At 45.6% G+C, this 119324-nt stretch overlaps 2 protein-coding genes and 2 pseudogenes across 14 annotated transcripts; 1 reads left to right on the top strand and 3 right to left on the bottom strand.

Annotated features, from left to right (window-relative positions):
• The first annotated feature begins 3060 nt into the window (after positions 1-3060).
• On the top strand, positions 3061-35861 carry CLK3 (CDC like kinase 3). Of its 9 annotated transcripts, none has more exons than XM_086363799.1 (13): positions 3061-3274; positions 25618-25769; positions 26426-26642; positions 28479-28575; positions 28852-28918; positions 31197-31313; positions 31927-32093; positions 33316-33410; positions 33507-33636; positions 33858-33940; positions 34465-34544; positions 34715-34805; positions 35450-35861. In XM_086363799.1, exons 2-13 carry the CDS (start codon positions 25618-25620, stop codon positions 35624-35626), a joined length of 1473 nt encoding a protein of 490 aa, XP_086219925.1. In that variant the 5' UTR covers positions 3061-3274; the 3' UTR covers positions 35627-35861. The 9 variants fall into 9 exon arrangements, 7 of the variants coding, with proteins under 7 accessions (XP_086219925.1, XP_086219928.1, XP_086219924.1 ...); XR_015149798.1 differs by lacking the exon at positions 3061-3274 and adding an exon at positions 21944-22034 and having other exon boundaries at positions 34404-34544; XR_015149799.1 differs by lacking the exon at positions 3061-3274 and adding an exon at positions 21944-21991 and having other exon boundaries at positions 34404-34544.
• Positions 35862-36308: 447 nt separating this feature from the next.
• EDC3 (enhancer of mRNA decapping 3) lies at positions 36309-93123 on the bottom strand. 5 transcript variants are annotated; one of them, XM_086363792.1, is made up of 8 exons: positions 92806-92945; positions 86847-86947; positions 71516-71726; positions 68625-68944; positions 58222-58557; positions 46783-46936; positions 41282-41499; positions 36309-38713 (listed from the first exon to the last, which is right to left on the bottom strand). In XM_086363792.1, exons 3-8 carry the CDS (start codon positions 71677-71679, stop codon positions 38379-38381), a joined length of 1527 nt encoding a protein of 508 aa, XP_086219918.1. In that variant the 5' UTR covers positions 71680-71726; positions 86847-86947; positions 92806-92945; the 3' UTR covers positions 36309-38378. The 5 variants fall into 5 exon arrangements, with proteins under 5 accessions (XP_086219918.1, XP_086219921.1, XP_086219920.1 ...); XM_086363795.1 differs by lacking the exons at positions 86847-86947; positions 92806-92945 and adding an exon at positions 93101-93123; XM_086363794.1 differs by lacking the exon at positions 86847-86947 and having other exon boundaries at positions 92903-92945.
• LOC147349388 (large ribosomal subunit protein uL16-like) lies at positions 53643-56614 on the bottom strand (annotated as a pseudogene).
• LOC147349389 (small nucleolar RNA SNORA70) lies at positions 54199-54340 on the bottom strand (annotated as a pseudogene).
• Positions 93124-119324: the final 26201 nt, after the last annotated feature.

Consider the following 119324-nt stretch of genomic DNA (forward strand, 5'->3'; position numbering starts at 1 on the left):
GAATTGCAACACCACAGGACATTTCATCAGGAAGAATGAAGTTGCAAACAAGACATGAGGAAAAGTGGACGAACTGATACATGTGGTATCAGGATCTGGCATTGGGGAACTGGATAGTACTGGTAGACAAAAGTGTGGCTGGGGCCAGGATGGAGCCCAGGCTGAGGGATTTGGGCCTATCCTCAGCATCAGGATACTACTGCTGTGTTTTGAGGAGGGCATAGGCTTAGAGGCTTTTCTATAAGGGTGACTTGGAACTGGGAGACATTCTAGATGTGGACACCCTGGGACACTGCCACTGAAACTTAGGCCTAGGCCCAGGCTGCTCAGCATTTTTCTCTACCGCAGTGCACATCCTATGGGCACAACCTGGGACTGACAACACTAAGAGAAATGGGCAGAGAACTAAAGCACTGGGCAGGTTTGTGATTGTCGTCCTCCATCCATGACAGACACCTCGCCTGTCAGACCTTTCTCTGCCATTTTGAAGTGCTGGAAAGTGAGAGTGACATTGGGACAGTCTTGAACCTCTCACTGATATTTTAAAAAATTTTTTGAAAGAAATAACCAACCCTTTAGTACTTATTTACCCATAATTGGGATAACACGTCACAACTTCCAGAGACACATCACAGGGCTGCCACGTGGAGATTCAGCGGGCCTGTTATAGGAGGAGGCCGCCAGATGAGAAGAAGCATGGTCCAAAGACATATTAACAGCATGGAGTGAATGTGAGGTGACACTGAGGGATAAGTGGCAGCTGAATAAGGGTCCAGTGAGAAATGGAGAATCTGGGAAGAACAAGGCACCAGGCCTGCAGTTCCATTCCACTCTCAATTAACAGGGAAAAAAAAAAAAAAAAAATATATATATATATATAGAGAGAGAGAGAGAGAATATCTAAGACCTTGAGAAAAGAAGAGTTCTTCAAACTAGACCCTCCAAAAAAAAAAAGTTCATCAAAAGATACCAAAAAATAAAAAACTGGCAGGAGATACTTGCAATACAGAACTGACAAAGGAGTAGTGGTCAGAATTTTTTACAAATGTTTAAGACAAAAGCAGTCTTAAGATCAAACCAGTCAATCCTAAAGGAAATCAGGCCCTTATTATACAGAGCAAAGTAAGTCAGAAAGAAAAACACTAATACAGTATGTTAATGCATATATGTGGAATTTACAAAGATGGGAATGATGACCCTATATGCGAGACAGCAAAAGAGACACAGATGTAAAGAACAGACTTTTGGACTCTGTGGGAGAAGGTGAGGGTGGGATGATTTGAGAGAATAGCATTGAAACATGTATATTATATGTGAAATAGATCGCCACTTCGGGTTCAATGCATCAAACAGGGTGCTCAGGGCGGGTGTACTGGGATGACCCTGAGGGTTGGGATGGGGAGGGAGGGTCAAGATGGGGAACACATGTACATCCATGGCTGATTCATGTGAATGTATGGCAAAAACCACCACAACATTGTAAAGTAATTAGCCTCCAATTAAAAAAAGAAATCAGGCCTGAATATTCATTGGAAGGACTGATGCTGAAGCTGAAACTCCCAATACTTTGGCCACCTGATGTGAAAAACTGACTCATTGGAAAAGACCCTGATGCTGGGAAAGATTGAAGGCAGGAGGAGAAGGGGATGACAGAGGATGATGTGGTTGGATGGCATCACCGACTTGATGGAGATGAGTTTGAGCAAGCTTTGGGTGTTGGTGATAGACAGTGAAGCCTGGTGTGCTGCAGTTCATGGGGTTGCAAAGAGTCAGATACGACTGAGCCACTGAACTGAACTAAAGACAAAAGCGAAAAAGAAAAATTGAGCAGATGGGGCAAAGTCATAAACAGATGTTCTGCAGAAGGGGAAATAAAATGACTGGACATCAGTGATCAGAGAAACATACAGAAAAAACATTCGCTGTCATCAGATTGTCACAAGCTGTAGTCTTAAAATACCAGGCCTTGGATTCCCTGATGGTCCAGTGGTCCAAAAGAAGGGACATTTGATCCCTGGTCTAGGAAGAGTACACACACTAAGGGACAATTAGACCTTTGCACCACAACTATGGAGCCCTTACGCTATAGAGTGTGAGCACTGCAACAAGAAAAGTCACCACAAGACTAGCCTCTGATCGCTGCAACTAGACAAAGCCCAGCAGCAATGAAGACCTAGTATGGCCAAAAAAAAAAAAAAAAAAAAATACACCAGGCCAAGATGGAAAGCTATGGGAGCTCTCAGACTGCTGGGGGGAGTGTAAATCAGCCTAACTCTGAAAGACACTTTGGCTTTTCCTAGCAAAATGGAACATGAACATGACGTGGGGCCCAGCAATTCTGCTACCAGATTTGTACCCCAGAGGAAATCTGCACGTGTGCCCCAGAACGTGGGATGTGTATAGCTGGCAGTGATAAGGAGGCTGTAAAAGTCCCAATTACTGAACATTGGTGTGGGCCAGGTGTGCTTTTAAGTTCTTTGCAAGAATTAACTCGTTTGCTCCTCTACACGTATATGACACGGGAGGTACGGAGAGGCTGAGTAGCAATGCGGTCCCAGAGTGGAGAGAGGAGCAGTCAGTGGTAACGGAACCCAGGGTCTGTGCCCTAACCACGAGCAAGGCAAAGCACTCTGTACTCAAGTGTCTCATGTAACACTAAACCCACAGACGTGTGAGGCAGTGACTTTGTTCATTCTGCGGATGAAGAAACTAAAGGGCAGAAATGTGCACGAGGTCACATGTAGTGAACGGCAGGCTGGGAACAGACTCTTAACGCAGTTGTCCCACCTCTCCCTCATGTGCATTTTTCACTTAGGGCCGGGGTAACCCAGCGCGGTGATGAGAAGGAAGCAGACCGTAGAGAGTGGGTGTGATTATCACTCTAGCCCAATCGTCCCCACGCCGCGCACAGCAGGGAATCACCTGAGGGACTCCAGCATCCCGGGGACCAGCCTTTCCGGCCACTAGCCGCAGCCTCTCTCACCTCATTGGCCAGGGCTGGGTATGTGCCTTCCGCGCAGCCAATGGGGCGAGGGGGCGGGGCGACTGGGAAAGACGCTCGGCGAGTGGAGGGAAGTCCCCCAGCGCAGACCGCGTCTCCGCCCGCGTCCCTGAGAAATGGAGTGCAAGTTACTGCCCGCAGAGAAGGAGGAGTTGGTGGCCTGGGGCTTCTGGAAGAGAAGGTTTGTAACCACCGCCGGAAGGAAGGGGAGAAGGAACCAACCAGACCAGCAGGACTGGGAAGCGTGGGGCCACCCGTCTGCGCTTGGAGACGGTGAGTACAAAGCCCCGCAGCAGCCGGGACACAGGGACACACAAGAAGGCCAAGGATGGTGAGGTGGTCTGTGCCGAGGGAACAAGCCGGAGCCGGGTCTAAGATAAGCCAGTGGAGGGCAATGCTCGGCCTCCAGGGAGGACCTTTGGGACAGGGGGCAGTCCTCTGGTTTGGAGGCATTGACGGTGTTTTCCCTGGTTAAGGGATCCAAAAAGGTCCATGTGAGCAGAAAGGATGGGTATTTACTGTCCGACTCCAGAATGTGTGGAGGAGCCCTAGGGCAGTGGGACCTCAGGCTGGCCCCAGGAAGGGTCTGGAACCCAGAAGCACTGCCCATGGAAGGTACTTTTGCCCTCCCAAAGACCAGCCCAACCTGCTGCCTGAGCTACAGAACAAAACAAGAGGACCAAACCAAAGGTCAAGTTTATGTCTTCTGCATGCATGAGACCCCCTGGTGTGTGTGTTTAGTCGCTAAGTCTGTCAACTCTGCGACCCCATGGACTGTAGCCCACCAGGCTCCTCTGTTCATGGGGATTCTCCAGGCAAGAATACTGGAGTGGGTTGCCATGCCGTCCTGCAGGGGATCTTCCCAACCCAGGGATGGAACCCAGATCTCCCACAATGCAGGCGGATTCCTTACCATCTGAACCACTAAGGAAGCCCGAGACCCCTTGGGCTGAAGCAAAATCTCTCTGTCCCAGTTTAACTTTCTGGGACTTGTCAGCTCCATCTGCTCTTACTGAAATCCAGCTTTTTCCACAGAGAAAAACAGGGTCCCCAGTTTAGTTTTATGTGTCCAGTCTTCAGCCTTGGATGGATTACTCTTTTGTCCCAAGTCAAGTGGCCCTAGGAAGGAGATCGTTGATTCAGTTGGGTTCGGTACCCAGTGCTGGATCTCTCAATGGAGAATTTGGCAGCCCCCACAGTGGCCTGTTTATGTCAGGGACTGCAGAGAACATTTTGCAGAGGACAATGCTGGGGAAACAATCCCAGAGATGTTCTGTCCTGTCACCCTGCCAGAGTCCCCCTCGGCAAAACCCTGCTTCACTTAAGGCAGTTGATGGGGGGAGTGTTCAGTGACAGCATTGAGGAAGATTCTGGGGGCATGTGGCCCAGCTGACAGAGCTCTTTGAGAGAAGGAAGCATATAAGAAGGTAGGGAGGGAAGTTCAGAAAAAGAAAAAACAGCCAGATGACCTCAAGGGGGATGTAACCCTGAGCGGTCTGGCCCGTGGGCATTGAAGGTGGCCCTGCTCTCAAGCTCAGAATAGACAGTGTGAAATAAGAAACCACCCTTCTGGGACAGGTTAGGGAACCAGGGGCTGACCTGCTGTTTTGCTGTGTGACCTCAGGCAAGTTACTGCCCTTCTCTGGGCAGTTTCTTGTCTGTGAAATAGACACTGTAGAGCACAAGTAAATGAAAACTCACTGTGAAAAGTCAAAAGCCCAGTGCCAAGGCAGTGAGTTACAGGGTCCTAGCTGGCCCAGGGGCAATCAGTGAGCCACCAAAGCCCCACAAGGATCCCAGCATCCCCACTGGCCACTCCCTGCCCAGCTCTACTCTGAGCCACAGGGTCCCTTTGGGAAAGGGCCAGGCAGTCCCACCCACGAAGAGTTAGGAACCTTATGCCACATGAGCACTGCAGGCCCCATGGCAGGTAGGGGACAAAGACAGCCTCTGACTGTAGCTACCTACAATAGACTGACAGAGAGCTTGTCCTTGGGAGCTAAAGGCATAGCCACAGGGTCCTCCCCTCTCCCCAAGAGTCCTTGTCCCCGCTCCTTGGTTTCCTGAGGCCTGTCAGTCCAGATCCTCTGTGCTAGGACTGCTCGGCTTACTGGGGCTGGGCGGGGGGCTGACCTCAATCGTGTGCTGTAGGGCGAGGCTGTGAACCTGTTCCCTGGTGGCTCTGGGCCTCAGTCTCCGCACCACTTTTCTTCCCCAGCCTGGGCACGGGCACTGGCCCTGGCCACCAGCTTTTCTGAGATACTCCTCTCCTCTGTGGTTCCAGGGCTGTGGCTGAGGTCTGGGAGTGGATAAGGCAGAGGCTTCTCCCGACAGAGGGCACAGGGGCAGGGCAGGTACCAGGTATGAAGGCCAGGCAGCTGAGGAAGCCAGGTGAACTAGCCAAGGCCCACACTGGAAGGACCCTTCAGGCCCCTGATTCTCCCTCCAGTTTGCAGATGGAGAGACAAGGGCAGAGAGAGAAACTAGGCCTGGATCGCACAGAGAGGTAGGGAGTGCCCCTCTGGAGAATCCCCAAATGATGCCTTCAGCTGAGAGCTGGCTGGAGGTGCCTGTCCTCCCAGCACTGGAGCCCTTGATGCTCGGAGCTGCACCAGCTCCTGTTTCCTGAGGACACAGTTCCCAGCCTGAGGGTCCACTGATGGACCTGCCCTGCTTTGCTCAGGATCCCCAGAGAGCAGCTGAGGCAAGGCACGGGAGCCCCCACCCAGCTCCTCCACGCAGAGTCATAAGGGTGAGGCCCGATCACTGTTAGTGCGGTGCGGAAGCTCCAGGCCGTGAACGCGCTACATTGTCTGTCATTGGTGGCCGCTCATTATATCCGATTGTTTCCTGAACTTAATAAGAAGTGGGAACAATGCCTTGTTGGTGGAACAATGGATAGATTATGTGGCTAAAGCCCCCCTACACGGTTGATCTTGGGTCTGTCTCTGGTTTTATGACCTTAATACTGATACCCAAACTGGACCCCAGGTATAAAGAAGCTCAGGGGCACCAGAAATAGGCACGGTGCCCCACGTCTTGTGTGATCCTCACATCTTCCTTTGAAGTAGGTACTATCAGTATCCCCATTTTGCAGATGAAGAAACAGAGGTTTAGAGAAGGCAGACTTGTTCATGCTAACCTAGTCAGTTGGTGGTGGTCAGTTTTCTTCCCCTCCAAATTTTTCAGTGACTAAAAATTTCCCTGAATCCAAAAATATTGATGGGTGATACTCCCTCAGTGCTTCCTGTATGACTGATTCCACCCCACCAGAGAGCTGCCTGAGGGCAAGCCTAAGTCCCTAATCCCCTTCAGTCTCCATATCCTTCCCCGTCTCCCCGCATGCAGTCCCTATGCACCAGGTCGGGCCCACAGAGCCTTGACCCTGAGGCATTTGCTTTGTGCCAGTGAGGACTGAGTGCCTGGTCCCCACCCAGGGCCACCCCAAGACAGAGCAAGGGCCCCAAGGCTCAGATCTTGGCCCTCAGTAGAGACATCCTGATTTTGATTCACAAGCCTTCTTCTCGCCACCTCCAGAGATCACCCTACCGTCACCTCCCAGGTGGCCTCGGCCTCTTTCCCAGACCCTCTGTTTCCTGGGCACAAGGACCCAGGGTTGTCTTAGAGGGCCTGGCCCACACCATTGCATCCTCTGTCTGGGAGGCCCTACTTCCAGCCCCATCCCCAGCCCTGAGGGAGGGCAGCCAGGACCAGCCAGGCCAGCTATCACCTTCTGTGAGGGTGGGCGGGGGCCTGCTCCCAAGCTCTCCTCTCTGTCTCTGGGGGGGCCCACCCTGGACACTCCTTGGGTTCCATTGTGGGCCTCGGCTCTGGCAGCACCTGGGGCCTGTTAGGGACGGCAGGACCCTGGCCCCTTGCCCTCATCCCATTCTGAACCTCATTAACCCAACCAAGGCCAGTGGGCCACTCCACTGGGAAGCAGGCCATAAAGAGTTGGAGAGAGCATGACCAAGGGACAGCAACCCAATAGTAAACCACATAGGGTCACGGTATCACCAAAGGCCAGAACCCCTGAGTCCCGCCAGCCCACTCCCAGTGCACAGATGGGGACCTGAGCCCAGAGTCAGCAGAGGGTTTGTCCAAGGCCAGCAGGCCACAACCCATCTCTGTGTTCTTGAAAGCCTGCTGCCAAGAGACCCAGGGAGGATTCCACAATGGCCTGCCCCGCAGACAGTGGACTGGAGGCTGAGGGGAGTGGGCTTGGCTGGTGCCCACTCAGTAAATGCCAGTCTGGTCCCCAAAGAGAAGCCAAGCTAGGCCCAGACCTCCAACAGGCCTGGAGCCCACCTTGCCTGCACAGACTCCGGGAGGTTGCCTGGGTTCTCTGCTGGGTGGGGCCTGCGCCTGTGGGAAGGGGGCGGGTGCAGAAGACTCTGGAACACCTGGCTCCTGGCCTCCCTTCTTGGACGACCACACTGTCCCGGTTCTCATTCCTGTCCTCAGGTGTGGGCAGACCTAGGTCATGCTCACCTGAGGGCACGGACCCTTGCCCCTAGTAGCTCTCGTTGCAGCTTCCAGGGCCAGCTGGACCCAGAGTCCCGCTCCTGCCCCTAGTCATCCCGTTCAGCCTGGAGCAGAAGGGCTGCCTCAGCCCAGGAGGCTCCACACCCTGGACCTGAGCCCTCAGCTCTGCAGAGGCCCGGACAGGGAGTTTGGGACGTATTCTACAGACAGAAAATCTGAGGCCCCGTGAGGGGAAGGGGCTAGTCCCTGTGACAAACTGGGGCTGCCTGCTTTTGTGCACCAGCCCCTGGTTTCTGGCTTGGGGAAGACTCTAGGGTCTTTAGGAAGGGCTTCTTGGGGGTCCTGACTCCAGATGGGCCCCTCTTCCCCTGACCGCAGACAGCTCCCAGTTCCTTCCATTTTCCACCTGGATCCTGGCAGCCCTCTGGTTGTTTTTCTTCTCCAAAGCCTGCATCTTGCTCCTGTCACTAGCCAGGGCCAGGCAAGGAAGGACAGATTGCAGCCCCGTCTGAGGGGAACCTCACCCCCATCTTCTAATGCCAACAAACACCCCCACACAGGCTCCTCCATCTGGGCAGGGCCTGGCATGCAGAGAGAAGCCCAATTTCCAACCTGGACCCCAATCTGCCTCCCCCACCCCTATGTGGATGAGGTGTCTGGGGGCTCACTAAGTGGCCCTTCCTGTGGACATGCCAGCCTCTGCAGCTGTGTCAGGGTCCTGGAATTAAAGGAGGGGAAAAACAAGACGAACAGCTGGGTCCCTAAGATCCCAAGTCACATCCAACCCGTCCAACAAGAAGGCAGCGGGGGACTTCCCTGGTGGTCCAGGGCGAAGGCTCAGGACTCCCATGCACGGGGCCCAGGTTCCGTCCCTGGTCAGGGAGCTGGATCTCACATGCTGCAACTAAGACCCAGCACAGCCAAATAAGCAATTTTTTTTTTTTAATAAAAGGAAGAAGAAGAATGAAAAAGATTTTAAAAAGAAGGCAGCAGGAAGCACATTAGAAGCTGTCATGGGTTAAACTGTGCCCCCTGAAAGAAAAATGTGTTTGCACTTTAACTCCCATTGCCCCAGAGTGGGACTTCAGTTGGAGTTGGGGTCTGTACGGAAGTAAATTAAAAATGAGCTCATTAGAGTGGGCCCTGTGCTGTGCTCAGATACTCAGTCGTGTCTGACTCTTTGCAACTCCATGGACTGTAAGCCAAAGAGGCTCCTCTGTCTATGGGATTTCCAGGCAAGAATGCTGGAGTGGGTTGCCATTTCCTCTCCAGGGGATCTTCCTGACCTAGGGATCCAACCCTATAAATAGGGGAAATCTGAAAACACGGATGCAGAGAGAGTGCCTCCTTCACATGAAGGCAGAGGCTGGGGTGATGCCCCAGTGTCAAAGACTGTCAGCATCCGCCAGGAGCTGGGGGCGAAGTGGGAAGGAACCAACCCTGCCGACACCTTGATCTCAGACTCCAGCCTCCAGCTAAGACAGCAAGTTTCTGTAGGTTAAGTCCCACCTTGTACTGGGTTATGGCAGCTCTTGGGGCTTCCCCCGTGGTTCAGCAGTAAAGAATTCGCCTGCCATGCAGTAACCACAGGAGGTGCTGGTTTGATCCCTGGATCTGGAAGATCCCCTGGAGGAGGACATGGCAACCCACTCCAGTATTCTTGCCTGGAGAAGCCCATGGACAGAGGAGCCTGGCGGGCTATAGTTCATAGGGTCACAAAGAGTCCGGCATAACTGAAGCAACTTAGGAGGGAGGGTGGCAGCCCTAACAGGCTAACCCAGAGGGTACGTAAGATCAAAGCCCCATGGCAGCTCTTTGGCCCTAAAGGGACCCTGATTCAGAAGGCGGACTTCTGTCTCAAAGTGGCCAGGCCTGCAGTAGCGTGAAGTAACGCTAGTAGTAGTAAAGTGTAACAATAGCAGCTAACATTTTAGGACTACGTGCCAAGTGTCCAGCACAGCACCGAGCCTTTTACAGGCTTGTCCAGTTTAACCCTCACAGCCAGCTGCTGAGGGAAGGAAACTGTTATTCTTCTTGATTTTTACAGATGAGGCCCAAAGAGGCTTCCCTGGTGGCTCAGCTGGTAAAGAATCCACCTGCAATGCGGGAGACCTGGCTTCGATCCCTGGGTTGGGAAGATCCCCTGGAGAAGGGAAAGGCTACCCACTCCAGTATTCTGAACTGGAGAATTCCATGGACTCTATAGTCCATGGGGTCATAAAGACTCGGACACAACTGAGCGACTTTCACTTCACTTCACTTCCCAGAGAGGTGGCGTACACAATGTGGGCACACAATAGTGTAATGTGGGGTCAGGATTTAATGAGCTAGTGGTCAGGTTCCATAGCCCACAGTCTTTTTTTTTTTTTTTGCCTACTTGGGCTTTTATTGTTGTGGTGCACGGATTTAGTTGCCCTGTGGCATGTGGCATCATAGTTACCTGACCAGGGATCGAATCCGTGTCCCCTGCATTGGAAGGTGGATTCTTAAGCTCTATTTGGGGAATGGTGAAGCCCACAGAATCCTGGAATTGAAAAGGAAGACAGAATGAGGTAGAGACTCTGGGAAGAGGAGGGTGGAAGGAGCCTGAGGTGGGGGGTGGGACTAGAGGTGGAGAGTGCTGGAGGCCCCAGGCGCCCCTCGCACCCCCTGCAGCCAGCCGCTGGAGCAGCGTCAGCCCCTGTCCAGCTGCTGCCCCTCTCCCTGCTGTGCTTGGCCCATTGGCTGCTCCACACAGGACCCCATGATGCAGGACCAACTTCTAAGTCACCCCCTCTGCACAAGCACAGGGCCTGGGGCTCACATTCACTCACAGGTGAGTCATTGGAGGGGCTCCCAGGGACTGGAGAGAGGGGGATATCACAGGACACAGGCACGAGGCTGGGAGACCCTCGCGCTGGGGCCCACATCTACACTGGTTACAGGCCATCTGCATAGTGTTTGCACGTGGCTCCTCAGGGTCCGTCTCCTTCCTTCCCAGAGCCTGAATCTGCCCACAGGGCCCAGCCCTCGGTCACTGTGTTCTCTTGGACATGGGCCACCACACACCCCATAAAGAGGAGAGTCCCTCCAGGCCCCCACGGAGACCTCTCTGGCCTTCAGTAGTCTGGGCTGAGAAACAGACAAAAGCAGAGATTTTTTTTTTGTACACACGTGCGGAGGCAGAACTGGTACTGCAAATTTCCTTCCTTTAGCCCTTCCAGAGCCCAGCACTGGACCCCAGTTTGAGATCCACTGATTTAGACCAACTCCACCTTCTCTGGGGCTTCCCTGGTGGCTCAGACGGTAAAGAATCTGCCTGCAGTGCGGGATACCTGGGTTCGATCCCTGAGTTGGGAAGATCCCCTGGAAGAGGGCATGGCAACCCACTCCAGTATTCTTTTCTGGAGAATCTCCATGGACAGAGGAGCCTGGCGGGCTACAGTCCACAGGGTTGCAAAGAGTCAGACATGACTGAACGACTAAGCACAGCACACAGCGCAGCCACCTTCTCTGGGGCCTGAGGCCAGCTCAGCGCTGCAGCTGAGACCCCCTGTCCCTCTGCTTCAGTCACAGCAGTCGAGCGACTCTGGTCAGGGTCCTGTTGCACAGCACACATCCCATCCGGGTCCTTACAGTGCTCCACCCCGTGGCTCTCAGCCGTCTCCTCAACGTCTGTATCTATTGCCCTGTGTCTGTGTGTGCGCACATCTGGGACGATGTGCATGTGTCTCTGGGTGAGTGTCTGAGGTGTATCTTGGTATGTGCGCGTGTCCCACTGTCTGTCCGCCTGTGCACGTGTGCATTTGGCCAGGAGACTAAGGGAGGATGCTGGTCAGGAAGAGGCCCCCTCCAGGAGGAGCTGGAGTGGAAGTCAGGTCGACAGAGCCTGGGATCCCCAGGAGGAGCTGGAGTTGAAGTCAGGTGGACAGGGCCTGGGACCCCCAAGCCCATGCTCTGGCCCCGTCCCACCTTCACAGCAACTCCTCACTCCACTTTTCATCTGGATCAGGAACTATTCACAACACGCCCAGCTCCATGTCTCTCCTCTCTGGGCCTTTTCAATAGCTCTTCCTTCTTGTTGAAATGCTCTTAAAAAGAAAAAAAGGTTTCTGGCCATGCTTCATAGCATGTGGGCTCTTAGTTCCCCAACCAAGGGTCAAACCCACGCCCCCTGGACTGCACTCAGAGTCTTAACCTCTGGACTACCCTTTGAAGTCCTGAAATGCCCTTTTTTCTTTTGCTCCTTGAAGATGCCTAGTCATCCCTCAGTGAAGATTTTGAAGCCCAGAAGCCCCCTCTCTGGGGAAGACTTTGCTGTCTGCCGCCCCACCCGCAGCTCTGAGTGCCTCTCCCCTCATCAGGCACGTTAAATTCTAACTGCCTGCCTGATGTGTGCCCCCTCCCATACCAGAAGCTGTGGAGGGCAGGGAGTGGTCTGCTCTGACTTCGATTCTTCTGTATATGAGAGAGGGCATGTATGTAGTGGATGGTTAGTGCATGCACGCTGCATGAGAGAGCAGAGAATGGCAGAGTGCGAGCGTGATGAGGAAGAGACAGAGGGAAAGAAGTGGAGGACAAAGCCAGGGGCATCCTGAGAAGGGAGAAGAGATTCGTCATGCCAGGGGAGAGACAGGACGGTGGAGATGAGAATGGAGAGGGAGAGGAAAGGGGTGGACAGATTGCATGGACCCGGGGAGGCCAGACCTTATTCTGCCTCTGAAGCCTCTCGGTTCTTCCTCTGTAAATTTCAGGGCCACTGCTCCCTGCTGTCAGCATGCCCTCCAGTACTCAGCCACCTTCTCGTGAAGCCTGGGATGTGATTCTTCCTCCTGCAACTCTTTCCTGAGGGCACAGGTACCTGTTAGACCTGGAGTGTGCTGGTAGTAGGGATGGGGCGGTCTGGGCGCTGCATGGACCTCAGATCACCTCGTTTTCACCCATGTTCAGTGATTGCTGTCCCAGTTGCATAGATGTTCTCACTATGTTCTGATGGCGGGGATGGGGAGTGGGGCAGACAGCTCCATGACGCCTCCCCGCACACATGAAGCCCTCTGTCCTGAGCACTTCCACTCCCAAGCATCCTGACTTGAGCTCAGCAGCTAAGGTTACCTCACCTCCCTCCAGCCTAGCCCTAGGCTGGCAAGTGGGGCTCAGCCATGAGGAGGGGATCCAGGACTTGTTGGCACTGACAGGTTTCCCACATGCTCCCAAGAATGATCCAGAATGTGGTATCCAGGAGTATTAATACCTGGGAAAGGGCATCTGGCCTTGGCCACATGATTTGGGGTTTGGGACTCTAGTCTCCTCTCCTTTACCCATGGTGACAGAGGCTGGCCCACCTCCTGCCCACAGGCCATCCCACCAGTGTGAGAACAGCACCCCCTACCCCAGCCCAGCTTGGACACTGAGGGGTGGACCAGCCTCCTGGCCCAGGGCTGCCCCTGGCGCTGCTAGCAGCAGCAACTTCTCCCCAAGCAGCCACACACGCTCTGCTTCCAGGGCCACACGAGGCTGTCTTTTCACCTCGCAGCTGCTCTAAGCAGGCTCCTAGATGTTGGTGGCCCTGGCCCAGTTCCTCTGAGAATCTCTTGTTCACCTGTGTAGACCCCCACTCTGCCCCGAGTCATGATTCAGCCTCAGGACCGGTGAGGGGCTCCCCTGCCTGAGATCTGTCTGCTCAGGCTAGCCCTTGGGCCTTTACCCCTTCAGCTCCCTCCTCCTGGGTTCCTGACCTCCACATCCTCTGAGATTCAACTCTTCCAGGGCCCTCCTCTGACCATCACAGCCCACAGAGGCTTCTCAGAACTCCAGGCTTCAACTCTGGACCAAATGATTTAAGGCTGGACAGTTCCTCGATGCCCACCAGCAGAGGGTGCTGTTTCAGTGGACCTACAAGGTGAACAAGGCCAGGAGCTGACTGTGGCTCAGACCATGAACTCCTTGTTACCAAATTCAGACTTAAATTGAAGAAAGTAGGGAAAACCACTAGACCATTCAGGTATGACCTAAATCAAATCCCTTATGATTATACAGTGGAAGTGAGAAATAGATTTAAGGGCCTAGATCTGATAGATAGAGTGCCTGATGAACTATGGACTGAGGTTTGTGACATTGTACAGGAGACAGGGATCAAGACCATCCCCATGGAAAAGAAATGAAAAAAAAGCAAAATGGCTGTCTGAGGAGGCCTTACAAATAGCTGTGAAAAGAAGAGAAGCAAAAAGCAAAGGAAAAAAGGAAAGATATAAGCATCTGAATGCAGAGTTCCAAAGAATAGCAAGAAGAGATAAGAAAGCCTTCCTCAGCGATCAATGCAAAGAAATAGAGGAAAACAACAGAATTGGAAAGACTAGAGATCTCTTCAAGAAAATTAGAGATACCAAGGGAACATTTCATGCAAAGATGGGTTCGATAAAGGACAGAAATGGTATGGACCTAACAGAAGTAGAAGATATTAAGAAGAGGTGGAAAGAATACACAGAAGAACTGTACAAAAAAGATCTTCACAACCCAGATAATCACGATGGTGTGATCACTGACCTAGAGCCAGACATCCTGGAATGTGAAGTCAAGTGAGCCTTAGAAAGCATCACTACGAACAAAGCTAGTGGAGGTGATGGAATTCCAGTTGAGCTATTTCAAATCTGGAAAGATGATGCTGTGAAAGTGCTGCACTCAATATGCCAGCAAATTTGGAAAACTCAGCAGTGGCCACAGGACTGGAAAAGGTCAGTTTTCATTCCAAGCCCAAAGAAAGGCAATGCCAAAGAATGCTCAAACTACTGCACAATTGCACTCATCTCACACGCTAGTAAAGTAATGCTCAAAATTCTCCAAGCCAGGCTTCAGCAATATGTGAACCGTGAACTTCCTGATGTTCAAGCTGGTTTTAGAAAAGGCAGAGGAACCAGAGATCAAATTGCCAACATCCACTGGATCATCGAAAAAGCAAGAGAGTTCCAGAAAACCATCTATTTCTGCTTTATTGACTATGCCAAAGCCTTTGACTGTGTGGATCACCATGAACTGTGGAAAATTCTGAAAGAGATGGGAATACCAGACCACCTGATCTGCCTCTTGAGAAATCTGTATGCAGGTCAGGAATCAACAGTTAGAACTAGACATGGAACAACAGACTGGTTCCAAATAGGAAAAGGAGTACATCAAAGCTGTATATTGTCACCCTGCTTAATTAACTTCTGTGCAGAGTACATCATGAGAAACACTGGACTGGAAGAAACAGAAGCTGGAATCAAGATTGCCGGGAGAAATATCAATAAGCTCAGATATGCAGATGACACCACCCTTATGGCAGAAAGTGAAGAGGAACTCAAAAGTCTCTTGATGAAAGTGAAAGTGGAGAATGAAAAAGTTGGCTTAAAGCTCAACATTCAGAAAATGAAGATCATGGCATCTGGTCCCATCACTTCATGGGAAATAGATGGGGAAACAGTGGAAACAGTGTCAGACTTTATTTTTTGGGGCTCCTAAATCACTGCAGATGGTGACTGCAGCCATGAAATTAAAAGACGCTTACTTCTTGGAAGGAAAATTATGACCAACCTAGATAGCATATTCAAAAGCAGAGACATTACTTTGCCAACAAAGGTCCGTCTAGTCAAGGCTATGGTTTTTCCTATGGTCATGTATGGATGTGAGAGTTGGACCGTGAAGAAGGCTGAGCGCCGAAGAATTGATGCTTTTGAACTGTGGTGTTGGAGAAGACTCTTGAGAGTCCCTTGGACTGCAAGGAGATCCAACCAGTCCATTCTGAAGGAGATCAGCCCTGGGATTTCTTTGGAAGGAATGATGCTAAAGCTGAAACTCCAGTACTTTGGCCACCTCATGCGAAGAGTTGACTCATTGGAAAAGACTCTGATGCTGGGAGGGATTGGGGGCAGGAGGAGAAGGGGACGACAGAGGATGAGATGGCTGGATGGCATCACCGACTCGATGGAAGTGAGTCTGAGTGAATTCCAGGAGTTGGTGATAGACAGGGAGGCCTGGCGTGCTGCGATTCATGGGGTTGCAAAGAGTCGGACACGACTGAGCGACTGAATTGAACTGAACTGAAAATGTGAATGGTGCTCACCAGAGTAGAGCTGTGTGGGGACCCTGCTCCAAGCTGTCCCTCCTGATCATTCTTTTCCATGGTGTCCTTAGGGCCCCTCAACCTCAGGATCCCCAAGGACAGCGCCCAGGCCCCCCTGCTTCTCTGCCCCAGCACAGGTGGGCACAGCCTGGCTGAGTTAGTACCTGGATTCCCTGCAGGGCTGACAAGTTCCCTGTTGTGGCCCCCCAGGGTGAGCATCAACAGCAGCTTCTGCAGGAAAGTTGAGCCCGTGCAGGCATCTCAGCTGCCCCCATCAAGACTCCGTCTGGGCCCTGAGGCCATCCCACCATGGCTCCTGGCCTAGTACCAGCATCTCCTGCAGGTACACCCAGTCTAGGGGCCCCTCCCAGTCTTCAGACCCACTGTTAGGACCCTGAACAAGCTCTTCCCTGCCCTCTCGACTGTTTTCCCATCTGAACCTCGAGAGGAGTCAGGTCTTCCTAAATGTAGGGAGAGGGTGTCCAGCGTCTCCTGTACCACCCTCCTTCCCTAGCTACTGCTCCAAGAATGAAGACCTGGGAATGAAGTAGAGGGAGGGCTGAAGGTGTAGGAGGGCTAGTGTTCAGGGCCATACCAGCCTCCCACTTGAAGGGGGCCTCTGGTCATCCCTACCTCAGGGGCCCCCAGGGCCAGGGGATTGTCGGCTCATCCGACAGTCTGGCTCATCCGGTCCAGACACAGCTGGGCCTTTTCCACTTCTGTCTGCAGTAGCAGGAAAGTGGGAACAGAAGGGACTCTGCCCATCCTCTGCCACTCCACCCTCTGCCATCTTCTGGCACCATCACTTGTCTTCTGTGTCCTTGTCTGGCCTCCTCCACTCCTCTGTCCCTGTGATTCCTACAGCTGGTGCCTCTCCTGCTGCAGGCCACAGAGCATTCCACCTGCTGGGTTGGTGGGAGACAGAGGGGAAGGGCTGAAGGCAGCACCAACCCCTGGAGAGGGTGGGTCCAGCCTCACCACACACATCCCCCACCCCCAGCAGGGCAGTGTCTGTAGCCCCTGATAAAGCAGGCCCTGCTTACCCCACCAGCTGCGATAAGCCTAGCTGAGTGCCCAGTAGGGACCTGTGCCCTGAGGCTCTGAGGAGCTGCCCAGCCGTTGTCACTGCCAGCTCCAGATGTGAAACCCTCCACCTCCATTTGGACTCAAGACACATCCCCTTCTCTACCCAGCTCCTCATGGTTCTGGAGCTCCAGCAAAAGTACAGGGGATGCTGTTGTGGGATGCTGGAGAGTTGACAGGCAGGTCAACTGGGTCCCCAGGGTCCCTCCTGGTCTGGTAGGGAGCCACGGCTCTAGAAGGGTCAGTTGTGGGCTGAGACCCCCAGGCCACTAAAGGCTCAGGTACCTAGGCCATTGTAGGCGGCTCCCATGGGGCGGGGGTGCTGGGTATCTCCCCTAGAAGCCTCAGTTTGCATAACCTTCTCTCCCTCCCTGGGGATTGAAGCTTCACCAGGGGTGCCTGGGCTTCTGGGGAAACTCTCCTGTCCACTGAGCTAAAACCAACTACCTCCCTCCCTCTTACTCTCCTCGGGAGGGGAGGGGCAGAGGTTCCCCAGTCCATCCTTTGCATCTGTCTGCTGCTCCCAGCCTCAGCAGGCAATGCACCAGACACCTCCGAGGGGTCTGTTCACATTCAACATGGTAGCCCTGCTGAGGACTCCATTTTCCTCTGTCTCCTTTGGACACCCTAGACCCTGACAAGATTTCTTCCTGAGAATATGACATCAGACGTGGGCCCCAGCCCTGAGTATTCTGGGGTTTTCAGTCTAGTAAGGGGAGTTTGTTTGCTCAGGCGAGCCTGGGGCTCTGGACCAGCAAGGAGGATCAAGGGGAGAGGACCAGAGTTTTACTTTCTCTTCAGAGCCAGCAGCTCACTGGCCCTGATGAGTCCCAGCTCGCATTCCCAGCTCTGCAGCACCTGTGCTTGCTCAGACGGGCCTCCAGTGCTGCCCGCGGGCAGCCAGCTAGCTTGGCCCACTGCCACCTGCTCTCTGCCAACCACACCCTTCTCTGCCTCCAGGCTTGCTCAGGGGCCCTGTCTGAGCACCTGCCAGGAAAAGAGCAGCCAGGCTTCGGCAGGGGTGCCAGAGACTGCCGAGCCCGCCTCCCATACATTCACTTGCATCCTTCAGTGGGGCTCAGTGGCAAGCGCACTCCAGTGGCCAGGGGTGATGGGTGTGATGGGGACAGCAGGCAAGGCCAGGCATCAGTTCATGGGGTTCTGCTTCCGTGGGTCCTAACAGCAGGACAGAGGGGAGGCCCTTCCTCAGATGCGGAAACTGAGGCCCTGAGGCTGAGCAGGCACTTAAACCCTTCAACCCCAACCTTTCGCCCAGTATGCTCCCTGGTGATTCAGATTTCAAATAAACACCAGCCTCAACCTCCTGAACAGTTTCTCAGTTCCAACAGATTCCATGATCTGTGAGTGCTGACTATGGCCTGGCCAATGCTGAACAACTGCGGGTTCATTTGATCCTCCCGGGTTTGGGGTAGGGGGGGTGGAAGTTCAGAGTTCGGGATTCATTTGCCCCAGGGCACACAGATAGTCAGTCAGTCCACTGCGACCTGGGCTCACGTTCCCCCACTCTCCTGCTCTCCTTCCTAGTGTGGGAGTATAGCAGTGGCAGGGGGCAAGGGAACATTTGGGGAGATGCTATATTTTAGCTCTGATACAGGGGGTCAGAAGCCCTCCGTTCAAGTCCCTGCTTCAGCACCTCTCTGGCTTTCATGGCTTCAACTGTAAGATGGGGGCCTTACCCACAACTGACCTGCCTACTCCTCCCGTACATTCCCAACCTGCCCTCGCTCTGGATGTACCTCCACCCACCAGGCCCTCTCCCTTCTAGACTCCTTGACTCTCCTCTCCCAACTCCAGGCTTAGGTTCCTATAGCTCCCTCCTCAGCTGTCCCCCTCAGGTTCACCATCACACAAATCATGTTCAAAATGGACCATGAGGACCAGCTCCTGCCCCCACCTCCCCCTGGCACAGCACCCATAACTCCACCCTGGCTGGGTGCTCTGTCTTTCCCACTTAGAGGCAGGGACTCTCTATGGGCAGCCCCCAGCCCTTACTGAGACCTTGAGCTTGCCTGGCTTGGTTTGAGGGTGAGGACTGAGGATTTATCACAGTGGGGAGTGGCACGGGCCAGGCTGTTGAGCTTGTGTGGCCAGCGCAGAGAAAGCACGGCCACCAACGGCTGTGGGAGCAGACAGAAGGGCGCTTGACCCTCCCTGGAAACTCCCAGGAAGGCTTTCCCGAGGTGACCCTTAGGCTAAGGCCTGAAGGTGAATTAACTGTCCTGGAAAGGGCAAAGATGGATGTGGCAGACAGAGCAAGAACAGCAGGACAAGGAGGGGATCAGAAAAGCTGGGGTCTGGAGAGAGAGGTAAGCTGAGCCAAGAGCCCAGAGGGGCACAAGGGAGATGAGAGGGGCTGGAGTTGCTGTGGGGCTCAGGTGGCTAGTGGCAGAGTGCGGGGCAGAGGCATGTCCTTGGTGTGGCACAGAAAAGACTTGGCCGGGCACATGGGCTGAGGCTCTGAGAAAGAGCTTGGACGTAAGGTGTGGAGGATGTGGAGTGAATCGTCTCTGCAGGTGGCCCAGGCCCTGAGCTTCTCAGCCATCCATTGCCAAGGTCTCAGCCATCCAGCACTGGAGGAATAAGGGGTGTGGGTGGGTGAACCAGGGGTGAAGGAGTTGCCCATACTTTACTTTTTCCAAGTGCCTGATACTCTGCCTCTCTTTCCTCTAGGTGCGAGTTCTTTTAGGAACAAAGAAACAAAAGAATGAGGCTCTAAGGTAGAATTTCAGGCAGGACAGCTGCTGGACTTAAGATTTTAGAGAGGGAGTGACCCCATGGACTAGCCCACCAGGCTCCTCTGTCCATGGGATTTTTCAGGCAAGAATACTGGAGTCAGTTGCCATTTCCTTCTCCAGGGGATCTTCCCGACCCAGGGATTGAACCCATTTCCTGCGTCTCCTGCGTTGGCAGGCAGATTCCTTACCACTGAGTCACCTGGGAAGCTCTCCTTTAAGTTCATTGCCTTCAATACTGCTACCAGAAAGCCACATTCTCTTTGGCTGGGGGAGAATGGATACATGTATATATGGCTGAATCCCTTGTTGTTCACCTGAAAGTGTCCCAGCACTGTTCATTGGCTATACCCCAATACAAAATAAAAAGTTAAAAAATAAATTATAATGCCAACCCTCTCCAAAAGTATAACCAGAAATTGAAAAGAGAAAAGAATTTTCTTATTTTTTAATTCTTTGGTTGCGCTGGGGTCTTCGTTGCTGCATTCGGGCTTTCTCTAGTTGTGGTGAGTGGGGGCTGCTCTTCCTTGGGGTGCACGGTCTTCTCAGTGCTTGGCTTCTCTTGCAGAGCAAAGGCTCTAGGTGCCCAGGTTTCCGTAGTTGCAGTTCTGGGGTTCTAGAGATCTGGCTCTAGCTCCAAGACATGTGGAATCTTCCTGGACCAGGGATTGAACCTATGTCCCCTGCATTGGCAGACAGATTCTTATCCACTGTGCCACCAGGAAAGTCCTCTATTTTACTTTTGAAAAAGAAAGCTCTGCTTTTTTCCTGGGTTCTCCATGGTAGGAGGGCTAGTGGGAAGACGGCCCGATTTACCCCCTCAGAGCCTGGGCTAGGGACAGGAACCTCTCTGAGCTGCTCCTCCCTCAGTTGCCAATGTGATCCCGGCTTCCAGGAACCACAGGATCTGCGGGCAACACGAAGAGGTGGGAGGAGATACCAGAGTCCTCCCACCGCGACTGAGTGGATGAAACCCTTAGATGAAACCTGGCTGTTGTGGCCACAGGCCATGGGCCAAGCTTCGAGGCCCAGGCAAGAATGGCAATTCGTACTCCTAAAAGAGCAGGATCTAGGGGCGCAGGCTTCCGGACTCTCGGGCACCAACTGCACACTAGAAGCGGTTCCTGAATTTCTATACTGGGGAGTTGGGTGCATTTGGTTGGAGGGGGACCGGGAGCCGGTTTCAGGCTGCAGTAGTGTAGCAAGCACCCCGTTTTTACTTAACTTCGGTTGTTTACTTCCAGTAGGGATGGTGGAACTAGTGGAGAATTTGGGGGTACTAAGCACTCGCTCAAGCCACGCCGTCAGACGCCAGTTTAAAGAAGAGCCAGAGGTTAGCCACTGGAGAGCTCCTTACTCCGAGGGGGCGGTTCCGCTCCTACCGAGCTTGGTTGGCGGGGAGGCTAAGCCTCGCGTCAGGGGCGTGCCCAGCTCTCACTGGGGCAGGACCGGGACTGGGCCAGGGAAAGGGCTGGCAGGTACCCGGCTTCCACGGTGTGGTCTGCCGGGGAGGGGCGGGGTCTGCAGGGATGCTGTGTCCCTGGCGTGGCGCGGGGACAATTAGAGGCCGCTTCGCTTAGCGACGCCAGCGAGAGCCCGGGGGCGGGGAGTGCACGCTTGCAAACCCAAAGACCCTACCTCACTTTTGTCTTCTGGAAAAACAGGGCCTCGTTAACCCGCCCTGGCCGAGAGCGGAACTGTAGGTGGTCGGGGCTTTGGTGAGCCGCGGTAGAGAGGTTCACCGAGACTCTCCGGGCGAAATTGCAGCCCAGTCTGGCCGCGGCGGGGCGCAGGGCTTTTCTTTGGGGCGGGGGGGAGGGTTGCTTATGAACTGAGAAACAATGCTGGTCCACTTACTGCCATCCTCCAAGGATGCTCTAGGAAAAGGACACACACACCACCTCCCCCCCTTTCTTCCAGACCCCGTCCTATCAGAGACCCCGCGTACAAGACAGTCCGGTATCAGCTCAAACTGCTGTGCACCTACACTGGGGCTTGGGTGTGCCGCCATGGCTTAAAAAAAATAAAAAACCTGCACAAAGAATAAGGTTTCATTTGCTTCTTCCACATAACCGGTAGTTGGGACCGTCTGCTTGAGTCTCCGTGATCTTTAGCGCCCTCCTGGGCCCCGGAGCCAGGCGTTGCGCTCAAGCCCCGCCTGGTTTTCACAGAGGCGACAGCGAAACAATGCCCTCCTCCCGGCGCGCAGGAAGGGACAGACGGGCACGGGCGGGGTTGGGGCTCCACCTTTGGGCTCTCGGCGCCGTCCGCCGCCGGCCGGGTCCCCGTCGCGTCTTTAGGGACTACGTGCGACGCGACACGGTGGGAGGGCGGACCGCGGTCAAGGACTTCCCCACGACCCTACAGGAACCAGGTTCTGCTGCTGCCCCACGGAGCCGTACAGAGAAGACAGGTCCTCCAGAGCCTTCGAGTCGGGGGTTAGAGCGACCTGGGGGCTGAGCCAGGTCTACCCGGGCTGAGGACGGCTGCGTCACGCGAGGGGCGGGGCTGCCACGGGCGGAGGCCGGAGCCGGAAGCGGAAGAGGCGCTCGGAGCGGGGAGTGGGGCCTAGCAGCAGCCTGAGCCTGGGAGACCGTGAGTGTGGGGCCCGGGCCCGCGACGGGAGCAGTGGCGGGCGGTGAGTTGGCGGGGAGGGCGCGCTATGTGTGGGTCCCGGGGCTCTTTGTTCGGTCTCGGGCTACCCCCTTTCGTTTTCTTCTCGGCCTACCTCAGGCCGCGGCCCCGACCTCTCACCCCTGACCCGCCGCTTCTTCCCCAGAGGGCGATTACCACAGACCCCGACCGCTCGCTCCCGCGTGTCGGCGTCAGAGTATGAGAGGCCTCTGAGGCCCCTGCAGAGATCCATCCAGTTTTGGCCCTGTAGCCTGCCCGCGGAATGGGGTCGGGGCCCTACCTGGGATACCCTGGAGGGGCTTTCAGACCCTCCCCTCCCCCTGGCTCGAGGCTTAGTTCTCAGACACCTTCCCCGCGCGGCTTGGAGTTTGATTCCGGCCCAAGCTGGCCTGCCTCCCCCGCCCCCCCCACCCGCCCACCCCAGGTCTCCCCTCGCCTCCACTGGCGGCGGTTACGGGGGACGGGGCTCTGAGATCTCTGGGACCCGAGCGACAGGAAGGGACGCGAGCGAGGGCCGCAGGCCCCCTGCTTGTTTTGTTGTGATGGATCCGCTCCAGCCCTGAGGAGGGGCCAGGCCAAGCTGACAGTACAAATGCCCGGGCTGTTCCTCGCTCCGGGAGTCTCTGTGCTTTAGTTCCGGGTGCGGGTGTCCTGGCGTGGGGGCTGGGGTGGGAATCGCCTGAGCCAGGGCTCCGTCGAAGCGGAGTTGGCAGCCTTCCAGCTTCCCTCCTCCATGCCCTTGAAAAGGAGGAGCGTTTCACCCGGTGGTGGCGGCTTGCAAGGTGGCAGGTTTGAGGTTGCAGTGGTGGGGCAGCGTCAGCCAAAAATAACCGTGGGGCGTTGGGGTGGCAGGGATCCGGGAGGGCAGCCGCTGACCTGGCTGGCTGCTCTTCTTGTCAGCCCAGTTCTCTGGCCAGGAGCAGCAAATGAGATGTAAGCCTGTGCTCAGAAAAAAGCTGGCATCCTCTGCCTGGTTTTCTTCGCGTTACCTTTTTCTTCATTGTGCAGAGCAGAGCCTTCCAGAGCGTAATTGTGGCCCTTACCTTTTAACAACCTGTTTGCAGAGGTCTAAGAATTAGAGATAATTGATGAGAAATGGGCCCTAGAGCCCTAGCTGGAAATAATGAGCATCTGGTATTTCCGATATTTCAGCTGCCTAGAATGTGTTAAAGGGAGTTATATTCTCTATGATTGCCTTGTGTGTGGTGTTTTATATAGCTCTTATACTTGTCCTCTCCTTTGCCAAGTTGGCCGGGAGGTCGTGTTATCTCCATTTTCCAGATACGGTAACCAAGGCCCAGAGTGACTTGTAAAAGGTTAGGAGACCAGTAAGCACCAGCACTGGGATTTTGTTCAGGGTTTTCTACCCAGAGCTCTCTCCCCCCTGGTTCCTTGGAAGGGACTTTTAAAATGTCCTTAGGTGGCGCTAATGGTAAAGAACCTGCCTGCCAATGCAGGAGATGTAAGAGATGCAGGTTCCATCCCTGGGTCGAGAAGATCCTCTGGAGGAGGGTATGGCAACCACTCCAGTATTCTTGCCTGGAGAATCCCATGGGCAGAGCAGCCTGGCAAGCTACAGCCCATAGGGTCACAGAGTCAGACATGACTGAATTGACTTAGCATGCACACATGCAATGCTCTTAAGGCATTTAACACAGACCCAGAGGTGTTACCTGGGACCTTTTTAACGTTGTTAGTGAAAAGCTGCCTTCAGTACATCTTGTGAACCCAGACCTGTGCTAGGCATTTGACCTTAAGGCATGTACTAGGCATGTTACTTACAAGATGGCATAATTTAATCCTCACAGAGCTATCCCCATGTTGCAAGAGGAAGCTGAAGGTTGGAGTTGTTTAATAACTTGCCTAAAGGCACAAGCTGGAAATGGCAGTGCCAGGATCCAGATTGACTTCTCTCTGACTTTGAAGCTGTGCTGTTTCCATTAACAGGACCATGTCTGTACATGAATCTTGTAGGTCCCAGGAGGGAGTCTTTGGCCTGTTGTGAGCTAGACCAAGTCTTCCAGGTCTGATGCTTTGCCCAGTGCGGATGGGCAGTGCCTTTGTTCTGGTCACTGGAGCATCTTCCGTGTCACTTAGTGAGATGTGAGATACTGCCTTCATTCCATTACTTGGGGACCTGACCCAGCCATAATGGCAGGGAAACAGTGAAACATTAATCTGCTCATCACCAAAACAGAACTGCAGTCTGAGCTCTTGAGCTGTTGCAAAATATTTATCCCCAAGGGTTGCTGGGGCCTAGACTTTCAGGTAGAGGGTAGAAGACAGCCGCTAGCCAGGAGACTGAGGGCAGTGACTTTCTTGGGGTCCCAGGAAAGCTCCCAGGTGTTTTGTCAGATATGCTTTGGTGACCTGCTCATTCAAGGAGAGCTGTTTCATCCTTTTCTTCTCCAGAGATGGGGCAGCCTCAATGGATTTGTCAAAAATGTGCTTCATCAGGCAAGCCCAAGACTGACCACCATTGGTTGGCTATGGCCAAGTGAAGGATTGGGAGGGAGGCTGGCTATAGTCTCTGACCGAGCCCTCCCAAGGAGGCAGTGTCAGGTTTTGGGTGGAACAGGGAGCTGGCCTCACATAGCACATGGCTGAACCAACCTGGCAATTTCCCGTGGTGAACGTAAATTCCCACTGAACTAGGAATAGTGAGGTGGGGCCCTTTTGGCCTGCCTCTGTGAACACAGAGCCTGCCAGACAGACAGCCTTCTGGCTCCTTCTGAGATGGGCACAGAAGAGGGTACTGGAGCAGGGGATTTAGAAGAGGGAACAATAATGGTCCTGTTGCGGGTGAGGCACTGCCTGGGCATGGCACCAGTGGCAGGTGGTCTAAGGGTGCGAAATAGGCCTCAGGCAACTAACTTGGTTGCTCTGAAGATGCCTGGCATCTTTACTGATTCTGAGACTGAATTTAGACCAACAAGGGCTGGATAGACCCCCATGTCTGCTTGGACCCTCAAGTGTGCTCGGGAATGTTTTGGGGCCCCTCTTTGTCCGAGGGCTAGTCTGCTCATTTCTGCCTGTGGTTCCTCACACTGATTTGTGGTCCTTACTCCGTTGAGTGGGGTACAATTCAGGGCCTCAACCAGGCAACTTGGCTTCTCAAACTCGAGGTCTTTCTCCCCTTGTTCCTGCGTGTTGGCTCCCTGCCAGCAGCCTTTTGACTCTGACCTCTGGCTCAACAGAACAGGCCCTTCCTAGGACCCTACAGACGAGCAGGAGGGAGCTGAGCACAAGAGGCTCCCTTTCTTCCTGGGGGTCTTCCGTGGTGGTGCTCACCAGCCCCTTCCTGCATTCGGCCTCAACACCGGTCCTGGCTCACCTGGTTCCCTGAGTGCTCAGGCCACCAGGCCAAAGCTGTGCTGGGGAGGCAGCTGTTTGTTTGTTCACCAGCAGAGAAGGGTGTTACCCATTGTCTGCTGTTTGACCAGTGTGACCTCAGAGTTCTTCATCACTTCATAAACCCCTGGGAGGGGCTGCCCCCAAACAGAACAATGGGCCTCTTCTTCAGGAGCACCGAGGCAGCCCAGTGGCTGGCTGCATGTTCAGCAGGGCTTTCTGTTTCTGCGGCCTAGATGCATCACTGTAAGCGATACCGCTCCCCTGAGCCAGACCCGTACCTGAGCTACCGATGGAAGAGGAGGAGGTCTTACAGTCGGGAGCACGAAGGGAGATTGCGATACCCGTCTCGAAGGGAGCCGCCGCCACGGAGATCTCGGTCTAGAAGGTGAGAGGGAGTTAGGTGGGAAGGGAGGACCCCTTCCGCCTTGGGCTGGGGAGATGGTCTGGAGGCTTGTGGCGCCTGGGCCTCTTCAGGCAGCTGCGCCTCTGCCTGGCTGCGCTTGGGTCACCACCCTGTCCTCTCCTGCCTCCTCCTCTGATCTCAGCTGCATCCCCTGGCCTCTGTTCACCGCCTCCTGCCCCTTCTTTCTCTGTCCTTGAGTCTTCCTTCTCCTAACATGCTCCCCCGCTTTGTAGGCCAGCATCTCCCCTGCTAACCTCAGCCTTCCTCAGTGTGGGTTAGGAACATAATCTCAGCCCTTTCCAGAGGTTGGTCTCTGGTCTTATCTCAGCCCCTAGGCCTAACTTACAGCCTTAGCAAGCCACCGAGAGCTCTGTGATAGGGGAGCGCTCAGAGGCCCTCTGCCATGCCCACCTCCCGTGCTCTGCCTCCTGCGGCCCCGGAAGGATGCCGTCAGGACCCCTGGTCTGGAGACTGGGGTTCACATACCGGTGCTCCCCTCCCCACCTCCCGTAGTCCGGATGCCTCTGCTCCAACAGACGACCCTTGTGAGCCCTTGGCAAGGACCCCACCACACAAGTCTTGCCTGGCAGCAGGAGCCTGCTTGGGGGGAGGAAATTCTGACCAGTGACTCTTGGCAGCCATGACCGCTTGCCCTACCAGAGGAGATACCGGGAGCACCGTGACAGCGACACATACCGGTGTGAAGACCGGAGCCCATCCTTTGGGGAGGACTACTACGGATCTTCACGTTGCCATCATCGTCGGCGATCACGGGAGAGGGAGCCATACCGGACCCGCAAGCACGCCCACCACTGCCACAAACGCCGCACCAGGTCTTGTAGCAGCGCCTCCTCGGTGAGTGGTGGCCGAGTGTGCTGGCTGGGGCTTGAGGGCCTCGTCTCTTTCTAGCCTTCTCTCAGGTGGCTGGTCTGGGTGAGTACTGCCAGCCATATGCACGCGCATTTGGTGTGTGTGTGTGTGTGTGTGTGTGTATGTGTTGTCTGGTCCAGTTGCAGGGCTGAGCAGGGGCCCAGCTCCTCTGTCTTCTGGCCCACTGGCAATGGAAACTTAGGGGTTCTGGTTCCGGCGCTGGCTGGCCTCTGGCCTCCCTGTCTCCACACTGCTCCAGGCACAGGCCATGTGTGTGAGTGGCCAGGGACACTTCTTCAGAATCCTTAATAGGGTTGCTGGTATGTGGTCTAGAGCTGTTTGACCTGGTCCTTCCCACCCAGAGATTGCCCCACCACACAGCTGAGTGGTCTGACTGGTGTGGACTGTATCCACCTCTGCAGTCTTCTCTCTACACCCCTCACCAGAAGGCCTGGAGGCTGGAGCGCCCATGGGTGGGGGGCGGGGTCCGTCCGTCAATGAACTTGGACTGGGACCTGCCCTCTGACCTTCAGGCACGCCCTCTTCAGTCTAGCCTCTTCATGTGAGGGGCAGTCAAGGCGAGGGGGATGAGCTGCCTGTGGGGTGGGGCATGCGAAGAAATGGCAGAAAGGCCCCCAGCTCCAGGCCGTGTCCAGTTGAAGGTCACATGGCCAGAGCAGGGCCTGGAAGCATTCTTCTTGCGGAGTGTTGTACAGATCTCTGCTGAGACCAGGAACCTGCTCTGCGCTCAGCTCTCTGGGAAGGAAGGCCAGTTGTGTGTCTCGGAGGGTACATGCTGTCTTGTCTTCCCTTCCCAGCCCTCTGCCCTCCCTCCATGGCTCCGGGCCGCAAGGCCCCAGGGAGCAGTGGTGCTGCAGTGGAGGGGCCAGGTGTCTTTCTGCCGAGCTTTCCCGTGACTTCTCTGAGTGGCCGTGGGTTGAGGGTTGACCGGGCACACGGCATGGCCTGGTGCCCTCTCTGCACACTGCCACAGGCGTGTGGCTCTGCTTCTTCTCTTTTTGGTGCCCTTTGTTGTCATGAGGCTCAGGTTGGGTCTGGCCTGTGAATCGCCTCAGTGCCAAGGCCAGGGCAGGAGCTGGCTTGGGGCCTGTGTGGGCCGTTGTGGTGGTAGGCCTTGGAGAGTTGACCGGCCCAGAGGATCCAGCGCTCCTTCTCTGCTCGAGGCTGGTGGTGCAAGGGCTGCCGATGGAAGGCTGGTTCTGCTGGTGATGCTGAGTCTGGCCACAGATGCCGTCTAGGGGCAGGTGGCAGCTGTCGGGCATGTGCAGGACCGCGTGGGCAGACAGACTGGGCATTCTGCAGCTGAACCAGAGTGGCCTCTGACCATTCTGGATGATCTGACTGAGGCTCGGCCCGCCGTCTTCTTGTACCGTTCTCACTGCGTCTTCACCCTGGCTGAAGCCGACACGGGAGGGCCGGGAGGGGGAGACTCAGTGGAGGAGGGAGTCAGGCCTGCGACTCTCCACGTGGCCCAGCCCCTTAGCTGCAGAGGCTGGGCATCTTTCTGAGCATTTGCGGCGCCTTTCTTTTAGATAATGTCCGAGTTTTCTTTACATACCTGTAGCTGTTTTTACTTTTCTGTTTTGAAGTCAGTTTGTGTCTTGACGTGTCCCTTGCAATATCCCTATCGTTATATATGCTGTGTGCCTTATGAAATGCTGGGATCTGGAAAATCCAATCAACCAACCCACCGGCTCCTCACCGTCTCCACCTCTGCCTTTGACTGACACCTCAATCTGTCAATCGGAACCGCCTACCATGCGATTGGTCGGATGGCGTTTCGGGGGGCGGTGCATGCAGAGAAGCCAACAGAGCAGTAAGCGCAGCAGCCGGAGTGTGGAAGATGACAAGGAGGGCCACCTGGTGTGCCGGATCGGCGATTGGCTCCAAGAGCGATGTACAGCCACCTTTCGTAAAACTTTACCTCTCTACTTTCTATCCCCCTTGTTAGACGAGACCTCTCCTGCCCGAGGGGCCTCTATTGCGCGTGGTGCCTTAGAGGGGCCACCAGTAATTGCCTGAATGACACAGACTCTAGCAACTTCTGTTTTTAAGAGTGTAGCAGTGAGAAAGAAACCTTTTATGTTTTTGAGAATTTGAATGCTGTGAACTTGCAGGAGCTGCCAGCCCTCTGTCCTCCAGGCTCTCATGCCCTGTTTCTTTTCTCTCCTAGATGAGATCGTGGGGAACCTGGGTGAAGGCACCTTTGGCAAGGTGGTGGAGTGCTTGGACCATGCCAGGTGAGCTCTCTTCCTGGGAAGAGCTGGCCTGAGGTTCTTGAAGGTGGTGGCAGAGCTTAACCTTTTTCTCTTCTAAGAGTAGCACCAAACTCCAGTGCATGTTGGGTTTTTGCTGATCCCCTAAAATAGGGATAAATTCCTGGGATCCATGGGCATGTGGCATCTCTGCCTAAGAACTGGTGGTCACTGAATGGTGCTATTCCAGTTTCCCCACTTCCTCAGGACTGTGGTGGAGATTAGAACAGGGCAAAATCCTGGCCCCTCCGTGGTCTGGATCTGCTTCCTGTGAGCTCTTTTTAGGGGCCTGGCAGGGGTTTGAGCGTACTGCTGAGCCCAACTCAAGCATGAGCCTCCACCCTCTGGAGGTCTGCCTGAGAGGCCATGCAGGCCCCCATTGAGAGGAGCAAGATCCTGGGCTTTCTTACCAAGTGGGCTGCTGCCATCTGCAGCGTGGCTAGGGGTTGGGCCCCTTCGAATGTGCTCAGGTAGAGCAGGGGTACACCTGTGTGTGTTGGGATCCTGCTGGGGGTTCCTTGCTCCTTTATAGGCTGAACAGTGAAAAACTTTTTTGTCCCTTGCCATTCCTTGAGACCAGAACCCTTGCCTCCTCTCCCTTAGGCTGGGAGGCTGCTGCCTGTGAACCCACTGCCTTCGAGCCTTAAATGGCCCCTCTTTGGTGTGGCACTTGGGCCAGAAAGTGCTTGTGTCCTTGCTGTCTCATTTGAGCCACGTGTTGCCTGTACGTGACTCTTGTGTGATTTTAGGGATGAAGAAATATGCTCAGGGTCTGTCTGTACCCCCAGCTCTCGAATGGAGGAGCTGGGTACTGCTCTACTTGGCGCTCCCATGTTGAGGGGTGCCTGGAAAGGATAGTTAAACCTAGCAATTCAGCCCACCATGTGACCCCAATTTAAGGTAGTGATTATTTCCAACGAAGCCTCCCTGGGCACCCAGTTCGCTTTTAAACACCCTTCAGACCCCTTGTGGCCCAAGAAGTTAGGGCTGGGACCAGTGGGCATAGGGACATGTGGACTGTACAGTGGTGAGAGGTGGCAGATCTGAGAGCTATCCCACCTGGGGCTCTCTGGGCTGTCACTCTGAGCAGCTAGATGGGAAGCGAGCCTTTGAAGTCACTAAAGGGCAGGCCCAGGGTTCAGGGAACCTTTAGGGAGTCCAGAGGGAGTTGGCCAATGGGCTTATTGTGAGAAGGCGGAATTCAGTTCCACAAAAGGAAGGGCCGCCCAGCTCTGGCAGTAGCTGTGTGGATGTGATGAGCTCATCTCAAGGGTCGGAATGCTATTGAGGGATGCTGTTCCAGGAGTCTGGAGTTATGTCTTTTCCTCTGAGGTCCTTTCCTACCCTGAAAATCTGGAAAAATAGGATGAGAAAAATGCACCGTGTTCTAGAAGATGCCTCTGCCCTTCAGCCTGTGAACCTTTCTGGCACCAAGGCCAGCTTCCCAGAGGCCTTAGGCCACACCCTTGTGGGCCAGGGCTTATCACTGTAGTTTCCCACTGGGCATCTGAGCACTGGCTCTCCCTTCCTGAGAGTGTTGTGCCTGGCAGCCTAACTTCCCCAGTTATTCTTTGCTGGGCACCTGCTCGTGGCATACAGGGGTGGTGCTGGGGGTAAGGTGGGAGGTGTGGAGCAGGAATTATTAAAATCCTCATTGGACGCTGAATAAGGGTTCCTGGCACTCGGGGATCTCTGACAAATGCCATGGCTGGTACTGAGGCAGGTGGGGCCAAGAGGTGCGCTGAGGGATCGGTCCTGGGGTTCAGTGAGGGGAAGAACCTCTGCTGGCACCTTTGCCTCCTGCCAGGCTCTCACTCCCTCCTGGAAGCCCAAGAGGAACAGTTTGTGTAGAGTAGGTGATGTGCTCAGGACAGTCAGCAGGTACTGCAGAGGGTTCTGAGTGGGATGGCCTGGCCAGGGTCAGGACTGACGGGCCTCCAGGTCAGGTAACTGAGCAAGCTCTAGGGCTGGTGCTGGTCAGCAGAATGGGGCTCTGCTCCTCTGCCCACTCCCCCCAGGAGCTGGCAGCAGCTGAGATCATAAAAACCTAAGACTGGCACAGTTGTCAACAGCAGCTCCGTACTGCACAGTAGAGGCCTGGGGTTGTGTGGGGCAGGCTGGGCGTCAGGAATCTGCTGTCTTCAGGGCAGCCCTGTTCCTGGAGTCCTACGTAGCATTTGCCAGGAGCTGCTGGGTTGGGGTGGAGGGTGGGGGAAGGGCTGCATAGCTTTTCATGAGGACTGCTGCTTCTGTCCCGGTCCAGAGGGAAGTCTCAGGTTGCCCTGAAGATCATCCGCAATGTAGGCAAGTACCGGGAGGCCGCCCGGCTAGAAATCAACGTTCTCAAGAAGATCAAGGAGAAGGACAAAGAGAACAAGTTGTGAGTGTTGGCAGGGAATGGGCGGGAAGCTTCCTAGGGGTCAGTGTCTGTCCAGTCCAGTGGCCCAGACCCACTGGGACTGAGCAGTGCCCTTTTGCCAGGTTGGCACCATGCCTTCTCCTGGCAGCCAGAGCCGGGGGAGTCCGGCGAGTGAGTCTTGCTGGAAGGAACATCTAGGTTTCAGTCTAGGCTCCGCTGCAACCAGCTCTGTGTTCTGAGGTGGCCTCCTCGCCCTGCATTTGTAAATTTAGAGGCTTCGCTGGGTTGTGGTGGGCATTAGACAAGATATAAACCCAAAACTGTTTAGGTGCTCACGTAGTCAGCCATATCCAAAGGAGCACACAGACATGGAGCATTCCTCTCCGCCAAGCACTGTGCTGAGCCCTGCAGGCTCAGGAAGCTCGGCAGAGGGTGCTTGTCCTGTGGAGTGGCCTGCTTGCGCCACCTTTCTCTGAGAGCAGGGACTGTGCCCATAGTTTTCTTTCTCTTTGTAAATCTGCATCCTGTGTGTGACCCAGCAGCCTGGGAGGGAGTGGGGACGGTCTTCACCTCAGGGAGCCGGTGGGCAGCCAGCCCCCAGCACAGGCCCTGAGCCCCATCCGTCCTTCTCCAGCCTGTGCGTCTTGATGTCTGACTGGTTCAACTTCCACGGTCACATGTGCATCGCCTTTGAGCTCCTGGGCAAGAACACCTTTGAGTTCCTAAAGGAGAATAACTTCCAGCCTTACCCTCTACCACATGTCCGGCACATGGCCTACCAGCTCTGCCACGCCCTTAGATGTAAGTTCCCACCCTCAAGAGGAGCAGGGGGAGCCTCCAGTCTGCAGCAAAGGCACCTGGCAGCCCTGCCCTCCCATGAGGTGCTCCAGCACATTGCTGACTGTTCTGCTGGGCCCAAGACACTAGGGCCCCTTTGGCTGAAAGGCCTTCAAGTAGGAACCTGTGACGACGGAGAGGCTGCAGTCCTCTCCAGGGGCCTGTGGAGCTGGCCTCTGACCCCAGGCTCTCCGAAAGAGAAGGGAGAGAGCTGCTCTAGTATTAGCCCCCTACCATCCCCATGCCTACCTTCCTGGATAGGGTGAAGAGGTCGCAGACTGACCTGGTAGATCCCACCCACAGATCCTGTTAGCACAGACACCATGTCTTACCATCATTTCCCATCTGTCTGCCAGTCTCTAAAGTAGTGCCTGTGCTCAGTGCTGCAGGATTTGTAGTGGTTGAAACAGGTTGGAAAGGCTCAGTGCAGAGGTGGCTAGAGCTAGACTGGCAGGGTCTGCATAGATGACGGGACTGGGGAGAGCGTTCCAAGCCAGGTGAGCCACCCAGCGCTGGCCCAGAGCCTGGCATGTGCAGCAGCTCACTGTGGTGAAGAGAGGGCCCATGTCAAGAGAGATGGGCTACACTGTTGGGAGGTCTTGAGTGCCAGATGGGAGAAGTGATGAGTGGCAGGGTACAACCATCGGTGGGACAGGGTTGGAGGGAAAAGGCAGACGTCCCCCTGCTCAGGGATGGGGGTGAGGGGAGAAAGGCAGCACTGGCCTCATTGTTTCATAGGGAGCCCTGTGCTTGGTTTAATGCTCTCCTACTACTATCTTTAGATTTTAAGTAACTTTTGAATAAGGACACCTATATTTTCATTTTGCCTTGGGCCTTGCAAATTATGTAGCAGGTGCTTGGGAGAGGGAACCATTCCAAGACTGATACTGCAGCTTTGGTGAGAGACCTGGTCCCCTGTAGATAGGTGGAAAGTTTTCTAAATGGAAGGCATCTCTACTGCCCCCTCAAGAATTAGAACCCTCTGAGTTCATAAATACAGAGAACTCTTGAGAGGGAAGCCATAGCAGAGGCAGTGTGGTCTTCTCCCTGTGCCACTGCTGAGCTTAGGGGCTGAGGGTTCTAGCAGGCTGGCTCTGGAGGACGGAGCTGGCCTAGCGCTGGCAGGCGGGCCAGAGAGGAAGCCCAGGTTTTCAGTGTCTGCTTCCCTCCTCTCCTGCTCCCCCAGTTCTACATGAGAACCAACTGACCCACACAGACTTGAAGCCAGAGAACATCCTGTTTGTGAATTCTGAGTTTGAAACCCTCTACAATGAGCACAAGGTATTTATTGGTGGGGTAAAGATCGAGGCCCTGTTCCAGGAGTTGGTTACCCACCAGTACAGACTTCTGACCTGGCTCCCCTTCCCTGCCCTTCAGAGCTGTGAGGAGAAGTCAGTGAAGAACACCAGCATCCGAGTGGCTGACTTTGGCAGTGCTACCTTTGACCATGAGCATCACACGACCATCGTGGCCACCCGTCACTATCGTCCACCTGAGGTGATCCTTGGTGAGTGACTGCAGCTCTGAGCCCGATAAAGCAGGCAGTTGTTGGCAGTAATGAAAACAGGGAGTGTGGTGCCTGTCCACACCTGGAGCCAGTGTCTTGAGTCTCTGTGGTTGTTGACTTGGTCTTAAGAAAGGGACTTCTACAGCGTGGTAGCTGCCCTGTGAGCTCTAGGCTGGGAGCACAGAGACGAGTCTCATAGCCCACCCCATTTTGGCTTTCAGAGCTGGGCTGGGCACAGCCGTGCGATGTCTGGAGCATCGGCTGCATTCTCTTTGAGTACTACCGGGGCTTCACACTCTTCCAGGTAAGGCCTCTCCCTCCTCACCCCCCTACCCTAAGCTGCAGAGGCCTAGTGTGGGAAGGACCCCCACCCACCCATCAGCATGTTGTGAGATTAGACTCCTGAGGGTTGTAGGTGCTTGGGAAGGAAGAGGTCAGTCAGGGTAGCTGGAACACTCAGGGACTCTTGCTGTCAGTCATCAGGGATGGAGGATTGGGGTGGGAGGAGTGTTCCAGGCAAGGGGCACAGCGTGAGTGAGGGCACAGATGGGCCAGGGCAGGGCACTTTCTGGGGGGAGAGAGGAACTAGCCAGAACGAGGTGTCGTCATGCAGTACACTTGAAGGGTCGGGAAGTCACCGAGGGAACAGGCTGGCTTCCTCCCTGGTCCCACATCACAAAGGCTGGGGCTGCTATCCCATTGCTGGGTTTGCATCTCCTGGGGCAGGGAGAGACCTTGACCATCCTTCTTATCCCTTATTCTCCGAGGGACCTTAAGGGGCGGAGGCTGTCATGATTCCCACTTGCTGTGTCCCTCACCCTTCCACAGACCCACGAGAACCGAGAGCATTTGGTGATGATGGAGAAGATCCTAGGGCCCATCCCATCACACATGATCCACCGCACAAGGTAAGGATTGCTCCCTCAGGGCTTTCCTGTCTCGAAGGGACCTGGTAGAGCTGTTGCCCAGACCTCCCTGCTGGGTCAGGCCGGGGTCCCCTGCCTTGCTTCGCTGCTCTTCTCCGCGCTGCTGCTGTCTTTCCCATTTTGACTCCACCATTCCTGTCTTTTGTTTTCAGGAAGCAGAAATATTTCTACAAAGGGGGCCTGGTTTGGGATGAGAACAGTTCTGACGGCCGGTATGTGAAGGAGAACTGCAAACCTCTGAAGGTCAGTTTCTGGCTTCCCCCAGCTCAACTCATGCCAAGGAGACCCCAGGCCTTGGGCAAATACACAGCAGAGGCCAGGCAGCTAACAGTGGCCTCCTCGCCCCAGCTCTTTGGGAGCCTGTGCCCAAGGCTGCCGGGTGCTGGCAGTGAGGCTTCTTGCAAACTGCCCTAGAGGGGCCCTTAGCTCTTCCCCTTCCCCACAGGGTGGCTCTGATGTACTCAGGGGGCATCCGAAGAGCCAGATATCTGAGACCCTGCTACTTCCCGCTCCCTCTTTTCTCACTAGGCAGGACTGAGGGGAGGGTGGGGGAAGACCTAGACATGGCCAGGAAGCCTCTGTCAACTGCATTTGGTGCTTGGACAAGTGAATTTCACAGAGGTGCTGTGTACCCACCTGTCAGAAGTTTGCACATGGGGGCAGAGGCATCAAGCCAGCAAGCCACCTGGTAGCCTGACAAAGTTCAGAGCAGACATGATTACAGGCACGAAAAGCAGACCTGTTCCTTGTCCAGGAGGGCAGAAGTAGTCCTCCAGGGGGGCATCCTGCCTCCTCAGCCATGCAGCAAGGCTTCCCAGAGGCAAGGGGACCGGCTGTGGCTTCCCATGGCCCGCCATCACACTGAGGCACTTTGTGTCCCTGAGCAGAGTTATATGCTCCAAGACACTCTGGAGCACGTGCAGCTGTTTGACCTGATGAGGAGGATGTTAGAGTTTGACCCTGCCCAGCGCATCACACTGGCGGAGGCCCTGCTGCACCCCTTCTTTGCTGGTCTGACCCCTGAGGAGCGGTCCTTCCACACCAGCCGCAACCCAAGCAGATGACAGGCGTGCGGCCACTGCACCGGAGATGGAGAGCGGGACTGGGCTGCCTGGCCCCTTTCCTCCAACCTCTACCACCGGCCCCAGGGCCAGAGCCACGCAGTGAACAGTGCAATGTGAAGGAAGGCAGGAGCCTGCAGGGGAGGAGACCTGATGCCCAGCTGCCAGAAAGCACAGATTTGACCCAAGCTATTTATATGTTGTAAAGTTATAATAAAGTGTTTCTTACTGTTTGTAACCCCTGGTACCAGTGTGTCCATCTCCAGGCTCCTTGCCTTCTCCCCTCCCTACTTTATTAATAAAGTCTTTCTTAGCGGTGCCGCTTGTGGAGAGCTACGTGTGAACTGGGCCAGGCCCGGAAAGGCTAGCCAGAAGCTCGGGTGTCCCCCTGAGCCCAGAAGAGCAGCGGTAGGTCTGCTCAACAGTCCGGAAAGGCACCTGGGCCTGTCCTGCGCCCACTTCCCTGCTGGCCCCTGTGCCTCTCAGCCCCAGAGAACGTGCCAGGACTGGCCCACCGGGTTTACCTTTCCTTCCAGCCCTGTCTCTGGCCGAGACATCAGGCTGTGTATGCCCAGTAACTGGCTTGTTGAGATCAAGTGTGAGGATCAAGGCAGGTTCCCAAGGCTGGGGATGCAGTGCCTCAGCGCACTGCAGCCCACAGAGCAATGTACCACAGGACACAGGATTCCTGTCGTCAGCTTTATTTTAGTGCTGGTTTTTGGTTCCCCAAGAGCTGCATGAATGAGTTTTGGCCACCTGACTGGGGCCCCGTGGGAACTGGGCACTGTGGGTAGGATGCCTCTGAAAAGAGGTGAAGATGGAGGAATCATGCTATCTTTACCACCTGGGAAGGCCCAGGCTGAGGGCAGGAAGAGGCTCCAGTGCCGCCTGGGGAGAAAATAGAGGCTTGGGCACCAACTCCCATTAGCCCCTCAACACAAGGCCATCACCCACAGGGTCACCGTGACTTAATGGAGCAAGTAGAGTCTTCTGGGCCAGGGTTCTAGCTTGTTTTTCACTGGACCCAATGAAGAGACCTCACCGCATTAACAGGCAGCCAGAGCCTGTTGAGTGGTTGCTTACTAAAATGCCTGTAACCCAGCATTGCTCCTCAAACTACAGCCCCACCTTTAGAGAGAGGGCCTCATTCAGGAGCTTCTCGGCCCTGAGAGTGAGCAGAGGTTCAGGAAGGATACACAGCACAGGATTCACAGTCGCTGGGTGCCCTCCACTGCTGGAGACAATTTAACATCTGAGGGAGGCTGGGAGGACAGGAGGGACCAGCCCTCTCTGCCCTGCCTAATCTGCCCCAGCTATGCTCCTATAAGGAAAGTGATAAGTATCCTGAAACCCAGGGTACCAGGGCCTACCCTGCATCCATCAAGCCCCTCCACTCACCCCCTTAACCATACTGGGTGGGCACAGAGCAGAAGGAAGCCTGAAGCCCTAAAAAAGGCTTTAAAGCACAAGCCTCTGCAAGGGCCCCTCTCGGGAACTTCCAGAGCCTGTGAACATCTGGGGGCTCAGTGCCTTAGGATCTGAGCAGCACTGTGTTCCTAAGGCTGAGGCCTACCAGCTAGCTCATCCAGAACTAGCCTCATTTTGGCATCTTTGAGACAGGGTGCTGGCCCTGAGCCTACACATCTAGAGAGGACCATCAAAGGGTTCAAGGCCCAGACACTGTAAAAGCTGGGGGGTGGGAGGGACATGCGCCTACAGCTGCAAGGGACCATTTCAGGGGAAGGGCAGAGGGGGCAGGAGAGCAGGGGTGTGTGTGCAGGCAAAGAGGAGGCGGGAATGGTGGCTTAGGACAGAAGCACCAGGGAGCCTCTTCTGGTTCAGCACCAGGCTCCCCCAGGGGCCTCCCCAATACTGAACATTAAAGCTGCACCCTGAGGGGTCTGGCCCCAGACTAGGCAAAGGCTCAGTCCCCAGCTAGAGAGTATGGGATTCGGGGGCACTGCTGGCAAGATGGGCACTGTGGTTCTATAGTAACATAAGCTTATACTACCTGTGCTGAAGACAACAGAAAAACAGTTAAAAAAAAAAAATCCCAATACAGTAACACCATTCAGATGCCACCCTGCCCCCCTTCCCTGCCTCTCAGAGTGATGGAGTGGAAACGAGGAAGGACCCTCGGGGAAAAAAAAAACCTAGCATAAAACTTGATCAGCTCAGGAGAAAGGGTCAAAGCCCCCATCATCTTGCGATGGGGCTCAGGGAAGGCCTCAAAGCCCTCAAACTGAACCGAGAATGCAAGTCTGCCCTCTAGCAGACAGCGGCAGTGCAGCCAGTTCTACATGATCAGAGGAAGGGCTGCTTGGCTGGAGGAAGCGGGGAGACAAAGCCACAAGCTCTGGACCAGAGCCAGCACAGACCCCCAAACAGGGCTGACCCACCCCGTGAGGCGTCGGCCCAGGCCCAGTGGCTATAACCTGACATACGGTCTGTGAGCTGCCTATGTCTGTAAACAAAGCCGCACCTGACCATGCAGGGGGCCGAGTGTAGAGATGCCTGGAGCCACTGTGCACTTAAGCCTGCCACTCGCCCCGTGCCCCCAAGGGGAAAGCCTTCCCTGGCTCAGGGCACGTGACAGGTCAGTTTTAAATATGATCTGTTCTTTCAAAGAAACAAAATGAAAAGAGAAGAAATTTAACAACAGGTCCATGAAGCTTCACATCCTTAAGGCGTTCGCTGTCAAGTTCAGTGTCAGGAGCAGCAGGGGACTACGAGGTCCAGCCCACCCAGAGCCCTTCTAGGCAGAGTGCAGTGGGATGACAAACTTGCAGCCGAAGGGCGAGTGGTAGTTGATGCCCACCTCCTGGAAGACCTGCTGGGGAATGCCGATGTCGCACAAATAGACACGGCCCGCATGCTCCCCCAGAGGCAGAGGCAGGCCCAGAGCCAGTGACCACTTGGCATCGATGCCCTGTTCACCTTCATGCACAGGCGGGTCTATGCTGAGTACTGGTGCCCGGTTCTGGTTGGCCCAGGCCACAGCTGCCTTGTACCAGGGCTGATCCCGCAGGAAGGCATTCTCGGGGCAATCCAGACAGTTGATCACCAGGTCCACCGGGCTAGTGGGCAGATCTGCAGGTGGAAAGAGTGCCATCTGTAACCCCTATAAAGTAGAGAGCAGTCCAGGCTGGGACAAGAACCTCGGTGACCCCAACCAAGAGTGTCTTATTCAGACACCACTCCAATGCCTCTGCAGAGGCCAGGCTTTTCAGGGTTGGGCCGGGACTCAGGCTCTGGGAGTTCCAAGACCTGGTTGGGCTAGGTGCTGGAGACCAAGGGTATGTCAACCCGATGGACCACTGTCCTCGTGGAGCTCCCAGGCTGAAGCACTGTCGTGCTGCTGGGTGAGCAGAGCTTCTCAGGACATGATGCCCCTGCCTCCTCTGCACATCTAACTTCCTGGTAAATTATAAGCTCTGGGAAGGTGGGCTCTATTACCAAGTCAGCCTTGAGGGGGAGGATGTGACCAGGGCTCATGAGAATTGGGCTGACTGCCATTTGCTGTCTGGCCCAAGAAGTGTGAATAGGCAAGAGCGTGCCCACTCTACACCAGGCTGGCCTGCTCCCACAGCCTGGCCTTGCTGGTACCCTATTATAGAAATGAGTCCTTCTTGCAGCCCAAACTTAAGAATGGGGAAGGAATCTCTCACTTCTCCCAGGTGTGTAAAAAGGCTTCTCTGCTCTCACCAAGCCTCTGGCACAGTGTAAGAACAGATGGCTCAATAAGCACGTAAGTCCTGACCAGCCTAAGAGGTTAAACTGAGACTAGCGGAAATCAGACCAAACTCAAGGGTAAACATCCTGGAGCAACTGGAATAGGAAGCCTTGTGGGCAGCTGAGGAAGAATAACTGCCTGGAAAAGGACATCATATTACAGATCTTAAGAGGGGGAACCCACATATGAGAATCCCTCCCCAGGTCTCAGCCTTAAGTACTGACATACCTCAATTAGAGTCTCAGAACAGGCCACCACAGGTGAGGATGGGGGTGTCCCTGTGAGCCCTGAGGCTTTTGAGAGTGGGAATAGCATATTCCCTTCGAGTTAAGACTGAGGTTCTGGCCCCATCTTGCCATCTGATCCCTGGAAAGGCCCTTTCTCTGCGCCGCATTTGCTTGCTCCACTTCTCCCCTGTTCTCACTTCAACCCACTCCAATCAGACCATGTTTCACCATACCACTTGAAACTGCTCCTGTCAAGATCACTAGGGGCTTCCACACTGCTGGATCCAGCAGTCAAGTCTTTGAGTCTGAGTGAGATGGAGAGTCTTTAGGAATAAGTAGCAGAAAGATATAATGCAGCTCGGGTTCCAGGTGATCATTATGTCTATTGTTTGAGTGCAGACTGCAGACGTACACAGAATTATTAAGGCTGTGGTAATCATTGGAACGAGAAGTGATGGTGGCTGAAGACTTCAGATGAAGTCTCAATCTTCATCTGAACTCAACCTAGAAAGGCTTGCTGACACAGCTGCTCACACCCTCTTTTCTTTACTTGTCTTTCAGGTACCAGACTCTCCAGGCTTTCCTTCTCCTTCAGTGACCACTCTTTCCCTGTCTCTTAGCTGGTCCCTTAAACTTCTATCCAAAGAACTCACTCTAACAACCTATCTATTCTCTTTTCCTAAAAGATACCTTATCCAGGCTCATTACGGCTTTAAATACCACCTCCCCACACTTGTAACTCCAGACTGGATCCCTTCACTTAACTCCAGACTCATCTCCATCAATCAACATTTCCACCTGCCTATCCAATGGGCTTCTGCTCTTCTTCCCCAAACCTCCCCCAGCTCTTCCCATCTCTGTGATGGCACCTCCATCCTTCCAGTTACTCAGGTCAAGAACCTTGGAGTCATTCCTTACCCTTCTCTTTCTCTTATCCTTTACATCCAATCTATAAACTCTTATCTTCAATACTGCTTCAGAAACTAACCACCTTTCATCACTTTCATGCTGTCTGAGCCACCATCACTTCTCGTTCCAATTATTACAACAGCCTTAATAATTCTGTGTACGTCTACAGTCTGCGCTCAAACAATAGACGTAATGATCGTCTGGAACCCGAGCTGGATTATATCTTTCTGCTACTTATTCCTAAAGTGACTCTCCATCTCAAAGTTCAAACCTTACATAAAGACCCACAGGCCCTGTATGACAGACCCTGAAATGTCTAAGTCTACTGCTTCCCTCCACCCAACCCTCCAACATTCTCGAGTTCCCTTCCCTGTTTTATTTGTCTCCATAACACTTACTACCATCTGACCTGAGAGAAATGTCACTTGTCATCTGTCCTAACCAGAATGTAAGCTCCACAAAAGCATGGATTAAGAAAAAATAAAAATCTATCGCCATATCCCCAGTGTCAGCAACAGCACCCATTCTGTACTTATCTGTGAAACGAATAAATGGATACCCACCTCTCCATCTGAGTGGTGGGAGGAGGAAGAAGGTGAAGGGATGGGAAGTAGGCAAGTCGACACCAAAGGTATTTATTTCCTTAAGACTCTAATACTCAGATCAGATCAGACTCTACTACTACTCATGAGCAAAGCGCTCTTTACTCTTTTTCCGCCTGTCGCCACTGGGCGGCGCCACCAGACCAAGAAAGCACTGAGGGCTCCCCAACCCTGTGCGAGGGCTCACCTTTAAGGCTAGACACTTGTTGGCCCTGGGTCTTGCTGAAGAGAGACAGCTCATTGGTAATGGATTCCAGCATCTTCACGAAGTTGGGCAGAAAGAGGATGACCTGGACATCGTGGTTGGCTAGGTGCCTTCCACAACTGATGCCCTGAGCCCCCTTCACGTGAGGCCCACACAGCAGGGCCACTGCAGGCCTCTGGTGAACATTCTTGGGATTCAGCCTGGAACAGAAGGTAAAGAACATCACCAGCCGAGACTTGCCAAACCTTTGCCCCCTATACCGGACACCCCCTGGCACCTGCTGCTCTCAGGGCCAAGGTTCTAGAGGGGATGGACAAAATCCACTACAGGCCAAGCTCACAGGGTGGCCTTCCCACTGGCCCACACTTCATCTTTGTGTCCTCTTAGGTGGCGCTAGTGGTAAAGAACCCACCTGCCAATTCAGGAGACATGAGACCTGGGTTCGATCCCCGGGTCGGGAAGATCCCCTGGAGGAGGGCATGGCAACCCACTCCAGTAGTCTTGCCTGGAGAATCCCGTGGACAGAAGAGCCTGGCAGGCTACAGTCCACAGAGTCGCAAAGAGTCAGACTCGACTGAGGTGGCTTAGCATACACTAGGCAGTTCACTTGACCTTGTTCCGTAAACCAGCAGTGCCAGAACACTGCTTTCCAACCAAGAACACTTTGTTCTCACTGTAGGACCTATTACATCAAACACTTCTCGGCAAAGAGGTTTTCCACCTCTGCAGCCTTCTTGACTCTTCTTCCCCAATGTGCCTGCTCTGCTGCAGCAAGACTGGTCTCATCACTCTCTCTTGCACCTGAAGGTTCTTTCTTGGTTCTGCTCAAACTACTTCACCTGCCCAGAGAGCCCTTCACTTACGAATCTCTGACCCACTCCTTCTAGGATTACTCTGGCTCAACTCCTAAGAGACTCACAGCAAGTACCAAAGAGGGTAGTTGTAAATCATACTCAATTAGTTGCCAGTCCAAGTTCTCGTCTCTGAGCTGCCAGTAAGCTAATAAGGGCAACGCTGGAGCTACTTTATTTCATAGACTGCTGGGTAGATGAATGGATGTAAAGCACTCTGAACAGGAACCGACACAGAAAGGGCTCAACTGATGCTGGTATCATAGTTCCGGTCACAGAGAAGGCAGACGGCTAAGGGCTTCCCGGCTGGGAGCTGCCTTGGACACTCACTTCTGATGAAGTCACTTTCAGCTTTACGCCATTCAAAGTGGAGACACCCCCCCCAACCCAAAAGAAAGGCTGAGACCCCTCTGGTCTCAGAGAAGCCGTAAATAAGGGGGTTAAAATTAGCCCTAGAGCTATGCCCAACTCCCAGACAGTGTTGTCTGCCTCCAGGCAGGAAGGCAGGGGAGATGAACAGCCAGAAAGAGGCTTAGGTCCCTGCTTGGGGTGGAGCAGGGACAGTCACTTATGGGTTTTCCCCAAAGAGAGGAAGACAGATGTTGTCAAGCCAAAGAGGAAACCCTCACTCTCCAAATAAATTCAGGGGAATTTGGTGGTGTACTTTCATATACACCAAGTCATTCATTTCTCCCCACCATGTTTGCATCGTAAGGCAATATGGTGAGTACTTCTCCCTGCTCACAGATAACTGCAGAGTTCATCTGACTCCCCCGGGTTTATTCCCTAAATGAACGCTTCCTCTCACAGAGGCATGCCCCATCCGAGAACTCAAGACAGACCACAACACCCACAGACCCAACAGCAGGGGTCAGAGTCCAGGCACTGGAGACCGAGCTTCACCGTGAACCACCAGTGTCACGTGGGCCAAGTCTTTCTGCTCTCTTGAGCCCTAGCTTGCTCATTTTAAAACCCAGTCTACTATTTACCTTCAAGGTGAAGCAACGAGGAGCAAATTAAATGCTATTGTGAAGGCACAGTGAAAAAATGCATGATACTTAACATACCATGGTACTTCACATCACTCTGCAGATGATGCTGTTAAAGTGTTGCGCTCAATATGCCAGCAAATTTGGAAAACTCAGCAGTGGCCACAGGACTGGAAAAGGTCAGTTTTCATTCCAATCCCAAAGAAAGGCAGTGCCAAAGAATGCTCAAACTACCGCACAATTGCACTCATCTCACAGGCTAGCAAAGTAATGCTCAAAATTCTCCAAGCAAGGCTTCAACAGTATGTGAACTGAGAACTTCCAGATGTTCAAGCTGGATTTAGAAAAGGCAGAGGAACCAGAGATCAAATCACCAACATCCACTGGATCATAGAAAAAGCAAGAGAGTTCCAGAAAAACATCTACTTCTGCTTCACTGACTACACCAAAGCTACACTTCATTGACTACACTGTGTGGATTACAACAAACTGTGGAAAATTCTTAAAGAGATGGCTATACCAGACCACCTTACCTGACTCCTGAGAAATCTGTATGCAGGTCAGGAAGCAACAGTTAGAACTGGACATGGAACAACGGACTGCTTCCAAATTAGGAAAGGAGTACGTCAAGACTGTATACTGTCACCCTGCTTATTTAACTTATATGCAGGGTACATCATGCGAAATGCTGGGTTGGTGAGTACAAGCTGGAATCAAGACTGCTGGGAGAAATATCAATAACCTCAGATATGCAGATGATACCACCCTTATGGCAAAGAAAGCAAAGAGGAACTAAAGAGCCTCTTGATGAACGTGGAAGAGGAGAGTGAAAAAGCTGACTTAAAACTCAACATTCAAAAAACTAAGATCATGGCATCCAGTCCCATCACTTCATGGCAAATAGATGGGGAAATAATGGAAACAGTGAGACTTTATTCTCTTGGGCTCCAAAATCACTGCAGATAGTGACTGCAGCCATGAAACTAAAAGACGCTTGCTCCTTGGAACAAAAGCTATGACAAACCTAGACAGTGTACTAAAAAGCAGACATTACTTTGCCAACAAAGGTCTGTCTAGTCAGCTATGGTTTTTCCAGTAGTCATGTATGGATGTGAGCGCTGGACCATAAAGAAGGTGCAAAGAACTCATGTTTTTGAACTGTGGTATTGGAGAAGACTTTTGAGAGTCCCTTGGACTGCAAGGAGATCAAACCAGTCAATCCTAAAGGACATCAACCCTGAATATTCATTGGAAGGACTGATGCTGAAGCTGAAGTTCCAATATTTTGGCCACCTGATGCGAAGAGCCAACTCATTAGAAAAGACAGATGCTGGGAAAGATTGAAGGCAGGAGGAGAAGGGGACAACAGAGGACAAGATGGTTGGATGGCACCACCAACTCAATGAACATGAATTTGAGCAAGCTCCAGGAGTCGGTGAAGGACAGGGAAGCCTGGTGTGCTGCAGTCCATGGGTCTCAAAGAGACGGACATGACTGAACAATTAACATACGTGAAAGTGATTACGGAGGTATCTTCCTCAAAGGAAAGCCAGCAACTGTTGCAAAGAACAGTACTGTTGGCCCTTCTGAGAGCTCAGACACTGAAAGAACAGACAGGCACAAGGATAGTCAACCACAAGAAGTCCATTCCACAAAGAGGAATGGACTTAAGAAGGACATTCAGGTCCTGCCCCCAAACTGCTATTTCTGGGAAGCCACTTAATGGCCTCAAATACTTCCAGGAAGAGCTTATTCCAAGGGTTGCCCCAGTGGCTGCTCTGGGAGGAGGTTCAACGGTCAGCAGACCCAAGAGCATGATATACTGCAGAGGGCAACTTGCACTATTTCCTCCTTTGCGGTCTCCATTGGCTCTTCCCCAGGCCAGGCCAGAGATCCGGGTAGGAAAGCAGGCCTAAGTCAAGGGGCAAGGTGGATGAACACAACTCTACAGGGAGAGGGGTGGAGAAGCAAGGAGGGGAACCTCACTGTCAGTGTGGATCACCTTAGCCACAACTCTCCCACAAGACTAGCAATGTCCTCCTCTTCGCTGACAAATCCAGCAGACACCTTCAACCTTAAATGTGCTTGCTCGCTCAGCATCACCACTGCTAACCATTCCTTTATTCCTTAAACACTATTTCTTTGGTTCTTAAGCCTTGCCCTCTTGGTTCTCTTACCTCTCTGGCTTTAAACTTTCTTAGCTATTCTGGAAGGCTCATCTCTTAACTAGGCTTTAATGCTGATGTTTCCCAGAATTCCACCCCAGGCCCTTTCCACTCTTCACACCTTCTCCTTAACGGAGCCTGCCTATTCTTATACCACATACCAGCTGATGACTTCCGATCTCTATCTTCTGCTCAGACCTTTTTCTAAACTTCAGATCCAGATTGCTAGTAGTCCATCTGCATGTCTCACAGTCCTAAACTCAACATATCCAAAACAAAACCTACCACCTCCTCCATGCCTGCTCCTCTTCCCACATTCCTTATCATAGTGACTGCTGTCACTGTCTAGCCCAGCGTTCAGGCTAGGACGCTTTAAGCTCAGTGATCACTGACACTTTATTTTCAATCACCTTTCATATCCACTCAATACCCTGCCTCTTGATTTTACCTTAAAAAGCTCCCTCATCTATCTACTCCTCTGATCCCCTCTTCCCTACTTGGGACTATCATCACCTGGCCCCTGGCTCAGTTTTCTGTTACAATTTTCTAACTGGTCTCATGGCCTCCAATCTTGTCTCTGCTAATCTACTCAGCCAAAGTTTTTAAACACAAAACTAATCATGTTATAGCAATGGCAACCCACTCAGGTACTCTTGCCTGGAAAACCCCATGGACGGAGGGGCCTGGTGGGCAGCAGTCCATGGGGTCGCTAGGAGTCGGACACAACTGAGCGACTTCACTTTCACTTTTCACTTTCATGCACTGGAGAAGGAAATGGCAACCCACTCCAGTGTTCTTGCCTGGAGAATCCCAGAGACGGGGGAGCCTGGTGGGCTGCCATCTATGGGGTCACACAGAGTCGGACACGACTGAAGTGACTTAGCAGTAGCAGCAACAGCATTACTGAAGTACCCTCAGCAGTTCCCTATCACTCAGCTGTACCAAAACTGGGTCTCTAGAGGTTAGAAGGCAAGCCTCTGCTAGTTGGCAGGAGTCTTAGAGTCAACTGCTTCCAGGAAGGAAGAATCAAAGAGTGGTTTGTTGGAGAAGAGGCTTCCCAGGTGGTGCTAGTGGTAAAAAAAAATCCACCTGCCAACAATGCAGGAGACATTAAGAGACACGGGTTCAATCCCTGAGTCGGGAAGATCCCCTGGAGGAGGGCATGGCAACCCACTCCCGTATTTTTGCCTGGAGAATCCTCATGGAGAGAGGAGCTGGAGGGAGGGCTATAGTCCGTGGGGTCACAAAGAGTCAGACACGACTGAGCATGCGTAAGCACTGGAAGAATAACAAGGACTCCCAGGACAGGGTGAGAGTGGCAAACAAACGCTGTGTGGCGTCCCGGCAAGTGACTTTACAGAGACTCGCGTTAGAGGAGCAGCAGCAGAACCCCTGCGTGTGTGAGGCACCATGGGGGCGCCGAGGCAGAGCAGCATCATCCCACACTCACCCCCACCCCCCCTCCTTCGGGCATTTACCTGTTGGGTCCTCCGAGCAGGGTCAATGCCATCTGACTGGCACACACGCCTGTCATCTCCAGTCTCCGCTCCAGAGTCAAGCCATGCTTCTCAGCCACAGCCAACAGCTTTTTATGCAGCTCGTAGGAAATACTTGGGACAACCAGGCCAGAGTCTGCAGTTTGAAAGGAGGTGAGGAAAAAGGCAAAGTGATTACAGGAAACCAGTTCTTCAAATAGTGAAGTTGATCCGCGAAAGCCAAGACTTTAAGACTGACCCTCTTCAGCCCATTTGCATAGTCCAAGACAAAGGCATGCTATGCAGCTCTCCAGAGCTCAAGCAGTCGATGTGGAACTACGTAACAACCTGTTCAGGCTACCACAGAGCCGGGGTGAACTTAACCTCTCTTAGAAGTTTACCTTTAGACCATGAAGAGGCCAAATCCACCAACATGTACCTGGTACTATCAAGAAAAGGCTGCCAACCACATTACAACATGCTTTTCTCAAAGTAGGGGAAATGCCCCTCCTGGCTGTGAGGTTTTTCCTCATAAGCAGACCCCTTATTCTTGCCTAGAGTGGAAAAGACACTCGCTAACCCTCCTGACCCTCTGGTCCGCGCTATTCAATTTTCAGGCAGGATGACCTGTTCACCCCATCTGCTCCCCACATCCTCTTCCTCCTACTCTCCTCTACTTAGCCCTTCTGTTTGGCCAAAGAAATTCAACTAGAAACTTGCTTTCTCGAATAATTTGTTGTTTTCTCCCCCTTTGGGTGACTGTAATCTAAAACTCTTACCAAAGAGAAAGAGTACATGGAAAGTAACCTATGGTTTGCTTTAAGCTACTGAGAAGAAATCTTTTACTCACTATAAACGAATTGCAACTAATAAAGGTTAGGGAAAACCACAGTCACTGAAAGTACACCATCAAAAACACTTGGTTTTACGAGGTCAAAGTCTTCAGCAGCTCGGTACACTTGAAGAAGTCTATAGCATTACATGTCCAGGAGCAAGGTGCTGTTTCAGAGCCCAGAAAACCAGGATAGGAAAGAAACAGCAAAGTCAAAAACTGTGATCTTTTGCCTTGATCTCCAATGCCACCTTACAAAGGTTAAAGATACTGGACTGCCAAGGGAGCAAACTCTCTGCCAGTGAGCCCTGGGCTCAGAGACAGAAACACAGGTTCCAATCAGCAAGTTATCAAGGGATTTTGCATGTATCTAGTTTTGTCTGGATGGATCACATGCCCCCCACACCACTTTAAAAATGTATTTGGCTGCTGGCATGTGGGATCTAGTTCCTTGACCAGGGATGTACTCTGGGGCCCCTGGATTGGATGCGTGGAGTCTTAACCACTGGACTCTCATGGAAGTCCCTCAGGTGCCTTTTTAGATCCTGTGTCCTCATCTGTACTGGAATGTAAACCCCTCAAAGTAGGGATATAAGCCTCTTCCTTCCTCGACCCCCACCTCAGTTCTGTCATCTCAGCTGTATTTATTTACCAATAGAGGCAAGATCTCATCAGGTACTCAAACGTATAAATGATGCCAATCTACCGTTTCTTGTGTGACTGAACTCTAAGGCAGAAGTTTTCATCAGAAAGTTCATCGCCATCCTGTTGGTTCCAGAGCCCTCTACAGAAAAATTTCTCTTCCTCACTGATGATTTCAGGAGAAATTTCCTGAGGTTCTATCCATTATCCAGTCCTGCCTACATAGATCCCTAAAACCACAGAGAATCAGGCTGTGGCTATACATTTTAACAACAGAAACCCAAGCATAAAGACTGAACTTACAGTACCCATGTCTGTATTCTCTCAAGGAAAGGCAAAATAATAATGTAATAATAAAAACCATCTCCATGTCAAAACGAACACTGTCCTGTTGGTTAACTGAGCTCCTCCACCTGTCTGAGTCCTAATCCTGCTGGGAGCAGACATGACAGGCAGTGAGCCTCGCCTCGCCCCTTGCCCCTTCTGAAAAGTGAGCCATTGACACCCCAGATGCTGATGCTGGGGGCTGTAGCCTGATTGCATGTCAACAGCCGATTAAACAGCCATTTATTATGGTCGGTTTCAGACATGCACATATTATCAGAACTAATTGGGAACCACTGATAGCAGTGTGGAAAAGGGTGAATGAATTCTCAGGAATCCTAAGACACTAACAACCCTAAACCTGTCAGACAAGTCACGCACCTGCCTACTTCAAACACCCTCTTCACCTGCAGAGTCACGCAAGGCGAGCTTTCCCTCCAGTCCGTGCAGCTCTTTGCCTACTTATTCCCTTTCTGGCGAATCTGAAACAGGCCAGGGCAGTGCATCCTGTGCCTGCCCCTCCACTAATTGAACTTTCTTTCTGGAACTAGGTCTTGTGCTACACGTGCAGGTGCCTCGTCTCCAGTTCTGAGGGCTCTCCGAGGGCAGACTGAGCATTTTCTGCTTTCTCCTCACAGTTCCTAGAGGTACAAGGCTGATGGCACAGCGGGAGGAGAGCTTACCCTACTCTAGACGGCTGGCTACTGCAGCCGGAAACCGTGTCTATTACATCTCACTGATGTGTGCCAAGGGGAAGGGGCCCTGATGAACTGGCACATTTTGTAGCCCAGGGAAAGATCTGGCCAGGAATCCTTTCTGTTCAGTCTACCAGTCACAGCGTCCAGGACTTCACTGTACCCTACTCTGTTTCTCTAAAAGGAACATGCCAGCACCACAAAATGTTCCTTTTCAACATTTACGCACAAAGTCCAACAGGCAGACTGGCTTATCAGAAACAAGCAGAGGGAATAAAATAAACTCCGAAGGAAGGACACCAAGAACCTAGCGTGTGAAGTGCGAACAATAACACTGCAGAAGCCTGAACACGGGCCAAGCCCAATTATGTTTGGGTTGGAAGGTGGATGTTAATTGTTTGGGAACCAAGGCAATAACAGTAGTGGGTAGGGCTTCTCTTAATATTAATATGTTCTTTACAGCTGTCGGTGAAATAAGAGAGAGATAATTATAGCCAGTTCGTGACAAGCAGAGCCCTTCTTAGGATCTGATTAACCTTAGGGTATCAAGGAAAACGGCTTAAGCACACCCAGTACAGGCCAGGAGAGAAGACACTTCCTCCCCGCACAGCTCGCCCCACAGACGGGGAGGCAGGGCCGTGAAGCCCCGAGGCCCAGCGTCATGTACGCTGCCCCTTCTTCATGTCTCTGTCTCTTTCACACTGCTCCTTTCAGCACACACCATCTGGGGCCTTTCCCTCCCTTAAGGACACGCGGACATGCCCTCACACCCTCCATGTACTTCCCCACCCTCAGAAGCCTTCCAGTGCCGTGTCAGGTCTTCCTCCACAGCCTCTGCACGTACATCCCTCCCACTCCTTCAAACCTCCCAGCCTTTCTGTTGCGTAACAGAAAAGTGTTACCCACGGCAAAGTGTCCTCTCCAATCCAAACTCAATCCTCACACTGGCAGGGCCTCATACTTGGAAAGGCTGTGTGTATCCCATGTCTTATCAATGAGGAGCAGAGCTCAGTTACGGGCACAGGGATTTCTCTAGGAGTATGAATTCTTATTCCACCCTGTGGTGGTCACATAACTGGGTGGCGATATCATGAGCTCTTTTTTGGAGTATAAAACCACTGGTAAATTCACACCTTCAGACCCACAATGTACAGACAGCCCCTGAAGACGTATATTAAGGCTGCCATAAAACGCAATTTGGTGTCAGGTGTATCTTTGAAAGAAGAATTTGTTACAAGAAAGCTAAGTACTCCTAATATTCTTTATAAGAGTCCACAAGGCCTCCCATGATCTGGCCCCGCATACTACAGCTCCTTTACCTTGGAACTCAACCCCAGAGGCTCCAGGCATCTGGCTGCCTCTGGGTCCTGAGTATTCCAGGTTCCTTGTGGGCCTAGGAAGCTCGTTCCCTCACATGCTTTCCCTCTTCTGGCATTCTCCTCTCTCTTTCAATGCTCCTCCACACCACACATGGCTGATTCTTCCTTCTTCAGGTCTCAGTTTAAATATCCCCCAGTCTCAGCATGTTGCTTACTTCCTTCATTGTGCTTAATACAATTTGTAAGTAACTTTTGCCTTCCTTTTGGACTATCTACTCTGCTAGACTGTAAGCTCCATGAGGGCAGTGACTCTGCCTTGTTCACTGCCATATCCCCTTTCCCACTGTGCCTTCAGTGCTAGCACAGTGCCTAGTGGAGGGGCTACAGAAGTGTGTGTTGAATTCACGAATGAATGGGAAGGAAACCTGTGCAACAGCCTCGGGGCATTCCATTCTGCAGCTGGATAAGAGTCCAGCTGTAACCAAAGGCAAGTGTGGGTAAGATGTTTCTGACTCCCCACTTGTTCCTTCCCCCATTAACAACAAGACCAACCTCCTAGCCTCACTGGACCTCATTCCTTCAGGTTAAAGCTCTAGTGGAACAAGCTTTGGACTCAAGAGGTAAAGGACTTCCTAACAAAGATGACTCACTGATTACAAAGGGGAAAGTATCTTTACAAAGAAGAAATCTGTTGGACAACACCTTACCAAGAGATCAAACTTGCCTCAGGGAAGGACAAACTGATGCTGTGTCCTCTTATGATGTGACACCCCACAAGAGACAGAGCGCCACCAAACTCCTGGAAAAATGTTTAACACGAAACACATCAGAATGAAACAATATATCCAAACTAAGGGGTATTCTACAAATCAACTGGTCTAGACTCTTCACAAACGTCAGTATCACAAAAGACAACAAAAGTTGTGGGAACTATCCTGATTAAAGGACACGAAAGAGATCTGACAAATAAATGTAACACACAACGGTTGATTAAAAATACAACTATAAAGGACATAATTGGGACAACAGCAAAGCTTTGCATACTAGATAATACGTCTGTATTAATTTTAAATTTTCTGAGAGCAAACTTGTAGTGTGACTGGAGAGAGCAACATCCTGTTGAATACATACGTAAGTAGGGGTGAAATGTAAAAAAACAAAATATAATGAACTAAATCTCAAGTTGTTCAGGGGTGTGTGTTTATGTATTTCTATAAAGTAAATGTAGCAAAATGTTAACTGGTGCATCTAAATGAAGGACACACATTTGTTCATTCTATTATTCTAGTAACTGCTCTGAAATTCTGATTTTTTTCAATATAAAAAGTTGGGGAGGGACTTCCCTAGTGGTCCAGTGTGGCTGGGACTCCACGCTCCACGCTCCCAATGAAGAGCATGATCAGGGAACTAGATCCCACATGGCCACAACCAAGATCCAGCACAACCACAAATAGATAAAATTTTTTTTTAAGTCGGGGAGAAAAAAGAAAGATCCAAACATGATCAACAAATGTTTACAAATGTAGTAATACATCAAGCCAGTGGTAGGGTGGGGAACGGCAGGAAACAGAATAAATAAAAAGAATATGAGAACAAACCACATTCTTAGTCTTACAATCTAGCTGGAAGAAAAAAAATATATGTACAAATATCAGAGAACACAATCCTGACCACAAGTGTAAAATGTGGATTTCAAGCCAGGAGTTGCAGGAAGTGTCAAATCCTCAATCTGAACCACACTTGAAAGACAGGCAGAATCCTAGTCACAAAGATAAAAGAGAGAGCACACCCAGGGTGGGGGAGGGGCTACGAACAAAGTTCCAGGGGCTGGAATGGGTGTGGCAGGAGCCCAAGGCCTACCGCAGGACTCGCTTAGAACGGTGGGCGGGCCAGATGTCAGGTTGTTTCATACAGGATGACATTATGCAGAACTGATTTCAAGAGACAAAGGGAGCCTGCAGAGTAGCACCATAAACTAGAAGATCATGACAATTTCAAGGGCCACACATGAAGAAGAGAATCTGGAGTCAATGAATACTGAGGATAGAGGTAAACTCCTTGTCAAAACTGCTGCAGAAGGAATCAGTGTGCTATTAAATTAGAAAAAAATGGCCTCCAGGGTTCTTTCTAGTCATGAATTTTTATGAGAAGGAAGAGGGAAAGATGGCCACAAAGTTTCACGCTGGACACTTAAAAGAATAGTGATTCCACTGAAAGAAATGGGAAACTAAGGAGTAAAAGATATGGGTGACAGTGAATAACTAACTTAGCTTTGATACACTGAATTCAAGCAGGATGGTGGATACACTGAAATCCAACTCGTTCCTTGCCTGGCTAGACACTTGTGGCTATGAAATGGCAAAGAGCATATAATAGCAAAAAAGTCACATTTGCAGAGACCAATTCAGTTTTTAAAATGACAAACTGGTACCTTGATCAAAACTCAGGTGTCAGACCGTAATGTGATGGCTCCAGACTCCCTAGCCCTTAGTTTGAACTTAAACTCTTAAAACTCTGGGACTTCCCTGGCGGCACAGGGGATAGGAATCTGCCTGCCAGTGTTGGGGACACGCGTTTGATCCCTGGCCTGGGAAGATCCCACATGCGACAGGGCAACTAAGCCCACAACTATTGACATCTGCATGCCTAGACCCCATGCTCCACGAGAAACCACCCAACGAGAAGCTTGCACACCGCAAGAGTAGCCCCTACTTGCCACGGCTACAGAAGGCCTGCACACAGCAATGAAGACCCAGCGCAGCCAAAAACAAATAAACTTTAAAATATATACATAAAAAGGGTATAACAGTGTAACCCCAGAGATGCTACGAAAACTGTGATAAGCATATGAAGAGCTTAGAATGGTGCCCAGGATAGTTGATACCCCTGAACACCCAATACTATGACATCGATCATAATGTTTCTCCTTCCCCTCCCCTTTCTGCCATCTCTAAATCTTGCATACACCTCCATAATTTACTTGTTTACACATCTGGTTACCCTATATCCTAAGGCCCCTGACGGACAATGACTTACCCAGAGGATCCAGAAAAATTAGTGCCTAGCAAAAATTTTATAAATGTTGATGCTTTGAAGTAACTTTACTGCGAATGTCTCTGCAATTCACACTACTGACTGAACAATAATTGGAAGCTTGGCATGGCACTGGCTGCTTTCTACATTTCCTTGACAGGAAAGCAGGATCTACTGGTGAGCATGAGTAAGGAGGGGCAGCACCAAGGCTCTCGTGAGTGCACGGCCCACCACTTGTCCAGAGGGCCACGATTAGGGATGTAGTTAGATGTATCTAACTACAACCATTCAAGAAGAGCCACTTTTCTGCCACCATGTTTTCAATTTCATTAAACTTAGCAAGTCCCCAATTCTTGGAGATATGGATCTTCTGGCGGCCAAGGAACTTGAACTTGGTCCTGCAGAGGGCCTCAATCACATGCTCCTTGTTCTGAAGCCTGGTATGAATGGACATTATGACTTGGCCAGTGTGGACCCCGGTCACTGTGCCCTGGGGCTTTCCAAAGGCACCTAACATACAAGTCTGGAGCTTAGACTGATGACAGCATGGCAGTCATGAACGTCCACTGGAAAGGGCTATCTCCAAGGTCCGTTAGGGCAACCTGTGCAGCAACACACTGCATACACTACCGAGGAGGGTGCTATTTGCAGCCACTGCACACCAGGCCCCCGTGGGGAAGTGGGGAAGACAGCACAGTCAGCTTAACTGGCTGCAATCACATGACCTTATTTAAATGACAAGAATTATCCCTTTGTAGATAAAGAAATAGGTTCAGGAGTCCCCACGCAGCTACATAACTCAATTCTCTGACCCTACAGAAGCCCCTTCATGGAAGCCTTTAATGATTATTAAGTCCCTTAGTGTGGCAACACTACTATTTGCTTTCTTAGGGCTCAGCCAAAAAGCAGTGCAGGCAGAAAATCACAAAAACAAGTAGACTTGGCCTATTCTAAATTCATGCACTCTAACTACAAGTAGACTCTCATCGCCATTCATGCCCTGCACATACTATGCCTTTAATCCTCTTGCTCATTCAACCCTTTTCAATCTGTCTTCAATCATGAAATCCTATCAAATTCCCCTTTGTCACTTCTCTCATATGTTTGTCTTCTTTTCTACTCAGAAGTCCAAACCCATGACACATGAGTTGTGTCATCAGCCTCACTCTTCTTCCTGCTCTGGTCTCTCTCCTTAAATTCTAACCTGAATTCTATATAAGACCTGTCTTCCTAAAGACTAATCTTTCTAAAACAGATTTTGGATCATGTCTTTTTCAGAATCCTTCAGCTGCTCTTCATGGCCATAAAACAGGGGACAGCCTTAGCACACGAGGCTCTCTGTGCTCTGGTCTAAAGCTGTTTACAACTCCCACTCCTTCCTCCACCCCCAACAAAAATCTCTACCTTGGTCAAACCAGCCAACAGCCAATCTCCCACACAGCCCTTTACTCACACTCTGCACCAGCATCTGCCCAGCCTACCCATAAATATCTTCCTCTTCCTCTCTGATGAAATCTTGCCCATGTTTCAAGGCTTCTGCCCTGCTCCCTCTGTGAAGCTTTCCCTGATCACCCCACCTTCAGGACCTCTCCTGCCTCTCAACACCCCATGGATTTAATGTCCACATTCTCACTGGACTTCAGGTATATATGGGATCTTTCCATTTCCCAGTACATCTTAATAACATGGGTGCAAGGACTGTCTTAGAGTGACTTACACATAATAAGCACAGCATTTTGACTGGCCCAAACTATCTTAAATATTACTTTTACAATATTATTAATGTTGAGCAAAGATTCTTCTCTGAAGACTTTTCACTCTCCTAACTGGTGTTCTTTGGGGACCTCTCACCTCTGAACGTAAGAGTGCTCACACACATCTTGCATTTTATAGCCAAACTTAACTAACATATCTGCAACCGCTGGATACTATTATTCAGCAGGGGAGGTCCAAGCTGGAGGAATGTCCAACAATCTGCTGGAGACAGCAGCATAGTTCCAGGATCCAGAGGGGCTTTCCAGAGAGAAAAGATTTGGGTTAAACAAAGAGCTAAATTTAGTTGCTTCCTGAATGTGTTTTCCCAATCAATAGACCTTTTATAACACTGCCCCCACCACACACACATTTGGCAAAGAGTATTGCCAAGAGGAATATGAGCAATGAGAGAATAACAGCTCAGAAGCTGTTGACACCACTTAACATGCAGCCAGTGTGTAGGATACCAGCAGCAAGCCGCCCGATTCCTGACACCCAAACCATTACCAAATGGGGAGTAAACATGTTGTTCTTTTGCAACTCTGGGTATTAGCAGAAAATAGGTTTGCAGTTCTAGGACATGAATGCCATAAGGCTAGACTGGGGAGCAAGCCAAGCCACTCTCCATAACTGCTGATCTAAGTTGGTCTACTTATAAGGGAAGTAAAGAGAGAAGACTATATTATAATCTAAGTGCCATTAAATTATCCTTCTCATATCCTTCTTTCTCTTTAACTTATCTACATTCAGAAAAGGAAAAGAAAAGTGACAGATAAGGTTTGTAAGTGCCTTTGCCTCTCTGGACCTCAACGTCCTCAATCTGCAAAAATGAGAAAATTACATTCGGTGATCAAGTAACCTAACTTTTTTGGTCCTAGCTTGTTTCCCTACATTTTCCAGATAGTGTGCCTTATTCTTATACTAACATTTGAATAGGAGAGCCAACTGGAAAAGTGCCCCCATCCAGGCACTATGTGAATAATACTGAGACAAAATCACTCGTGGGAGAAGTTGCTCAGCAAGATAACTGCGTGCTCGCTGTTTCCAGCACAGACCCTGCCTGACAAAAGGACTTCAATTCCACTCCTTATCACTGCTGAGAACAAAGAGAAAAACAAGACAGATGACGCTATAGGACCTCTTCTCCCCTCACTGTCAACGCTCCAGTGAAATCCAACTGGCTGCGACACACCACAAGCCGCCATACCTGAGTTCTTGGCCAACGTCTGGCACATGTGCTTTGCAGTATGTCTGTTAATCACAATTGTGATTAAAAAATATGAGAGGAGGGAACTTTCATTTCTTTCATTAAATTAAACAAAGTGTGAAGACTAAGCTGGGGAAATGGAGTACACAGTAAGAAAGAGTTCCCACCTCTCCTGTTGTCTACTTTGGCAAATGTTTTTCAGGTTCTTTTGGTTCTGAGAATCTTTCCTGATTCTTGCTGCTACTGTCTCCCTTTTAGCCACTTCACTCTGAGGCAGGCCATAATCTCCCCAAGCTTAGGAACCTCCGGGAAGTCACATACAGCATGAGCCAACCACCTCAGCTTCCAGACAGTTACCAGTAGAAGCAGCTTATTTTGTCACTGAGGGCAGTAAAAAGGAGAGCAGTCAAAAGTGAATGGGTAGCAGGATCTGAGTATACTACCAGCCTGCTGAATGAAGTTATTTGCCTTAACACGGGTGGTTAAAAAAAAAAAAAAAAAATTAAAGGAATCCATCAAGTCACACTGCCAGTATCACTTAAGTAACCTACGTTAGCAAAGAGGCATGCCTATCAGAGTCTGAAAGGTTAAGAAAGACTACTAATTTCTGTCTTTTACTGACAATCTGCTTATTTTCTTTTTACATGGAACCTTTTACACACAGCAAAACCAAATACAACAGAGCCCCGCTGATGTCTACAAAAATGCCATGCCGTATTTGATTTTCCCCAAAATGAAATTCTGCTGTCTCCATAAATCTCCCATAACTGCTACTAGCTTTCAAGCTACTGCTATCCTATTTTCAAGACTTCAAGCCAAAATGATTATTATCCTTATTAAAATGAATATGATTCCCCCTTTAGCTCCCAAATCACTCAATAACAATAGTTTCTATTTGTATTCCAAGAAGCCCAGTTAATAAGTTTGGGGGGAAGGGACAGAGACAGGGATGACACAGACCACCTGTCCCACAGCTGCCTCAAAGGCTACATTTGAAGAAAAGATTCTTATGCTAAAAAAGAGAGAAAGACTTTAAAATTACTGAGCCAACAGACACAGTGACCTATACATAACTACCAAGGTACCACTGTCATTGAACTTTATGACTAGCTCCTCAATGGCCAGGCTAGCAGGAGATGAGGACAGTATAGCAAACAAATGTAATTTATGGAAACCCTAATTTTAGCCAATGGTTTCAACCACTCAGCTCTGACTATTTCTTACCCCAGCAAACAACCAGTGCAACAGAGCTGAACTTATGGTAAAATCTACAGGCAGTAATAGGAAAGCCAAAGTGAAAACAGATCTAACTATGTCAAGCTAGAGAGTTAGCCTCTATGCCTTTAGCTGTTAACCATAACCTACTTAATAAACAGCAGACCAGATCCTGCCAGGCGCAGGATATAAATGGATATGTAGAAAAATCAGCCCCCATACCAATCGAGTGGTAAGCAGGATGATCAAGTGGCCACATCTCTAAAAGACAATATAATGGGCCAATGATCATGCCACTTAAGCTACTTCCTACTCCAACACTCTGACTCAGAATCTGGATCATTCTGTTTCAAGTACCAAAATAAAGTGGGGCAGTGGAGGAGGCGGGGGGATAGCCAGCGGGATGTGGGGTTAACTTACCTGTGCAGAACTCCTTGCTCACATTGTGGGGCACTGTGATCCGACGGTAGACAATGGGCTCTGACTCCAGGATGTTCTCATCGTGGCGGTACCGAGTAGGCCTCTCGTTTGGGATGCCCCGGGAACGGGTACCACTTCTCCTCTCATAGGTATCAATTTCCTCAAACACAGCTGCCTTGTCAAAAAGGGCCAGGTTCCCTTCAAAATCAAAATCTGTGTCTGGGATCTCCTCAATATCATCCCCAAAACACTCATCATCTTTATTCTTCATCTGGCCATTCTTTAAGCCACTTTTCTTTGGAGTTGCCTGATTTGGGTGCCTGCTACTAGATGACCCTGCAGAAAAAAACAGGAACTAAAGTCAGTATGCTCACAGAAAGTGCTCAGTGGGGAGCACAAATTACCACAAATCTCATGGAATAGTAGATTTCATAAAGTGCCCAAGTAACAGTGAATATGAAATAAGCAGTACTCCTGAAAATCTGAAGCTCTGCTCTTCATAAGGGAATTGGTAATGATCAAGGCTTTTTTGACAACTGACTATATCAAAAAAGTGGAGGGCAAGAACACAGCAGTCTCTCCACACAAGTCCAGGTGGTCTGATTCTGAACGTCCAGCCATTGATTAAGAGAGAAATAACCAGAGTAAAAGAAGGCCAAGTCCTCGTAACTTGAGGTTCAAAGAAAGATTTGTCCAAGTGGCTCTGAATTCCATGCTTACCAAGCAAGCCATTTTCTGATTTTTTAACTCAGTCTCAGGCTAGACCTCAGTAGGAAGGGAATCCCTGGGTTTACACAGATTCCAGATCTTGAGATGGATATACATCTGCCACTATAAGTTGATATATTTTGACTTACAGGCCTGTTTTTAGATCTTCTGGTTAATGTGACCTCTTTTCTTAAAATTTTATCACTCTGGGTTAGCAATTTCTGAACCATCAAATGATGACAAGGACCACACTGACATAATCCTGTAGAGGCCATATCAAGGTGCGTACCAACACCACAGCACTGAGGTCACTCTCTGTCTCTGAGACTCTCTGGCCACCACATGTCAGTCAACTACTCCTCCAGCAGCAAAGACCTCACAGAATTCTCCAAACCACGCCTTCCCAGAGAATCCTGAACTGAATTTATAGTTTGATCCCCATCTGACCACCCCGAAGGATGAACCAGGTGACTGGTATGCCAAATGGAACCTTTAACATAGTCTGAATAAATATAATGTACTTCCTTTTGTAAGACTGAGCGTCTCAATTTTTTTTTTTTTTTAATTTTATTTTTTAAAAAAAAATCACATGCTCCCCATCCTGAACCCTCCTCCCTCCCAACCTCCCCATACCATCCCCCTGGGCCTTCCCAGCGCACCAGCCCCAAGCATCCAGCATCGTGCACTGAACCTGGACTGGCATCTCGTTTCATACATGACATTTCACATGTTTCAATGACATTCTCCCAAATCTTCCCACCCTCTCCCACAGAGTCCATAAGACTGTTCTATACATCAGTGTCTCTTTTGCTGTCTCGTACACAGGGTTATCGTTACCATCTTTCTAAATTCCATATACATGCGTTAGTATACTGTATTTATGTTTTTCCTTCTGGCTTACTTCACTCTGTATAATAGTCTCCAGTTTCATCCACCTCATTAGAACTGATTCAAATGTATTCTTTTTAATGGCTGAGTAATACTCCATTGTGTATATGTACCACAGCTTTCTTATCCATTCATCTGCTGATGGACATCTAGGTTGCTTCCATGTCCTGGCTATTATAAACAGTGCTGCGATGAACATTGGGGTACACGTGTCTCTTTCCCTTCTGGTTTCCTCAGTGTGTATGCCCAGCAGTGGGATTGCTGGATCATAAGGCAGTTCTATTTCCAGTTTTTTAAGGAATCTCCACACTGTTCTCCATAGTGGCTGTACTAATTTGCATTCCCACCAACAGTGTAAGAGGGTTCCCTTTTCTCCACACCCTCTCCAGCATTTATTATTTGTAGACTTTTGGACCGCAGCCATTCTGACTGGTGTGAAATGGTACCTCATAGTGGTTTTGATTTGCATTTCTCTGATAAAGAGTGATGTTGAACATCTTTTCAAGTGTTTGTTAGCCATCTGTATGTCTTCTTTGGAGAAATGTCTATTTAGATCTTTGGCCCATTTTTTGATTGGGTCATTTATTTTTCTGGAGTTGAGCTGTAGGAGTTGCTTGTATATTTTTGAGATTAGTTGTTTGTCGGTTGCTTCATTTGCTATTATTTTCTCCCATTCTGAAGGCTGTCTTTTCACCTTGCTAATAGTTTCCTTTGATGTGCAGAAGCTTTTAAGTTTAATTAGGTCCCATTTGTTTATTTTTGCTTTTATTTCCAATATTCTGGGAGGTGGGTCATAGAGGATCCTGCTGTGATGTATGTCAGAGAGTGTTTTGCCTATGTTCTCCTCTAGGAGTTTTATAGTTTCTGGTCTTATGTTGAGATCTTTAATCCATTTTGAGTTTATTTTTGTATATGGTGTTAGAAAGTGTTCTAGTTTCATTCTTTTACAAGTGGTTGACCAGATTTCCCAGCACCACTTGTTAAAGAGATTGAGATTGAGATTGTCTCAATTTTTAAAACACTCAAGTAGAGGTTGGGATGATCATGAGCAAACCCCCTCATACAGATCACCCCTACTATACTGCTCTAACTTGTCACAGCAACTCCCTTCTATTCAGTGGACCACGGGTCAGGAGACCTAGGACTTAGTTCCAGTTCTGTTATTAACATGTTATATAATCTTATATCTATCATCCAACTTCTCAATTTGCTTGTATGTAAAATGCTCACTGTGGTGCCCCTAACAGGGTTTCTAGTACACAGCAGTCCGTCAATAAATATTAAACGAATAACTCAACATCAGCAAGATTAATTACAATAATTATTCTGAAAGATGTATACTATACATATGTAACTCACGTTCTAAATCTTCCTCATGCCAAATATTGATATGGAAAAGGACTATGCTGCCAGTAAAGATGAGATTTAGGCCTCAGAGAAAAATCTAAGGCTGACCAAAATTATAAAAGGAAGGAAGAGTTGGCTGAGTCACTATAAAAAGCTGAGATTATGAATCACTGAGAAGCTTGTCAAAGTGTGGGTGAAGTTCTAGTTTCAATAATTTGACAAAAACATTTAATGAGAGCATTTTGTGAGCCACAGCTAAGTACCTGGAATACAGTACATAATCAAGACAAGTAACCCAAAAGGAAGGAGAGATATAATAATTAAAATACAATATAATGAGAAGTTTATATAAAGTGCTATAGAAACACGGATGAGAAAACAGAGCTGGATTAGGAATGGGAGAACAAGCATGAAAATACACGGTCAGGATAACACATTAGCAATATACGCAGGCAAGGGAAGAAACAGAGAAAAAGTCCAGTTTGCGAGATTATCATTGTACTGCCTCAATATTAAGTCAATATTATTAAATCAATATTAGGAAACAGGTCTTTGGCCCAGTGGTCTCTCTCCAGTGGTTGTGTGCACACCCAGGAGGGCAAAGGATGATGTGGGGAAAAGATACTAAGTATTTTATTTACTTTTTCTAACCAAAAAGAGGAAGAATTTAAGCCTTATGAACTTAAGGCACAGATGGAAATCAGCACCCTTAAGAAGTTTCATACTACCCAATCACTGGCAGTATTTGAGCTACCTGAAGAATGAGTGATGTTCCATAACAACAAGTGGATTTACATTGAAATGTTTAAACTATTGTAAAATATACATTACCATTTAAACCATTTTGAGTGTACAGTTCAACAGTATTAAGTACATTCATGTTGTACAACTATATACATTTTTAACTGCTGAAGCATACAAAAATAAGTGGCTTTAAAAGATACCTTAAGAAAAAAACTATGCAATAAAGATAATGCCAATAATGCAATCATAAGTGAACAAAAGAATGGCAGAGATAACACTTCCTCTATTCCTCTTACAGGCCTTCTTTAACCAGAGTGTTTTTAAAAATTAACCAGACCTAAGAAAATAGCCTCCAAAATTAAAAAATAAACAAAGTTATTCCAAACATGAATCGATATGGATTACCACTTCACCCTAAGTCTATACTCTTTATCATAGCCCTGGGGCCAAATCCAGCCCAACCATCACCTGCTTCTGTAAATAATGTTTTATGGGTATATGGTCACATTCCTTTGTTTACATATTGTCTAAGGCTATAAAGACAAAGTTAAATGTTTGAGACAGAGACCTTATGGCCTATAAACCCTAAAATATTTAATATCTCACCCTTTACAGAAGAAGTTTGCTCACTCTGCTCTACATCATGCCTCTCAGAGGTATTTTCTACAGCTAAGACTGCCATTAAAATTAAAAAGAAAAAATATTTTTTTCTTGAAATTAACTGAACTTAACCAGAATTCTCTGACTCTGTTTTACTCAAGGTGTTAAGCCTGTCACTTGTCATTCAGATCTGCCAGCCAGCACCATGCCTACACCAGAAGCACACACACACACAAAACACCTCTGATGAATTAAAAATTCAAAACAACCACATCAAAAAACAAAAACCCCCAAACAAACAAAAAAAACTAAAGAGGTTATAAAAGAAAGGGCAACTTAAGACTAACTTATGAGAAAGAAAGGGAATCATCAAAAACTATGCCAAGCGTGTTGCGTGACTAAAAAGGACAGGAAGATGAAGTTGTCAACAACAATACAAGAGGGAGCATGAGGCAAGGACTTCAGAGGAAAGGAGTTCAGTCAAGTGCAGCATGAACTGACATTAAACTGTCCTGAACCTATCGCAATGACAGATGAAGACAAGCAATTAATCAATGGGAAAGAAGACAGAGAAAAAGAAACAAAACGGGAGATCATTTGTGGCTTGACCACAAACTACAAACATAACTCACAAACCCACAGTTCTTACTTTAGAAAGTATCAGGTATTTTCTCATGTTCCCGCTGAATACAGAACTTCCATTCATTCATTTGACAAAGATACACTAAGGATCAGCTATGCTCCAAATGCTTTTAAAAAAGCAGAGAGCAAAAAAATAATTTCCTTCTAAGAGGAAATACTGACATCACATATCAGCAAGAAAAAGATAAAGAGAATGTAAGGTAAATTAAAGGCAGGCTAACATGCTTAGTTGTCTCTTATTCTTCCCTTTCCTCATACTTAAAAAAAATACTGGGAAGTCCTAGGTGAATAAGCTATCTCAAAGTTTGGCTTACTCATCCCAAAGGGCCTGGCTCTGTATTAAACTGGCCTTTGGCCCCTGGGAGAGAAAAGCACTTCCCTTGGAAGAGATAAACAGTGCTTCCCAGATTTCTTTACCTTTCAATTACCAGGGCCAAGTGTGTGTTAAGACTAGAGCCTGGCCGCCTTCCTGTGCCATTTTGCTGCCAGCCTTTGGCACAGAGGCTCTTTGGCCATGAGAACTTATAACAAACCCATTGTTGTGTAACACTCAGTGCTACTTATTTATTGGAGCTTGTCACACACATATTGTACAGGGGAACTCTGTCCTGCACTTAGCACGCTAACGGGCACTTGAAGGTCAAATCACAAACGTTTTGGTGCCAGTCTCAATGGGGTTTATGAGGAGGTTCCTGAGAGTATCTAGTACCTTCTTTTCAACTCCCAAATTCTAGACCCTAGTAATCAATCAACCTTGGGTTCCAGCAGCAGCACCAGGGTTTTCAAGTTTGCTGGATGTACGAAGCACATGCAAGGAGGTAATGAAGTCACATTAGGACCTCAGAAGGAGCATGAAAACTTAGTAAAAAATAATCTTAGGACCTTAGACGGTGGGATCACTGTTATATTAAAGAGACCATATACGAGGACTCAAGAGGTTTCCCTCTGCTCCCTGGAACTGATGCTCCGTTCACCTACTTGACAAATACTCGAGTGTTAGTTCAGTGACCACGGTTACAGGAACTATTCTTTATAACCACCCTCTCAACTGCCAACCTAAAAGAAGAGATTAAAATCTGCCTGTGCTAAATCTCTCATCAATGTTGGGTTAGGTAACCAGAACCAACAAATCCTTCAACAACTCATTACTAACTTTGAAAGACAATAAAAAGCCAGAATTTATGAGAATTTATATTCTTATAGCTTTATCAATCTACTAGTCTCAACATCAATCTACACACACCAGAGAAAATATGATTTATAGCTCTCTAATGAAAAAAATACTTAATCTCCATTTCTCATCCATCAATGGAAAAAATCTACATTACAACTGTGATGGGAAGAAACCAATATACTTCCTTGGGATCCTTAAAATGCTACATAAATGCTAGATCAATCAATTCCAAGCAGACCTTTCTTCTTATTTTACAGGGTTCACTGATCAAATAAATAAATTTACTCTGCTTTCCATCACAGATCAATTCTGAGTCACATCCAATCACCAAACTCCCAGGCCATGGCCATCTTCCACACAAATCTGGATTCAAAAGAAATTTTTGGAAAGAGAACCCAACATTTTACTGTCCATGATCTCTTAACCTTATTTACATGCAGTAATAATCTAGGAAATGAGAATGGATCAAACAGCAAAAGCAAAAGAAGCATCAACCAACCAGAGTAATACTTCTGAGAGTGACCCTACTTTTTACTAGATCGGAGTGACTTGTTAAAGATCAAATAAATTACTTGTTTTGAAGTTAACTGTACTCTTTCAAAAGAGTTGCTATAAATATTAGTATCAGGGGAAAAAAGAAACAAACTGATAGTTTCACCATATATCCAACAATCATAAAAAGTCCTGTCCACATAAAACCTGCACACAAATATTTACAGCAGCTTTGTTCATAATCACCAAAAGCTAGAAGCAACCAAGATGTCCTTCAGAAGGTAAATGGATAAACAAACTGTGTTATACCCATACAATGGAATATTATTCATCAGTAAAAGGAAATGAGCTATCATGCCACAAAAAGACATGGATGAATCTCAAATAAATAATGTTAAGTGAAAGAAGCTACTCTGAAAAGGCTATATACTGTGTGATTTTAATTATGTGATTAGAAAAGGCAAAACTACAGAGGTAGATGGTAAAAAGATCAGTAGCTCTTTGGAGGGGGGTTACGGCAGGCAGTCAGGGAGGGAAAAAAGGACGGACTAAATAGGTGAAACATAGGGAATTCTGCTTAGTACTGTAAAGATATTAGATATAAGATATGTATTTGTTAAAACCCACAGAACTTTTTATAGAGTACAGAGTGAGACTTAATGTATGCAAAAGAGTGAGGAGTTTGGAGGATCCCCAGATGGGATGCAGAATGCAAGGAAACAACCTGTTATAAATACATGAAACAAATCAATGAAGGGAATGGGGGTATCCTTTAGGGTTAGTACTGTAATTCTGCTACATATACTGGAATTGAATGATTTAAGTCAGATGGCAGATAGTATGGGTTTCTCACAGCTGGAGGGAGAGGTTACAGATGAGGAGGAGCCTAGAATGATCCATGGATTAGACTTGGTCACATCATGAACTCATTTAGCTTAATCTAGTGGTGATGGTTTCCCTGGTGGCTCAGACGGTAAAGCGTCTGCCTCAATGCAGGAGACCCGGGTCCGATTCCTGGGTCGGGAAGATCCCCTGGAGAAGAAAATGGCAATCCACTACACTCTTGTCCAGAAAATCCCATGGACGGAGGAGCCTGATAGGCTACAGTCCATGGGGTCGCCAAGAGTCGGACACGATTGAGTGACTTTAGCTAGCTTAGCTGAGTAGTGATGGTTACATATAGAAGTATTTATAGATATATGTATCTATGCTGGTTAAGTATATACATATATATTTTCCTGCTCTGTCAGCTTTTGAAAGGGTGACACCCAGTAGCAAGGAGCACATCTAGTACCTAGACAGCAGTTTGTAATACCATTCTCCAATAAAAGGAGACAGGACTCCTTGGAGACATGGCTAAGTCTAGGGCTGGGGCAGGAAATACAGAAGATAAACCTGGAGCATCTTGTAGTGCTAGATAGTAAGGAAGGCCTGGGGGAGGGGGAACCCATCCACAATGATGGGAGCATGTCCAAGGGACACAGGAGCCAACTGCAAGAGCTCACAGTGGCCAAAGTTGAAACAATTTGATTACCAAAATAAAGCGGTATTGAATTATAAACCAAAGTATAAAATAAACACTTGTAAGTCCACGTTGTTGTAGTTCAGTTGCTAAGTCATGTCCGACTCTTAGCCACCCAAAAAACTGCAGCCAACCAGGCTCCTTCCGACCATGGGATTTCCCAGGCAAGAACACTAGAGTGGATTACAGTTTGTTTCTCCAGGGGACCTTCTCCACCCAGGGATCGAACCTACGTCTCCTGCACTGCAGGTCTATTCTTTACCACTTAGCCACTAGAGAAGCCCTCTAAGTCCACACTGATAAAAATAAATAACGGAACAAATAAATGAGAAAGAAGAGACCTATCTCTAGTAGAGAAGGATTCCAAGTAACTTATGTAGCTACTCTGCATAACTCTCCACTCCCTAGGTGCGAGCTGCACATACTGACTCCAGAAGAGAAATCTGACACACACACAGCACCTCAATCAGACAATCAACGTCAGCATCAAAAGAAATACAAAGTGGGACTTCCCTGGTGGTCCAGTGGTTAAGAATCCACCTGGCAATGAAGGGCACATCAGTTCTACCCCTGGTCCAGGAAGACCCCACAAGCCATGGGGAAACTAAGCCCACGAGCAGCAACTATGAGCCCATGCGCTGCAACTACTGAAGCCTTCACGCCCAAGAGCCTGTGCTTCACAAGACAAGCCACCACAGTGAGAAGCCGGCGCAAAGAAACAAGAGAGTAGCCCCCATGCTCTGCAACCAGAGAAAGCCTACATGCATCGACCAGACCAAGGGCAGCCAAGAAAAAAAGTCGTATCATGTTGACGGTACATTGATATGATGCAATGAAAACGACACTATCTCTGTGTGTCTTCCTCCCCAAAACACATAACCCCAGTCTAATCATGACCAAAAAACATCAAATACCAATTGAGGAATATGCTACAAAATATCTAACCAGTACTCATCAAAACTGTCTAGATCATCAAAAACAGTGGAAGTCTGAGAAACCGTAAGAGCCGAGAGAAGACATGACTACTAAATGTAACGTGGCATGCTGGATGAAGCCTGTAACAAGGACAGTAGGTAAAAACTAAGGGAATCTGAAGAAAATATAGACTTTGGTTAATGTATCAAAACTGGTTCATTAAATGTAACAAATGTACCATAGTAATGTAAGATATTACTAATGGGGAAAATATGTAGGAAAAAATAAGTTTCAAATTGCCAAAGAAGATTATCTTCCTGCATGAGAGATTATAAACTGCTTGAACATTCAAACTTTTAACAAACAAGTCAATTTTTTGCTAAAGAAAAAAGGTGGTTTTTTTGTTTTGTTTTAAATAAAGAATAAAGAAACAGAGAGAAGGTTAAAGTCTAAATGGAAAACATCATTTTCTATCCAAGCATTCGACAGTTTTTCAAAGGACAGAGAAGAATTAATAATTCAATTTCAGTCTCAGGTCAATTCAAATAGTTATTTAAGAAGCACTGAAGGAAAAGTGCCTTGAAATACCTTTTTTTTAAAATTTTTTTTTCCCCAAAATTTCAATAGTTTATACTCATGGAAATCAGGCATCTTCAAAACTTTAAAAATGTTGGCTTCTGAAGGGCCACATAAATTTCTAGTGAATCTGTTATAATTCACTGCTATAACATTATTGCAGTAAATAGGTTAAAGAGCATACCTGACTCTAGTGAATTAACTATGCTTCTGTAATAAGCAAATGGCACTCAACCATTTGTCAGTACCACACAGAACTGGGCATCAGCACACATCAGTGTATGCTCTCCTTGGTGGGCTGGCAGGGACAGTGAACACAGTAAATTTAAAACTGTCAGTCTATCAGAAACTGTAAGATCACAGAGATGTCTAGGCCCATCCCTTCCTCTCCTCTGAGGATGGGAGTTAAACCACAAGAACAAAACATATTCAAGAATTCCCTTGAACAGCCTGAATGCAGGTTTAACTTAGACATCGCTACTACCACCATTTACCAGATCAAAAACAACATCACTTTTGTCTATGCGAACTCGAGCCAGATCACTGACATTTTTTGAAGGAAAAGAAGTGTTGGGAGAGGGCAGGGAGCGGGTGTGAGTCTCAAACAGCTAATTTCCTTTCCCTTTAACATCTTGAGGAAATAGCACGGGAATAAAAGAACCATGCTATATTTTTGCAAAACCCTGCCAGGATCTTTTTTCATTAGGGTAATAAAGGACTTATTTAAAGAACAGCAGTGGATAAGCGGACATGAAACACCAAGTTAAGAAAACACATTAACTTAATCCAACTTACAAGAGTTGTGCCGACGACGGAAGCTTTTGGACTGACTCAAAGATTCCGTGTGCCTGTCCACGTAGCTCTTTGAGCACTGTTGCTGCTGGGGAGAGATGGCAACATCTTGGCTCTTCACATCTGTCCTCTTAGGGATGTTCTGAGGGACACTGCTCGAAGAGGCTGGCTTCTTGACCAACTTGCCTGTGCCATTTTGATTGATACCAACTTGGCAACCAACACCAGAGGAGCCTAATTCTGTCTGATGAAGGTCTCCAAAATGTTGGGTTTCTCCAGGGCCTGGTATCTCCAGAATTTTTAATTCTGTAATGTCACCTGCCCTGAAATACATAAAAGAGTCCAAGTCTCAAAACTATAACAGTGATAACAGTGATGAAACTGAAATCCACAGCAAAAGCCACACCTTTGGAGGGCTTCATTTCAATGAGAAGTCAAAGGCAAAACCTAAAAAAGATGGTGGCGTACTTAAAGACAAGACTTAGCCACCAGCATTCAACAGACACAGCACTGACCTTTAAAAGAGACCTGTTGCTACTCATGTATATGGAATCTAGAAAGATGGCACTGATGAGCCTATTTGCAGAGACACAGACATTGAGAACAGGCATATGGACACGGCTGAGGCGGGGAGGGAGGAGAGGGTGGGGTGCGTGGAGAGAGTAACATGGAAACATACACCACCATATGTGAAACAGACAGCCAATGGGAATGTGCTGTATGACTCAGGGAACTCAAACCGGGGCTCTGTAAAACCTAGAGGGGTGGGATGGGGAGGGAAGTCGGTGGGAGGTTCAAATGGGAGGGGACATAGGTAAACCTATGGCTGATTTATGTTGACATTTGGTAGAAACCAATATAATACTATAAAGCAATTATACTTCAATTAAAAATAAATAAAAATTTTTAAAAAGAAACAAAAAATAAATTAAAAACTTAGAAAAGGAAAACAAAAGAGACCTATTGTTAAGGGAGTGGGAGACAGATGGACTGGCATTTCAGGTTAGTAGACACAAACTATTACATATGGATGGATGGACAACAAGGTCCTACTGTACAGCACAGGGAACTACAGTCAAAATCCTGGGATAAACCATCATAGAAAAGAACACAGAAAAGAATGTGTGTGTGTAACTGAGTCACTTTGCTGTACAGCAGAAATTAACACAACACTGCAAATCAACTATACTTCAATAAAGAATAGAGAGACCTATTGTTAATCATAAAACCATCATTAATATCTTAGATTTCTACAATGCTTAATGGCTTTTTTCATTCATTTACTTACCTGCTCACTCAAAAGGTATACACAGAGTACTTACTATGTATGTGGTAACCCCTGTAGCAGGAGTTGGGTATATAAAGATGAAAAGCAATATATGCTCACACAGAACTTGAAGTCTAGTCAGCAGAAAATTCAAGTAGGTAATCAAAAGTGTTGAACACTATGACAGAGGTGTGTACTGGGGACTAGAGCCCCCAAAGCAAAATACATGTTAGTCTGGTAGAGATGGATGAAGCACTTAAGCTGAGTCTGGTTGGGAAGGGAAAATAAGAGTTGGCCAAGCAGAGTATGGGAGGAGAGGGGCACCTTAAGCCAAGGCTCAGAGACTGAGGCCATGTGAGGAACTGCCAATGTTACTGTTGTTACTGTAAATGTTATAGTGTTACTAAAGAGACAAATGCTTGTAGAGGGCCATCAGGAGGTAAGGCTGTAGAGAAAGTTAGGGATCAGATCACAGTCACACTGGATTTTTCTGGTGGCTGTAAGAACAGCAAGGAAACTAGAGACAGGGGCACCTGTTAGGAGACGAGGCAGAAATAAGAGGGGATGTATACAGCAAGTGACAATGCAAAGAGAGAAAGGAGGATGGAACCAAAAAAACATTTGGAATCCAAAGAATTTGGTGACTAACTGAACATGAAGATCAAGAGAATGAAGAATTCATTACGATTCCTAAGTTTCTAACCTGGGTGAAAGGTGTCATTAGGGCAATACCGAGTGGCAAATGCAAGGCGTGTGCAGAAAGGGGAGGAGTGTTTTTACTATGGGGGAGGCCTCAGAAAGTTAGAAAGTGATGAGAAGAGAGACAGTATAAAGGCTCAAAGTGAAGACACAAAAGAAAGGGGCAGGGTCTCAAAGGATATAGAAAACGATAACACATAAAGCATGTGTGATAAGGTTAGCCCTGAACACAAAGGGTATATCTTCTGTGAAGACTTCAGAGGAGGTAAGCAATAAGGATGGATACACACCTACAGAAAAGGTTAGGTCTGGGTGTTGTTTAGGAAGTCGAGGAAGCTCTTTCCAGAAAGTCTTTTTTTAAAAAAACGTTAAGAAAGGAAGGTTTCTGTGAAACTTGTGAAAAGAGGGATGTGAAGACAACATCTAAGCTTGAGATCTGTTGGCAAACACTAAAGAAAAATACATTCCTAGAGCTAAGGACTTTAGCTACTAGCTAGAGTGTGTCTCTGGAGATAAATTATAATACAAATCTACAAAGAGAGATAGTTATGTGGGGGGACAGGGTGTGGGGGGGTGGGGAATCAATAAAGGCCTCACATATAAGAAAGAACAAATAATACAAAACTGAGAAAGGAAATCTGAAACCGTAGAAGAAAACAGAAAGATGATTCTAAATTTGACACATTTAAATATAATATTGCATGTCTGACAGAGATAAGAAAAATGTTTCACAAACCCTGAATCATCAGCTGAAAGCTAGTTACTACACAAAGTCTCTGCTGAAACAGCAGTAGAACTAGAAGATCTAAGGTTGTAAAATCTCTCCCCTGACAAAAGTAGTCCTATGCAAGAGAATACTGGCAATGAGACCTAGGTCAAGCTCCATAGACCACCAGACTGGATTTGAAGAGTCAGTTAGGACACTCACCTGAAAGTGACTTCTGGCACAAGGCACTTCACTCCATTGTGGAAAGGCCGGGTGAGAGAAATGGTCTGGCTGACCTGATCCACTGCTGACACTCTTCCCTGATAGACACCCAAGCTATCTCCACAGTTGATGGACACAATACTGCCCAGCCAATCTGTAGCCATGTTTCAGATGTGAGATTGCCGTGGAGAGAAGGAATCATGCAGTGTACCTTGAGAAACAGACAAATCTTCAGTAAAATTTAGAAAACATTATATCAGGTTATGTAATAGGTGCTGCTTAATAACACATATTCTATCACAACCTTAACTGAGGTAATAAAGCAGTAAAAATCAAGCTTTTTTTTTCCCACTAGGAGTAAGCATACTGATGAATAAGCAATATTGTTATGTATATAGTTCTTTTAAGTACTTTCAACCATATGTACTAGCCATTTACCCAGACATCACTTAAATGATACTGAAAAATCCTGGACAAAATTTGTTTTTGAAAAGTTGACTGAAGACATTACAGAACACTAAACCTAACAACTACGGGACATACATTCATTTCCAGTTCACCAACATATGCTGGGCCTTAAACTAGTACCAATTCATTTCAAAGGACTGAAATCTGACAGAGTATACTTTTTGTCCAAAACCAGAATTAAATTTGAATTTGATAATAAGATTTTTCAAATCTCTCCAAATAACTGTAAATTAAGCAAAACACCTCTATACAACCAATGAGTCAAAGAAGAAATCAAAAGGACAGTTAGAAAATAGTCCAAAGTCAAGGAAAATGAAAATAGAACATACCAACATGTGTGGGATGTGCTTAAAAAAGTGTTTGAAAAGAAATTTATTGGGAGAGGGAGAAGGTGGGATGATTTGGGAGAATGGCATTGTAACATGTATAATAACATATAAGAAACAAATCGCCAGTCCAGGTTCGATGCAGGATACAGGATGCCTGGGGCTGGTGCACTGGGATGACCCAGAGGGATGGTACGGGGAGGGAGGTGGGAGGGGGGTTCAGGATGGGGAACACATGTACACCCGTGGCAGATTCATGTTGATGTATGGCAAAATCAATACAATATTGTAAAGTAATTAGCCACCAATTAAAATAAATAAATTTAAATTAAAAAAAACCCCAAAATTAAAATATGCAGAAAAAAATTTATATATTTATATTTTCTAATATAAATGCTTATATCAGAAAGGAAGAAAGGTTTAAAACCAATGATTGAAGCTTCCATCTTAAGAAGCTAGGCAAAAAGGAGCAAATTAACCAAAGGTATTAGAAAGGAACCAAAGAGTAGAAATCAATGAAATAAGAAACAAGAAAGATACACAAAACCAAAAATCTGTTCTCTTGAAAATATCAATGAGGCTGATAAATCCCTACTAGACTAACCAAGAAAAAGACAGAGAACATATATTGTCAATATCAGGAATGAACAACAGACATCACAGGCATTAAAAAGATAAATTTGACAACTCAGATGAAACAAAGAAATTCCTTGAAAAACAAATTACAAAAGTGATACAAGTGTAAAATAGACACAATCACTAACACAAAAAAGCTAGAAATAGACCCACACAAATATGCCTAACTGATTTTTGACAAAGTGGAAAAGTAATTCAAAGGAGGTAATGCAGCTTTTAACAACAAATGGTAACGGACAAAAACTACCAGAACTGATAAAACAAATTCAGCAAGGTGACAAGACACAATTAACATACAGAAACTGGCTGCATTCTCTACACTAACAGAGAAATATCAGAAAGGGACGTAAACAGACAATCCTTTTTAAAAATCACATCAAAAGAGACTAAAAATAAAAACAGGAGTAAACCTCAGCAAGGAAGTGAAAGATGCTGAGAACTACACAACACTAATAAAGGTAACTGAAGATGATTCAAAGAAATAGAAAGATACCCCATGCTCTTAGACTGAGAGAATTCATATTGTTAAAATGGCCATAATTATCCAAAACAATCTACAGATTTAACGTGATACCTATCAAGTTACTCATGACATTTTTCACAGAACTAGAACAAATAATCCTAAAATTTATATGGAACCATAAGAGACCCCAAATTGCCAAAGCAATCCTGAGGAATAAGAATAAAGGAAGAAGCATAACCTCCCAGACTTCAGATAATACGATGAAGCTACAGTAACCAAAACAGTGTGGTACCGGCACAAAAACAGACCTGTGGGCCAATGGGAAAAGGCAGCCCAGCAAAACCCACGCCTATACTCGGTTAGTCTTTGACAAGGGAGGCAAGAATATACAACAGGGAAAAACAATCTCTTTGGCAAGTGGTGTTGGAAAAGTTGGACAGCCGCATGTAAATCAATGAAGTTAGAACACACCCTCACATCGTACACAAAAATAAACTCGAAATGGCTTGAAGACTTAAACATAAGGCATGACACCATAAAACTTCTAGAAGAGAACACAGGCAAAACATCCTCTGACATAAATCATACATTCTTAGGTCAGTCTTCAAGGCAATAGAAATAAAAGCAAAAATAAACACATGGGACCTATCAAAGCTTTTGTACAGCAAAGGAAACCATAAACCAAACAAAAAGATGACATACAAACTGGGAGAAAATATTTGCAAATGATGTGACTGATAATAGCTTAATTTCCAAAATATACAGACAGTTCATACAACTCAATAACAAAAAACAAACAACCCAATCAAAAAATGGGCAGAAGACCCAAATAGACATTTATCCAAAGAAGAAAGAGAGATAACCAACAGGCACATGAAAAGATACTCAATATCACTAACTGAGACATGCAAATCAGAACTACAAGAAGTATCACTTCACATCAGTCAGAATGGTCATCTTCCAAAAATCCACAAACAATAAATCCTGGAGAGGGTATGGAGAGACAGTAACCCTCCTATACTGTTGGTGGGAATGCTCATTAGTACAGCCACTATGGAAAACAGTATGGAGGTTCCTTAAAAAACTAAAAATAGACCTACTCTATGACCCTGCAATTCCACTCCTGGGCATATAACTGGAGAAAAACATGATCTGAAAAGCAGCATGCACCCAAATAGTCACAGCACTGTTTACAATAGCCAAGACATGGAAGCACCCTAAATGTCCATCAACAGAGGAATGGATAAAAAAGATGTGGTACAAAAATACAATATATTAATCAGCCATAAAAAAATAAAATAATGCAGTTTGCAGCAACAAGGATGGCCCTAGAAAGTGCCACACTGAGTGAAGTAAGTCACACAGAGAAGGAGAAATATCGTATGACAGCCCTTATATGTGGAATCTGAAAAGAAATGGTACAGATAAACGTACTTAAAAACAGAAACAGACTCACAGACTTTGAGAACGAGCTTATGATTGCCAAGGGCAAGGATGAGGGGAAGGGATAGTTAGGGAGTTTGAGATGGGCATGTACACTGCTATTTTAAAATGGATAACCAACAAGGACCTATTGTATAGCACATGGAACCCTGTACAAAGTTATGTGGCAGCCTGGATGGGAGGGGGGTTTGGGGAAGACTGGATACATGTATATGTGTGGCTGAGTCCCTTTGCTGTTCAACAGAGACATCACAACATTGTTTGTTAGTCCACTATACCCCAATACAAAATAAAAAGTTAAAAAAAAAAAAAACCCAATTGAAAAATGGGCAGAAGATCTAAATAGACATTTCTTCAAAGAAGAAATAGAGATGGCCAACAGGCACATGGAAAGATGCTCAACATCACTAATTAGAGAACTGCAAATCACAACTACACTGAGGTAACACCTCACATTAGTCAGAATGGCCATCATTTAAAAGTTAACAAAAAATTAAATGCTGGAGAGGATATGGAGAAAAGGGAACCCTCTTGCACTGTTAGTGGAAACATAAGTTAATACAGCCACTATACAGAACAGTATGGTGATTTCTTTAAAAACTAAGACTAAAACTACCATATGACTCAGCAATCCCACTATGGGTATATACTCTGAGAAAACCATAATTCATAAACACACACGTACCCCAATGTTCACTGCAGCACTATTTACAATAGCTAAGACATGGAAGCAACCTAGATCCATCAACAGATGAATGGATAAAGAAGTTGTGATACATATACACAATGGAATATTACTCAGCCATTAAAAGGAACGAATTTGAATCCGTTGAACTGAGGTAGACAAACCTAGAGCCTATTCTACAGAGTCAAGTAAGACAGAAAGAGAAAAACAAATATTTTATATTAATACATATCTATATGTAATCCTGAAAATGAAAGAGGAGAGTGAAAGAGTTGGCTTAAAGTTCAACATTCAGAAAACTAAGATCATGGCATCCGGTGCCATCACTTACGGCAAATAGATGGGAAAACTGTGGAAACAGTGGCTGACTTTATTTTTCTGGGTCCCAAAATCACTGCAGATGGTGACTGCAGCCATGAAATTAAAAGACGCTTACTCCTTGGAAGGAAAGTTATGACCAACCTAGACAGCATACTGAAAAGCAGAGACATTACTTTGTCCACAAAGGTCCGTCTAGTCAAGGTTGTGGTTTTTCCAGTGGTCATGTATGGGTGTGAGGGTTGGACTCTAAAGAAAGCTGAGGGCCGAAGAATTGATGCTTTTGAACTGCGGTGTTGGAGAAGACTCTTGAGAGTCCCTTGGACTGCAAGGGGATCCAACCAGTCCATCCTAAAGGAGATCAGTCCTGGGTATTCATTGGAAGGACTGATGTTGAAGCTGAAACTCCAATACTTTGGCCACCTGATGTGAAGAGCTGACTCGTCTGAAAAGACCCTGATGCTGGGAAAGACTGAGGGCAGGAAGAAAAGGGGATGACAGAGGATGAGAGGGTTGGATGGCATCACCGTCTCAATGGATATGGGTTTGGGTGGACTCCGGGAGTTGGTGATGGACAGGGAGGTCTGGTGTGCTGCGGTTCATGGGGTCGCAAAGAGTAAGACATGACTGAGCGACTGAACTAAACTGATATGGAATCCAGAAAAAATAGTACTAATGAACCTACATGCAGGGCAGGAACAGAGACACAAACATGGAGAACAGACTTGTGGACACAGGAAGGGAAGGAGATGGTGGGAATTGAGAGAGCAGCAGTGAAACATTTACACTACCATATGTAAAATAGTGGAAACTTGCTGTGTAACACAGGGAGCTTATCCTGGTTCAGTTCAATTCAGTCGCTCAGTCGTGTCCGACTCTTTGCAACCCCATGGACTGCAGCACACCAGGCCTCCCTGTCCATCACCAACTCCCAGAGTTTATTCAAACTCATTTCCATTGAGTCAGTGATGCCATCCAGCCATCTCATCCTGTTGTCCCCTTGTCCTCCCATCTTCAGTCTTTGCCAGCATCAGGGTCTTTTCCAATGAGTCAGTTCTTTGCATCAGGTGGCCACAGTATTGGAGCTTCAGCTTCAGCATCAGTCCTTCCGTTGAATATTCAGAACTGACTTCCTTTAGGATGGACCGGTTGGATCTCCTTGTAGTCCAAGGGACCCTCAAGAGTCTTCTCCAACACCACAGTTCAAAAGCATCAATTCTTCGGCACTCAGCTTTCTTTACAGTCCAACTCTCACATCCATACATGACTACTAGAAAAACCACAACTTTGACTAGATGGACCTTTGCTGGCAAAGTAATGTCTCTGCTTTTTAATATGTTGTCTAGGTTGGTCATAACTTTTCTTCCAAGGAGCAAGCGTCTTTCAATCTCATAGCTGCAGTCACCATCTGCAGTGATTTTGGAGTCCAAGAAAATAAAGTCTGTCACTGTTTCCCATTGCTTCCCCATCTATTTGCCATGAAGTGATGGGACCAGATGCCATGATCTTAAGTTTTCTGAATGTTGAGTTTTAAGCCAACTTTTTCACTCCCCTTTTTCACTTTTATCAAGTCTCTTTAGTTCTTCTTCGCTTTCTGCCATAAGGGTGGTGTCATCTGCATATCTGAGGTTATTGATATTTCTCCCAGCAATCTTGATTCCAGCTTTTGCTTCATCCAGTCTGGCATTTCGCATGATGTACTCTGCATATAAGTTAAATAAGCAGGCAATTGCAGCCTTGACATATTCCTCTCCCAATCTGGAACCAGTCTGTTGTTCCATGTCCAGTTCTAACTGTTGCTTCCTGATCTGCATATTTCCTAAGATTTCTCAGAAAGCAGCTCAGGTGGTCTGGTATTCCCATCTCTTTAAGAATTTTCCACAATTTATTGTGATCCACACAGTCAAAGGCTTTGGCATAGTCAATAAAGCAGAAGAAGTTTTTCTGGAACTCTCTTGGTTTTTTGATGATCCAACAGACATTGGTGATTTGATCTCTGGTTCCTCTTGCCTTTTCTAAATCCAGCTTGAACATCTGGAAGTTCACAGTTCACGTACTGTTGAAGCCTGGCTTGGAGAATTTTGAGCATTACTTTGCTAGCATGTGAGATGAGTGCAATCGTGCAGTAGTTTGAACATTCTTTGGTACCGCCTTTCTTTGGGATTGGAATGAAAACTGACCTTTCCCAGTCCTCTAGCCACTGCTGAGTTTTCCAAACTTGCTGGCATATTGAGTGCACTACTTCCACAGCATCATCTTTTAGGATGTGAAATAGCTCAACTGGAATTCCATCACCTCCACTAGCTTTGTTTGTAGTGATGCTTCCTAGGGCCCACTTGACTTCACATTCCAGGATGTCTGGCTCTAGGTGAGTGATCACACCATTGTGGTTATCTGGGTCATGAAGATCTTTTTTGTATAATTCTCCTGGGTATTCTTGCCACCTCTTCTGAATATCTTCTGCTTCTGTTAGGTCCATACAATTTCTGTCTTTATTGTGCCCATCTTTGCATGAAAAGTCCCTTGGTATCTCTAATTTTCTTGAGATCTCTAGTCTTTCCCATTCTATTGTTTGTCTCTATTTCTTTGCTTTGATCACTGAGGAAGGCTTTTGTATCTCTCCTGCTATTCTTTGGAACGCTGTATTCAAATGGGTTTATGTTTCCTTTTCTCCTTTGCCTTTAGCTTCTCTTCTTTTCTCAGCTATTTATAAGACTTCCTCAGACAACCTTTTTTTGCCCTTTTGCATTTCTTTTTCTTGGGGATGGTCTTGATTACTGCCTCTTGCACAATGTCATGAATGTTAGGTCCATGAATCAAGGCACATTGGAAGTGGTCAAACAGGAGATGGCAAGAGCAAACATCAACATTTTAGGAAATCAGAGAACTAAAATGGACTGGAATGGGTGAATTTAACTCAGATGACCATTATATCTATTACTGTGGGCAAGAATCCCTTAGAAGAAATGGAACAGCCATCATAGAAACAAAAGAGTCCAAAATGCAGTACTTGGATGCAATCTCAGACAGACAGAATGATCTCTGTTCCTTTTCAAGGCTTAACCTGGTACTGTCACAACAGGCGGGGTAGGGGTGGTGGGATGTTCAAGAGGGAGGAGACATTTTTGGAGTTTAACCTGGTATTCTGTCAAAAATTAGGTTTAGGGTGGTGGTGGGGGTGGGGGTGGGCAGGAGGTTCAAGAGGAGGGGATATATGTATAACAGATGATTTATGCTGTTGTACAGCAGAGACCAACACAACATTGTAAAGCAGTTATCCTCCAATTAAAAACAAATTTTTATAAAAGCACTTCCAATATTATCTCCTAGAAACAGTATTATCACTATTAGATTACTTATCACATTTTCTTTATTGATTGCTTTTTGTTCCTATCTGCACACTGCACACATCATCTCCCAATGTGAGATGATGTATGAGAAACTCCTTTAAGGACTCAATGTTATTACTAATGTGAATGACTAAATTTCTGATTATTTTGTTAAAATGTTATGGGTAATAACCAAATTATCCATATTATCTTTGGGTATAAAATGCACATTTGTGCTCCATCTGTGTTTCTACTTTTTTACATTAAAATTTCAAAAGAAAAAAAAAGATGTTTAAATATATGTTTGTGTCACATTACTCATATGCAGTTGAATGTTACTCAGCCATAAAAAGAATGGAATAATGACATTTGCAGCTACACGAATGGACCTAGAGATGATCATACTAAGCAAAATAAGTTAGAGAGACAAATACCTTGTGATATCACTTGAATGTGGAATCTAAAATATGCTACAAATGAACATATCTATGAAACAGAAATAAACTCACAGACACAGAGAACAGCCTTGTGGTTGCCAAGGAGGAGAGCAGGTGGGGCAGGGAGGAACTGGGAATTTAGGATGGGCAGATGCAAACTATTATATATAGCATAGATAAACAACTAGCTCCTACTGTACAGCAAAGGAACCATATTCAGTGCCCTGTGATAACCGTAACAGAGAGAAAGTGAAAAAGAATGTACATGTGACTGAATCACTTTGCTGTACAGCAAAAATCAACACAACACTATAAATCAACTCTAAAATTTTTTTAAGTTGAACAAATTATATAAATAAAAGAAATGAAAGGGCTGCAGTAAAAATGTCAGATAAAAGATTAAGGCAAAAACATTAAAAGAGTTAATTCATGCCTAAACAATGTATATTATTACTGAGGGTACAACTCACTAATAATATATATTGCTATAATTTTCCATTGAGGTAATTTGATTATGTCAAAACATAATATAGAACATAAAACAGGTATATAAAATATTCAAGAATAAATTTTTAAAGTCAATAGAAGAGAATTAATACAATCTTCTGTAATGAATCAAGCAGCAAAACAAATATTTTTAAAAATAAACAATACAGATACTGAGTTCAATAATCTTATCAGGCTTTGTATCTCCAGTGAAGGAATACACATACTGTATACCTGGCTTCAGTTGTTAGGACAAATGGTAATGGATATTCATCAGCAGAAAATCAACCCTGATCTAAGTTTCATAATTTATATACACATTTACTCAAAATGGGTCATAGACTTAAACGTAAAATGTCAAACTATAAAACTTTTAGGAAAAACGTAAGAGAAGCCTTCAAGATCTAGAGTGAGGCAATGAATTCTTCGACTGGACACCAAAAGCACAACCTATTAAGGAGAAACTGATCAGACTTCTTGAAAATTAAAAACTTTCATTCTGCAAAAGGATCCTTATTAGGAGGCTTTTTAAAAAAAGTTACAGGCTGGAAAAAAATATTTACAAATCACATATATGACAAAGACTCATGACCAGTATCTAGAATACACAAAGAACTCTTAAAATTCAGTGATGGAAAAAAAAAATCCAATCCATAGTGGGCAAAAGACACAAAACACATTTCAACAAAGAACTATACAGATGGCAAATAAGTACATGAAAAGATGTTCAACATCATTACATTAACCACTAGGGAAATGCAAGCTAAAACCACAATGATACACTACATGCCCACTGCTGCTGCTGCTGCTGCTGCTAAGTCGCTTCAGTCGTGTCCGACTCTGTGCAACCCCAAAGACGGCAGCCCACCAGGCTCCCCCATCCCTGGGATTCTCCAGGCAAGAACACTGGAGTGGGTTGCCATTTCCTTCTCCAATGCATGGAAGTGAAAAGTGAAAGTGAAGTCGCTCAGTTGTGTCCAACCCTTTGCAACCCCATGGACTGCAGACTACCAGGCTCCTCCGTCCATGGGATTCTCCAGGCAAGAATACTGCCCACTAGAACAGCTAAAATAAAAAACACTGACAACACCAAGTACAAGTAAGGATGTGGAGAAATTGAATAACTCATACATTCATACATACTCATATATTCATACACTGCTGATGGAACTACTAAATGGGGCAGCCATTTTTTTTATTAAAAAAAAAAAAAAAGCCTAAACACGCAGACATCTCTGGTGGTCCAGAGGTTAAGAATCTGCCTGCCAATGCAGGGGACACTGAGTTTGATGCCTGGTCCAGGAAAATTCCACATGCTGTGGGGCAACTAAGCTCATCTCCACAACTCCTAAGCCAGCACAGTACAACCACAGAAAGCCTGCACACAGCAACAAAGACCCACTGCAGCCAAAAATAAATAGCCAAAACGGAGGCTATAAAAAAAAAAAAAAAAACACCTAAACACGCAACTCACATGACCCAGCAGTTGCATGACTGGTCATTTATCTCAGAGAATGGAAGACTTAACTCACAAAAAAACCTGTACTTGAATGTTTATATCAGGTTTACTTCTAATAGCCTCAAACTGGAACAGGCTAGATGACTTTCCACGTGTCAAAGGTTAAACACAAACCATGGTAGGAGCAAAAGTGAAAAAAGCCAACCCCAAAAGGTTACATTCTTATGATTCCATTTGTGTAACATTCTTGAAATGACAGCTATAGAAATGAGAGGAGAAGAGTGGTTCCCAGGAGTGAGAGAAGGGGCAGAGACACAAGGAAAACAGGGATGGCTGTAAATGAGCAACATGAGGGATCCCCGTGGTTAGGGAAACATTCTGCATCTTGACCATATGATGTCAATATCCTGGTATTGACACTATACTATTGTTTTGCAAGATGTTACCAATACGGAAAACCAGGCAGGATATATGGAATCTCTCTGTATTCTTTCTTATAAATACATATGGATCTACAGCTATCTCAAACAAAAAGGTCAAAAAAAAAAAAAAATCAATGTCTTCTACCACATTAACAAAGCAAATGAGAAATCATGTATGATCACGTCAACAAATGCAGAAAGATAATCTGACAAAATTCAACATCATTCATGATATAAAAAAGGAGCAGTGGCATCTATAAAACAATTATAGATAACATCATATTAATGGTGAAACAATGAATTCTTTCCCCCGAAGACTGGGACAAGGCAAGAATACTCTCACCGGTTCTGCTTCTTATTCAACATTATATTACAGGTGTTAGCTACTGCAATAAGAAAAAGAAATAAAAAGCATAAATATTGGAAATGAAGATGTAAAGTTATTTTTATTTGTAAACTTTATTGTTGACTGTGCATGTAGAAAACCCTAGGGAATGTACCCCCCCCCCCCACACACACACAAAAATCCTACTATATGAAACTTTAGCAGGGCTTCCCAGGTGGCACTAGTGGTAAATAACTGTCTGCCAATGCAGGAAACATAAGAGACACAGGTTCGATCCCTGGGTCGGAAAGATCCCCTGGAGGAGGATATGGCAACCCACTCCAGTATTCTTGCCTGGAGAATACCATGGACAGAGGAGCCTGGTGGGCTACAGTCCATGGGGTTGCAAAGTGTTGGATACGACTGAGCGACTTCACTTTCACTTTAATATAAAAGTTAAAACAAAAGCTACTGGGGTGGGGAACAGAACACCTAAGTGACCTTAGAGTAGAGAAAGATTTCTTAGACAAAACAGAAATAAGTAGTACTAATCATAAAAGAAAAAAATCTGATGAATTAGATTTCATCAAAATTTAAAAGTCCTGCTCATCAAAAATCATCATTAAAGAATACAAATTGGAAGAGGTGTTAAAAAAAAAAGACGCTGGGAGGCAACTAGAGCAGTCTATTTAAGAGACAGTGGTAAGCTGTAATAGGTAGAAGCAATGGAGAAGGGAATAAGTTGAGATTCAAGACCAAGACTGATACAGGTGATGGTCTGAATTTGGTAATGATTTAATATAGTAATAGGTAACAGAAAGGGGGGGGGGGGGGAATCACCCTTAAGAAAATAAAAGGTGAATGGAACACATGTAATCCCACAGCTTTTACACACATACCATCATACTGTGTAGCAATAGCAGCAGCTAGTATTTATTGCTCATTTACTATGTCTCAGGACTGAGTTAAAACTTTAGGGGCCTTCTTTAGGGCCCTTCAATCTTCATGACAACCCTATGAGACAGCTACTTTACTAACCCATTTTACAGATGGGGAATTTACAACAGAGAGGTTATAATGGATATTTACACACTTGTAATCAGAGCATAAAGGCAGCTTCTTAGCATATTCTCCACGTGTATGTGCTATTCCACCGCATTCACATATCAGTTTTTCTCTCAATGGACATTTAGATAATTCAATTTTTCACAATTATAGTTAATGCAGCAATAATTTTCTCAGGATAAAGCCTCAGTCAGTCAAAAGGTAAAACCACCTAGGTTTGATTACAATATACCATAGTAGAAAACTATCTTTTTTCCAAAACAAATCATTTTCAATTTTTTTTCAAACGAAATCATGCTCTGGATGGGTTAAGATAATCATACATTTAAAACAAAGGTACTGTAAAAAAAAAAAATTTAAGGAGGTATTCCATATAATCTAGCCCCATTTCAACATCATCCCAATGAAGGCTACCTCCAAGGATCAAGCATTTCAAGAAAACTCCCAGATTTATGATGGTAAAAAGATGTTTCTGCCCTCTATTATAACCACACCAAAACAAGAAAAGAAAAAAGGAAAGCCACAGTTAAGGAGAAAATATTCCCAACAGATAAGATCCAGAATATATAAGGAATACTTACAAATAAATAAAAAAAAAACATCAGTTTTTTAAAGCAGGCAAAAGAAGTTATACAAATAGTCAATAAACATACGAAAAGCTGTTCAACATCATTAGTTTATCAGGGAAATGTGAATTGAAACACAATAAGACACCCAAATGTCCAAGATGGATGAATGTATAAACACTCCATTAAAATAGAGTATCATTCAGTCTTAAAAAAGGAAGGTTCTGATATATGTTATAACATAGATGAACCTTGAAAACATTAAGTGAAAATGAAATAAGACACAGAAGGACATATCTTGTATGATTCCGCTCACACGAGGCATCTAGAACAGTCAACCTCACAGGGGCAGAAAGTAGAATGGTGGCTTCCAGGGGCTGGGAGAGCAGGAGATGAAGTGCTACTATTCAAAAGGTACAAAGTTTCAGTTTGATATGATAAAAAAGTTCATGATGGTGATGGTTGCATGACAATGTGAGTGCACTCAATGCCACTGAACTGTACACTTAAAAACTGTTAAAATGATACATTTTATCATTTTGTATGATAAAGTATACATTTTATCCTACAAAATGATAAAATGTATACTTCATCATACAAAATGATAAAATGTATACTTTACCACAATTTTTGAAAGTGTTAGGTTGGGAAAAGACCACCATAGATACTATATCCACTGCTGCTGCTGCTAAGTCGCTTTAGTCATGTCCGACTCTGTGTGACCCCATAGACGGCAGCCGACTAGGCTCCTCTGTCCCTGGGACTCTCCAGGCAAGAACACTGAAGTGGGTTGCCATTTCCTTCTCCAATGCATGAAAGTGAAAAGTGAAAGTGAAGTCGCTCAGTCGTGTCTGACTCTTAGCGACCCCATGGACTGCAGCCTACCAGGCTCCTCCATCCATGGGATTTTCCAGTACTATAGATCAAAAATGAAAGCACCAAATGTCTGTGATAATGCAAAGCACTGGAACAACTCTTAACTGCTGATAGTGTAAAATGATACAAGCACTCTGGAAGAGAGGTTGGCAGTTTCTTATAATATTAAATATATATCTGTGACCCAAAATTTCCTTTCTAGGATTTACCCAGGAGAAATAAAAACATATATTAACAAAAAGACTTGTACACAAGTGTACAAAGTACCTTTATAACAGTCAAAAATTGGAAACAAGGAGAAGAGAGGAAACAAATCATGGTATTAACTACACCACAGAACACCACTTAACAATAAAAAAGAACAAACTACTTACTCGACTAATACAAGGTAGATGATACTCAAAAACTGAAAGTCACACAGATACATTTATATGAGTCTATTTATAAGAATTTCTACAAGAGTAACTATAGTGAGAAAAATCAGAAGTCTTCCACCTATAGGTCAGAAAATTGACTAGAAAGAGGCAGAGGGACTTGTGGGGTAATGAAAATGTTCTTTGTTTTTACTGATGCAGTAGTCACAAGATTATACACAGCTAGCAAATTTTACTGAATTGGGCATTTAACATTTGTGCATTATTACTGTATGCAAGGTATATCTTAATTTTTTTAAAAAAGGAGGGAAACTACATGCAGCCAACATAACCTGTATAGTATGACACAGAATATTTAGTCATTCCTTCAATAAGAAGAGGTTAATTTCCCAGAAAGGTTTTCCATAAAACATAAAGACGAAAACTCACACACTGGATAATGCCGGCAAAGATTTCTATTAGGCATCTCATAAATGTCCAAAACCAAATTTTTAATTTCTTTAGCCTAACACTCAACATCCCCCAATTTGTTCCTTCCCAAGCTTTTTTCACTGCTTTTCAGGTGGCTCAGAAGTAAAGAATCCACCTGCCAAGGCAGAACATGTGGGTTAGATCCCTGGGTTGGGAAGAGCCCTTGGAGGAGGAAATGGTTACCCACTCCAGTATTCTTGCCTGGAAAAAACCCATGGAGAGAGGAGCCTGGCTGGCTAACAATCTTTGGGCGGGGCGGGGCGGGGGGGGGGCGTGTCACAAAAAGTTGGACACAACTTAGTGACTGAGCCTCAAGCTTTTCCCATCTCAATAAATGGCATCAACATATACTATACTGCTTATACAAAGGGGAAAAAAAGTCAGGAGTCTTCTTGATTCCTTTCTTTGTCCTTCGTCCCATACATTCATCAATAAGTCCTATTGTCACTACTTCAAAGATAAGTCCATCTCTCTCCATCTCCACTGCTACTTACCTACTCTAAGTCACTATCATCTCATAATTGCAGCAGTCCCCTGTTATATCTCTGCTTCAACTTCTGCCCCTCTAATTCTTTCTCTACACTGCAGCCAGAGCAAATTTTAAAAGGTAAATCAGTTGTCATGATTCTGCTTAACTTCCTTTCCATAGACTGCAAGCCCTACACAATCTCATTTCTACTAACCTCTACAGACAAATTCCCTGGTGGCTCAGATAGTAAAGCGTCTGCCTACAATGCAGGAGACCTGGGTTCGATCCTGGGTGGGGAAGATCCCCTGGAGAAGGAAATGGCACCCCACTCCAGTACTCTTGCCTGGAAAATCCCATGGACGGAGAAGCCTCGTAGGCTACAGTCCATGGGGTCGCAAAAAGTTGGACACGACTGAGCGACTTCACTTTCATAGACAACTTCATCTCTCACCACTCCTTTTCCCTGTTCTCCAGACAAATTGACCTTATCACTGTTCCTTAAATACATCAAGCTTGTTCCCTGCAAAATTCTGCACCAGGTATTTTCAGAACACTCTTTCCCCAGTTACATGAATGGCTAGTTCTATCTCGTCTTTCAGTTGCCTTCGAAAATGTCACCACACCAAAGAGGCCTTCCCTGGCTACCCAATTTAATGTGGCTAAACTCTCTATCACTCTCCAACACTTTCTGTTATAATTTCAAAATGACTCACCATATGAATTATCTTATTTATATTGTATGTGTCACCCCAATAGAATGGAAGCTCCAGGAGGGCAAGGGACCTTGTCTGTTTTGTTCAGACAATAAGATTGCCTAGAATGGAAAAGGAACTCAGTAAATATTAATTCAATCAAAGGAGACATAATAAACCTGACAGAAGTTAATCACTCAAAATCTAGAGTTATCTAAATATCTATATCTAAATGCCTTAGCTCTCCTTGGAAATGGTTCCAAAAACACAATATCCGTAAGCGTATTCTATGTGAAATTCTATGTAAGATATGAAACCTAACACTGTTCTACACACAAAAGGAAGTCAGCAAGCAGCAGGTGACATAGGGCCTTCCCTGGTGCTTAGCGGTCAAGAATCCACCTGCCAATGCACCAGACCCGAGGTTGACCCCTATGTCAGTAAGATCCCCTGGAGAAGGAAATGGCAACTCACTATTCTTGCCTGGGAAATCCCATGGACAGAGGAGCCTGAGAGGATACAGTCCATGGGGTCGCAAATAGTCAGACACAACTTAGCAACTAAACAACAATAACATACAATATTAAGCATAAAATGAAACACTGGCTTAGCTGTTCCACAAAAAAAAGAAATAGAACAGCATTTTAAACAGTTTTCAAATATTAATTTCAGAAATATATCTACATAAAACATAAGTCTAAAAAAAAAAAACAGTAGAAATATATTTAAAGGAGCATAAAAAGCACTCCTTCAGTTAAAAAAAAAAAAGAGGACTGTCTCAGTAGAAACACAAAAACGTAAAGACAAACTCCGGTAGTTCTCTATTTAACTGAGCAAGTATCACAAAACTATGCTGACAGAACAGACAATAAAAGAAACACTGCATCAGCAGGCTCATCCATAATTTTTTTTTTTTTTTACTACAGAGTATTTCAAACATATACAAAGGTAGACAGACCAGTATAATGAACCCCACATACCCCTCACTGAGTTGCAACAATTATCAATTTATCTCAAGGAATTTAAGAAATCAAATGAATTTCCAATGCAACACAATTTCCATGACACTGATGACAGAAAAAGGCACAAAACACCCATGATTTTATGCTTATTTTCCCGTTCCTGATTGACCTTTGTCTACTTAAAGCCACAAAATTATGAGGTTCCTTTCCTATCATTTATACTCCACCATAATCCTACTCTGATGCTTACTTTAGATTGATGCAAAACGAAAAGCTGTAACTGGAATTTTAGAAATGCCAGAAATCAATCAGATGGGAGAAGACTTCTATTTCTCCATTCAACATATATGTTTAAGACACTCACTACACATACAAGTTTATATTATGTCAATAATAACTAATAAGTAGGATTTTTAATAGTTTTAAAGAAAATTTCTTTATTAACTGAAAACAGTAAATCTAAAACAAGTGGAGTGCCAACATATGGATTTCTAATCAGATGAACACACTAAGGGAGAACACACCCAAATCAAGACACAGTATTTTGGACACCCCAGAAGGTTCCACTGTGCTCCCACAAAGGTAGCCATTATTCTGATATCTATCACAAAAGAGTCATTTACCTGTTTTTGAACTTCATATAAATGGAATCATAAAAGTTCTCTCAAAGCGTTGGCTTCTTTTGCTCCATGTTACATCTGGGAGACTCACCTTGTTGCATGTAGCAGCAGTTCATTCTTTCTCGTGGCTATATAGTATTCCATTACATAACTATGCCTCAAGGTATTTATCCATCCTGCTCCTGATAGACGGACTATTTCCAGTTTGGGGGCCATTATGAATAGAGAATTAAACAGTTTTGTATATGCCTTTGTAGTGGACAAATGTACCCATTTATGCTGGGCATATTACGAAGCAGTAAACACAGGTTCAATCCCTGGGTTAGGAAGATCACCTGGAGGAGGAAACAGCAACCCAGTCCAGTATTCTTGCCTGGAAAATTCCATGGAGAGAGGAGCCTGGCAGGCGACAGTCCATGGGTCGCAATGAGTTGGGCACGACTGAGCAACTGAGCACACTAGACACAGGCTGATCCTGCTCAAACGCTATTAGGATTTCCAGACTACCAAATGTCGCACTATGAGACACTACCGAATCACTTTTCTTGTAAGAAGCCTTTAGATAACAAAGTCAGGTAGACCGAAATGGTCTTCCACTCATCATGCAATTAAAGTAGTTGTCAGAAATGATTCAAAAGCAATCAGCTGATTACAGAGCTACAAACTTTCATCTCATCCACATCTGACAGAACTCTTCAGCATTCAGATCCAATCCTTTGATCTGCTAAGGACAATTAAATCGACAATTATGGATAAGTGGTTAGTTATGGATTTCTGAAAAACTAGATATCTATGTAGAAACGTGTCTATAGAATCAAAAGCTTGGAAATGACAGAGATCTTGAAAGAAAACATCTACTAGTATAATCCTAGTACTAAGTCCCTATCTTCCACAAAAGGCAGCATAGTGAAAAAGCCATGGACTTCTGAAGTCACACATTAAAGGCCAGAATTATGAGCAAATTATCCTAATCTGAGTCTCAACTGTCTCAATTATAAAATGGGAAGTAGAGTTGACCCTCGAACAACATGGGCTTGAATGGTACAGGTCCACTCAAAACACCTATTTCCTTCACCAAATACAACAGTACTACATGATGGGCAGTTGCCTGAATGTGAGATGCAGAACCGCAGATACAGAAGAACCATGTATAAGGAGGGCCGACTATAAGTTATTCTCAGATTTTCAGTTTTGCAGACAGTTGGAGGCCCTGGCCCCCAATTGTTCAAGAGTCAACTGCATACCAATTAAATGATCTCATAGAACCATTGTGAAGATTAAATGAGATAATCTATATAATTTTTACCATATACCAAATTTTATTTCAAATGTCTCTCTCTCTTTTTTTTTTTGGTGTAGTTTGCAGGATTTTTGTTCCCTGACCAGGGATCAAACCCATGCCCCCTGCAGTGGAAGAGCAGAGTCTTAACCACTGGGTCACTAGGGAAGTCCTACAAACACCTCCTTTTCACAGAAGGAATACTGGCCAAATAGGGGATTCAAGTCATGGCCCTAGAAAATTATACCATGAGGGTCACCTTCCGTCTCACCTGAACAAAACTACAAAAATGCCTAAATTACCTCTACAACATCTTGGAAATGAAGTCTCAATCTTCAAAGTGGAATACACACATCTTTAGGAGTACACAAAGACATGCAAGCAAGGGAATCAACTTCCACCCTACTCTATCATAAAGCTGATCTGCCCAGGTATCAAATAAAGACTTTCAACCATAAAATGTATTACTTTAAAACTGGAGTCAGAAAACTACACCCATGTACCAAATCTGGCCCACTACTACCAAAGCAGTACTGGAACAGAACCTCGTACAGCTCTCTGCTTACAGTCTGGGGCTGTTTCTGCACGTCAATGAGAGACCTGAGTAGTACTAACGGGGACCGCACGGCCCACAAAGCCTACCAGCAAGCCCTTTACAGAAAAAGTATGCTGACTCCTGTTTTAGGATACAATTCTGTGGGGTGCATACAAGTTCAAGAAGAAAAATAAGAAATGGACAAATTCCAAGAAGGATAAAATTACCAAAACTGACTCAAAAAATTTAAAAAAATCCAGACAGACCTACACCAAGTAAAGAAATTGAATAAGTAGTTTTAAAACCTTCCCACAAAGAAAAGCCCAGGCCCAGAGGACTTTGCTGGTAAACTCTATCAAACGTAAAGAAAGAAATAATTACCAATTCTACATAAATTCTTTCAGAAAACAGCAGAATAACATTTTCCGACTCATATTATGAGGGTAATTTTACTCTTGATACTGAGTCCAGTCCAAAGACATCACAAGAAAAGGAAACCTCAGACGAATATTCCTCACAAAAATTTTTAATATCAGCAAATTGAATTCAGTAATATACAGAAAGTAGAATACACCAAGATTCAACAGAATCCATTCTAGGAACACAAGACTGGCTTAACATCTGAAAATCAGGTAACGTAATACACCATTTATACACAGCCATATCTTCGAGGGCTTTTATATATATAAAAGGTTATCTATATACTTTTAAAGCGTCAAATTACTATTAGATTTAGAAAACTTTGTATTTATTTTTCAAAAGTCAATATTTACAACCTAACAGAAATTACATACTAAACCATTTTCAATTAAATGTTTAAATTACTTAAATTTAAGATGACCCTTCCATTTCATTAAACTACACTGGGCAAATATTGAGATTAACCAGATGATACTCTCTTCACTTCATTAGGCAACAAATTTGATAAGAACACTCTTCAGATAAGGCTTCAAATACATACTGCATATAAAAAAGTGACAGAGCCTCAATATCGATCACCAAATTCCCAGCTGTAATTGTATCCATAAACAAATTCCTACACACAGATGCCCAAAGTCATGACGTCACCTAATTTAACCACAATAGGGCAAATCTCCCACCCCATCTCACCCACCAGGTCACCAGAAAAGACTCAAATGCCTTGCCAAAATTCGGACACATTATCATTACAGATATTGTACTCCTTTCGGATACTAATATGGACGTCGTGTCCTGTTGTAGTTGATAACAGATAAATGCCGTATCTTCCATCTTGCATTACTTACGAATCTTGGACTCTCAAGAATCTTAAACATTTTCTAGTCCAACGTTTTTCAAACTACAGGTCTTTAGCAGTCAGACCCATTACAGGTCAGAATCAGTTTAGTGAGTTACAATCAACTTTTTTTTTTCTTTCAATGAAATAGAAAATGTCAGAGGGTACCACATACACAGAAGGCAAAATTTTATTTCCTGTGTACACACTCTACGCATGCAGGGGTCACAAAGAGTCAGCATGCAAAATACATTAACTGTGGGTCATAGGTCAAAAAAGTTAGAGACACTCTATTAGTCCCACAGTCCTCAAGAAGGCTTCAACAAAAGATTCTTAGTACTCAAAGAGTTATGTTTTTTGTAACCATTTCCAATTCATACAGAGAAACCAAAAAATAGGAATTCTGTGCTCAGTACACTTAATCTTCCATTCATAAATAAAAGACTAGAATCTATCTGAGGTTTCCAGTTGAAACAGTGACCTGCTCAGAGGCAGTCACTTAAGTTTTGATGGGATTACGACCTTTATTTGACAGCGCAAACTGAAATCAGTTCAGTCTGTGGCTAGGAAAGAGAACAAAAACCAATCTGGGTCTCGAGATCCACATCTGTAACGGCAGGAGAGGGCTGTTTGGACTCCTTCTACCTCTGAAATTGGGAGGTTTGTTGACAACCAACTGGCCAAGCAGGTGAGGACTATGCCTCCCCCACACCAAAACACTTGAACCATTCAACAAGTCAATTACTGATCAATTCAACCAATATCACACAAAGAGTACTGATAATAAGAAACTAAGACTTACACTAACAACAGTAAAGAATCAAGGGGACGTAAGTCTCCAGGAATAGCAGAAGCTGCCCCCTGCCAGTTATCACTAATTTCTCAGCCACCCTCTCCTCTCAGACTCCAGTTCATCTCCGCCCGCCCCCCTCCCCCACCCCCGCTATCTGTCATGGATGTGGTACTCGCGTTCTTCCCTGCCACCGTTCTCCACTGTGCAAAAGGAAACACGCAGGGAGCAATGAGGGGGTGGGCTGCAGGAGCCATTAACGAAGCTAAACTAAGAGCCTAGGCCGCTAATGCCTCACACCTCCCACAATTCCTCGACTGCTGAGAGTCCCGTTCCCTCGACCTCCACCTCAAACCATACCCCGGAGGCAAGTCCTAGTAATGGGTCCCCGCGCACCCGAAGCAGCCCCCATCTCGAACCCACCGCTCTAGAAGTCTGCAAGGCCTGGAAGCACGAAGCCTAAAAGCAAACTCTCCGGCAACCCCGGAAGACCCCTGCCACGAGCGCCCACCAGCCACCCGCCCCCCCGTCGCGCCTACCTCTACGCCACCGAGCCTACGCCTCCTCGGTTCACCACACCAAGCCTGCCCCGAAGCACCGCAAGACCCTGAGACTAAGGGTCTTCTTCACACCCACCCCCACAGCCGCGGCCGCCGCCGGAAGCGCCTTGCGTCTCCACGCCACCGTCGTGAGGTCACTTCCGGCGCGACGCTTCAGAACCCGGGGGCGGGACGCCCGGGAAATTTGAGAATTTGGAAACATTAACTACTGGGACCAGCTTTGTGGCCTTCCAGAACCGCGCCTGCTGGGCCTGGTTCCCTGTGCCCCGGCTACCTATATCGGGTGGAGTCTGGGTTCGAGTTGGAGTCCTGCCTCCGTCCCAGGCTCGGTTGCTGGGGAGTTCTCTTCCCTCTCGTAGTACTGATGGAAAGCTCCGACTTTCCTTCCAGTTCCTCTTATGCTAATCGCCGACCCAGAGCCGAAGACTTTGGCTAGGAGACTGCCTCTGTTCTCATGGCCCCTATTCTCGATCAGTTGCAGCTGTGGGATGCAATTAGTAGGCCCCCGTGACGGATTAAAGGAAAAAAATATTCCCTTCGTGGTCTTCGTGGTTGATCTTCAAAGTTTATCAGCTTCAGCTCGTTTTGGGCTTAGTGTCAGTCAATCTGTGCTTGAATACCTTTCCCCACTCCCATCCCTAGTACTCAGTACATGGGAAAGTGCCACTCTCCTTCCTGTGGCATTTTAGAGTCTCGGTCGCCTTGATTTTGAAAAAAGCAGCCGTTTAGGATCAAGACTGAATGTAATGAGGAAGTTTATAGTTGGCAAGGTCGTCTTGAAGCCTGACACCTGGTTTAGGAACCACTGCTTGAGCAGGCAGCATAGAGGAGGGCAGGGGTTCCAAATTTGGCTGTGCAAAATAAGTCGAAGAACTTTAAATTTTTTTCTGTTTTCAAGAACTGTCCCTTTCCTTCCTCCGACACTGAAGATTTTGTTTTAGTAGGTCTGGAGAGTCCATGGCATCTGTTATTTTAAAGGTTTCTTCCAGTCAATTCTTAGCAAACCAAAGTTTGGGAACCCCTGGTGTATCAGACTCAGAGTTGAGTCTTTGCTCTACCTTTTCTTTTTAATTATTATTATCATTTTACAAAGGAGCTGTACCTCTCTGGAAATAATAGCTAACAGTTACTGTGAAATTAATGAGATTTGCTGACCATGATTGATATTCCACATACACACACCCAAAAGTTTGTTAATTTTCTTGTGCCTCCCTTTGGTTATGGTTCTATGCACGTGTGCTACGTCGCTTCAGTATAATCCACTCCAAATTATTTTTTAAACGCACAGGAGAATCAAACTTTCGTCTTGTTTTCTGTAGCAAACACTGCTGTAACCCCAGAGGTCAGTTGGATATTATGCCTACTCTTGCATCCCCATCACCTTGCACTGCTGCTGCTAAGTCGCTTCAGTCGTGTCCGACTCTGTGGGACCCCATAGACGGCAGCCCACCAAGCTCTGCTGTCCCTGGGATTCTCCAGGCAAGAGCACTGGAGTGGGTTGCCATTTCCTTCTCCAATGCATGAAAGTGAAAAGTGAAAGTGAAGTCGCTCAGTCGTGTCCGACTCTTAGCGACCCCATGGACTGCAGCCTACCAGGCTCCTCCGTCCATGGGATTTTCCAGGCAGGAGTACTGGAGTGGGTTGCCATTGCCTTCTCCAATCACCTTGCACAGTGCCTGCCAAATAGTAGGTGCTGAAATAAGTGTGTATTGAATGAATGAAAGGATTGTCCAGAGATCCTCTGTATAGACTTTCCCTGGAGTTCAAACTGGGAGTCTCTAGTCAGATCTGAGTTTATCAGCCACTAAACTTTGGAAAAGATCAACAACTGCCTTAATTCTACTAAATGAATTGCTCTGCTTAGAGAATTCTGCTGTATTGTTTTGGAACTTTGACCTCATGGAAAGATCAATCACCCAGACTTTTAAGTTTCTTAAAGCTTTTAAGAATTATTGAGTTTCTCCTTTGATCTACAGAGAATGGCAAATACATTCAGAATTGGAATGGAGAATCATTGTTTCACACAGTTTTACACAAATGGTATCTTTTCTCAGCAGAATTGGGGATGTTCATTAATTGCACAAAAAATTCAGATTAAAGATCAGCATCTTATAGAGTTAGGGAAGCCAGGGAGTCATGCTATAAAGTCCTTCCAAACTCCTTGTCCTTGCTACAACCACCATATATACAGACTGACTCAGTGTGTTAAAACTGAACGCTAATTGGGACAAGAAATACACATGATGTGCCTGAAACATACTGTTGTACAAGATAGCAAAGAAGCTATCAAAGACTACTACATTTTTGTTAAAATAACTCAATGCCAACTTGAAGAGGCTCCCATTGGTCAAAAGTAGGACAATTTGGACATCAATAATAACAATAGAAATTCATCAAATATATTAAGATCCATGTGTCACTAATGATAATTTTTGAAAACTTAATTTGAAACATATTTAACTGTACACCTGGTGCTCTCACTCCTATTCAAAAGAAATGAAAAATCTATATTAAAAAAAAAATAGTACACGAATGTGCTTAGCAGCCTGAGAGTGGCAGTAGGCATTACCATCCCAGGACAACATTTTGGCATCCAGAAAAAGTTACATAGAGTTTGGAAGAGGAGGAATCCAGGCTGATTACAACAGAGGCACTTTTTATGGTTATACCCATTTGAGGATTATCATCTGCAAAAACAATGCTAGAAATTGATTTCAGAACTCCTCTATCTTATAGCAATTGATAGCATATAAAATTGCTTATTAATAGCATAGAGAAACAGTATTTTTTTTTTAAGTACAAAGACTTTCCTGGTGGTCCAGTGGTTAAGAATCAGCCTGCCAATTCAGGAGATAAGGGCTTAAATGACTCCAGGTCTGGGAAGATTCTACACGCTGTGGGACGACTAAGCCCATGCACCACAACTACTGAGCCCACATTGTAGAGCCTCATGCTCCACAGCAAGAGAAGCCCACGCAAGAGAAGCCCACGCACTGCCGCTAAAGAGTAGCCCCTACTTGCCACAACAGAGAAAGCCCACACACAGCCATGAGGACCCAGCACAACCAAAAGTAAAATTAAAATAAATTTAAAAATATAAATAAAATTTTCATTCCATAGTTCTTTGATTGGTTCAGTAAACATTTGTAGAGGAGCTGCCTACTAAGTGTCCTGCACTGTGCTAGGTACTGGGATAGGAATAAAGCACTGCTTTCAAGGTGCTTACATTCTAGAAGGAAAAACAAAGAATTACAGATGAGCATGATACAAAAGCACAGAGCACCAAGAAAGCACATAAAACAAGGAAGTGGGAGAAGCAGACACAGACAGGGGAGCACAGGGTTTCCTAGATGTGACATCTAAGCTGATGTACAAAGGATGAACAGGGATTAATTAGGTGAAACTTGGAGAAAGATCATTTCAGTAAAGGGAGAGTTACATAGAAGGCCAAGGAAATGTGCGTTAGCACAGCCCACCAGGGAAACACAAGGAGTTCAGCTTGGAAGGAGCATAAATGTAAAGGGAGGAAATGATGATAGATCCAGAAAGTTAGACAGGAGCCAGATCCAAGAGAGCCTTCCATGCCATCAGGAGCTTGGATTTATGCCAAGGGCAATGGGAAACAAATGCAGAATTTTAAGCAAAGAAATACCCTGGTAGGACTTATGTTATGGAGAATGGACTTAAGAGAAACAAAACTGGTGGGAGTGATATCAGATGAGAAATGGCAATAATTCACACTAAGGCATTAGCAAGTCAGGCTGATAAGGAGAAGACAGTTTATAAAGATGTTTAGGAGAAATAGAATCAATGCCTAGGTTTATGGCTAAGACAGAAGATTGTTTGATGGTGCTGTTTGCTCAGATACTGAACAGAAGAGGATGACAATCTTATAGATAAGCAGTAAAATGATAAATTCTGTTCTGCTTATGTTGCGTTTAAGATACTGTGGGAGCAGCTGAAATCCTTAGATTTGGGACACTGGTGGCCTTGCCCTTGACTCACTCTGGAGGTAGCTTCCACTCTGATTTTCCTTGAGCCAAGACTTTTCTGTGGTGTTCAAGTGACAGACTGCTCAGAGCTCACACCCCTCCTTCCAGACCTGCTTCATTTTGCCTTCGCAAAATTCCCTAACTGTCTCCCAAATGGCTCCAAGCCCACTTTCAGCCTGTAGACAAGCCTCTTCCCCAGGCCTGTCCTCCTGATGGTGAACCTCACCATCATACAATGTCCCCAAGCCCAAGGAGTAGCCAGAAATGGGACTACTTGGGAGAAGTGAGGCTGAAGACTGGAAATTCAGGCTGAGATGAACACACCTGTGAACCTGAGAAACCCTCACCATAGAAGGGAGCAGGAAGGAAAGAGGAGGGGGATAGGGACCTCCATGTGTCCTCTGGCCCTGGCCATGCGCATGCCAGGAGTAGGTCATTTTACAGTCTGGAACGTGTGGCCATCTGGTGGGAAACTGGATATATAGATCTGGAGCTCAGGAGAGAGATACGAGGTTTAGAATTCATCAATAATCAGGCAGTAATTGAATTTCCAATAACGGAGTATCCAAGGGTAACACATAGCATAAAGAGGGTCAGAGGCCAAAGACAGCACTTCGAAGCACACCAACATTTACAGGATACACACAGGAAATAAGTGTTTTGGGGATAATGTTTTGTAGGTAAAACCAGTGAACAGCACCCACTTGCCTTTCCTGACTATAGGAAAGAGAGATTGTTTTAACAAGACTCGCTTCTGCCTTAATGTGCTTCTGGCCACCCTAACAGTCTCTATCAAGGATATCAACCATCAGAGAATTAAACAAAGTCTTAGGTCAGTAACAGCACAATACTCATCTATAGTTCTTGACTTGACAGTACCTGTCATGGAGTTCTAGAATGGTAGAGATGAAAGGAAACCTTTGAAATTATCTACTTCATCCCCCATTGTATGGGTAAGGGCTTAGCAAATTAATGGTGGATTCAACATTGGAACTCGGGTCTCCATGACTTATATGTAGGCAGAACATGTCCCAGTCTGCCTAAAACAGTCCCAGTTCACCCCTGTTACTCATAATAATTATTATCACCTACCTTTATCCTTAAATATGTTCTGGTTAGACAAAAAATTCCATAGTCACCTTATTTATATAGCATAAATTTTAGGGCCAAGCAAGCATTGCTATTTATTTATATGCTTATTTATCTTTTATGTGATCTCAAAGGTTTAAGTGTCTTAAACTCTTACACATCATTTTATAAGTGAGGTAACTAACATGTGAAAACAGGTTCCAGACCATAAAATGCCAAACAAAGATCAAGATTAAAAATAAAAACCTTAGATTAGGCAAGAGTTTCTTAAATATGACAACAAAAGCCCAACAACAAAAGTCAGTCAGTTCAGTCACTCAGTCACATCCAACTCTTTGCAGCACACCAGGCTTCCCTGTCTATCACCAACTCCTGGAGCTTGCTCAAACTCATGTCCATCAAGTCAGTGATGCCATCCAACCATTTCATTCTCTGTTGTCCCCTTTTCCCCCCGCCTTCAATCTTTCCCAGCATCAATGCCTTTTCCAATGAGTCAGTGCTTTGCATCAGGTGGCCAAAATATTGGAGCTTCAACTTCAGCATCAGTCCTTCCAATGAATATTCAAGGTTGATTTCCTTTTGGATTGACTGGTTTGATTTCCTTGCAGTCCAAGGGACTCTCAAGAGTCTTCTCCAACACCACAGTTGAAAAGCATCAGTTCTTCAGTGCTCAGCTTTCTTTATGGTCCAGCAACAAAAGTAAAAATAGATAAGTTGCACTTCATCAGAACAAAGGGAAATTGGGGCTTTGACGGACATATCAAGAAAGTTAAAAGATGTCCCATAGAATAGAAGGAAATATTTGCAAATTATATATCTGATAGGGCTATAGTGTCCAGAATAAATAACTCTCACACCTTAACAACAATAAAATGAACAACTCAATTTAAAAATGGGCAAAGTACTTAATAGACAACATCAAGTCTATCATGGAAGTTAATGGGAAAATGGATTTATCTCATAGGACTTTGTCTCACTCTCAAACTTGTAAATTCCTCATTTCATTAAACAAGAACTCCTCAAAGAAATGAATCCAGATTTGACAAGGGATAGTTTTGCATTTTGGCTGAAATCATCTAAGAATTGCCTTCCCCTTCTATCTCATTCTGATGAAATAAACTCAGGAATCACTGCAGATGAGGTTGGACTTGGAGGATCATCCCAAGGAGTCTGTAGTCAACCCCTACCACTAGAAACCTCTCTCCCTCAATGAAATGTCCTCTCTCCTCCTACACCTCTCCCACCACACCCTGTAATCCTTACCATGTCCTTGGTTTTCTCTTTTAAACTTCTTTCCCAGTGTCTAAATTAGAAAGAATTATCCTAATTTTTTTAATGAGTCAGGGATAGATATTGAGCAAAGAACAGAGGGCATCTAGAGCTGTGGTGGATAATAGGGGAAGGTGTGTTGCCCATCTGAAAAGACGTTCAAGAAGAGAACAGGCAGCAACTGTCGCTGGCCAGGCCCCAGCTTCACCTGAGGCCCCTCCTAGCTCCAGCCGTCAGCCTCTGTGTCCTCCCCTTTCTTCCATTTCTGGGATCCTCAGAGAGAAACCAGCTCAGCAACAATTGGCCTTTTCAGATGCTGCCACTGAGTTGCCACTTCTTCCTCCAGTCCTGGGGCTTTCAATAGCTTCAGGAACATCAGCTTCACAACTCTCAGGTTCCCAGGCAAGACTAAGGGTTGTGTGCAGACACACTCGTGATTTTCCTCATCTGGTCCTGCGAGCCAACTATTAAAATGTTCAGGAGAGGCAATTTCACTGTGCAGACACATAGGTGGACCCAAAAGAAGTAGGGGAGGAGGTTGGATGGGAAAGCCTCCCAGCTCACCAGGTCTAACAGTCCACAGTCAGGGCTTCCTTCCAGGTTTGTTGAGCTCCTGGGGACTTAGAAGCTAGGTGTCCTCCCCAAGCATATTTCAAGAATCAGACTACTGTGCAGAATGTTTACGAGTTCAGGACACTTGTGCGTGTCCCCCATATCTCAAATAAGTGAGCACTGCAAGCTGTCTATCTTCTTGCTCTCCTCCTCACTACCACTCACCTCACAGCCATATCCTTACACATATGATGCTCCCCTTGCAAGGGAAGTGTTACGAAAAGAGGGAAGTAGATGAATAATTTCACATACAGGGTAAAAACATTTGCAAAAAGTGATAAACCCAAGAATGCTCTGTTTCACAAGTTTGCAATTTCTTTTTTAAAATGTATTCATTTATTTACTTGTCTGTGCCAAGTCTCAGTTGCAGCATGTGGAATCTTCAATCTTTGTTGCAGTATGTAGGATCTTTTTAAGTTGTGGCATCGGAACTTCAGTTCCCATGCAACTTCAGTGGCAGCATGTGGGGTCTAGTTCCCTGACCAGGGATCAAGTCCAGGCCCTCTGCATTGGGAGCATGGAGTCTTAGCCACTGGACCACCAGCGAAGTCCTTCTTTCTTTCTTTTCTTTTTCTAAAGTAGATTGAGAGTATTCTGTGAAGGAACCACCAAGAGATGCTCAGGAAAAGTCCCAATAGGGAAATATATCTTTACTCATCACCCAATCCTTTGGAAAGATCAGATAGAGGTGTGAACAAGAGAAAAGTTAGCCCAGAGAGGAAAACAAGATGCTCCAAATCACCCATAAAGTTATCAGAGAGGGTCTGACTAATGAACAAGTATTTATGGTATGCTAACCATGTGCTCAGCCCCAAAGCTAGAAACTGGGATGGAGGCAACAAAGAAATAGGCCTGCCCTAAGGAAGCTTATTGGAGAAGGCACTGGCGACCCACTCCACTCTATTATATTCTATTATATTCCTCAAGTCTTCTGTCTGCTTAGCCCATGATCCTGGTATATTCCTTGCCAAAACATAGACCCCTATACTCTCAAGCTTAAAGAGAAATCTGATAGAGGTTAATACTGTCTGTGCCATTCTAAAGCTTAGTGGACATTATGGAGGCAGCTGTCTTAGGTCGGTCAACTCCAGGGCCCCCCTGGGAAGAGAAGCATCCACTCCCCAGTGCCTCCTCCTTCTACTCTCCTCCAGCTTTCCACCACAACTTTCTGTCTTGTGTCTCCAACACTACAACTATTCCTACCCCTCCTTACATACAATACCACTAACCTTTATGTTTACTTTGCTAACTTATCAGATCATATCCTCCAACAACATGACTTTCATATCTACCACTTTGAACTCGGCATATTTCTAATATACTCCACAATACCACCAAGATATTGCTACAAACTCCAAAAAGTTCAGATCTGTGTTTGGCTAATGCTATATAAATGGGAAACTTAGTTATGGCCAGCCCACAAGGATTCCTCTACCTGTGTTCCTCCTTTCTTATCCCCATAATAAAAGGCTTTCTATGCTGCTTAGCAACTCATGCCCTGCTCTCTAAGGTTTCTATTATCATTACTACAATGTTGCCTTAAAATGATGACAAAAAGCCACAGAATCAATTGTTCTGCATTTTCTTAAATTCCGTATCTTTCTATTTGGCATCCATTGGTTAATTACATTAACTGTGTTTTCTTCAGAGAAGGCGATGGCACCCTACTCCAGTACTCCTGCCTGGAAAATCCCATGGATGGAGGAGCCTGGTAGGCTGCAATCCATGGGGTCGCTAGGAGTCGAACACGACCGAGCAACTTCACTTTCACTTTTCACTTTCATGCATTGGAGAAGGAAATGGCAACCCACTCCAGTGTTCTTGCCTGGAGAATCCCAGGGACAGGGGAGCCTGGTGGGCTGCCGTCTGTGGGGTCGCACAGAGTCAGACACAACTGAAGTGACTTAGCAACAGCAGCAGTGTCGCCTCACCAGCTTTACCATAATATATCCAGTATACACATTCTTAGAATAGGTAAGAAGTATCTCATTTTGTAGTTAAGAAAATGTAACATGAGGGAACTTAAGTCACTTACTGAGGATCATACAGTAAGTGAAGGAGCTGAGGTTTGAACTCAATTCTCATGACCTGATCTTGGAAAAACCTTAAATTGTAGTTTAGAGGTATTTTCCAAACCCTCCTTATAGTATCATTTGACATTTTTACCTCAGAGTCTTAAAAGCTACTGTACAACCACTATTTTGAAAACTGATTCATCAAATGACATTGCAGAGATAGCAAAAAGATCAGTTATGGGATCATCTCCATATAAATACACCTGATGACACCTGGACAGACAGAAGGAATATACAGAGCTGTGAAGATCTGGGGGCCTAAAGCAGAATATTGTGGTCTTTTCTTCTGTTAGATTAAAAAGGTTCAAAAGGGAGACTTTAAGGCAATTCCCTGATGGTCCAGTGATTAGGATTCTGCACTTCCACTGCCAGGGGTCAGGGTTTGATCCCTGATTGAGGAACTAAGATCCCACAAGCCACATATGGCAAAAAAAAGAGGGGGGGGGTGGTTAAAATGGACAGACATGGTGCTTCTTATCAGTCTCAAGGGTATGATATTAGAAATCATGTTCCTTGAAATTATATCAACATCAAGTACAGTGCTAAGGAATATTGTTCTTTTAAATAATAAGACCCTGAGAAATTTTGCTGTTGGAAGAGATGGTTGGATGGCATCACTGACTCAAACTTTAGTTTGAGCAAACTCTGAGAGATGGTGAAGGACAGGGAAGCCTGGCATGCTGCAGTCCATGGGGTCACAAAGAGTCAGACACAACTGAGCGACTGAACAAAAGCAAAATCCTATCAGGGAAAGAGAAAAATAATGTTGGAGGAATTACAGTTTCCAATTTCAGTACTTCCTATAAAACCACAATGATCAAAACCGTGTGTGCTGCCATAAAGACAGACATATAGGTCAATGGACTACACGTGAGGGTCCAGAAATTAGTCCATACATCTCTTGTCAATGGATTTTCAACAAGGAAAGGGGAATGACTACTTAACACACCAATGTATCTATGTGATACATTATCTAAAGCAATGTAATGCTTAAATAATAAAGCAATGTAATTTGTTGGAACTATTACAACCAACTAGTCTTATTTCCTCAATATAATCAACCTGTATTATATACTTTCTTACATTAAAGTTATTAATTGTGCACCAATCTGATCCAGAAATTAATTTCCATGAATGAGCCTAATCATAATGGCAGCTGGTAGCAAGTTTAGTAGAATACACTAATAGAAGAGACCTCATCAGTATATTTGGATAGACAAATGAGAAATCCAGCAGTAAGTTACATTTCCTGAACTAGCTGCTGAATCTAAAAAAAAATGAGCTATCTCTATATAAAAAGTCAAGTTTTCTGACCATTAAAATGAAAAATAGTGAGAAAAATTAAAAATAGTTAAAAGAATTAAAAAGCTTCCCTGGTAGCTCAGTCGGTAAAAAATCTGCCTGCAATGCAGGAGACCTGGATTCGATTGTTGGGTCAGGAAGCTTCCCTGGAGAAGGAAATGGCAATCCACTCTAGTATTCATGCCTGGAGAATCCAGTGGACAGAGGAGCCTGGCAGGCTACAGTCCATGGGGTCTCAAGAGTCGAACATGACTAGTGACTAAACCACCACCAAAAGATAGTGGTGGCTACCAAAATCAGTAGCCCTTTTCATAGGCATGCTCTTGATTGAAAGGTCTTACAGTTGAGGTGTCCACTTCCATGAAGTTCCTGCCTCTGGACTACAATGGTCCTGCATATCCTGACTTGGTCACTTGATATATTCTGACAAGTGTTTGTGATGAAACTTTTTGATGTTCCTTCAAGAAGACTGAGTTTTGATCTATAACTTGGAGCTGGGACCTTTAGGTAAGTGCAAGGAAACAAAACAGAAACTACTTGAGCATGATAAGACTGAATGGCTCTAGTTCATTTATTTTAATACTCAACTATACTAGGATGAGGAAAGCAGAATCTCTGTTGAGAATAATACACATAAATCTATAACGCTTTCATCAGCCGTTTATGCCATTAAGTATTTTCATGATTGTCCCCCTTTACCAGTGTTGTGTTATTATTGTCACATGTTTTCATGTTACTAATCGTCAGGGAACGTTCAACTGTAAGGAATCCAATATGTTGTACTTTCTTTCTTTGTGTGTCATTTCTCCAGGATTCTCTGTTCCTTATCAGTGCCTATTCCGGGAACGAGTAGAGCTGCATGCAGTTCTCAGGACTGAGATCATGGGAAAGGGTACCTGCTTGGATTCCTTTCAGTAACTCCCTTCAATGACTCTTTTCAACATCAGCGACCTTGTATGTATTAGACTATTTTGTTTCAATTGATGGGATTTCATCCTTTGTAATGGCTGAGTAATCATTTTACTAAAGATATATAAGCCTGCATTTCTGCTAATAAAATACCGCTGTTCCACTAGAGACTTGGGTCCCCGTGTCGTTCTTTCTTTCTCTTTCTCTCTCTTTCCCTCTGGCTAATTTTCTAGAGCGTAGAAACCTGCCAAGCTCACTTTCCTGCCTGGGTTTTCAAGACCTCTTTGAAAGGACGCCCTGTGCCTCCGTGAGCAGTACAAGCCCTGTCCTAGGGCTTTATTGGTTCTCTGCATAACCCAAGGAATACTAGTCTCTTTCTTTTGCTTTCTTATCATTGACTCCGGACCACCAGGTTCCGGTCCATTAGAGGACCGCAACAAGTGGTGCCCCAACAGGAAGGAACCTGGTATACATGACATTTTGGACGGAGTGACTCGGGACCTGTTGAGGTTGGGACCTATTGAGGTCAGTAAGTACTAAGACAACGGTCAAACGGCTGGAAAGCCCCATCATTTTTCTACTTTACTTCATCATTTATTTAAAGTTCAAAGACTTTCAGTTTCATGCAAACAAATAGCGGCTTATCTCCAAATGGTGGAAAACTATCTTGACTGTAATAATTGTAGTCATCTTATTCTTGCTGTTTGCTTTTTATGTCTGTAACTATTAATGATTAACTATTATATTATTAAATGTTATTTAATAAATTATTATTAAAATAAATATATTATTTATTATAAAATAAATAAATTATTTATTTATTTTAATAAATATATTATTTATATATTTAATAATATATAACTATAAATATATAATTATTATATAATTATAATAAATATATAATAAATACATATGTTGTTTATTATAAAATAAATAATTATTAAAATAAATATATTATTAAATATATTATTAAATATTAACTATTATATCTAAATGGCTTAGACATTTAAGTTACAAATGATTATTCATGCTCCTGCAGTTTCCACTGCCTCCTCTAGCTATTACTCAGGGCCCCTAGATCAGAGACCCTCTATATAAAGATAAGGGGAATATATTGCCTCAACAGTTTAAGGCCTATGCCCCTTCCCAGCAGGAAGAGGTTATAAAATGATTTCTCCACACCTTTCCCTGACAACCATATTCTCCTAAAAACAGGAGAAAATGAAAGAGTCAAAGCTTAAGCAGACAGGAGTCCAGGGCCCTATAAAAAAGAAGCAAACACTCTTACTCATGCTTTCCTTAAGCCCTGTGCAACAATGTATCTTACGAAAAACTGACCTTTCTTTAGGTCCAGAACTAATGATTACACAACACAAAGTCTTACTCATAAAAATGCTTTTCTTAGGCTCTATGTTAATGATTATAATTGTAACAAATCTTGCCTAAAAACTTGTATCTCAAGACTTGTACCCCTGATTGCATAGCAACAATATATCTTGCCCAGAGATTATCTAGAACCTGTTCTCCCTGGCTAATCTTGTGCCAAAGTTATCTCTGGATGTATGTCTTTAGAAAGGGCCTAATAGAACTCTTACAGCATTGAGGTATTCTTTTTACCTATTCTCAACAACTAATTAAAAAATATATAAGGTCTCACTTAAACTAATGCGACAAGTACTCTTTCTACCCACTTTTTGATATCTATGACAGAAGCTTTCTCTGTTCTTTGAGACAGTAGAAGCTCAAATACAATGCCCTCCTTTATTGCATGAACAATTAAAAGAAGTTACCCGTGAAGCCTGAGATCAAATTACTCCTCAAGCAGAACCTAAGGTAGTTACACTAAGATATTACAAGGACCTAATGAAACCTATTGGAGAAGGAAATGGAAACCCACTCCAGGGTTCTTGCCTGGAGAATCCCAGGGACGGGGGAGCCTGGTGGGCTGCTGTCTATGGGGTCGCACAGAGTCGGACACGACTGAAGCAACTTAGCAGCAATGAAACCTATGCTGATTTTCTAGCTAGACTAAAAACTGCTATTTCCCATAGTGTGATTGAAAAAAAAAAAAACCAATATACAACTAGAAAAACTGCTTGCATATGAAAATACAAATAAAAAATGTCAAAAAGCTATAGCTCCAATTTGTGAGACTGGGACTATTATTGATTATTTGAAGGCTTGTCACAATCTAGGATCAAAAACTCAAGAAATGCAAATGCTAGCTGAAACAATGGCTGCTTACTTTAAAAGGGGAAATAAAAGATGTTTTACATGTGGAGGTAAGAACCATTTAAAAAAACACTGCCCTAAGAAGGCTAATAAAAAACCTTCAAAAATCTGCCCTCGCTGCAGCAGGAAAATGCATTGGGCCAAAGATTGTAAATCTAAATTTGATATTAAAGAAAAACCTATTCCGAGAAATTCCAAACAGGGGACTCCCCCAGGCTCCCTTCAACAAAAACCTGGGACAAATTCCATCTTCTCCCTCAAACCCTCAACATCCGGCAGTGCTGCGGTCGATATACCAGCCCTAAATGATTTTCTCCTTTACCCGTGAACAGTCCCTCCTAAAATACCTACCGGACTTTTTGGTCCCCTGCCCCTACAAACCTTTGGTCTTTTACTTGGCTAATCTAGTTTGACTTCTAAAGGAATTACTGTTCACCCTGGAGTAATTGATTCAGATTATAAAGGAGAAATTCAAACTATGATGTCATCTCAGATTCTATGACAATTCAAAAAGGGGGACTTAGGGTAACTTCTTTCAATTCAAAAAAATTGCTCAATTACTTCTTTTACCTTACATTTCTATTAACTCCTCTGATGCTGTACAGTTAGACAAGGCTGTGGTCCTTGTGTGATTAGATGTGAAGAAAGCTGAGCGCCGAAGAATTGATGCTTTTGAACTGTGGTCTTGGAGAAGACTCCTGAGAGTCCGTTGGACTGCAAGGAGATCCAACCAGTCCATTCTAAAGGAGATCAGCCCTGGGTGTTCTTTGGAAGGAATGATGCTAAAGCTGAAACTCCAGTACTTTGGCCACCTCATGCAAAGAGTTGACTCATTGGAAAAGCTTCTGATGCTGGAAGGGATTGGGGGCAGGAGGAAAGGGGGACGACAGAGGATGAGATGGCTGGATGGCATCACTGACTCGATGGACGTGAGTTTGAGTGAACTCCAGGAGTTGGTGATGGACAGGGTGGCCTGGCGTGCTGCGATTCATGGGGTTGCAAAGAGTTGGACACGACTGAGCGACTGAACTGAACTGAACTGAGTGCTGTACAGACAGGTGGATTCGAAAGTACAGATCAAAAATAATCGTTATGGACATCATTGGTATCTAAATATGCCTGACCAAATATAAACATCAAAATTAATGGTAAAAGATTTTCTGGCCTCCTCAACACTGGATCTGATATTACTATTATATCCAAACATTTATGGCCCAAATCCTGGCCTATGCAAAAAATCACTTGCCAAATTGCCGAAATTTCTCAAACCAAAGTACAAGAGGTTTATCAGAGTACTCGAATTTATCCATGTGAGGGGCCAGAAGGCCAACCTGCAACATTAAGACCTTATGTGATAGATACACCCCTTAATCTAATAAAAAAAGATTTACTTATGCAATGACAAACTCGTATATACATTCCACATTTTTCTTACGGGCCACTGCTCATTTAACAAACAAAACAACTATTAAAATAACAAAAAAATGACAAGCCTATTTAGACAGAGCAATGGCCCCTTACAAAAGAGAAATTACACGCTGCTAAAAAAATTGTGATTTCCTGACTTTCTTGTTATTCATTATATAGATGATATATTGTTTTCACCTCCATCCGTTTTAAAAACTCAACACATGTTTGATATAGCTCAACAATGCTTAAACAACTTTGGGTTAATCATTGCCCCTGAAAAAATTCAACCTCTATGCCTTACCAGTACTTAGGATTTGTTGTTAATAGACAACATATTACTCCCCAACTAACACAGATTCGTACTGATAAATTATCCACCTTAAATGATTTTCAAAAACTTTTAGGCAATATAAATTGGATTAGGCCCTCTTTGGACATTGCTAATTATCAACTAACTAATCTATTTAATACTTTAAGAGGAGATCCTAATCTAAATAGCCCTCGATCACTTTCTCAAGAAGCATGAGAAAAACTCTATTTAGTGCAAAATAAACTACAAAAACATTTTCTTACCCACATTAGACTAGATTTACCTTTAAAATCATTTGTACTCCCCTCTCTTCATTCTCCCATGAGACTTCTTGGAACAACAAAACAACAAAAACACCCAATAAAATGGATCTATACCCATTTTAGAAAAATAAAGTCACTTAACACCCTACATTGATTTAATTGCTCTAATCATTATCAATGAAAAAAATAAGACTAAAACTCCAGTTGGTTCTGATCCCCATAAAATTGTAATACTTATTAATAAATCTCAATTCAAAAATACATTACAAACTTCTACCGATTTCCAAATAGCTTTTCTAAAATATTTTGGGAAAATTTCATTTCATTATCCCTCTAACAAGCTATAAAATTTCTTCAAAAATTCTAAATTTATTATTTCCCACATCATCAGCCCACAGCCTATACCTCAAGCTAAAGTTCTCTATATAGATGAGACTAAAAATGCCAAAGCCTCATTCTGGTCTCTCAAAAAATATAAAGTCTTTTATACTAAATTCCATTCTGCTCAACAAAACAAATTATATGCCCTTATTCAAGTTATTTGCCTACATCCCTACCCCATTGATATAGTCTCTGATTCTTTATATTCAGTTTTTGTATTAATAGAACTGCCATACAACCCAGCAATCCCACTGCTGGGGATACACACCAAGGAAACCAGAACTGAAAGAGACACATGTACCCCAGTGTTCATCGAAGCACTGTTTATAATAGCCAGGACATGGAAGCAACCTAGATGTCCATCAGCAGACGAATGTATAAGAAAGCTCTGGTACATATACACAATGGAGTATTCAGTTCAGTTCAGTTCAGTCGCTCAGTCGTGTCCAACTCTCTGGGACCCCATGAATCGCAGCACGCCAGGCTTCCCTGTCCATCACCAACTCCCGGAGTTCACTCAAACTCATGTCCATCGAGTCGGTGATGCCATCCAGCCGTCTCATCCTCTGTCGTCCCCTTCTCCTGCCCCCAGTCCCTCCCAGCATCAGAAGCTTTTCCAATGAGTCAACTTTTTGCATGAGGTGGCCAAAGTACTGAAGTTTCAGCTTTAGCATCATTCCTTTTAAAGAACACCCAGGGCTGATCTCTTTCAGAATGGACTGGTTGGATCTCCTTGCAATCCAAGGGACTCTCAAGAGTTTTCTCCAAGACCACAGTTCAAAAGCATCAATTCTTCAGTGTTCAGCCTTCTTCACAGTCCAACTCTCACATCCATACATGACTAAAGGGAAAACCATAGACTTGACTAGATGGACCTTTGTTGGCAAAGTAATGTCTCTGCTTTTCAATATACTCTCTAGATTGGTCATAACTTTCCTTCCAAGGAGTAAGCGTCTTTTAATTTCATGGCTGCAATCACCATCTGCAGGGTTTTGGAGCCCCAAAAAATAAAGTCTGACACTGTTTCCACTGTTTCCCATGAAGTGATGGGACCAGATGCCATGATCTTCGTTTTCTGAATGTTGAGCTTTAAGCCAACTTTTTCACTCTCCTCTTTCACTTTCATCAAGAGGCTTTTAAGTTCCTCTTCACTTTTTGTCATAAGGGCGGTGTCATCTGCATACCTGAGGTTACTGATATTTCTCCCGGCAATCTTGATTCCAGCTTGTGCTTCTTCCAGCCCAGCATTTCTCATGATGTACTCTGCATAGAAGTTAAATAAGCAGGGTGACAATATACAGCCTTGACATACTCCTTTTCCTATTTGGAACCAGTCTGTTGTTCCATGTCCAGTTCTAACTGTTGCTTCCTGACCTGCATATAGGTTTCTCACGAGACAGGTCAGGTGATCTGGTACTCCCATCTCTTGAAGAATTTTCCACAGTTTATTGTGATCCACACAGTCAAAGGCTTTGGCACAGTCAATAAAGCAGAAAGAGATGTTTTTCTGGAACTTGCTTGCTTTTTTGATGATCCAGCAGATGTTGGCAATTTGATCTCTGGTTCCTCTGCCTTTTCTAAAACCAGCTTGAATATCTGGAAGTTCATGGTTCACGTATTGCTGAAGCCTGGCTTGAAGAATTTTGAGCATTACTTTACTAGCGTGTGAGATGAATGCAATTGTGCAGTAGTTTGGGCATTCTTTGGCATTGCCTTTCTTTGGGATTGGAATGAAAACTGACCTTTTCCAGTCCTGTGGCCACTGCTGAGTTTTCCAAATTTGCTGGCATATTGAGTGCAGCACTTTCACAGCATCATCTTTTAGGATTTGAAATACCTCAACTGGAATTCCATCACCCCCACCAGCTTTACTCAACCATTAATACATTTGAATCAGTGCTGATGAGGTGGATGAAACTGGAGCCTATTATATAGAGTGAAGTAAGCCAGAAAGAAAAACACCAATACAGTATACTAATGCATATATATGGAATTTAGAAAGATGATAACGATAACCCTGTATGCGAGACAGCAAAAGAGACACAGATGTATAGAACAGTCTTTTGGACTCAGTGGGAGAGGGCAAGGTTGGGATGATTTGGGAGAATGGCATTGAAACATGTATAATATCATATGTGAAATGAATCGCCAGTCCAGGTTCAAGGCCTGATACAGGATGCTCGGGGCTGGTGCACTGGGATGACCCAGAGGGATGGTATGGGTGGGGGGGGGGGAGGGGGGTTCAGGATGGGGAACACATGTTCACCTGTGGTGGATTCATTTTGATGTATGGCAAAACCAATACAATATTGTAAAGTAAAAATAAAATAAAAGTAAAACAGAATTACCTTTAAAAAAATAAATAAAAATAAAAATTATAAAAACCTCCACCATAAACTCCAATCAACCTATTATTCAACAACTTTTTTTTCGAACTACAATCCATTATTAAAACCCACACTTCTCCCATTTATATTACACATATTCGAACACATTCCTGTCTTCCCAGTCCTGTGACTCATGGTAATGAACAGGCTGATAAACTTGTTTCCTTTGCTACTCTGAAAAACAACATGCTCTGGTGCACAACAATGCTGGCTTCTACACCAGCTATGAAAAATCCCATACCGCCAGGCTAAAAAATTTATTAATAATTGCTCTACTTGTAGACCCCTACATCTTCGACCCATTGCACAAGATATTAATCCTCGGAGATTACAACCTAATGAACTGTGACAGATGGATGTAACTCATTGCCCTAAACTTTTTCCTTCTTCTTTCCTACACGTCTGTATTGACACAAATTCTTCTTTTTCTGGGCCACACCTCTTTGCGGTGAAGCTACACAACACATTATAACTCACCTATTAGCTTGTTTTGCTACAATGGAAACCCCTAGTTCTATAAAAACAATGGCCTGCCTATATTTCAAGTTAATTCAAACAATTTTTACAAACATTTTCTATTAAACATATTACAGGTATTCCTTATAATCCACAGACACAAGACATAGTCAAACGAACACATCACACATTAAAACTACAAATAAAAAAATTAAAAAAGAGAAAATACACGGGAACACTACTATCTTCCTTATCTAAAACAGACTTTACTAGATTCCAACATAAGCTGTTCTTTGAACCTATAACTATTTGTTAATACAGCTTTATTTGTTTTAAATTTTTTAAACTTACCACAGGGAGATATCGTGACAAGAGTAGAAAAACATTTTGAGGAACCGAAGGACACTTCTCTTCCTCTGCCCATTTGGTACTAAGACGGGTTAACTAATCAATGGAAATCTGGGAAACTAATCTTACAGGGAAAGGGGTATGCTTATATTTCTCCAGATGGATCCAAAGAAGTCAGTTGGCTCCTTCTTCAGAAGATCTGCCCCCAGGAAACCACTGTCGTTCAAGATAGAGAGGAAAAGACCAAATCCACGGAAAGAAAAAATTCCAGTACAAGCCATGGCAGCTTTAGAGATTTCCAAAAAACGTCGTACTCGACGTCGTCTACCTCATGATCTCCCTACTTGGGGACAGATGAAAACCCTTACTAATCAAGCTGAAAATCTGATTTCTCAACAGGGAATACCTCGGAGTCCTGAAAATATTTTTGTTGCTATGCTTGCTTTGCTTGCTTTCGCTTCCCCCCTTGAGCTGAACTAACTAATCATACTTTCTGGGGTTACATACCCAACCCCCCTTTATTACATGTTGTAGAATGGACAGAAAAGGGACTGATCGTATCAACCAATGATTCCATACATATGTCTTCTCCCTGGAGCCTGAAAGGGCCTTCACACCCTGAGGAGGAGGGAAGACTAATTAATATTTCTTTAGGTTATGAAGTCCTTCCTTTATGCATGGGCCCACCGGAATTATGCATTAACATTAGCCAACTAACTTGGGCTTTCGTCCTGCCTCCAAAAAAGGACTTTCGGACATTGCTTGGATTATTTATTGCCCTTTCTTTTTATGAGAACCATGTCAACACTACTGAAACTCTAGGGAAAGGACAAAAAAACATTATTCAAAGGGTTTACTTATAAGAACTTTAAGTATATTCCTGTTCACTGGGACAGGTGTCAAGACAAATCAGGAAAATTAATGTTTGTGGCTAAGCACACCATTGTCGATTGGGGACCCCACGGTGTGTGGTTATCTAACTGTTAAGATGATATTAACGGTACTGTGTGTGACTATGCCGCTCAAGTAGCATAGAAAGTTACTAATACTATGATGGAACATTACCATGACAAAAGACTTCTTGGCTGGCTTGACGGTGAAATGGCACCCCCTCATTCTTGAATCATCATCAATAAACAGATTGGGCCTGAACAATGGGACATCTGGAAACTTGCTGCAAGCACTGAAGAACTTGGGACTTGGACCAGACATTTCACAGGACCAGTCTTAGTCATAGTAATTATTTCTTTCGCTATAATCAATCATATTTCATACAAGCTTGTGTTCCCCTTCCTTTTGTTATAGCTATAGGAAACTTACAATTCAATAAGATTTTACGTTCTGTAACTTGTATAAATTGCAAACTCCTCTATTTCCTTAAGAAATGAATCCCTTTTTATTCTTTGATCTCGAAGTAATTTGTGGTTACCAGTAAATCTCCCACGGCCCTGGGAAGAAGGCCCCATAGCCAGGCTTGCTTCCCCATTACTTACTAAATTACTCCAACTGTCTAAAAGATTCATTGGATGGCTGATTCTTGGCATTTGGGGATTAATAGCTATTTGCACCACTGCTGCTGTCACTGGCATTGCTTTACAAACTTCAATTCAAACACATAATTTTACCCCAAATTGGACCAAAGATGCTTATACTATGTGGGCCACTCAGGCTCAGATAGAGGAGGAAATTCAAGATGAAATACAAGAAGTAAAAACAGCCATCAAATGGGTTGGAGATCAATTAATAGATTTACAAAAATGGGCTTTGCTATAACGTGATTCAAATTCTACTCAATTTTGTATTCAGATCAGATCAGATTAGATCAGTCACTCAGTCGTGTCTGACTCTTTGCGACCCCATGAATCGCAGCACGCCAGGCCTGCCTGTCCATCACCAACTCCCGGAGTTCACTGAGACTTTGTATTACCCCTGTTCAGTTCAACTATAGTGCCTACAATCGAAAACAAATCAAATTTCATTTGCAAGACTTACATGATAATGCTTCCTTAAATGTACAGTTATTATAAAAAGAAATCTTTGAAGCCTTCTCTAAGAGTCTGCCTTCTTCCACTAATTTGGAAACTTTACCTGAACAACTAGCTGATCAATTATCTGGGCTAGACCCTCGAGGATGGTTACAGAGCATTATACATAGTATTAGATCTGAAATTGTAATGCTAATAATTGTCCTAATGGTTATATGCGTATTATACTGATGCCTTTCAACTAAAATTCTCCAAACTAAACAAACTCATTTGGTCAGGACCTTTTTCACTAAAGTATCTACAGTCACTCCCAATTATGAAAAAGTAAAAGAGGGGGAATTGTCAGGGGACGTTCAGCTTTAAGGAATCCAATATGTTGCATTTTTCTTCCTTTGTGTGCCATTTCTCAAAGATTCTCTGTTCCTTATTAGTTCCCATTCTGGGAACGAGTAGAGCAGCACACAGTTCTCAAGACTGAGATCATGGGAAAGGGTACCTGCTTGGATTCCTTTCAGTAACTCCCTTCAATGACTCTTTTCAGCATCAGCGAACTTGTATGTATTACACTATCCATTTTGTTGCAATTGATGGGATTTCATCCTTTGTAATGGCTGAGTAGTCATTTTACTAAAGATATATAAGCCCGCACTTCTGCTAATAAAATACCGCTGTTCCACTAGAGACTTGGGTCCCCGTGTCGTTCTTTCTTTCTCTTTCTCTCTCTCCCTCTGGCTAATTCTCTGGAGCGTAGAAACCCGCCAGCTCACTTTCCTGCCCAGGCTCTCAAGACCTTTTTGAGAGGACGCCCTGTGCCTCCGTGAGCGGTACAAGCTCTATCCTAGGGCTTTATTGGTTCTCTGCATAACCCAGGGAATACCAGCTTCTTTCTCTCTTTTGCTTTCTTATCATCGACTCCGGACCACCAGGTTCTGGTCCATTAAAGGACTGCAACAACTAATTAGCATCTTTTTGTTTCAGCTTGAAGAACTCCTTTTAGCATTTCTTTTGAGGCAAATCTAGTGATTATGAACTCCCTTAGCTTTTGTTTATTATGAAAAGTCTTTATGTCACTTAGGGCTTAATATAAAATAGCAGCGAATGTGATTATATGCTATCTGATAATATAGCCATAAAATTAATAAAATTAGTTAATAACATTAATTGTATTTTTAAATTTAAACTTTAAATAATATTGTCACCCAACATTGTAGTGTATGACTAAATCTTTACATGTATCCATATAATAATGTTACTAAGCAAAAAATTTTAAATATGATAGGAAAAGGGGACTTATAACTAAGGGAAAATTATGACCTATAATAAATAATAATCTTTGTCCTTTGTTTACTATTCAAGCTTAAACAGAAAGATGCTAATTAGTAAAAAATAGACTGTTAAATCTATAAGATGCTCTACGTCAGCCTCATGGTAACCACTAAATGAAAAGCTACAGTAGATTCAGAAAAGATAAAGAGAAGGGAATCAAAGCATACCATTATGGAAAATCATCAATTCACAAAAGAAGGCATCAAAAGAGGGGAAAAGGACAAGGGATATACAAAGTAACCAGAAAACAGTTTTAAAGATTGCATTAGCAAGTCCCTGTGTGCATGCATGCTCAGTTGCTTCAGTCATGTCCTTCTTTTTGTGACCCTGTGGACTGTAGCCCACCAGGCTTCTCTGTCCATGGAATTCTCCAGGGAAGAATACTGGAGTGGGTTGCCATTTCCTCCTCCAGGGGATCTTCCTGACCCAGGAATGGAACCCAAATCTCTTATGTCTCCTGTACTGGCAGGCAGGTTCTTTACCACTAGCTCCACCTGGGAACTCAATATCCTTATACTACCTGTCAGTTACATCTCAATAAGGCTGGGGGGAAAGGTTAAGCTTTATAAAGGATAACTGTGTTTGGATGTAGCCAAAGAATAAGAAAAAGCTCTTATCTTAGTACGTTTGTTCTAACTGTCCTTTAAATGCTAATTTTCTTGGGTAATCATACAATTGTTTGTTGTTATTGTTTAGTCGCTAAGTTGTCTGACCCTTTGTGACCCCATGAACTGTATCCCTCCAGGGCCCTCTGGCCATGGGATTCTCCAGGCAAGAACAAGCAGTGGGTTGCCATTTCCTTCTCCAGGGGATTTTCCCAAACCAAGGATTGAACCCACATCTCCTGCATTGGCAGGTGTATTCTTTACTGTTGAACCACCAGGAAAGCCTTATTTATTTTATAATGAATAGTAACTTTCAAGAGATCAAATCAGTTATAGATCTTAAAAACTAAATTTGTTACTTAAAACAATTAATACAATGTTAAAAAATATTAATAGGAAAAATTACCAGAAAAAAGAAATTTTTAGAATTTACATAGCTCCATTTTTTAATTATTTTTTAAAATTATTTTTAATTGGAGGATAATTGCTTTACAATGTTGTGTTGGTTTCTGCAGTACAACGTGAGATGCCTCAAGTTTTTGAATTTTTTTAATTTTTATTTTTTTTAATTATGAAAGTCCGATAACACATTTACAGGAGACTTGGAAAATACAGAACAAGGTTACATATAGTCCCACTATACATTACAATTTTAAGTAGATAAATTAAGATTTTTAATTAGAGTTTAAATATCAAAGTCTCAAAAATTAACAGAATAAATATACAGAGAAGTAGAAGGATATAGTCGGAGAAGGCAATGACACCCTACTCCAGTACTCTTGCCTGGAAAATCCCATGGATGGAGGAGCCTGGTAGCCTGCAGTCCATGAGGTCGCTAAGAGTTAGACATGACTGAGCGACTTCACTTTCACTTTTCACTTTTGTGCATTGGAGAAGGAAATGGCAACCCACTCCAGTGTTCTTGCCTGGAGAATCCCAGGGACAGACGAGCCTGGTAGGAGGCTGTCTATGGGGTCACACAGAGTTGGACACGACTGAAGCGATTTAGCAGCAGTAGCAGCAGAAGGATATAGTAGACCTAAAAAACACTGTGAACCAATTCAACATAATTAACATTTATACAATTTTCACAGAATCAGTTCAGTTCAGTTCAGTCGCTCAGTCGTGTCCGACTCTGTGACCCCATGAATTGCAGCACGCCAGGCCTCCCTGTCCATCACCAACTCCCGGAGTTCACTCAAACTCATGTCCATCGAGTCGGTGATGCCATCCAGCCATCTCATCCTCTGTCGTCCCCTTCTCCTCCTGCCCCCAATCCCTCCCAGCATCAGAGTCTTTTCCAATGAGTCAACTCTTTGCATGAGGTGGCCAGAGTACTGGAGTTTCAGCTTTAGCATCATTCTTTCCAAAGAACACCCAGGACTGATCTCCTTTAGAATGGACTGGTTGAATCTCCTTGCAGACCAAGGGACTCTCAAGAGTCTTCTCCAACACCACAGTTCAAAAGCATCAATTCTTCGGCGCTCAGCCTTCTTCACAGTCCAACTCTCACATCCATACATGACCACAGGAAAAACCATAGCCTTGACTAGACAGACCTTAGTTGGCAAAGTAATGTCTCTGCTTTTGAATATGCTATCTAGGTTGGTCATAACTTTCCTTCCAAGGAGTAAGCGTCTTTTGTTTCATGGCTGCAGTTACCATCTGTAGTGATTTTGGAGCCCAGAAAAATAAAGTCTGACACTGTTTCTACTGTTTCCCCATCTATTTCCCATGAAGTGGTGGGACCAGATGCCATGATCTTCATTTTCTGAATGTTGAGCTTTAAGCCAACTTTTTCACTCTCCACTTTCACTTTCATCAAGAGGTTTTTGAGTTCTTCTTCACTTTCTGCCATAAGGGTGGTGTCATCTGCATATCTGAGGTTATTGATATTTCTCCCAGCAATCTTGATTCCAATTTGTGTTTCTTCGAGTCCAGCGTTTCTCATGATGTACTCTGCATATAAGTTAAATAAACAGGGTGACAATATACAACCTTGACATACTCCTTTTCCTATTTGGAACCAGTCTGTTGTTCCATGTCCAGTTCCAACTGTTGCTTCCTGACCTCCATACAAATTTCTCAACAGGCAGATCAGGTGGTCTGGTATTCCCATCTCTTTTAGAATTTTCCACAGTTTATTGTGATCCACACAGTCAAAGGCTTTGGCATAGTCAATAAAGCAGAAAGAGATGTTTTTCTGGAACTCTCTTGCTTTTTCTATGATCCAGCGGATGTTGGTAATTTGATCTCTGGTTCCTCTGCCTTTTCTAAAACCAGCTTGAACATCAGGAAGTTCATGGTTCACATATTGCTGAAGCCTGGCTTGGAGAATTTTGAGCATTACTTTGCTAGCGTGTGAGATGAGTGCAATTGTGCGGTAGTTTGAGCATTCTTTGGCATTGCCTTTCTTTGGGATTGGAATGAAAATTGACCTTTTCCAGTCTGCCAAAATCTATCGAACTATATCCAAGTTTTGAGTGAATATAAGTTAGAAATCTAGCATTCTATTCATACTAAGTAACTGGAATCAAAATGTCACATTTTTTTTTAGCTAGGCAAAAATTCATAAACTTTCTATAATATATATTATATTCTACATAATATATGTGTGTGTGTGTGTGTGTACAAAAGCTTTTTACTACGCCTGATAAAGACTTAAGAAAGAACAACAACAACAAAGAGATGGAGAAATAGGAAAACAAACTAAATGAAATGGGAGCTCTGAATATGAAACAAAAAAGGTGAAACAAACTAGATAAGAGTAAAAGATCATCAGATAGTCCAGTTGTTTTTAAACATGGCTGCTCATTAGAAATACATTTGGAGCTTTGGAGAAGAATAGCAATACCTGGGCATTTGTAGTTTTCAAAGAACTCCAAGATAATCTGCTATGCATCTGGATTTTAAAAAGTGATTACAAGTTTTTCTATTAAATTATAGTTTTACTGATATAGAATTCTATTATTTTCTGTTGACCAATCATGACACAATAGTGTTAAGCGAATAGTTGCATAATCACAGTAGTAAAAGATGTTTATCAGTTTTCACAATCAATAACCAGACAAAAAATAAAAGGTCATTACAATTGCAAGCCATAATGGGAACATGATTAACCTAACAATATAAAATAATTACACACAATTTGGGGAGTTAAGTAGAGTGATGAGGTAAATGAGTGACCTGTATTTAACCCTAGACAGCATATTAAAAAGCAGAGACATTACTTTGCCAAGAAAGGTCGGTCTTGTCAAAGCTATGGTTTTTCCAGTAGTCATGTATGGATGTGAGAGTTGGACCATAAAAAAAGCTGAGCACCAAAGAATTGATGCTTTTGAACTGTGGTGTTGGAAAATACTCTTGAGAGTCCCTTGGACTGCAAGGAGATCCAACCAGTCCATCCTGAAGGAAATCAGTCCTGAATATTCATTGGAAGGACTGATGTTGAAGCTGAAACTCCAATACTTTGGCCACCTGATGCGAAGAACTGACTCCTTGGAAAAGACCCTGATGCTGGGAAAGATTGAAGGCAGGAGAAGGGGAC

Source organism: Bos grunniens, chromosome 21 (assembly GCF_055505025.1).
Source record: "Bos grunniens cultivar Pamir isolate PY7600 chromosome 21, Bosgru_T2T1.0, whole genome shotgun sequence".
Taxonomy (NCBI): Eukaryota; Metazoa; Chordata; class Mammalia; order Artiodactyla; family Bovidae; genus Bos; species Bos grunniens.

What these genes read in the sequence shown, in the direction of transcription:
- CLK3 (XM_086363799.1), top strand. Translation starts at nt 25,618, where the DNA reads ATGCATCACTGTAAGCGATACCGCTCCCCTGAGCCAGACCCGTACCTG. An exon ending in GAGTGCTTGGACCATGCCAG is followed by an intron (nt 28,919 to 31,196) that starts GTGAGCTCTCTT and finishes GTCCCGGTCCAG; the next exon opens with AGGGAAGTCTCAGGTTGCCC. An exon ending in AAGGACAAAGAGAACAAGTT is followed by an intron (nt 31,314 to 31,926) that starts GTGAGTGTTGGC and finishes GTCCTTCTCCAG; the next exon opens with CCTGTGCGTCTTGATGTCTG.
- EDC3 (XM_086363795.1), bottom strand. Translation starts at nt 71,679, where the DNA reads ATGGCTACAGATTGGCTGGGCAGTATTGTGTCCATCAACTGTGGAGAT. An exon ending in GTGCCAGAAGTCACTTTCAG is followed by an intron (nt 68,945 to 71,515) that starts GTGAGTGTCCTA and finishes TATGTATTTCAG; the next exon opens with GGCAGGTGACATTACAGAAT. An exon ending in CTGCTCGGAGGACCCAACAG is followed by an intron (nt 41,500 to 46,782) that starts GTAAATGCCCGA and finishes CTTCTGTTCCAG; the next exon opens with GCTGAATCCCAAGAATGTTC.